At 38.5% G+C, this 115,676-nt stretch overlaps 3 protein-coding genes and 1 long non-coding RNA gene across 5 annotated transcripts in view; 1 reads left to right on the forward strand and 3 right to left on the reverse strand.

Annotated features, from left to right (window-relative positions):
* Nucleotides 1-379: 379 nt before the first annotated feature.
* LOC124309475 (uncharacterized) lies at nt 380-35,307 on the reverse strand. The gene is made up of 3 exons (XM_046773140.1): nt 35,086-35,307; nt 33,518-34,004; nt 380-549 (listed from the first exon to the last, which is right to left on the reverse strand). Exons 1-3 carry the CDS (start codon nt 35,305-35,307, stop codon nt 380-382), a joined length of 879 nt encoding a protein of 292 aa, XP_046629096.1.
* An 8,897-nt stretch (nt 35,308-44,204) lies between these two features.
* Nucleotides 44,205-51,107, reverse strand: LOC124308896 (uncharacterized). Of its 2 annotated transcripts, none has more exons than XM_046772055.1 (4): nt 50,782-51,107; nt 49,503-49,754; nt 46,487-46,763; nt 44,205-45,453 (listed from the first exon to the last, which is right to left on the reverse strand). In XM_046772055.1, exons 2-4 carry the CDS (start codon nt 49,636-49,638, stop codon nt 44,400-44,402), a joined length of 1,467 nt encoding a protein of 488 aa, XP_046628011.1. In that variant the 5' UTR covers nt 49,639-49,754; nt 50,782-51,107; the 3' UTR covers nt 44,205-44,399. The 2 variants fall into 2 exon arrangements, with proteins under 2 accessions (XP_046628011.1, XP_046628012.1); XM_046772056.1 differs by lacking the exon at nt 50,782-51,107 and adding an exon at nt 49,853-49,965.
* Nucleotides 51,108-52,640: 1,533 nt separating this feature from the next.
* On the forward strand, nt 52,641-74,796 carry LOC124308635 (uncharacterized). The gene is made up of 4 exons (XR_006909052.1): nt 52,641-52,651; nt 53,689-53,692; nt 64,666-64,670; nt 74,672-74,796. It is a non-coding gene; the product is annotated as an uncharacterized LOC124308635 (long non-coding RNA).
* Nucleotides 74,797-110,908: 36,112 nt separating this feature from the next.
* The window catches only part of LOC124309366 (glutamate receptor ionotropic, kainate 2-like), a 15,304-nt gene continuing 10,536 nt past the window's right edge, over nt 110,909-115,676 (reverse strand). The window contains exons 13-17 of the mRNA XM_046772969.1: nt 115,498-115,676; nt 115,241-115,356; nt 112,424-112,576; nt 112,085-112,313; nt 110,909-111,532 (exon numbers count right to left, since the gene is read on the reverse strand). The exon at nt 115,498-115,676 is cut by the window's right edge and continues 47 nt beyond it. Of these exons, the coding sequence (XP_046628925.1) occupies nt 112,110-112,313; nt 112,424-112,576; nt 115,241-115,356; nt 115,498-115,676 (652 nt within the window). The 3' untranslated portion in view covers nt 110,909-111,532; nt 112,085-112,109. The remainder of the gene's footprint in view (nt 111,533-112,084; nt 112,314-112,423; nt 112,577-115,240; nt 115,357-115,497) is intronic.

Below are 115,676 nucleotides of genomic sequence, written 5' to 3' on the forward strand. Positions count from 1 at the left end.
ATGTGTTTTATTTTTTTTTTTTAACTTTTTATAACCCAAGTGCAGATTAATTACATATTTATTTAATCATTAGTCTTCTTCGTCGATTATACGATAAAAAGTTTCTTACTCAATGATTCCAGAATTGATTTTGGACACGGTACAAAAATTGAGTCTCGGTTTAAATTTTTTTTTTCATTTTTTCGTCCATGAAATGCAACCTTTTCGCATTTTAATGGCGTTCATTTTGTCATTCAAATCATCAGTCATTGATCATCAATCGACCTGCTGCTTGATAAATATTTCTCGTTCCCTACTTTTCAATTGCTATAGTTTGAAAATCATTCGACCCTAATTTGACGGAGCAGAAAATGTCGTTTCAATTTTTTGCTCTCTATAATTACCCGAGCAAATAACGTTCAATTTTCGAGCTTTTGTTGTCGGGTAAGTTTCTTCGGTAATTAACTCGATCACTTTCTCCCGCCTCTGACGTTTTTTCAATCTTCTTTACGCTTTTCATCGGGTGAAAAAAATGATGAGCCAAGTTTCGTTCGAGGCGTCTAGACGATGCTGAAATTGAGAATATCTATTTACCGGGTCGTCGGACGCCGCGAAGGCGAGTATCGGGTATCTGCAACTGGTTGCCGATATACTCGGTCGATAATAAGCGATCCTTTCGTTCATCAATCCTCCCGACGTAATCCGACGAGAGTTCGACTTATCGATCCAGAGTCCGAACCCACGTTCGGATCTATTAATCATGCACGAAAGCCGACCGACGGCTGCTTGGCCTCAACTTTGTATCGATTTTTCTGAGCTTCATCTGCGGGCGCAATTTTCTGCTCGTTTGAAAAATTTAAACAAAACACGGAAAACGATTATCGGAGAAAAGCTGTCGTCAACAATTTTTTTTTCTTCTCGTTTCTATTCGATAGTTCGAAATCTGTAAAAATGCTTAGTTGAAAACAAAAATTCGTCGACGAATCAATTTTTTGTTTTAAATAATCGATTGCACGATTTGAAATTTTTTTAAAGTAAAATATGAATAGACATTTTTTTTCTTTCAAAAGAATTTAAACAGGCTTTTATTCTGTCTTTCAATTCTGTCAGAAAAATTGTTGAATTTAAAAATTTCAAATCGTGTATTCAATAATTGAAAGAAATTGATTTTCTTAGAAGAATTTTTACATTTAAATAAAACGTTTTGATAGCTTTGAAACTATTGAAGAGCACTGCAGAGATTAGATTTCGCATGAGAATAAATGAAAGAAAAGTTTCATCGTTTGATTTTGAAAGTTTCAATTTTTGACTTCGAACATTGTTGAAAACGGTTAAATTAGTGGAAAATTTATGTCCGACGTTTTATATCTTACTTTTCTTTCTGACGCAACGTAAGTAATTCATCGGGTAATCATTTCGAGTGAGTGGATTCTAGAAAAATTGGGTCAAGTGATTATCTCATGGAATATAAAAGATACCGTGAAAAAACTGTGTAACATACATGTTTCGAAATTCAAATTCATCTGAAAAAGTACACCCAACAACAATTAGACGGGTTAACAGTGAGCAGTTTTAAAAAAAAACTATCAAGATGAATATAATGTTCGCAGAATGTTGTTATTCTCGACAAATTAATGAATATAAAAATTGTTCACGAGCGATAATTACGAGTGAAAAATAAACGAATACCGGGTTTCGAGTACGAAGTGCAGATATGATAAACGAAACGATAAGTAATTCGAGGGAGCGCAGCGTAGATTGGAATAATGATTCTCTTGGGGGTGGCAAAAAGGGTTTCCGGGGGTAGAATAGTTGGATATTCTTCGGTTAAGCGAACTATTTTACGAGGCAGTTTTATCCCCCGGTTTTCGCCCCGCAACGCCGCGTATAAATTTAACGATCTGGGATATTAGTACTTTCAGCAGCATGCGGCACGGCGTAAACTCGGGTTGACCCCTTCGCTTCCGCTTCCACTTCCGCTTCCGTTTTCATCCCCACCCCCGAATCCTCACATCGAATACAGCGACCGCGGTCATTTCGGAACGTCGAAATGTAGAGGCGGCCGCCTCTTTGCGCCGATTTCATCCCTCGATCATTTTTCCGATCCTTCCTGATATTTCGACACGGTGGAGAAAAAATTAGAGAAGATATCTTCGTGATTCATTGGGGCGGGGTTGAAGTTCCGAATTTGAAAAGTTACGAAAGCGCCTAATTCCGAATTATTTCGTGACGAAAGTTGAAGTACACTGAGCAAAAATTTTATTTCTTACAGTAACTAGAAAAATTCAGTAAAACAGGTATCGTTGAAAATAACTCTTTGAATATTTTGTTGGAATAGGGATCCTGCATGCATCTGAAATCTCTGTATTCTTCTATATTTCTATACATTTCTATATATTTCTCTATATTTTTCGATCGTGGTAAAAAATGAAAATAGTTAAGGACTGCGTGGTAACTGGAAATAAAAATTTCTCTCAGTGTAGAGAAATCAAACTTTGAGGAAACGATAAGGTTTAGATTGGTCGCGGAAACACGACGACTCAAAATTCCGATATGCAGAATTTCGAAAATTCACGTTACGATAGAACAAAGTTCCGAAAAGTAAAGTTTCGATAGAGTAAAATTCCGAATGTTGAAATATACTCATACAGCCTAGTTTGCTGAACGAGTGGGTGTAAAAAATGCGAAAAACCAAAAATCCGAATATCCAGGATGCCGAACGTAAAAATATCGAAAGTCCAAAACAAAGAAAGATGAAAGTGGTGAAATTTCAGAAACTAAAAATCTTCGATCATTCTGAATTTCGATGTTTTGGATTTTTAAATTTTCTTATTTTCGCACTTTTGGAACTTTTCAAAGTCGGAATTTCAACCTCACCCTAATTCATTATTGCACCTTTTTTCTCAGCTAATAGAATCGCAACATCAAGTAAGAAAAATTGAAACTAAGAATACAAAATTCGCATCTCTCGAACAGGTTTCATGATAAAGTTTTTGAATCATCTGTCCTGTGATAAAAAAAAATATCACCCGCACCTGCGGCGCGTGTTATACGTGATTGTAAATTTTTCATATGGTCCTAATCCGACTTTCTTGACGTTTTTTTATCACTGATTTCAACCTCGTGTATGAATGGAAATCGATAAACTGACCGGCAATATCTGGACGTAAAACTGGTGCCCGTAAAAAAAAACGAAGCGGTATTATAATCATCGTATTTCATTAGATAAGCGGATGAAATTTTTTTCGCCTCATGTCTTCTTTCGAAAGTAAATTTCATTCTGTGGGTGAAAAAAAAAAAAAAATAAAATTGAAAAAAAAAAAAAAATTCCGCGTTTCGATACCGTACAATTTTTATTCCTCCACTCGCAGTTTTTACATGCCGATGCAGTTTATCATGCATTACACAGCTTGGTTTCAACGAGGTGCACGCTATATCGAATTTTTCACCGTCTACTCTTCCGTACGTTTCTGAAACTGCAGAGGAATTCCGATAGATTCGTTCCCGTCTCCCTTTTGTCTCGTTACCTGTGATTTATCTATCCAGAACCCATGAATTCTTATTGCTACGCACGGTTTATTTCGAAACTTTCCCCTCTCTGCCGTGTTATTGCTCCGCGTCGTAAGCTGTCACAATTTTTTCGTGACAATACAAAGCGTACGTACAATGGAGAAACGGGGAGAAAAAAAAAAAAATAAATAAATAAAAATAAATAAAAATATGACGTTGAAAAGAAGTATTCACCTGAGGTATTTACATCCATAAATTGTATAAAATACCTGGTAGAAGTGAAAATCTAAATTGATTCATTAATTTTCAATGAGAAATTATATAACAAGGGATCAGGAATTCGATCAAAAATATCGCAGTGATGAACGATTTTACAGAATTTGTGTTCAAGCATCGATATTTTTCACGAATGACGAGTGAAACGGTTTTTCCTTTTTTTTTTCTTGTAGTCGATTTTCTTCTTTTCAGTAAAATAAAACGCAAAGGAAAAATCGTATTCTGAGAATATTCCAAACTCGATCATGTTCCTATCGAATATATTGCTTCCTTGAACGATGAACGTCAAAATTTATCAATTGGGTTTAGTGGAAATAAAATCACGTTATTCATAATTTGGATACTCGACGATTTTCCGATTCGAATATATCACCAGGTTTCGAATGACCCGCGCATATTTTTCACAGCCGTGCCGCGATGAATCCTTCTTTGAATTTATGGCTAGGTAGAACGTCGAAAGTTGGCCGTTGAATTGTTATCCTTATAAATCCGCAGTTACCCGTTGTCGAATGTTATCGATCTCGTGCCTTCGGTCGGCAAGAAGCTTCGCCACACCGATGGATGGGGGAAAGTCATGGCTGAACGCAGCTACTCGATCAGTAAATACTTTCTGTAGGTCGGTACATGCGGGCTCCTTGTCGAAATCCTCTCGCAGATGAAAAATCGTAACCGTGGCTACTAAACATTGTAGAACTATAGTCGTTTCTCATCGCAAACAAAAAATAAATCAGATCTGATTACGGAATGAAAATTGGTTATTGTAATCTGAAATTTCCAGATTATTTCCAAGTCTAAGTATTTCAAGACTGTAAATAGGATTTTACCGGTAACCTTTCAAGAAATATGCCGCTCTGATGAGTGCCGATAGTTTTTTTTTTTTTTTTTTTTTTACGCAAGAATACTAATACGTTTCATATTACGTGGTGAATGTCTTATATTCTGTCTATTAATTTACAATAAACAAATATTGAAACAAAATTTAAAAGATCTTTTTCTTTTCTTAAGATCGGTGGTATTTTTCTATGAGAACGAGAACAGACTCAATTTTCGAGACTGATTTTCAAAATTCCTCGACTTTTTTCTCTGATTTTTCCCTGCTGCAAGAAATTCTCGGTTTTCCAGGTTTTCACTGTGCGTACGAATCCTGCGTAATCTATTCTACATTATTAGTATCACTGGCACTTCAATTTGACTTGTAACCGTTACGATGATTTGAAATGGTGAATTGAAAAAGTATGTAAGTGACATTTTGTCGAAGAAAAATTTTGAAATTCTTTCGAAAGAATCTGCAGAAAGTTTTTCTTTTATCTAAGGAAATGAGACTTACAGCCTTTGAATAAAAAAAAATGCAGTAAGCTAAACAAACAGATTTAATATCGCAATAATTAGCCAAACACGTGTTATTGAAATTTATAATCACGCTGAAAAGTTTGTTTGTACAACATTATATTTTTATTCCAGCAATATTTATACCGTGATTATAAGGATACTCATTTTACTAAGATTTTCCAGTGACTGTAACGATAGAAATTCATCTCATTGTCGGTGTATGATTGAGTCAAGAAGTTCTCGAGACGTCGGGACATGAGACCATAATCCAATTTACGAAATCTGAATTATTCTTTCGCCTCAGCTTGTCGTAGGTTGTAAATTTACCTTGCGGAAACTTTTAAAGAGAGATGGATGAGGATGAAACTTCGGCCCCGACGTACTTTTTCTTTTGTAGAGGATTCGTTTAAAGAAAAAATATGCAAATTCTCAAGATTCTGATTAAAATGATAATTTCTTCAATTGTCGTTCTTAAATCAGCATAAAATGAATAATAACGATTGATCTGAGTTTTAACCCCAGTCACTTACACCTGTGGGGAAATTTCCGCATTACTTACACGGGGTTACTTAAACCCGTGAACAAGTTAGTTGTGGGGTCAACTGGACCCCTGTGCCGCTGACTAGGGTTAAATATCCTTAAAAATTCCATCCAAATTTCCAGTCTGTAATCCGCACGGATGAGAAAAACAAATTCAAAATGGTGTGTAAAAAAAATAGTCTTGCAATAATTCCGCATCCCTTTTCACCATTTGTATCATCTCTATTTTTAGTATCTTCATTTCTATTCCCTGCTGCATTTTATACATTCTGGGTATAAATATATCTATATATATATATATATATATATTCACTCCGGGCATTCGGACGTCGAGCATAAGGAAACATACGCGTCGAGTCGCAGTGAGGGGGTCGATCTTTGTTGAAAAAGCAATTCACTCGTATACACATTAGAAGACCGTAACAACAGCGATAAATATGAATCATTTTAATGTAGCTCCATATATTTCCCCCTCCTCCGCGTTATTATCCATCCCCTTTTTTGTTTTCTCCACAATATTTCACCACGGAATCCACCGCACGTCTTTCAACAGTTATTAGCCTTTCACGTCGTCAAAAATATTATAGACGAACATAACAGTTTGACTAAGAATTTTGGGAATTTGGAATATTCGAGTCGGTACTGAAATTAAATCACCCGGAAGTAATAACCCCAACAAAAATAGCTCATGACAAACATATCGCACTCGAAAGTCAATTCAATCAAATTTAATTCAATTTAATTTGACGTAATTTGATGTTTTGTCAATTTTTGGTGATGGGCTTTCTTCATCTTGGGTTATCCTGGTTTGGGTTATTTTTGTATTCAGTTACTTTTGTCTTGGGTTATTTTAGTCATGGGTCATTTTCGTCTAAGGTTATTTTCGTTTAAGTTTTTTTTTTGCCTTGGTTTATTTTCGTGTTATTTTTGTTTGGTTGTTTTTGTCTTAGGTTATTTTTGTCGCGAGTGATTTTTGTTCAGGTAATTTAAGACTCGGAATACTGTCGTTTTCAGTTATTTTTATCATGAGTTATTTTTGTTTCGGTTACTTTCGTCTTGAGTTAATTTTGTTTCGGGGTATTTCTATCTTAGGCTATTCTGGATTGGGTTATTTTTGTGTTGGGTTATTCTCTTTTTTTTCCGATGTTTTCTTTTCTTTTTTTGATTTTGGGTTATTTTTAAAAGCATTATTTTCACACAGATTATTACCGTCGTTCGCCATTCGAGTTGAAGAAACTATACCATGTCTCGAAAAAGTATGATTGTTACATCGGTGACCGAAGTTTTTACAAAAATATCTCAAAGCCTCCAAACTTGGATTCGGGAAATTTTCCTCAGTTTCTTAGCGAAGTCAGTGGATAAACGAAAGTGAAACGAGCCTTTCGCCAGGCGGCTATAACGCAACTAATTAGATTCTACTCTCAAGTTCTCACCCTGCACATTTCACAAGCCCATTAGTAAATTAGATCACCGTGTAATAGAGACCATTCGCCGAATACCTGGAGCTTATTACGGTAATGGGGACCAAAGATAATCTGTTATTGTAATTAAGAAACGGTCAGCCTACGACGAGCTCACGATAATGACAAACCGTTTTAGCTTTCATCATTTTCCGGCTTGGCTTTCGAACTTTTCCATGGCACGCGAATAAGCCTCAATTTTCGAAACTGCTCCTGCTGCCGATAAGAAGTCGGCTCAAAGCTCGTTTCATTTTCGCCAAAGGCTGTCGCATAATTCGATCCAGGGAACATTATTTGATAACTTTGAGATGAGGATTACACCACATTACAGTCGACGGATTTTAACCTTCCGTCCTTCATTTCTCGGAAGTGACGTTGACGAACACCCGTCGAAAGAGGAATTATTGGAAAGTTACGACACAAGGCCAAATGTAAACTGGAAGCTGCGTTAAAGGGAAAATTCTACAGCCGTTCAGCGAAAATTACAAAAGGTTGTTCCGTCCCTGTTCTAATATGTTTTTTTTTTTTTTTGTCGAAATTGTATGCCTCAGAATATCATAAACAAAATTTATCGTCGTTGAGTAAATAATGTTTTCACTCAGTGTTTGAATAATTGTTTTAAGCAGTTGGTTAAAAAACGCGCTCAAAAATCTGAGCAACTTCATCAAACATCGTTGGAATTATCAATTTTCAAAAAGCTCGTGTAGCTTCCGTTGGAAAATTATCGGAAGTGTAGGAGGATGATTGAATAACTTTCGCAAAACACTTTAAATAATGAAAAAATTATACTTCAACTCTAAATATCAGCAGATCAAAAGTTTTCACTTAAATATTAATCGAAACGTAATTCAAACGAAAAAACTGTTGAAATCGAACATTATAAAGTACAAAAGTGAGCGACATGACGTGTTTCAAAATCAAAGAAAATTATTTCACAATCATCAATGTAAGAAAAATTTGCCCAAACATAACGTCCCAACAGTTCAATTTAACATTTATAAATACGTCCCAAATTATTTTAACATCAACATTAAAATTGTCATATCAAATGTCAATTTGTACTTTGTAATTTTTTGTTTTCGCTTAGTAATATATTAAAAAGTGGTTGAATCAATCTGAAAAAATTTAATGGACCTTGTGGGGAATTTTTTTTTTTTTTTAACCGTCCATAAAACAACCGTTTTTCTTCTCCCAAATTCGAGCAATGGTAATATTTTGATTCAGCAAAAAATGAGAAAAGAAATCGTTTCGGATGCATCGAAAAGGAGATTTCGCTGCAGGGTTATGACGGAAAAAAAGGGAATAAAGATGGGCATCCACTATTTTCATCGGCCAAAGATTATTTCATCCCTGTCCCCTGCGCCGACACATATATTTTGAAAAGAGAAAGCCGCATCCGTGGTGGCTTGGGGAAAAGGTACTCGGGCGGGTTCATGGGACGCTTTATGGGGCACTCTTAGACGGCGGAGGCCTTTTTCTCGCCTGGGAATATCGAGTGCCCGTAGCGCACGTCTATCGTAAAAAGATATTTGCACCCTCTCAATTCTCGTCCGAATGTCGACAGCTCTCCCGGCCCTCTCTTATTAGTATACGATTCAAGATTCCTTTCCGCGAAGGGGAGAGAAAGAGAAAGAGAGAATGAGAGAGAGAAGAAAAAGGAAACAGGAAACAAGTTTCCACCCTTACCTCCAACTCTTCCCTCATTCACTCTCTTACTCTTTTTTCCATTCCATTTTTTTTTTTTTTTTTTCTTTACTCATTCATCTATTTTTTACCATCTTATTGTAATTTAAAAAATTTTTACTTGTGTCAAAAACCCTTTCTTTTTACTGATTAACTTTCCTATTTTACTCCTGACTTTATTTATCTTTATTTTTATTGATGTATTGTATTTTTCGGTACGCTTCTGTCTTTTGTTTTTGTTTTGTATATTCTTTGTTCCTTATTCTTTTTTTTTTTTTGCTATGTATTTTCCATATTGTGTATTTGTTGCATAATTCTTAGGGGATCGTAGTGTCCCAGGACTTTTAATAAACCCGTCTCTCTTTCTCTCTCTCTCTCTCTCTTAAACAAAGTCTGGGAATAAGTTATAATTTCCATTATCAATTATAATTATATTCGTGCTGTTTCTACAATTTTTTTTTTTATATCCAGGAGAGAAGAATAAGAAACCATATTTCAATATCGCATCGTTTTAATTATGATAAAATCCGATACTGTTGTTGTTCAAAAGTTCAACAGCTTTTTATGTACACAGAAACTGTCTTTTTTTTTTTCCTCTCCCTTCATTCGCACATTTATTTTCTGAACTCTTACGAGCGATTTTCGAATAGGTAATATCGAATTCGTTAAATGGAATGTCAAGCGATTGTTCGATGGATTTAAAAAAAAATAAATAAAACAACGACAATAACAATAATTTAAAATAAAATATCTCACAGAATTATTAAATTATCAAAATTAATTCGTGGGGATTGATTTTTTTTTTTTTTATAACTAATAATACTTTATTTTACGGTAAGAAAAGGTGTAACTCAAATTATAAGTAGTTACTGTATACATTACAGTTTCGTGTATAAAAATTGCAAGCCAATTCGAATATTCTAAACGAGCGTGAGACGGTTTAGCGAATTTCGCAGCATCGGGTGGATCCGTGAAAAATCTCGGTGGCATTTATTTTCGCCCCCCCCCCCCCCCTCCCCCTTTTTCCCTTTTCACCTCATCCGCGGCAAATTTCCCGCAGCGATTTATTCTTCTCGTAAATATGGATAGACCCGCGCTAATTGTTAATAGCAAAAGTATAAATTATTCCAATTTGCGTATTCCAATTCGAGCTCGTCCGAAACTGATTGTGTAATGGCAACGAGTCGCTTTTCATTCCATTGGATCTAGCTGTGGATGCGTAATTTACGATCAACTGTCAGGCTGCAGATGACGATAAACTTTTGCGGAATACCAACGCGGTTATTGAAATGCGAAAATTAATGGTGAGGAGAACGAAACGATTGGTCTTTATGTTTGTTTGTTAATTTTTTGCGCAACGATTGACTCGGCAAACTAATTTATTTCATACGTCTGTTTGAAAATTGTCTTTCAGAAATTTTGGTAACCAGGGTGAGAAAAATTGCGTACGAATTCACGAATTTCAAGCTGAAATAATTACAAGATTCGTTAACAACGAAATTTTACAGAAAGAGGATGAATCTGGTCTCTGGATGCTTTTTTCAAAGTTTAATTATTCAATAATCGACCCTTGACTTTTTATCCTTCTATACCTACCAACGATTCGAATAATTTGATTCAATATTTTGGTTAGTTCCTGAATTATTTGTTTCTCTCTTGACCCTCTAGCAATAATATAAAGTTCCAAAATTACTTATAAAGGTCCAGAATTTCATTTCAATTTTATATTGACCTACGTTTTTGTCTTTTCAGCAGAAAAATCGAATAATAAACCGTTAAGCAATTTTAAGGAAGAATTAGCGAAGATTTAAAACGTAGAAACTCGAGCATTCGGAGTGTCTATAATTGTTTTTTTTTTTATACTTGTTTCAGAATGTTTTTTTTATTTCTTTCAGTCTTACTATCGGAGACGAACAAGCAGAAGGGTTTTTCTCACGACTAAGCTTGTGGAATGAAGAATCGTCACGTCTTTTAGCTGGCTTCTCAAACACACGTTCTCGTTTAATCTAAATTTCATTCGTCGCGTCAGTCTGACTGCTGATAAACCACATGTTATGTAGAATAGATAAACCGGCTCAGAAGTATCAACTTGAGGCGAGAAACACAAGTTTTTATTTTTTTTTGATTTTGTTAGTTTTCTTTTTTTTTCCAAGACAAACCATTGAATTAAAATTTCTCATAATTTTGACACTATAATTATTGACATTTGGACAAATTTTGCATATTTTTTGGTGACGAAATAGTGAATATAACCTCATGTGTACAGCACGATAGGAATGTATGATAAAAAAAAAGTGTAAACATGATATTTCAAAAATCACTAGATCGATACTGCTCAAATTTTTACAACATTTTTATTATACTTCTATCTATAGCGTTGACTAGGATAACTACGATTGCTTTGGTAATTTTTGTTTTACGAGATAAACAAATGGAAAAAAATCAAAAGTATGTAAACGAAATGTGAAAATTATGAGTAATATTGTTTCAATGGTTGCAGGTCTTAAAAAAAATATCCAAAGAAATTTTTAGAAATCAGCAGTCACACTGGACGACTTTTGAAGCATAAATTTTTACTTGCAGTCAAATTCCTTGAAACTGGGGTTATAAAGATTCTCGAGATCGCTGATTTCAAAAATGAGGTCAGATCTGGGAAATTTTCAAAACTAACATGGCGGACTGAAAATGGCTCGAAAATTCACACTCAGGAATTTTTCGGATCACCAAATATGTACGATTGGATACGAAATTTTTAATTTCACAATTCGAACGTTGGAATCGTTTTCAGAGAACCCGAAAATCCCCGATTAATAACTTTCGAGCGAACAGAATCAATTTTTATATTTTCAGTCCGCCATATTGGAACCGCTGTTTAAAATTTTTCAAATTTTGGCATCGGTTCCGTTATCAGCGATTCCTAAAATAACCGAGTTGCCCTTTTCTAGTCCCCATAACCTCCCCAAAATTACAATTATTCCTAAAAGAACAGACATTTTCAACACTTCTTTTATTCGTAGCGTTAATTACTATATTAAAGACATGAACATTGACATTTTGGACGCCCAGTTATGCTAAACAGAATAAAAAAAAAGAGAACCAAAAAAAAAAAAAATCGCAGTGATACAGCAAAAATTGAATATAAATAAATATCGAATGACATATTCAAAAAATGTGTTTTATATACGAAACGTCGTGCGGCAAAAGGTTTACGAAAATTTTGAACAAAAAGAGTCAATTGGGCACAATTCTTACCTTTATTGACTCGTTATAGGCTCAGGTAATCCATGTCGAGGAAGGTTTTCTTGTCACACACACACACACACACAACACACACACATTAACGCACGTTTTTTTCTTTTGTTTTTTTTTTTCACCACAAGTATCTGTCGCTGAACGTGATACGAACACAAACACAAACAAGCACTAACCGATTCCGAACGGTACCTGAAAATTACGCGTCGATTAACGTCGAGTGTTACGATCTGACTGACCGATTTACCGGTCAGATTTGGTTCGTAGTCCATCCCCCTCCCGGTCCCCCTTTTCCCCCTCTCCGCCCCATTGAGTATACTCAAAATTCGCGCTTTCGCGTTACGATGAAAGGAGAAACGAAACCGTAGAACACAAAAGTGAAATTCTAAGTTCCAAATGAACGTCTTTATCCGTATTCGGTGGACTGATTTTCCTTTGTACAATTTATAAAAGTCTTTTGACTGTTTACGTTCGGGAAAATCGATCGTACGACGTAGGAAGAGAGTATTTTTTCGGAAGGAAATAAGTATTTTGACTTGATAATTTTGAGCGAAAAAATCACGCGTTAAATAGGCTGAAGAATTTTATCGGAACAATATAAATGGAAATAAATTATAAGAACGATAAAATCGGGAAGAGAATTCATTTTTTAATCAACGATCGTTGATTATTTCTCCAAGATTGTTAGACACGTGGGATATTCGACTTGGGTAAATAAATTGTATTAACAAAATAGACGGGACAATAATAAACTCGGCACAAATCGTAACACGTTAATTTATCTCGCGACTTTATCTCTGGACGTTCACGCTCTTACTGCTCGGTAATCCTCTTTTCATCCGATCGGTCTCTCAGGTCGACCTAATCGTACACACAAAGTGACGCGCATATTGCGAGGGAGAGTAAACATACAAACAGACAGAGGCAATCGACTTCGCAACATCTAAAGTGACCTTTAACACACGGCTGTCGTCAATTGTCAATAAATGGCGTTACAGGTTGAAGAAGAAGAAAACAAAAACAAAAATGTAGGGTTTGTCCGATTTCAATTAATTACGAACCATTTTGTTGGTGAATGAATTATCGATGAAGAATCACTTGGAGAGTTTGTTTTTCTTTATCATCTCTTCAGTTTTCACGAATTATACAACAACGAAGTTACACATGTTCTTTTCAAAAGAGTCGTGTTAACTAAAATCTCGGTGATTTACAGAAATGGAAAATGAAAAAAAGGAATAAATAGATTAAGAACGACGTAAAAAAAGTTGATCAAGTCTGCGATGAATTCGAAATGAATTGTTTTGCAGCACAGTTTTCTCGGGATTAACTTTTTCAGTCATAGTTGTAATAATTGTTACCAACTATTTTACATGCATTTTTTTTGTATACTGAGAGAACTTTGAAAACACATTTCTTTGCGGTTTTTTTTTGCTATTTCTGATAATATATTAATAAGTTTTCAATACTCGAGAGTAATTATTTCGATACAATGTACACTGAGAGAAATTTTTATTTCCGGTTACTGCTCAGTCCTTGACTATTTTCATTTTTTACCACAATTGAAAAATATAGTTCCAGGTAGAAAAGTTTAGTATCCGTTACTATTCTTTCTCATTACGATCACTGCTGCTATATTTTCTTGCAACTGTTGCGAAAATTTAACGCTCGTGCAAGAATAAATTGACGTTAAAGACTCATTTAACTAAAAAAGTAGAGTAAACCTTACAAACTGACTTTGCGTTGCAATAACCAAAAAAGGATCGACGATAGCGGAAAATGTTTACGCGTACCTCGTTTTTCGTAATTCCAACAATATTCAAACAGTTTTTTTAACGATACATGTTTTACTCAATTTTTCTAGTTACTGTAACAAATGAAATTTTTCTCAGTGTAAGTTATTATTGTTAAGAATAAATTGATTGAAAAAGATCGTGATTATTGACGAAATAATTCACTTTTGAGAAGGTTACCCTTTTCACACGTCTACATGTTTTACATAACTTCTAAGTTTTCGGGGTCGCTGATTCCGAACCTGAAAATGGATTTCAAAAATTCAAAATCGCGGATCCAATATGGCGAACAAAAATTTAAAATTCTATAAAATCCGGAGAAAAAACCCTGTCCAAGGGTATTCGGGGTCGTTGATTACGAATCTGAAATCAGATATTGGAAAATTCAGTACGACGAATCTAATCACCGACTCCAAAAACTCCTGCGCACAGTTTTTTGATCGTATTCAATAAAAATCGAAATCTTCGTCTACCGTATCAGAACCGCTATTTTGAATTTTGAAAATCTGAATTCAGCTTCGTAAACAGCGAGGCGAAAAACCACAGAATACCAGCTCGTGTTAAAAATCGACTCAGCACAATAATGTTTTACTAAAAGGACTAAGTCGACTGTTTATACAATGAATTATTTTTCTACATTCGGTTGAACGAAATCGAATCGACGAAATTATCTTCTCAAAATTTCGACACCGTCATTCTTTTATCCTATTAATATTCCTCGACGATGGACAATATAAGCCCGATGATCATCATACTTATCTTTGAGTAGGCACACAAGTGGAAGAGGGTGGGGGTGGGATATTTTGCGTGGGCGTATTACAGAGCAGGGTTGATGGATAGGGAGTTATAAAAGGGGAGGGGGGGGAGGGGGGGAAGAGGATCCCGTCATTAGCGGGTTTGGCGAGCTTTTGAGGGCGGGTGACGTCGTCGCTTCGTCCCGTCGAATATCAATCTCGAAGATCGCCGATGACGGATTTCATCGGGGGCGTAACGGCTAACCGGAAAATGTGCTCCATGCCGATGTGTATGAATATGAGGTGGTGCGTTTCGGCGTATAAAGAGCGAGCCGCGGTATATTGATGATTTCACACAAATCACGCGATTCCCCAGCGACGGAGGGAGGAAAAAAGCGCAAGACGAAGAAGAAGAAGAAGAAGAAGAAGAAAAGAAACGAAAAGAAAAGAAACGGGAAGACGAGGAGGAAGAGGAAAAGAAGTTTCCGATGGGGAGGTGGAGGTGGGAAGAAAAACGTTCGGAATAACGAATTCTTCTCTTTTTCCCCCCATGTCGCCCATAATATTTATCCAACGATTGTCGAGGGCTGTAGGCTTCTGAGGAGGGTGTCCGTAAGAAAAATTTCATCCCCGTATACGGCGGTGATTCGGAGACGCGTGAAAAACGCGGAACGACTTCGATATCACCGATAATTGCCACGCCTCGGTAAGTTTATTGTGCCGAGCTTCGCAAATCGATATACGTTTTGACGGATTATTCGAGCTTTTTCATTATCATGCAGTTATCGATGAATAGTTGAAGAATTTAGGGTAGAACTCGTTTTGAAACTATACCGACAGATTTGTTTGTTTGAAAAATTTGTGGCGATTCAAAGCTTTTACCCCCCCCCGAAAATCATATCACGTGATAAGGCGCTGAAGCTGATTTCAGCTCTCTTTCAAATTGTTTGATTTAATAAAATGTGGTGATGAAATTCTCCGCGACCTAATATCAATTTTATGGATGTAATATAAATATCAAAAAAGCATCGATATTAGCGGAGATCTTCTCAGGGAAAAGTTGTTGCAACTAAGAACATCCGTATATGACGAAAATCGATCAATTTATCTTCAAAGCCACCGAAAGTATTTCGTAACGTGCGTGTAGTAACTGAGCTAAAATCTTAAACTTAAGTAAACAAGTGAAAAAGAGAGACAATTTTAATAAGAGAAAAACGATTAGAATTAAATGTTTTTAAATTGTAATACTTTTTGACAACTAATTTTTATGTACCGAATAAGTGATTAATGACCGAATGTTTATACATTTGATTCTGAGACGCTCAATTTCGTTTATAACTCGTTGAATCTTTTAGTGAATGAAAATAATTCACGTTGTTAGATTTTATGTGAGTTCAGAAAATTGTTTTACGTGTATGCCTTTTTTTGTCAATTAATTATCAATATAAATTGGTGCTTTTTGTCGATATTTTATCTCAAGATAGTCGTTCGTTGAGTTTTTATCGAATAAGGCGATAAGATATGTTTAATAATAAAAAAAAAAAAAAGTCAAACACTGGGATGATGTACAGAAACTATTCCATATTGAAGTCTTATTTCAGATAGCACGAATGTAATGGGAACATCGAATTGATTGTAGAAGAAAGATGTTTCGGATCGTCCCTTGATCCTGAAGTTCTATCACGATCTCGGTCATTTTCAAGATTCGTTGATTTTCGAATCTACCGTTCAATTCTGGGAGGTCAATTTAGCGATGAAAACAGTCTGACTGGATTGAGAATATGGTCGAAAATTTGTCAAAGTCACCCCGCTCAATACGGGCGCTTATAATCCGAACTCTATCGTGAAAAGTCGATACGACGAGAATAACATGATCCGACACTCGCTTGTAATATCCTCGTTAAAATTTCTTCCCCACAGAGTTCGATTTAGGTAGTAAAAGGGTTTGATGAAAGATGACGCGACGGCTCAAGAGTCCAATTTTGTCCCATTACTCAGCTGAAGGATGAAAATTCGGAACGGTTTAAAAATTTAGGGCCGTTCAGGAATTTCGAATCACTCGTATTAATTCGAAAACTGTATTTGTAGAATGTCATGTTAATTCGAATTTTGGTCTGTTTGAAGTACAAACATGCGAATGACCAAAAAGTCAGTTAAAAACGTAGGAAGACTATAAATGCGAAGTATTGTATGGAAGAAAGATAAAAATTTAGAATGCAAAAATTATTTTTGAGAATGGGCGAGATTAAGAAGGGCAAAATATCGAATTGCAAAAATACCAAAGTGTCAGAAAGTCGACTGTTCAAATTTCAGACTCGCGCTTTTGTCCGAAAATTACGAATTCCAATTTATCAATAACGACTGACCAACGACTCGAAAGATCAAAATCCCGAAACCAATCGAGACAGGATGGACAAAATACCGAAAGCTTGCAAGACGTCGGAGACACGTTTATTTTTTCCATTGCGACCAGTCGCAGCTAATAGACGGCGTTACGCTTGCGAAGTGACGTGAAGACGCTGACGCGAATGTGGAAGACGATTCAACGTAATGATCTCTTGAATAAATCGAACGTACGGGGAAAAAAGATTTACCGTTTGAATGTTGTTAAAAATATGTTGCCTATTCCTTTGCGTTCTTTTTTTCTTCGATGACACGAACGATTGTCCGACGCAATGAGATAATCTTTACAAAACTAGCACCGAGTCGACGAATTTCACAAATTCCGAATTCTCAGGAGATTCGTTACTTCGTCCTTTCGGGATCCTGGTCCTTCCGCATTTTGCGGATCGAGATCTTGCTCCTTCTGAACTTTGATTTTCACAAAATAATTTTTTTCGTTTTTCGGCTGTTCAAAGTATCAGCCGTTCTCAATTTTTAACTTCGTAACTTTCGTTCTTCTGTACCTTCACATTCTGTGCTTTTTTCATTTGAAACGCCGACTGTTCCGAAGATACTTTTTCCGATAAGAACGAACTTTCGGGAAAACAGTTATTCTACCGGATGATTCATCGAAAATCCCGATTTCGGTACATTGAAAATTCGTTAATTTAAAATTCGTATCTCGAAAATTTCGGTTTTTCAACCAGTCGACTTTTTGGTCTTTCGGAATTTTGATCCTCAGCCGTGCCTTCGACACTCCAAACATCCGGAATCTCCTTCGCCGGCTGTTCGGCGTTAGCAATCCGAAATTCGCAAGCGGAATTGAAATATCGAGGGTCTTCCGGCCGGAAGTACGAGCTTAAATTATTTACACGGATCTTCGCTCACTCCGGCAATGCCAACCCCGTCATTCCGGTATTATCAAGCTGACCCCAACCAGTTGCCATAACCTCGGATGATCTCGCCTGAAGCTTCGCAACGAGCTCTCGCAAGTGGATTTAGGATCGGAGGATCGCCTCCGGGAAAAAATGTGACAACCGAAAAGAAGAGAGAGACTGCAAAGAGAAGCACGAAAACGGAATTTTCAAGAAATTTTTCCACTAGTTTCGAATCGAATTAAATAATCAAGTTTTCGAATAATTCGATTCAAGTTTCGATCATTCAAATTTTAATTTATTCCAAATTCCCGTTACAAAAAAAAAAAAAAAAGAAATGTGTAGGTACAAATATTTTTCTTCAGAATTTACTTCTACTGAAAAATTTCTCTCGCATTTACGAAATTTGGAAATCGTTGGAATTTGAAATTTATCAATTAATTTTTAGAAATCGAATCGATTTTTTGTCGAACAGAATCTCGACCAAATTAAATTAGGTACCTAATTTCAAAATAGTGACAACAAAAGATTCGAGAATTCTGAGATGTGGAAGAAAGGATTTCAATAATTCGACCATTTGATTTAATGAAATACTTCGAATTAGAAATTGACTGGGAAATTTTTCAAAATCGCGACCACTTTCCTGTCAGAAAGGATCTCGATAAATACCGATCCGATCGAATAATTTGACTGAATCGAACTATTTAATCCCCTGAAACAACTCGAACTGTTCGAATAACTAAAACGCAGTATCCGAATTGTACGAATACTGAAAAATTTGAACCGATCGAGCAACTGTTTGCGCATCGCTAATATTTTGTTTGACAGAGGGGGCGATTTTACTTCCTCACGATGCGGATAAGCCGTTCAGCTCGTTTCCGGTTTGATGCTAAGCCGAGTTATTAGATTCATCAGACAGAACCCGATAATAAAGCTCGCGTATATATAATCGCTGCCCGCCCATCGCGTGCAGATCAAAGAACATTGTCGAAAAGTTTGACTCGCCAATTCACGTCATCAACTCGTTATGGCGAATTGAATACTTTCGTCCTCTCTGCTTTCGTGGGTTTATTCAGTTCTGATTGATTTTCCCATAAAATATGCAGCATTTTAAATCGATAGCACGAACGGGGTCGGGGTTGAAGTTCCGAATTTTAAAAGCTCCGAAAGCGCCTGATTCCGAATTGTTCGGTGGCGAAACTTTAAGTAAAGAAATCAAACTTTGGAGAAACAACAAAGTTTCGAATGGTCGGAAAGCCGGTGGCTCAAAGTTCCGAAATGCAAGATTCCAAAAATTCAAGTTCCGATCGAATGAAATTCCAAAAAATAAAGTTTTGATAAAGTAAAAGATGAGAAAAAACGAAAATCAGAATGACCAGAATTCCGAACGTAAAAATGTCGAAAATCAATTACAAAGAAAGGATCAAACTGGTGAAATTTCACTAAGCCAGAAATTCGCAGAACCGAAAATCTCCGATCATTCGGAATTTTAGGTGTTTCAAAATACAAAACTTTGGTTTATAAATTAATCTTTTCCACTTTGTTATCGACGAGAAAAACGATCGATGGTAGAGAAAGAAAAAAAAAAAAAAAAGAAACTCGAGCCAAAGCTGGCCGAAAGTTTTTTCCAACTCGCTTTGAATACCCGATCACGTATGGACAAAAGGACGAGAGAAACTTCGAAGGACGAACAACGCAATAGAAAAATTGAAATTGATATTCGGACGATTCTTGGTTTCGCGAACGTGTTTCTTAGCGGAGCGAGACGTTACACTGTAAGTAACACCGTAAAAAATTGTCGACGACAATGTTGAATGCAAATATATATATATATCACAAGATATTCAAATAACCAAACTTACAGTCAAAGCACGACTACCGCGGCTGAGGGGAAAAAAAAAAAAGAAAAATTTCCCCGGACCGTTTGGCCTCGGTGATAAAAAATTGACAACAGATATGTGTCCCCGAAAGTTTGCGAAATTGCGATACGTGCTTCTGGCAAAAACGTCGCCCCACCGTAAAAGAAGTCTAATAATGTTTGCACTGTCCATGCGAATTCTGAAACGATAGCGGCTTTTTGCGTCAATGGATTAGATTCACGAGTATTTTCATAAGGCTTCTCACGTCGATTCGACCAATGATTTTTCCCTCGTCATTTTTTCACTCGTTTTACGATTTTTCATACGATTCTCCGATCTCGGAAAAATCACTCATGAATTTGTTCAGATATTTATCTACCAAGCCTTAGTTTTTTACGATTATTCAAACCTGTACCAAAAATCGCCATTTTTTTTAAATTTCTAAAAATTCTCAAAATTCTTATTTCTCTTTTCAATATCTTTGATACCTGTTCAAAGATGAAACGATTGTTTGTGCTGTATATTTTTTTTTTTTACCTTGTAGCACTTTAAACATATTGAGTAAAAAAAAAACACTACATCAACGTTTAGAAAATTATCCGTTAATAACGGAAAAATTATGTATTCCTTCGTAAAAATATTCACAAACGAGCTAGAAGAAATTAAGTATGGCAGTGAGAGGACTGAAAAAATTCAGGAGTGCTTTTTTGATATCGGAGAAAAATAGTGAAGCGAATCAAAAACGTCGAGGTAAAATCATTGATGGAGTTGACGTGGAAAGCCTTGAATTATCCATGCCTGAATGAAGTTTATAAACTAAGAATTGTGAAAAGTAACGGGGTGGGATTCTGTTCGAAATATATCGGGAAGTTTAAAAATCGGGCCAACTTTGAGCGTAATGAGAATGCGAATGTCTAATTGCGAAATTCGAATGCCGATAAAATCTGAATTCGTGACGTCATCGTCGCGGTTATCAAATCGTCGGTTCTGGTCTGTTGGATATTACGCAAGCCTCGTCCCCGGATTCGTGAAAATCGCACACCTTCGTCATTCAGACTGCGTCGATCATGGAACCCCTTAGGAATAAGTTAACGCTCCTACCACGGAAGGAATAATACCGATTTCGGGGGGCGATTGTCGCCAGAAATGAACTCTCGGCGACGATCCGCGATCGGATTGCAAAACCTCGTCGATGAGTCGGGTTCTACATTTCAAGTAGCACCTCGCCTGGCTTTAAATTCTGGCCGCCTTAACGATACGAACAACTGTTAGAGATAGTCTGGCAGTCAGAAGAGGCCTGAATTAAAAGTGTTCAAGATATGGCTGCATTTTTCTTTATGGTGATTTTCTACCCAGCGGAACTCAAGTCTGAAGTTATTTTTTCGTTTCGAGGAAACGACGAAAAAAAAAAAATTTCTCAAAAACTACTGTCGATAGTTTAAAAATGACTTTACCATCCTGTAGAGCCGAAAATTCTACATCGAATTATATCCTCGTATGTCGCAAACGGAGTCGGAGAAACAAATTAATAAAAAAGAAATTCTACTTATCGATGGAATCTGGGGAATTTTGGTGAAATAATTTCTCTCAGATTAACAAATTGATAAAAACGAAATTATACTTATCGATGGTATCTGGGGAATTTTGATGAAATAATTTTTTTCTTTCCTAATTTGTTGATCCGACTCAGTTTCTGATATACGTATATGTGAACAAAGATCGATCTAGAAATTTTCGCTCTACACGATGGCTAAGTCATTTTTTACCCATCGATACGCAGCTGTTGAGAAAAAAAAATGTACAAAAAAACGTTACATTTTTCTATTTTCTCGATATGCTGATTATGCAACTGAAAAATAACTTCGGATTTGAGTTCCTGGGGGTCGAAAACATCTGTATACAAACATGCAGCCGTAACCGAAAATTTTTTTATTCAGACCTGTTGCATTGGACTTTATAGTTTTCTCAAATCGATTCATCAATAATCGAAACAGGCAAACTGGACACAAAGAGAATCATTATATATGAAATAAAATATTTTGAATATTGAAAACAAGGTAAAAGAATTCTCTCCGGCCGGATAAAGTGAAAAAAGATCCTAATTTCGAATATCCTTAAAGCTTTCCCAGGAACCGACCGTCCATTTTAGGGGATGGGAAAAAAAAACGTGGCGTGGTTTATACGTCAGAATCTCAAATCTCGCGATTTCTTTCTCTCTCTCTCTCTCTCTCGAAATAGAAATGAGAGAAATAAAAAAACAAAAAAATCCGTGGTCGCACTGAAAAATCCTGAAAAACGAATATCCGCGTAACGCGAGCTTCGACACGAGCTTTCGGCACGTCCGAATTGAAAAGGACGATTTTTTACTAGCCGCGATGACAGATCTACCAACATGAAATTCCTTCAACGCTCCTTGAACGTGTCTGACAAGAAAATTTGGGATAGAATCAAAGGAGCCTCTCTCCTCACTTTTTCCTATTCGCGTTGCTGTTTGTCGAATTCAGCAGGTTCTCAGTAAAAAGATTCTTTTCGATATCAAGGAAGAGAAAAAATGAAGAAAAAAATAAACAACATCTCCGACTGTTCTAATCCCCGAGATTTTTCCACACCTCGGAAATGTTATACATATATATATATACGCATGTACAAATATATAAATGAAAATATGATACTTTTGACTCTGTGAATACCTCACGATTTATATGCATCATGTATACCATAAATTGCATCGCATTGCATGGCCGGCTGGACAGTTGGCTGCATTTGTATGTAAGATAGGATGTAATATCCATGCGACCGGATATTAAAAGGCTTTATAGTGCACTGGATGCCTAGCCTTACGAAAGTTATGAAACTTCAAAGTACGAGGCGAGGCGGCTCCTCCGCCTTTAGACTAGCCGTGAATACACCTGCAGACGAGGCATGAATAGAGATTGATGCAGGCCTTTCCCACCCCGGGAGTGAAAAATTTCTCAACAATACATATATATATAAGTAACCTCGTTTACTTCGTCCAACCAGGGAGGACGAAATTCGACTGAATCTAAAACCATTTTACGAATCGACACGGATTTTCCATTTCAACCGATGAAATATTATTAGACGAAGAGCAACTGTTTTCTAATTATACTACATTTTCCTAATTCAAGAAAGAAAAGAAAAAAAAAAAAAGAAAGAATGAAAAAAGAATTTAAAAAAATTTAACATTTTTTCACCCTTAGTAAAAATATTTCATGAAATCAAACCACAAGCACATCATTGATTTTTAATTTCAAATCATGTTTCAGATGTTATAGAATAATTTTTTTTTCAAACGAAATCGCTTCTTTTCACGCATTCTGTTTTATTTTTTATTTTTTTTTATTTATTTTTTTTTTGTTTTTTTTCATGCCAATTAACCCAAAAGTTTTGCCACTTTTCGTTCTTTCGTCCAAAAGTTGCACCTTGCGGTCTAAATTGGGCAATAATTTTTTTACGCATGTTACCTCTGATGAAACGTCGAGTTTTTTTTTTTTTGTTTTTTTTTTTCAATTTTCTAGCAATCGATGTCCGTTTTCTGTTGTTTTTCACCATTCCAGATTAATTTCTCATCCAAAACTTTTCAACCTTTCGCTGGGAACAGAATTTTCTTCAAAAGATCATTTAATAATTTTCAAAATTGTCACGTAAATTAGAATAACTCGTTATCCGATTTGAAAAATAATAATATAACAACAACAAAAACAACAACAACAATAATAATAATAATAATAATAATAATAATAATAATAATAATAATAATAATAATAATAATAATAATAATAATAATAATAATAATAATAATAATAATAATAATAATAATAATAATAATAATAATTTCTTAGATTTAGATCTCAGGGAACACTTTTGTGAAAAGAGAGAAGAAAAAAAAAACCAGAAGTGCCGAACGACCCGTGCAACGCAATCGTACTTCCGGCCTGTAATAATGGTAATAACAGGTAAAAAAAAAAATACTTTGAGGAAAAACAAACCGTAATCTCTGTGCAACGTCGTTAAATTTTATCGCATCGGCTAAGTCTTGCACGCAGGCAGGCTGACTGACAGTCACGCACCATACACTGTTCCGCGCACTGACAATGAGCCAGAAAAATGGCGTGCTCGATCATAATTTGCGCTCCTTGGGTCACGTCCTCGAACTTGACCCTGTCGGGGCACCTCCTATTATACTCGTTCGTTTTTTCTGTTCGGTAGATATCATCTCTCAACGCACTTAACCCGCTTGATGGGGTTTGTCAGGTTCTTCGAACACTGATTGGGGCGTTAAAATCCAGTGACAACCTTATCGAGGATCTTTAACCACTAATGAGCTACTAGAGAAAACCGTAATTGGAAGATCAAAAATTTCATAATTTTTCAGATCAAGTGAGATATCACGATTGAGCTGTAAATTTCCTACAAAATAGCGACCGGAACTTCGTCTATGACGCGCTGTATCAAAGTAATAAACAGTTTTCTTAAAATAAATTGCAGGCGCGTGCATTTTTTCAAATAAAAATTCACCAGAGTTGTCAGAAGAATTCGGTGTTTCGGGCAATTTTTTTTTTTTTCACCGTATGTTAATTTGCGCGAAGAAATTCCGACATGACCAAAATAAGAACCAGCCTATTTTATAATCAGCCGTGTTCTTAAGCTTCGCCCTCGTGTCAGTTCCCAATAAAAAAATGAGAGCATCGGTATCCACTGTACACTTGGGGACAATGAATCTGTGACGGCAAATTTTTTACACTAGACGGTTATGTTGGCAACACTGAGAAACCACGCTGTATATTTTACGATTGAATAGAAACATTTCAGCGTTGGTTTCACTCGAATCCATCAAGCGCATTGCGAAATCACCTGGCTGCTTCCCCATCTTTGGGGTTTGGTTTCCCCCCTTTAAACCGTTTTTCCGCAGCTGGAAAAAGAAAGAAAAAAAAAATACGTGTCTCTTGGTTTCCAATGTTCTACAACATATTATACACGAGTCTCGTCGAAATCACAGCGTGGGGGGGACACCAAAGTGACGTTCCTTGTCAAATTAATTGTCCCCAAATGTACATCGCGCGAAATTTTCCTCTGATAATAAAAAAAAAAAAAAATTCCTTTACCTGTATCGCATTCGCGTTTTTGAAACCGGTGTTCAGCGGCGACGAGAAGAGGTCCAGCGGCGATTTGCAGTCCGTGCGAAAGTACGTGAACGAGAAAAGCGACACCGACGACGACGAATCCCCAGCCACCCTCTGGGTAGTAATGTTTCTTAAGGGTGACCCTCTTTCGGGCGTTCAAAGTTGTCAGGGACTCCTCGGCCTCGTCTACGGGCTCATCCTGGAAGGCATCCTCGCCCCCGAGTCCGGCCTCGAGGATCAGTTGCTCGGAGAAGCGGCGCCTCATCATCTTCGGCGTTATCGATACGCAGCTGTCCCTTCTCACGCTGCTCAAACTCAGTCCCGAGTCCCTCCGACCCGAGGTCGCGACGTTTCTCGCATTTAAATTTTCCCGCCCCGTTGACTGCAGCGTCACGACGCTCTGGCAGGTCGACAGCGACGCTGCCGAGTCTCGCCGCTTGGTGGCGCTGCCCGAGAGTGAGTCCCCTGTTTCTTTCAGCGAGGCCCGCCTGCCGCAGTGCGCGCAGCATCCGCAACGACGAATCGAGTTCTTCATTGGCGAGAACTTCGGCTTTGAGTCCGTTTCTCCGTTCGACCGCGACGTTTTTTTCGCCAAAATCGCACCGTCCAGAGAGCATTTGCGACCGTTACTAATCAACGCGCTTTTCAATTCTGTAAGGATTTTATTTATTTTATTTTTTTTTTTTTTTTCATTTTTGGTCAAATTGGTACTGGGACTGAAATAATTCGGAGATAAGTAACTCATGGCAAAAATGACCTCTGACAAAAATAACATAATCGAACAACACCAGTCAAAAAAAAAAAAAAAAATCAAAATAAACAACTAATTTCATATACCAATCATTATTTTTATTAATTATAGTATTTTGATAATAGAGTCGAACTTATCCTAACCTTTGGAATGGTGTGTTATGGTTTCGGTTCTTCTTCTCAATTAATATTATTGATTTACGTTATTTTTTTTTTTTACAGGTTATTTTTCTCGTGAGTTACTTTTGTCTGAGTTACTTTTGCACGAGTTATTAAGGTCGGTTACCGGTAAAATTCATCCACTTCTCGAGAACAAAAACATTCTATCCAAATTTATCCGAAAATATTTTTGCAAGTCATGGTTTCGAAATTTCGTTAAAAAATTTTGAATACAGTTTTGAAATCGTTGCACCTAAATAACTAGAACTCTTTTTTTCTCACTATTATCTTTTTTCATCAACGAAATTGCTAAGCTTTTATTATATACTTCGAAATACTTCGATATTCAGTTCAAAAAACTAAAAAACTTATCTGTAGTAAAAAACTGCAGACGATTTCTTGCTCGAAATTGACTTGATGAAATTTTCTATTCGAGAAAATTATCTCAGGCACAAAAAATAAATTCTGACTTATCGTTCATCATTTGAAGGCTGTTTGATAAACCGAAAGCTACCGAAAGCTTGTTAACTCGACAATAATTTTCTGAAACTTGTAAAAATTTCTAATATACATAAATAAAACAGTTGAAATTATTTTCCGAATTCTAACAATATCTTGGAATTATCGTAACAAATTTTTTGTTTTCAAACGCGAGGATTCTATTTTCTGTAAAAAATTGCCAACCGCTGTCCGTCGACAAATTAGAAAAAAGTATAAAAAATTTCCCCTCCCTCTAAACTTCGAGTAAAAAGAAGAAAGAAAAAAAAAAAAAAAAAAAAAATAATCTCGCATCGCTTTGACAAATCGTTTTGCAGATAAATAGTAAAGAAGATATTCTCGAGAAATGTTATCACCATAAACTTTGGAATCCGTATCCGCGTCGCGAGGTTCGTCCTCGTCGTTTTCCCCGTCCGTAACAGCGGCGCTGTAGGAATTCCTGCGTATCCTGAAGGACACGGAAGCCTCCCGAAGACGGTCCCCCATGGCGAGGTTCCCCGTAGCGTTGAAAATAAAGGTTCGAAGAAAGGCGACGTCGGATCGGCGCGTGAAATCGGCTGACCAATCACCGGAAGCCGATTGGGTGTGAAATTGGCACCGGGGACGAACGGAAGTCGCGAACGCCGTCCGATAATTACAAGACTTTTGGCAAAAACTAGAGAATCTAGGACTCCGCGACTCGGTCTGACTCGAGTCTAAGGGAAACTGATCGCCTGTCCACCGACGGCGAAATCACTTTCCATCTTCTCCGGACACCTTGAAATTCCCGGCACGCTTCGTTAAGGACGTGTCTCCTCCTCCCTCTGCAGTCACGCCGTACGCGCAGCCATGCTTATCCACCTCCTCTTTCATCGATTATTACCGTCACGGCGATCAACGTTACACTGTTCGACCTCCGGTGGCGCAATTTTTCCCAAAAGCATGTGTTATTCGAGCTTTTAACACGTGTTGATGCCCCACGGGAGTAGACGTTGAGTGTAGCGTTTCAAAAAATGTACTAAAATATATCGGAAACTAAGGATTAGACTTGAGAATATTTCGGACACAAGCTGTTGTATGTGAAAGGGGACGTCGGACGAGCGTCACAGTTTTTGGGCCCGTTGAGTCCCAATTTTTGTTTTTTCAAATGGAACCTCTTATTTATTATTGTATTTTATTATTTCTCATTGAAAAGTGAGTATGTTTTCAATCGAAGTCAGTTTTTGATCTTCGTCTTCGAACAGGCCCAAAACGTAGAACTCGTTCTCATTTTCAAATACTTCGCAAAGATTGACAATGCACTGCCACTCTTTTCACGAGAAAGCTTCGAATTAGATTTTGGGCCTGCTCGAAGACGGAAACCAAACAATGGCTCTAAGTAAAACTTATTCACTTTTCAATGAAAAATCAGACAATGCAATAAATAAAACGAGGTTCTATTTGGAGAACAAAAGATGGGACTCAATGGGCCTAGCACAGTCCACGGGCCCAAAAACTGGGAGGCTCATCTGACGTCCCCTTTTATATACAACTACTTATGTTGAAAATATTTTTTAATTCAATGCTTAGTTTTCGATATATTTGAACACATTTCTTTTAAAATTCTAAAATTGTAGACCTAATGTTCTTGTAGAAAAAAAAAAAAAAAAAAAAAAAATCAATTGTTTCGCCACAAGGAAGTTGGCGAAACATCTGCAAAGTTGTTTTACCTTAAAATTCTCCGTTACAACAATTCCAAGAACATCTGGAAGCCGACTTTCAAGTGGATAGTACATTTAGTTTTCACAAAAAAAAAATTGAGAAACCAGACAGGAGTAAAAAAAAAAAAATAAAACCTCGGTAAATAAAGTAGATAACTATAAATTGGTTTTTATCTTCTCGTCGTTTTTGTGCTTACTCAACTTTCCATTCCTCGCGAAAGAATACTTTCTAGTTCTCTTGATTTTTTTATAAGTACCACGGTATAAAATCCGCGAACAAACAGTGTGTACAAACGAAAAAAGTTCCCAACCTTGCGAATTTTCACGACACTCCATACCCTTCTCGCTCTTCTTCTTCAGCTTCTCTGTGTTTTTTTTTTTTTTCCTTTCTTTCTTTTCTTTTTTCTCTCGACTCCGAATTCCCGCTGGTTCGTTCCTCGCCTCTCTTCCCTTCCTTGTCGTACGTGGGCGAATATCGAGTCACCCACGTGTCCGAAATTCCACTCGATAATGACGTCCGAGGCATCCGAGGAACCCGCGGCTCTCCATTGTCGTCGAATAAGGCCCACGGGGCCCACGGCGACTCCTAGACCTCGGCAAAACCGTCGTCCGGCCTTGACGGGGTGATTGATGGGATTCCGAGGTCGCATCTTAATCATCTGATCACGAATTTCCACCGGCTTTACCCGCGCCAGCGGTCCAGCCTTTGAGCTTTCATTGAGAAAAGTTACCCTACACCCTTTCCACACCCCGTCCGTAATTTATGACCGACATTCACCGAGAGTCGAGCTTCCGGCGCGTGACCAACGGCCTCAGATATATTCCCATTTCCACCTTCCTGCCTGCACGGATCTCTGCGACGGTATTTAGCAGAGCTTTTCATTTCCATGTTTCGTCTCGTGTATTTTATCAAAGCGGTTTAAGGCCGTGTAGCAGTTACGCATTTACCGACCGAGCAAACTCGCTCTTACTTTTCTTCCTACATCAAGCAAACAAATGAACGGAAAGGGTTCAAATTTCGAATTGTATCTCGAAAATTGTTTAAAAAAAAAAAAACACGTGGTTTTTCGACACGTGTTACTGTTTCCACATTTCCCCCAATTCGGAAACCAAAAAGTGCATAGTTGAAATATTTTATACAATTCTGGAGAGAATGAGGAGTAGGATGAGCCAACGTGAAACTGTTTTCACGCAATATTCGCGTGACTGAACGAAAACCAGGAATTATAATAATTTCGTAAATATGAGATTACGATTTTCGGGATGTAAGTAACCTTCCTGAGATCCGCTAAGAAACAACGATATTGCACCGTCGAAATTTGCACCATTTCCGTTCATTTCTTCATTGAATTAAGGTGGAAAAAGGGTGAGTTTACTCGGTCGGTAAAGGTGGGACTGCTACGCGACCTTAAGCCTGTCATACACTGCATTGAAAGTGGAATTTATCCTGAAGTGAAAACAAATTTATTCTTCTTCCATCGCGAGAGTTACGCAAGGATACTTCGGAAAGAAAAAAGAAAAACAACCCTTCAAACTGGGGAGTCGATTTTGTTTCTCATTAAAATTAATTTCTATCGTTTTTTTCCTTCCATCGCTTGGCGAGCTTTGGTGGGCTAGAAAATGAAAGCCACTTTTTGTGATTTTGATCGTCGACGGAGAATCTATGAAGATTGACGGTATTCGATGGAGCCTTCATTTTCATCTGATCGAATTATGCCACTTGATGAAATTTAACTTCAGTCTATAGAATTTAAGCGATTAAATATGACTGGAATATTCAGTAAATTCAATCGGTTAATCCCGCTGACCACTTGATAACAAATATTTTAATACCAAAATACGATTAAAGCGGAGAGAAAATCCTGACGGTTTAAATTTTTATTATCATGGTTTTAAACCAAAGGCTTCAGCTTTCCTGACTCACTGAACTTTATCGAATGTTTCATTTTAAAGCCAAAGTCTATCATGAAAATCCGTTGAAAATTGTTTAAAAAAATATTCGAAAGTGAAAATAGAATGAAAAAAAATCTTGTTTTTGATTCCTGACTAAAACCGGAGTATTTCTTTTTGGTGAAAAAAAAAAAAAAAAAAAATCTCTCTCCCGTCAACAATCCATTTTCAAATCGTCGAGTTGGATCAATAACGGCGGCGGCGAAAAAATCTATGCGTTCCCTGCAAGAGCTCCGATATCGCTTAAACCGCGTTATAAATTTTATAGCGGATTACATTGTGAATGTGTATAAAAAGCGAAGTGGCTGCGGTCCGCAAAACGTGGCTTATAGCAGGAAGTGGCGCAAAAACAGTTGAACGAGCTCAAGAGATCATAGAGAGGTCGACTTGAAGATGCGATTTTCAGCCTCCCGGACGGCCTGAGCTTTGATCTCGCGATAAAAAAGCTCGCGCCACTCCGCGAGGTTCGCAAAAAATAATTCTTAACGGGCGAAACGGCGGCAGAGCTGAGGAATAAAGAGTGAAATAAGAAAGTAAAAAAAAAAGAACGTGTGTTGCAGGCTGTTTCAATTCGCGTAACGAGTTCTCGAACGTACGTTAAAAGAACAAGTATAAGGAATAAAGAGTCGAAGAGTATGTGGAAGAAAAGACTTTCGCTTCTCCTCTCATTTCTCTTTCTCACCCCGTCGTCGCGTCGACGTAATTTCCGATTTAATTTATCTTTCGGAAACTGATCGCTGCTGCGACAAATGCCGTCAACGTCGATACGTTGGTTCTTTTTTTTTTTCTTTTTTTTACATCCGTATTAATGTTATCAATGCCATTTTATCATCTTTCAGGCTTTTGGCGGAAATGAAGAAACAAAAATTAATGAACATGGTCCAAGCAATTTACTTTTTCAATCTGACTTTTGAAATTGAAATATGCGATTTGAAACAAAGAATCGATAATCTGAAATCATGAACACTAAATTGAAATGTAAACATAGTTAAGCTAATCTTGGATTAGTCTGCTAGTTGTTGGTATATAATATTTATTTTATTCAATCACCTGATTAGCAGTTAATTTTCTCTTTTCCTTTTGTTAGTTATTCAAAGATTTTTCATTCTTAGCGCACCAATCCTACGCACAGGTTATTGCAACTACCTGAAGGTTTATTTATTTGTACTTTTGTGTATTTAATATATTTGTAATTTTTATTGCTGATAAATAATGATAAAAATAATAAATGAAATTAAAAAAAATAAATAAAATATGTCGACTGTATAAATCTTTAAATAAAAATATCTACGTCCAATGATTGATATTCACGTTTAAACGTTGCGAGGAACGATTATGCAGATTCTCGACTTAGGCGCGCTGACCGAGATGATGCCGAAAGACGTTCGCCCACCACGTGTTGTATCCCAAGAGCTTTTAATAGCCGCTTCCGCAGATCAAATCCATGCGCAATTATTTAAAAAAGAAAAAAACTAAATCGATGGTCGCCGGATTCACGGGTGAAATTTATTTTTTACAATTAAAAATCTGATTTCAATTCAGATTTAAAAATCAAAACGGTAACAGATTGAATGAAATTTTACTGTTAATAATCTGTCCACTGCAATTACTAAAAATTGATGTAAGAGAATTGAAAAGAAAAAAAAAAAAATTTCTGTTGATAATTTTCAAAACATTAGATTGAAATATGGGTTTAGGTATGTTACCAGTTTTTGATCCTCGGTTTTATAGTTTCATATTCTATTTGCGTTAATTTTTTTTTTTTTTTCTTACCGTCTGTTATGTCTGAAGCATCGATGATAAAATCATCGAAGCTCACTTATAACGTAGCTGTGAGAAAAAGTTTGTGATCCATTGGAAATCCACGTGAAGTGGGTAAAGAACTGGCTTGGTTATTTTTTTTTTTTTTTTAAATTATCCTTGGACTCTGTTCAACTCTGAATGAAAAAGAAGAACAAACGAAAAGCTTTCAGAGAAAGTGAGAGCTCGAACCGAGTCGAGGGAATCAAGTTGATCAAGGATTAGCGGTGGTTCGTTTTCGGTGCTTTCATAAATCAACAAAAAAAAAAAAAAAAAATCAACTGAGAGAGAGAGAGAGAGAGAGAGAGAGAGAGATAAAGGCAAAAACGAGACAAAAAACGCGATGTACAAACGCGCCTTTGCTTCTTGGCTTTTTATACTCGCGGCTCATACACTCCGAAGGGGTGCCCGAAAGGCACTGCGGACCCGAAAACAAATTGGACCACTAAGAACCCCCGGTGATCAAGCTTGAAATTTATACACAACCAAGTCAGATTTGTGACTGTCGAGAAGTTGCCTGCGTAACGTTCTCGTGGGAATCGTTTCCAGCTGGTAAATCGATACGCAGAACGAAGTTTAAACGGACATCCCATCGTATTAAGTAAACCGCTGGGAACAATGATAAAATGCATTTCTAGTCGGGGATCATTTTGAAATTAACCAAAACGAGCTTCTCTCGTTGCGATCGCATTCAAGGGTTGAAAAATATCGCCGGAATTTCACTTGCAACGAACTTTTATATTATGGGATTTGATAGGGTGTCATTTCAGCGGTTTTCAAGACTTATTTTATTAGATTACACACTGTGTTTTATGATCCAGAGCTTTCGAGGGATTTGCGAAATTGTTTTCAAGGAATTGAAGACACTTTTCTTACAATATTTCATGAAAATTTCAGTGTCATGTGTAGCCCATTTTTTTTTAGATTTTAATGATGGTTTGAGAAATTTAGTCCATTTTCAGAATTTGAATAGTTTTCAATGATTCTAGTTAAGTTCCGTTTTCCTTTAGTCAAGAAAAACCCCATCGATTAAGATCAAAATGATAAAAATCCGTTTCTTCAGTTTCGAGATTTCATCAATCTAATCTTTTTCTTTATGATTGAAAACTATCGAACCGATCGTATCCAAAATATAATCAGTTCTGAGTTAGGAAAAGCCCCATCGATTGAAACCAAAATCACCAAATCCGTGATTCTCGTCTCCCATAGGAGTGTATTCGAATACAAGTGGCGAAAGTCAATTCAACCTAATTTTTTAGGTTAAAGAAATTCTAATTTAAGATTCACCAAGGTTTAAATTCTTTTGTCCTAAAGAAACCCTTACATTTTCAACCCCTCGTGAAACAACGGATAAAAAATCGATCACTCTCAGACACACACCCGGCAGACATCCATTCGAAAATGGCCAGAAATGATTCTTTAGATTTCGAAACATCGGTATCTAGTGAAAATTCAGCTTCTCATCTCAAGGGTGTTCACAATAACTTCCCGAATTGATTTTTTTCTCAAAATCTAAGAGTTCCAACTTTTGTTAAAACACAAATTTCAACAACTAACGGCTGATAACACTGGTCAACAAAATCTTGCAACAAGGAAGGTGCTTACTAAGTTTTTAAACACTTGTAATCTACCCTCGTTGCAAAACCATATTTATATTGATTCTTGTCATGTTTCTTGAAAATTCAAAAAATTGCTCCAGCTTCTACAAAAGCAAACTTTGATCAGAAAAATAATTTTTGACCTTTACTTGTAACGTAGGAGAAACCAGAATTTCACACGCAGAAGCCTGACCCAAAAATCGTGTTTACCGGTGTAATCAGTCGAAAGTTTTCACGTGATATACAATGAGTGAATTTTTTTTATCTTACCTGCGGAATGGAGCGCGGGGTGGTGGAACTTGACTTCGGCGGTGACGTGCCAGGCGCCAGGGGCTGCAAGCTGAAGTCCAACGCCGAGGAAATGGACCAGAGCTGAACAAGTGACGATCACGTACCCCCAGCCACCCTCCGGGTAATAGTGCCTCCTGAGGGTGGCTTCCTTGCGCTGATCCAGGACGTGACGCCCGAGGGATCCGTTCTCCCCTTCGACCGTAGCGTTGTTGCATCGCTGCAAGTTGCCCCCGAAGCTTTTTGACCGCTGGGCCAATCCGGACTTGGCGATCGCCGAACGCGACTCGAGCTGAGTCGATTGGGACCGGACGCGACGTTCCGTGAAGGTTCCGCTCTCCGGGCAGTTTCGCTTCGACGTTTCCGGTCCCTGCGGCTGAACCCTGAAGGGATCGATCTTCAGGAGCAGCGTCTCGGCCGTGCACTTCGGGCACGCGTGATTCGACACCTTTGAATCGCCCCCCGAACGCTGGAAAACATTTTTTGATAAAAAATTTGGTGTGCGAGAGACTTTGTTCGATGCTAAGTTGACCGGGTCTGGCCATGTTTTTTTTTTTTTAATTTATTGAACCTTTTTTAGGTCATTGCAGTACCGAATTCAGATTGTTTTTTTTTTTTTGTGTTTCATTTTTGGTTTCGCAGTTTTTTAAAAAAAATCAAATATGTTATATTCTTTCCCGTAAAGCAATCGTTTCTTCTGTTTCAGTATCGCCGAGAGTTTCGAACGACTTTAGTTTTTTCATTTATTAGCGGGTTGCACATTTTTGAAAATCATGAACAATGCTTCCCCCCGAGAAACAGTGATGTCCATTTTTCTGTTTTATATATTCTGTTTAAAGAAGCTCTGAAATTTTCACTTTACAGAAAACGATGTTTGAGAGATGGTTTTTAAAATTTTGAATCAATTTTTCAGCCTCTTTGACTATTTGACAATATAAACATTGTCAAAGTTACGAATAAAGCGGAAAATGTTTATTTCACTACCTTTTATCGCAGTTTTGAAAATTATTATTCATAACCAATTGCAATTTCCTCTCGATATTAACATATTTCTATTACAGAATCAAAGCGACTTCGCGGATGAGAAAGTTATTTTTATTTTTTTTTAATGTTTAAAATACTCGTCCACTGATTTTTTCGAATCCAAAGTTTTGCCAAAGTCTCGAAGAATCGGATCAGAAACAAATAATTGAGTCCATGTTGGAGACGATCCGAAAACAATCGGAACAATTAAGGAATAAAACTCTTTGCCAAGATTTCAAGAATTATATAAAAAAAAAAAAAAAAAAAAATTCAAGTACTCAAAAATGGTTGCATAAGAAACAGAAGGTGAAAAAAGTAACTGTAAATTTGTAAAACCTCAGATCATGATACGTAATATGATTGCTGTACATTGTCGCACTCGAAAATGCTGCGACCAAATAGAAAACAGCGATGATGAAACCTGGCAAAACTTGGCATTGAATGTCTCATCTAGGCAAGTAATAAACTTGAGATTAGATCCGAGTCCAATGTATATATATATATATATATGTATAACGAAGTCTAACCATGTTCTCCCGAGGGTCCTTCTCCTGGTTGATGAAAAGACGTCCACCGCCGTTCTCCAGTTTCGGAAGGTCGCCAGAATCCGAGGCAAGTTTAAGCTCAGGCTCGCTGCCGAACGACTTAGGGACCCCTCGATGACCAACCGGAAGTGAAATGGGCCAGGTGTCGTTCCGCTTGCGGAGTTGCCGGTGAATTTTTCGCGTCGTTTCGGGTACGTCCGTCATGGTACCATGGAACGGATCCCATTCCTCGGGAAGTTTCCCCCCGACTGCGGTTCGCCGCTCGTCAATTTCAACAATGCAAATCCTCCCCGCCTCGGGGTGAATCGTAGAACTCGCCGCCGGCAATTCGCGGGGGTTGTAATTGTTACCGGGGCAGAATTCTGGTATTATTGTGTAAGCCCTTGTTACGGGGTTGATGCGAACTTTCACGGCCACAGCACGCTCGGGCCACGAACTGCTGTGCCTCATCACGTGGCTCAGTTCTCCATGGCGCACCGTCATCCTCGAACTCTGCGGGTTTGAGAAAAAAAACGATTTTTTTATTTTTTTTATGCCCCGGACGTAATAACGCAAACTAAAAAATAACCCATGACAAAACTAGCGTAAACAAAAATTATCCGTAAAAAAATTATCAGTGACAAAAATAACAACGCACACAAGAAAGCAACCCATGAAAAAAATAACTCGCAAAGAAATAACCAATTGTAAGAATAGCCGTTAAAAAAATAAGCCACGCAAAAATATAACCGGTGACAACGGTAACCCGCGTCAAACGATACGCGACAAAAATAACCTGGATAGTGATAACTACTGACAAAAATAACCCATGAAAAAAAATAACTCATGACGATATGACCGACACAAAAATAACCGATGACAAAAATAAGTCTGCCATAACAATCCGTGACAAAAATAACCAGTGACAAAAATAAGCCTGCCAAAACAATCCGTGATAATAATAACCCATGACAAAAATAACAAATGACAAAAATAATCCATACAAATACAACCCATGACAATAAGAATGCACACAAAAATAACCAATGATAAAAATAATTCATGACAAAAATGACCAATGATAAGATTAATCCGTGATAAAAATAACCCACGGCAAAAATAATGCACCCAAAAATAACCCATGACAAAAATAATTCATACAGCATATTCTATACTCAGATTTTTAAAAAGATCGCGGTAACTCACGAATGTAATAATTCAATAAATACTCGATGCAGGGCTACGTCCTGATAATATTACGAAAAAAAGAAAGTATAGATCGTTGGCAAACTAACCTTCTTAATTCATTTCCGTCTCATTATCGCGTTTGTCGTCGTCATCGGCGACGATTGCCGAACTGCGATCGCCACCAAAATCCCGAAATCTATCGACATCCGTGCACTTTTCGCGAACTTAATTAACTGCACTTTGCACTTAACGCGGGGTGTATTTTATGGGTTAGCGTTTTTTAGCCGCCGCGATTCGGCGCCTCTGACTGAAGTCTCTTTGATTACGCAAAACATCTTTTTCTGCGACATTCAATCAATTTTACTCGCACAATTATCAGAGAAACTTGCTTTCACCGTTCGTTTTACGGTTGTCGGGGTTGAAAATTGCCCGAGACAAAATGAAATTGTTATGGGAACTTTAACCTGCGATCAGAAAACGGACAGTTTTGACAACCGAAATTCGGTCACTATGAGCAAATTTCACAGTTAATACAGAAACTACCAAACGTTGTGTCAAATTAAATGAAAAATTTACGCGAATTACGTACAAAATTACTAATAATTACATTGCATGAAACAAAATTTCAACAATAAAGGAAGGAATGTGCTGTGCTTGTTAATGCTATTATAAGGCTCGTTAAAAATAATCTATAATTGTTCTGAAGAATTTTTCAAAAGTTGGAAACAAAAAACAAAAGAATCTCAACGTATTTTTCACAGCGATTTTTTTTTCCACCATGTTCCGGTAGCGTTTCATTTATGTATTTATTTTTTTTCATTATTTATTTAGTGCCAGTTAATCGGGAAAATGTGATGAAAAATTGACCTTGTTTGAAAAAAAAAAGCAAAAAACTTTGTCCGAGTTTGCATAAACCATCTGAAAAATTAATGCAATCATCGAACTTTTCGCGTGGCGTGAAATACGATTTTATTTCAAGATTATAATGATTGCAAAGAAAACTTTCCGGCATAAATTGAAAGGTATGGTTTGAATCGAATGTAGTGTTTGAACCCTTTATTTTTTTTTTTTTTTTTTCTCTTTCGACGAGCTTTGATCTGACGAGAAGAATTTATTATATTTCTCGGGGAAAAAAAAAACGCCTCTCGCAAAAACATTTTGTAACAACGTACGAGGTGGAGGGCTTTTGTAGAAGGAAATCGACCAAAGTTTATTCCCTGTAATATTTGGGGTTTAAACTGAAATTCGTTCATTCGAAATCACGCGAGACAGAATTCTTATCCGCGTCTCGTTATTCGCACTATTAAAAACACAACGACCGCTTCGATAACGGACATCTCGGCACTAAAACCAGCACCTGAAACCCAATGAATGCGGAGAAACGACTCGTTTCGCAACGAAGTTACAATTAACGGGTTAAAAATTCCCCCGTATCTCGGTTGCGAACGCGCACTGAGAGAAATTTCATTCGTTCTAGTTACTGGAAAATTCAAGTATATGCGAATAACCGGGCTGAGCGATTGATCGAATAATCAGTTTTTCCGATTAACTAGAATAACGATCTAACGATTAATCGAAATAATGATTAATTAAAATCGTCGATTAATAGATTAATCGTATTGAAGATAAATAAAAAAATCTGATCAATCGATTCATAAATAGTATGAATATCGTTAGAATGTTAGAAAACAGAAAAATGTAAGTTCAAGCTTATACTCTTTGGTCTGATTACAGTTGTCAATTATTAATTTTTTGATTATTGTCAGATTAAATCTGTTCGTTCAATTTATATCACATTTCATTTATTTTTATTCTAGATAAATAATTATCGCAATAGCGACGATAGTAACGAACAATAACAATATATACTAGATTATCTAGTTACGCTTAAAAAACTAATTATCATTCTGTACCCAAAATGAAACTTTTCTCGTTGTGCGATTTTGCGAAAAAAAAAAATTGATCGGTGTATTTATTATAAAATTCTTAGATTAGCCTTCTTTATCTGAAATAAAAAGAAAAAAAAAAAAACGCGACAAAATTATGAGGAAAATTGAAATTTATATTAATGTGGCTCGAATTGTGTGTTCAGCCTGTAAGAAATGAAGTCTCGGAGTACGAATTGAAGGACTTGAAACAGCGAGGATCAACAGGTAATTAGAAGTCCGATTATCGGGAATCAGTTCGAGGCACAAAGAGCCATCGAGATGTTCGTCGATCGTTATTTCGACACCGAGGCGTTCGAGTATCTCGGATATTCATGTCAATTACTCTTTCTTTTTGCCTGCTCGTTATTTCCCCCTTTCATTCCGAAAGAATTGCGAGCACTGGGATAATAATTTCACCGCCGCTCGGTGTTTTATCTTCATATTTTTTTTTCTCACCCTCCTCTCTTCCCGCTTTCCGAGCACTTACTAGCCTCGAGTATTCCCCACCGTGTGCTAATGGCAAATCGGCAATTACACGAAGGAGGTAAAGTTGCAGGCATTTGAAATCTTAATTAGTTGAGAAGAAGAAACAAAAAAAAAAAAAAAAAAAAAAACAATTCAGAATAACAATAATCACAGCGAATGCCAAGTTTTTAGCGTTGTAATAAAAGCGAGAAATAACCGGCTCTAATAATTCTCTAGCACCTTTTTTTTTACTTTTACTTTAGCTTAGTTTTAACGGGTGCCACTTTAATAGAAACTTGTCACGTTAGCTCGCAGGTACTTTTGAGAACGGAACAGAAAACAAAAAAAAACGCAAAAAGAAAAAAATCAGGCAAATGAAAAAAAGAAGTATTACTTCAGCCCGCTTCGACACTCATTCACGTTGCAAAGAAAGTGGCAAATAACAGAATGAGGGAGAGGAAGGAGAAGCTGAAAGAAGAAAAAACAGACTGCTCTGGCTTTAGCGAAAATTCTTCGTAAAAATGAAGTAAACCATGGAGGCACGTATTTTGGGATGTATCGAGCGTACGGACTGCATGAAAAAAAAAACAACATAAAACAAGGTTTTGAAGCAGAGTCAATATATTTGAATTTAGTCGAAACGACATGTTAACGCAGAGAAGAAAATCGAGAGCCGCATTTTTCATTGAAAGAATTTTCCGAACACAATTTAACTTTAATTTACTTTCAAATTAGTAATTGAACACGATTGTTATTAAAACTATATTAAACACTGTGTATTTCCAATTCAAATGAATTATGCGTGCACCATATTTTCTCTGTAAATAAATTCTCTACGAATAATTAATCACCTCTTCGTACGAATTTTCGTTTCTATTTTTTTTATCGGATCAGAAAAATGAGGTGCAAAAAATCCTTCAATATTATAACCGATGAAATTATGCATTATTTCGAATCACATCAACGTCGCTGAAGATTCGTTTCGACAAATTCGTGAAGAATAATTCAGTTCACAAGTTGAACGAGCTTTCGAGAATGAAAATCGGATATACAGTACGATTATATCCACGACGAAAATAGATTGCTTCGACAATCTTCAATGCAACCGATATCAGTTTCACTTATCATTCCTGTTTCTTTTGTTTGATTTACTTTTCCACCGGACGGTACGCCTGATCCATCCTTAATATGGGATTGTCTTGCCCTTTTCTTTCACCCCTCGACGAGAAGAAAAAAAAAAAAATAAATAAATAAAAATAAAACAAGCCCCCGTCACGTTTTCTCCCCCATCTAAAATTAACAATAAATCTCCAAAGACCGTTATTATAAGCATAAATCAAATTGATTGCTGTTTTTGCGGATGGAGGGTAGAGATGCAAAATAAACATTTATTCTCGTTCGTTAGAACTGACCAAGCAGGAGTTTCGCTTCCTATGTAATACTCAGGGTGATTGATCTTTTCATGAAAAACGAAAACGAGTCAGCCACCCCTAAGGAATTGTCGAAAAATGTTTTTTAATCACGATATTAAACGCAACGAATTCCGCACTCATTCATCCCACGTTACGAATATTGTTTATTTTTTTTTTTTTTTTTTTTTTTTTATCAATACAATTAATCACTCCACGTGTGAGAATTCGTTATCATTAAACTAAATCGACGATCACACATCGTCGAATAATTTTCATTCGCACAGTTCGCGTTTGAGGAATTAAAACGAAAAACTGCAAAAAACAAGTTAAATCACAAACCGGCAAACTCGCAGAAATTTCACAAATTTATCGGAATAAATTTCCAAACACTCACACAACTATTGCATAATTATTTACAGGAGGTCCGAAAGCGCGATCAACTTTCACCTTCGAACAGTCGACAACGAAGCGCAATCATTTTAAAGAGATTAAATTCTAACCACAAGGGAATCAAAAATCAGCCAAAGGCGACCCAAAGATTAGATAAATTCAAGGCACTGTTCGCGGGCTTGAAAGCTTCGTTCCGTCGTTTCACTCCTTATTAAAAAAAAGTCCCGCAGGCTCCGTCGCGGTCCCGGCGGTTCGGCCAGGATAACTGGAGTCCCACGTGCCGGTGACACGGTTCGCATACCTTCGCCCCCAACCCGAGGATCATCGCCCCGAGGCGCATGCCTGACTCCCTGCCCCCGAACTCGGTTTGCGGTTTATCCCGGCCTCCTGCATCCGGAAGTCGCCCTCCCCCCCCCCCCCCCCCACCCCCCTTAACGTCTGCATTTAAGGGGCGGACGAGGGATCCCTTCCACCCCATTCCTCTCCCTATTCCGCCCCTTCTCTCAGCCGTCACTGACCTACCACTACGTTTCGCGATGCGGTTCAACTCGCCTACGGTAGGTACCCACCTATACCTGTAAGGGTGCCGCAAAATCGCGCGCTCGCCTGTGATTATACGAGGAAATAAATTGACTTCAGTCTCATTCCGATTCTCGGGTGCGGGTAAAAAATCAGAAGAACCAAAAATCGGAATGGTCAGAATTCCGAACGTTAATGTATCGAAAACTCACAATTGCGATAGAATAAAGTGGTGAATCTTCATTAAGCCAGAAATAATGGAAATAGAATATAAAAGTATCGAAATTTGAAGTTATAGCATTTAGAATACACAACTGGCGAAAATTCCGAAAGGCCGTTGGCAGAATAAGGAAAATGCGATTGCTCGCAAACACAAATAAATAACCTTTGGATGGATCGTGAAGTAGAATTTTCGTCTATTCGAATTCGTAGATGCGAAGGATCAAGAATCGGAACGGTTAGAACTCCGAGTAGTGATCTCGTAGAAGGCTCGGAATATAGAATTGCGGTATATCAGAATCGTCGGAACGAAGAGTCGCAATATATGAGAAGAGTCAGGCACATCGTCGGCCACACTCTAAAGGCCCAACCCAACAGCTTTAACGACTCAAAGTTGTCCGTTTGCGTCGCGTTCTTTCTTCTTTGTTAAGTATCGAGTAAAGAATTTGTTTGATTCTGTATACAAAACATTTTCCAAGTAAAAATAGATCAGTGGATAGACTCGGAATGTGAAATTCTGGTGGTGAGTCATCCATACGGTTACTTTCGGAATACCGAACTTTCTGAAACGTACGATTCTGAACAAAGACCCGTCTATATTCTGGATTTTTACTTTTATTTTTATAATATTTGGACATTTGAGAATATGAAAATTTCTACAAATTCGTTCTCTGGAACATCGACTCTATATGTTATTAAATTCTTCATCTCTGAATTCTTGGATTAACGTTTTCCGAAGCAAGTGTGTTCAGATAATAGAGCCCTCAAGTAGTAAATACATTTTAGGTAAGCTGCAGCTGTTTATCGGGCACCATTCGGGACTTAAAATTTCTGACAGTATCTGTTCTCTCATATTTTTTATTCGATATTATTAAATTCGGAATTCTGGCCATTCTGATTTTTGGTTTTTCTGATTTCGTACCCCCAGCCCTCGCTCGGAACTCGACCGCGTGTAATGAGGGATTTACAGAGGGAAATATACTCGCGGATTGAGATAGTTATACAGCGTGTAGCGTTTTGATTGATTTGGTCAAATATATCGAAAAGCAAAAGTGGGAGGGAAATAAATTCTTCTTCTATTTTTTTAAACCATTTTCGTTCTCATTCGTTGATTACTGAAAAGAACTGAATTAAGAAGACCTTCCTGACTGATTTTTTCACTTCTAGCTGTAACAGTCACGTGAACCAAGCCTCTAATTTTCTAGTTATTTGGTCTGAAAATAGAAAATAATCGTTTCGTAAGCATCAGTTGCGAGTTGTCTTTAGGTTAACCTAATCGATTTATCTGTCGAAGGGAAAAACGAGAGAATGTATTTGAAGCTGTTATTTATACGGGATCTGTTAAGCCTAAGATAATATAACATAGGTACGATGTTTCTGTTTCAGATTAGCGGTATTTTTACATCGCTCGTCTTATCGTAAGCTACTGGATAAAAATTTGCATTAGGAATTACATTTTTCCCGATTCACGGAAATGAAAATCGCCGATCATATTGCGAAACGATATATTATACTTATCGTGATAATAACCGCCTGACAAAGTTCAGTCATTGTTGGAAATAAATTCCTCACTCTTTGTATTCAAATGCGAAATATTTGATACGATATATGTATATTAAAGAAAATTGTCATGGGAGTAAAATGGTGTAAAGTGAACTGGATTTAGGGTCGTGTAAGAAAATTAATACGCGCCTTTTTTATTTCAACCTAATGAATGAGTCGTAACTCGCGTAAAAAAATTACGTGACCTGGAAGAATCTGGAGCGCTTTAACGCTAATTGAAAATTCGATAAGGAACGAAGAAGAAACAAGCAATAAGAAATGCCCGAAAGTCACGTACGATGACGAGTGGTGAAATTTTTGGTTAAACTTAATCTCGATCCTTCACTGGCATTACGTAAGAAAGTGTTTACGCGGAGTGATAATCCGTCAATTAGTGATCCTGATTGATTTCATCGATCCAATCGCCGCGTTTCTGACTGCAAAAAACTTCGAAAACATCAGGTGGCTACGCGATAATTTCCCCGACTTCTGTTGACCTTCAAATCGACACCTTCATCCATAATTCGCCGCAGAGCGCGTTGCGATTTTACGATCTCGTGAATCTTGGCTCGTAAATAGACCCACACAGCACTAAAATTCTCAAATGCTTCGCTGCCACTGCCGGATTGACGATTCTTTTTCGTCTCTTACCCTTCACCTTTTTCCCTGAAATGTTGACCCTGAAAATTCAAAGTGAACGTGGAAAGAAACAGGATGCTGAAATGACGGTGTAACGGTTAATTCCGATCGGTTTTTTTTGCATTGTTTTTCTTGCTGGGAATTCCATTCGGACTTTTATACTGTATTTTGCGGATTAGTCCTGCCAATTTTTTCAGTGTACACGATTTTTCGTACAATCGGTCAAAATTTTTCTCAATTGTGTGCTTTATTTTATTAAACGCATATTAAACGCAGTTTTCACAGTTTTTTCAAGCTTCGAATGAAACGGGATTCCTGCGAAAATTCTATCGCAGAAATTTTCATCGATCAAGTTATAAATCAGTAAGAACATTAAGAGACGGTCAAAATTTTTTTGAATTACCAAACTTTGAGGAGCAATTGCAGCGAATTTTTTTCCTTAGTTTTTTAAATAAGGAAAAAGAAGAATGCTGAGTTTTTTGCAGAAATATTCCCCGAAACTCCTAGCTGAAAGAATATTTCCGAGGAATTTTAACCGACATTTTTCTGAAAAGATATACTCGTACGAGTAACTTTCAGAGAAAAACTTTACCAAGGTATTTTCATAATGAAGTCTGTATCTAGATATAACGTTGTTGTTTCTGAAATTGTTCAAAGTAGTGGAATGAAAGTAGAAGACAGAGAAAAAACATACACACACACATACACGGGATTATAACTCTTTCTGGAGTGACGTTGTATTAAATATTTATATCATACGAACGAACAGGAGGAGATGGGGAAAAAGAGCATAAAAACCAGTAGCAAATAGAAGGGTTCATAAAATTTCAAAGCTTTTTAATTTTTGTGTCGCAGCGGAGAGAATTTTCTGAAAGATGTCAACGTTCGGCTCGAAAATCGCAAGTTTGAATTTCGTTAATGTATCTTACGATTTTATTGAAAAGAAAAAGAAAAAAAAAATGTCAATCAACGTATCGAACAATGATTTTGCCACAACGAGCGTGTCCCGAACGAATCAAAGCATATCAAGATAACCGAGTATGGTTTCGGTCCTGTTAACAAGTTCGCTCGCAAACCTCGTTGCGGAATAATCCGTGGTAACGTCGCGCATCAGTGAATCACAGTCCAAGTGTCTGTCGTCGCACAGCCTGTGATGATGCTTGAGAACATCGCGGGGTGAAAAATGATGGGCGCGCCTCGTGGCGGGTCGGAGAGTGTCGAGGGCGTAGTGATTGTGGACGGTAAGTGCGCGCCGCGTCGAAACGAAGCTTTTGACGGCGTCGCCCTCTGGTGAGACGGCGCCTGCGCGTCGCGTGTCTAGGTAGGGGGCGCCACTGCGCGGCGAGGCCGGCTGAAGCTCCGTGAAGAAGTAAGCGTTGCGGACGGCGTACGAAGCGAAGTCGCGGAAGGCGGCGCCGAGCCGCTTCTCTTCGTCCTCGATCAGCCGAGCCCAGCTATCGACGTGGGCGGGAACAATGGACTCGTCCAGGTCGAGAGGAACGACAAAATCGGCCTCCTGGAGACTGTCGTAGAAGCAGTGGTTGTAGGGGACCAGTTCCAACCGCCGTTTGAGCCACACGTCACCTTCCAGAAGTCTTCGTCGGTGCTCCACCTCGTTCGGCAGGCTTCCAGGCAGTGTAAGGTTCGCCCACCGGACGACGTTCGATCTTTCGAAGACACGCAGAGCCCGCAAAACGTTCTCGTGGACGTGAAAGACGTAGAAGTAGATCCTTTCCGCGCCCAGGATTCGGTTAAGCTCGACAAACGATACCAGCTTCGCCGAAACGTCCTCCTCGAAGTCCAGTCCCTTCACGCATACCGTGAATCGTCGACCCCGGTCCTTCTCCCGCTCTTCCCTCAAACGCACCCCAACGCTCTGACTAACTTCCCCGGCACACGCCGATCCCACCACCGTCACTCGAATCGGACGCGGAGACGAATTACGGGGCAGTGGACACGTGATCAGCACGCCCGTGTACGTCTCCGATACACCGCCCCACTGGTCCAGCCAGATATCAGAGACCAGGGCCTCCATTGACACCGTACGCAACTGGCCATCCTCATCTAGCCTGAAAGAAAAAGAAATTCGATAGGGACTTGTGATGGACAGACGTAAGGGTGGTTCGTTTGTTAACTTCTTTTCTAAGCTGTGACTCGAAAAATTGCTGTGAAATAAAATGAATCACCCGAATAGATGATTGTATTCTTCAGAGGGATGCTCACCTTTCCCATTTTGATTCACAAGTTAATTTGAATACCTTCTGTCGATAAGAAAAGGTTCGCAAATAACCAACTGTTATGGTACAACTGAAAGATACTTATAGTTTAATTGTTGAACTTGGCTCTGAAATTAATCGAAATACTTTTCACACGATACATCGGAACCGTTTACATGATTTTGGTTAAATTTGGTAAGCTGTAAGAGAGACTCCAGTGTCGACTTTTGAAGAGTATAATTTGGTGTCACTTCAACACTGTATACTGTCAGTCCAACACTGTTTGGTGTGAAATTTCGGAATTCACTACGAAAGATAGGTATCCTATATCAATGGTCCACACCGGCCAGTTTTGGTCAGTTTTGACACCAACATTGTTTACCATGTACACATTCTATTCTAATTTCGCAGGAACTGGAATGACCGATGTCCGAACCAGATACTTTGACAATGATTCGTGAATCAAAGGTGTGTTAAAGAAAAATACCTACTGTAATAACATTAGAATTTTCAATTTCAAAGATAACCAAGAGTTTCTTGAAGTACCTTTTTTTATGTTCTCCATTACGGACTATATCATGATAACTCGAATCATGCAGACTCATCAAGAATTCTTTCACCTACGGAAGGTGTAGAAACGTAAACAACTATACAGGCCATTTATCAAGTTCCAAGACTTGTACTAAAAATAATACCACGCACATTTCTCCTGCTCGTAATCGTTACTCATTCACCAACCTTCACGTACCAATACTAGTATGCCAAATGAACTCCAACAAAGCGTGACCACGCTTCAAGAATCGCCAGAGCGGTCGAACTACAGAAAATTTAACAAGTTCTTAAACTCATACACTGTACCCATAGCGAGGCGCACAAATCTACTCACCAAACCGTGCAGTAGATCAAGTTCTCCAGGGGCCTGCTCCTGACAGCAATGACCCTGAGGTTAGGGTAGGCAGTGACTCGCTGGTCGAGGTGAGCACTGAATAGGAAGAGCTGACCATCGAGAGTCTCGAGCCAATTGGGCGACGCCGATGGTGATGGAAGGCCCCGGAGCGAGAGGCTGGGGCCGGTGGGACAGTCGGTTGAGGGCCGGTAGTCGAGGGCCAGTCTGCGGGCCCAGGAATAGGCGACGACGCTTTGGGTGCCCGGAGGCTCTCCGCCTGGAATAAGGTCAGTGGTCAGTGAGGCTGGTGCGTGTACACACTCCAAGGTGAGCTGGGCGTCAAGACGAGGCCAGCTGTCCTGGGACCAGTAGGTCCAAATGCTGGTAGCCTCCCAGCGCAATCGATGATAGACTCGAGTCCTGGCGAGGAGGTGGAGTCCCTAATGATATGCCAATACGCTGTGTGATGGGGCTTTGAGAACGAGTTCTCTCTCAAGATTAATTGCAGACCTGCGGCCGACCGACGCGCCTAGCTTCACTCCAGTTTCACTTTTTACATATGCAGCTTCCGGCCGTCCGAGTCAATCATTTCATCCTCTCTGTTCCGCGAGCCAGCTCTTAATCGGGAACACTAATTGCCTCTACGGACTTATTCGCTACTAGCTGATAATCATCATTATCATTGAAGTTTCTCCCTCTCGACGTTGGCTATTGTCGAATCGACGGAAAGTGCGGGTTCAAAGTGCCACCAGATCGAGTGACGGTTCCCATAGATTTTCACTGGGTTCCGAATACTTCAACGACTGATGATTACCAACCCGACCAATCTCTCTCAACCCAAAATATCGAGAATATAAGGTAAGTGTACCGGTTATTAACCCTGCCCCAATTATTGAACTTTTCTGGTTGTATCTGCGGAATCCTCAGTTCTAAAATGACCGAAAAATAAATTTGTAGTGTCTAACCCTCTAGCAACTGGATTTAGTCATAGAGAAATTCACAATTTGTGCTGTAGATTCATAACGTTGAAAAATGGAAGGGTCAATAATTCGGTCTAAACGTGGTAATAACTGGTACACTTACCTCGGTGAACACTATTTCGCCTCGCTAATTTGAACACTTTCGTATCATGAAACGGGTAGTTTGTTTTCGAGCAAAAGATAGTGAGTGTCGAACCGCCAGTCAACCGATTGCGGGCACCCAGATTTCTCGAGTAAAACGAGCCGAACAATGGAACTCACAGAGTGAATGACGCGGGATTTTAACCCAGTACAGATCTCGCATTTTCATTGGATGGTCGATTATGCTTGCCTCGACTTCAGGAAATTTTCCCAGGGAAATATTGAGAAGCAAAGGACTGAAACACCGAGATCAAGGAGAGGGTTTAAACGAGTTCGAATTTTATTCCGTACATCTGCTTCAGCAAATGATATGGATACAATGAAATGAGAGGTCCGCTTGAAAGTGTTCCAGTACTTTGACCGTTCATTATCGATTCCCAACGGTTTTCATGGTGCCGTAATAATGAAGTTGAGACTTGGTAGTCCGATAGCAAACTTATGTATCAAGAATGCTAATAAGCACTAGGTCATCCACGATCGGATGATAATTTATTGCGAACACAACGCTCCGCTACTCTTCGACTAGCGATTGCGGTTAGATGAGTGTTCAGGCTTACGCGGGGTGAATTTTTAATGCATAATGCACGCCTTCGGCCGCAACTCGATTGTCTCAGACAACGAGGATCTAGTTTCTACTTTCCCAGACGAAATTACGACCCCGGACTGTATCGCGTATTATACATACTGACGTTCAGGAGTGTCGAGGAGTAATTTCTCAAAACGAGTAACGGCTCTCTCGAACGATATCAATCTCTTCTCGTCTGACGCGAATATTATACTCGACGTTCATTCAACAACTACTCGACATTAAAATTTTTTGACGCGCGCGCCAATTTGTCTTGAGAGACCGCGGTTTTGCACCGCAGTTCTTTCACTCCGCCTTTGAGTTAATGTGTGTAATACAGTCTTTTCACGACACGCATAACTCTCTTTCTATCTCTTTCTCTCTCTCCACACCCTGCAAAACCCGAGGTGGAAATTCTTTCCGACAACCATCTGCACAACTCGTGGGTACTGGTGACGACGAAGAGACGCAATTAACGTCAAAATGACCAAGCTGAATGATACGTTCACGTACACGGCGCGAGATTGATCTCGCGGCAGTTTATAACAAGACCGGAACACCTGGAATGTCGAGTATTGCTCTCGACCAAAGTAGCTGGTTTCATCATCTGGGAAAAGGAAATACGAATCCAGAGGGAAATAACGGAAAACGGAACCATAGAGACTACCCAAGGAGACCGAACTCCATGTAAACAAATAGCTGTCCGGAATAAGATGCACCGAAGACAGTGGATTGAGTATCAAGTGGCAGTGATAATTTTCTACGAATCATATTGCAAGGTTATAGATTAGTCGATCTTGGACATCCCTGCAACCAATGACACTTCGTTGCAAAGGGAACACTAGCGATGGTAATGGTACTAAAAATGAACCCAATGTGTACGATTGCTGTGACAAGTTTTGTCAATACACCCATTTGAGTTCGGTATCCTTGCGTAGTCTTCGTGAACGGAACCTTGAATCGCAGACAAAAGACTCCAAACAACGAATTCCGGGCCACTAAATCGATTCGCTTCCTCCATCTTGCTCAAACCCAAATTGCTATAACTCGTGCAATTATAATGCAATGATCTACTGTTCGAAAGGACAGTAATTCAATGCTAAGCTGAACACTGCAGTACCAAAAGACACGAAGAATAGAAAAATCGTTCAAGTCCCGATGTCCTACTTCCGGATAATTGATTCGAGGGAATTTAACCTCGGGGTTGGACAAGGCGGCGCTGTTATTTCAGCGTGGCTCGATAATGTGCGTTGGAGTGTTGATCGAGCCCGTGTATTAGGTGAGTGTCGACTCTCGGCCCAATTAAAACAATATGGATAAATCTGCTTACCGAGGGTGGATGGCGGGTCGGGTAAGGGTTCTTGGAGCTGGGGCGGCAGGTCGACGAAGGCGAGGGCGTAGATAGCGGTGACTAGAACCGCGGCGAGGCCGAATCTGCATAATCTCCTTGTACCGGGGACCGGCATTATATTGTCTCTCGGACAATCTCTTCGTTTGCTATTCACGGACAAACAGCTCGCTCGTCCCTCTTGGTCCCGCCCAAAGGGAGACTCGCTGGGTCATCCGTTCGCCGTCAAAGTTCCTGCGAATGAAATGCAACAAGGAAATTGTTAGCGATTGGTCAAAGTCCGAAGCTGCGAAGGGAATTTCCGGTTCGAATTACGGTCCGGATTCACTAACGGGAATGAGAGCTCATCTGGCTAACCGGTGACGTGATTGTGTCTTTTAACGTTAATGTATAAACGACGCACGAGCTCTCGGGCTGATGTTGAAGACGTAATCTCGCGACATCCCACACGGATCACGCCAACTGTACCAAATGCCCACGCGGTTTTCAACCTCTCTCGTTCTGTTTCTCTTTCTCTCTTACCGTGGGCATCGCCTCACCCACGCTAATCCAAAGTTTACGCAATCCTCGATCCTCTCGGTCCATAAATGGACCATGGATCTCAGCCCACGACAGTTCGATGTAACGTATTTCAAGCTCGTTATGCGACGATACCAAAACGCGATACCCCATTTTTCGACATTTCCCGCCGCTGTAAGTGAATCGCAATCGAAGACTCCAATGGAACAGAGAATTTTGGCTCGAGAAGTCTTTTCACTGGTTTATGCAGAATTCAAAAGTATCTCATGGTCACGTTCAAATAATCATGTATTATTCAATATACAGGATGAGGAAGCAGGAAAAGTTCGGAAGAAACGTAAAATTCCCCGCTCTTTTCAATTCTGACACAAAAAATGGGGGATAACATGTTGAAGGTCAAAGTTTATCTCAAAACGATCTTGAAGATGAGGTTCAAAGTCAAATCAATGGTTACCATTGAATCCCTTGTCAAAAATGACTTGGGATTTAACATTGATAATTTTTTATTCAATTTTTTTCTTCCACCGAACCCTGCGATGTTTCCTAGAAGTTTCCATACTTTTTTCTCACCCTGTGTAAGGTTTCGTTATTTTAAAACAAAACAGATCGAAACCCTGACGGATTCAGATAAAAACTGTACTTCTAGTGGTAGATTAAAAATTCAACGATTCTAATCATCTGCATAAAAGCAGCTTTAAATGCAGCTTTCATCAAAGTCCCAATCCAGGCTTCCAAGACTAACCTACGATGCGGGCAGGCGTTCGAGTGAAACGTTTCGTACGTAACATCTGGTGACACAAGGTTGCGTTTCGATAGTCCGGACATTTCGCGACCGGATATGCAGTACGGATTTTCCTCTAAATTTTCGTTGAACACTTGCGGAATCCGCGCCGCTGCATCGGCACATGACGCCGACGTTACGTCGACGATAAACGGAAGTTCTCGACGAAGATAAACTGCCTTTCCTCGGAGTTTGACACCCGGTTGTTTACATGGCTCGTCACTTCGCACGTGGACCTTCGGCACAGTGACGAGGTAGCCGCAGTCCGGCTTGCGCGAGAGTCGAAGGCAGACTGCCGTCAAGGCCGAGGTTTCGCGTTCCCTACCCTCTGCCTCCGGAGGATCTACCTCTACTCACCTTTTACCTCTCTCTACGTGTGGCTGGCTCTTTCACAGAGAGAACCTTTCATTGCCGACTCTACGTTCGGCTAGATAGGAAGGAACAGTGCAGTCGGCGTGCATCACCTGCTCGCAAAAACATCCACGTTTCTCTTTCTCCGGTTTTATTTTCTTCTCTTATTCGTTACTTTTTATCAAGGTTTTTCTCCGTCAGAGACCAACTCACGCTTCAAGCTGCAATTTCACGCCGAGGTTCGTTCATCCGTCGAACGCGGTTTTTCTCCATCCGCGTACGATGATCATCGATTTCGCAATTTGTTACGCACTATTGTGTTTCGTCACGTTCTTAAACTGATTTTGAATCGATTTTTCAAACCGTTTGGATCTCTGTAGTGTTGGACTCACTTGGTTTCAAGTTTGTAAAATAAATAAATAGCATCTGTTGGAAATTTTTTTTTAATTTTTTTTCCACAATTCTCAAGCAGAGCCAACAGATTACAAAACATTCTGTAATGATGAAAAAATTTTCTGTTAAAATTGACAAGATGTGACAGTTTTCAAAATTTTATTTTACCATTTTGATATCTGAAGTATACGTCAATCGAAAATTGGAAAATGATATTCGGGTCGAAAATGAATCGATTCGCGGCAAGAGGTTGTACCGTTTAATTAAGCCTCTGATTTCTGGTGTGCAATTATCTGGGTCAAATCGTCACCGAGTGTAATGTTCGTTACTAAGATCATCAAGCGTATCATGCGGAAGTACGAAAGAGCCAGAAGGCATTTTAAGTACATGCACGGATATTTATCGCAAATAGTGCCGAATAAACGAGGATCATTAGCTTGACTGACTAAGTTGAGTTGCACTGCATAACTGCTCGGTGAGCCTGGACGAAAAGCTGCGCAGTATAAAACTTATACCTAACTCGACAGTTTATAGTTGAAACTGATTAGCTCGAGGCACGAACAGTTATCCATTAAAATTTCTACTGGAAGCGAGTTAAGTGCATGTGATTGAAGTTCTTAGCAGACGGTCGGAAAATGCGCTTCGAGAGAAAAGTTGCAGGCAAATCGGATCGACGCGTAAAACGGTGGGAGTATCGGCCCTTTGACTTCTCGAATAAGAATCTAAGAGGTTTTAGTCGCAAGCCAGAGCTTTTCCTGTTTCGCAATCTAATATACGATGTGGTATCTGCGACAGCTGGCATGCACTAGATCGGTGGCGATTTATTGGAACTGCAGCGGCGGTGAAATTGCGAAAACGATCAGTCGAAGCCACGAAATATCACAGCCCGAGTTTCCTGCTGTTCTAGTTCTTTCCTCTTTCAGCTTTCATTCCCGAGACACAAGGTTCGCGGAAAAAGACCACTGTCGAAGTTATTATTAGCCGGGATGAAGGACCGACTCTGGAACCTCTTCGTATTCCAGGTATCGCACTTTTCATCGAACCGATGACCCTCTAAAGTGCAACCAGGATCAGAGTGGAGTTCAAAGTGTTGCAGAAGGATCTAAGAGGCAGTGAAAAACAGAGTTCAAAGATACTCCAAATCCCTTTTCCACCATTCAACCTAACCAATTCTCTCGGTTCGACGACGCGCTTCAACCAAAGCGGTCGACATTCCACCTTCGCCGTTTGACCTTCGTCTATATTTAAGTCCCTGGGCGCATTCCATGCCCTTCACGTACCTAACTTCATGCGCATCGATATGTACGCGAGTCACAATTCTACAACAGTATCGTAGGTACTGGATGTAGCCGGTTTGCAGTCCATACCTTCGGTACCGTTGTCGGACTACGGAACTTGAGTGTGTGTGCGCGCGTGTGTGCGTGTGTGTGTGGACACAGTTCTCGTTTATTGAGACCGCGGTAAACACGCGGGATGTTGAAGGGACGCGTCACAATTTCCCGGAGAAAGTTACCACGATGTGTACTCATGTGAAAGCTGCAGCTTTGTTCACTTCTTCGATGCGGATACTCGACTGTCCGGAAAAATGAGTGAAATATTCCATCGTTAAATCGGCAGAGCTTGAATATTGTATTGGCATCAAAGTATACTCTATTCGTCCCTGGATTATATGGACTTCAGCGAAATTTAGGGGCCATCCATAAATTACATTTTACAAATTTTATGGTTCCTGACCCTCCTCTCGTCCCTGTCACGAGTAACCGCATTAATGTAACCCCCCCCTCTTTCGCCGTCTTCCTGTTACGATGGAACTCATTTGAGAAGTTTTGATTTAGAACTTGATTAAAATAGCACTCCTAATATAATCATTACTGTTCAAGATTATCAAATAAAGTAACAATTTGTACGTTTTCAGAAAATAAATAGGTAATCGAAATCAATAAAATGAAATATACAATCTTGCATTGTTTTTGGTTGAAAAAAAGTTAACCATTCTCTGTCCATGGTCTTTCAAACCATTCCTTCATATTATATTTATTACTGAAATAGCACCCAATTCGTTGTATTTTTGAATGGGGATGGAAACATTGGAAGTGTCAGGATATTATTCGTCGAACCATAGAGCGTGGTTAAATAAAGTGACCCGTACCAGAAAAATGTAAATACATACAAACAATTTTAAGCTTGAAAATAACATACTTGTTCACCGATCGTTTCACCCGTGGCCATATTCAGTTGTATTATTATCTTAGACCAGATGTGACATCACGAAGCTTATGACCTCCATCCCCGTCACTCCTTGTCACGGCTTGTCATACTTTGCGGACCCCCTTCCGCCACTTTTGCGTGTGACGTAATTAATGGATGACCCCTTTCAGAATGTGAGGTTTTACCATTTTGGGTACAGAATCGGGTAGTTTGGTTCTGACGAGAGACGGAATCGGGAGTGGTCGTTTCTTCCTAAATGGTTAAGTCATTGTCGACCAGGATGGGGAGAGCTCACTTTTCAAAGAACCATTTCATCCATGGCAAGAGGAGCGATCGACGGAAACCTCGGAAACTTTTATCCATCGCGTGCGGTGGACTGGTTCGACTGACTCGGGCGAAACTTTCCCATCAGCCGAAGCGACGATTCCGAGAAAGATGAGCAGCGTCCATCCTCGGTGAAGGATCGGAACATCGTCCGGAAAAAGTGGAACAAAGGATAAAGAAGCGTTTCGCCTCTTCGTCCCGCGATCGTTATCTGGATCATCTTGGCTATGCTTCCGTGCCTCGATCTAGCTCGGGATTGAAGAACGATTTGACGAAAGAGATTCCGCACTGCTCATAGCCGAATGAATTACGTCCTTGGCTCTTCGCACGTCCGGGATCATTAGACGCGATCTCGTAACGACGATGCTCGCTGATTGAGCTCTGGAACTTGAATGATGATCGAGTAACACGAAAGAACACGTCATCGATGATTGACGACACGTAAACAAAGGGTTAACCATTCTTTAGTTGACATTTGACACGATACGCAAGCTTCGGTAAGTCTTCGGGGAGTACGGAAAGATCTTCAGGTATGACCAAGTTCCGTAGATAGACGAGTGAGTAAGAGAAAAAGTAAAGAGAAAATCTTCGCATGGTCGCCATTTTTGTTCCAATTTGTGTATAGTGTCTAGGTTCTATGCTACAGTCTGTTCCAATTTGTGAAACAGGACGGTTTTTTTAACTTTCTTTTATTTCTTCTTACGTACCCTTTGAAAACTTAGTTTTTAGCTTGAAACGAAGCTTCGTGAAACCGGAACTCGACAGTAAAATTCTAAAAGGTGACTCATCCGGTTTCAATTTTTCAAACACTCTAACCAAAATATCTGGAAAACTATACCAGCGGGCAACCTGTTTTTGATTGAATTTTGTAGATACCCAAATTTCCATGAAAAAGGTCGAGACTACTGTATACACCTAAATGTTGATCTTGTATTCGATACGAACGTTTAAAGTTGACTGCATTGAATAAATGAATGAAGGTGCTTATTACCTAGTAAATTTTTACTTTAACCATGTTCTAAGCTGATACGAATGACGTCTCGACCTTCTTTGTATAAAATTTTATCATCTACAAAAATTAAACCAAAACCAGCTCTCCAAATTGTATATATTTCGAGATATTTCAGTTGGACTGTTTAAAAAAGTCGAACCGGTTGAGTCACCTTATAGAATTTTGCTACCGAATTCCTGTTTCACAAGGCTTCGTTTCAGGCTCAAACCTAAGTCTTCAAAGGGCACGAAAGGAAAAAAACCGGCTTATCATGTATTTTATACTACAGTCTGACAATGGATTCTCTTTTTTTGTTCTTAGAGGAAATTCCTCACGCAAAGCTCACCTTTCTTTGGCTATTCGTCTATCTACGGAGGTTGGGGTATGACTTAATCGAAGGATGTCGAACAGCAGAGAACCGTCAATCCTTGCTCCGGTTTGTAACGACGATGTGGCAACACATGTAGGTACCCACCTCCTGGATCTCGAGGCCTCGGCCACTTTCCATTTCAGCTTTTCCACATAGAGACCCGTCGGCCGATGGGTGGTTGAGTCAAGTGAGTCGAGAGGGTCGACGGCAAGAGAACCTCTTGCATGCTCGCTCTCCGCGGGTCATTCTTATCGGATCTCGTGCATCTTCAGGTTGAACGACTTTGATTTGCATAGACAGTGTTCGCGGCGCGCGGCGCCATGACGAGAAGGAGATACCTACCCACCTTCTCCAGGGTCGTTTAGATAAAAACCAACTCGTGAGAGAGCCAGGCCTCTGGAGTCCTTGTATACTTATACCTACATGTGTTTATTCTTCTCTTTTCTCCATCTCCCTAAAGTCACCGCTGATACCTGCTCTTGCACTTCTGAATTCAACGTTGGATGTTTTCAACTTAACGCTTATCTTTGGTTCCGGCAAACCTTGCGGTGCATACATTTCACCGTTAAATACCTTTTTCCGTCTCCACGTAGTTTCGTCAAAACGTGGACAACCCTGACGCTGAAACTCGCCGCGGAGAAACTTTTTGTCTTTTCATGATTCTACGGAACCCTCTGAGTTTCTAAATCTCTGATTTATTACTACAGTCATATATTTATGCTGGTGAGGGTTGAAAATTCTTCCGTCCCGTATTCAAATTCTCTCAACGTTTGATGAAAATTGTTCTCTTAAATGGACCGCGAGCAATCCTTGTAATTTGTAATCTTGTAATTTCCATCAGACCAAAGTAAACTGCTGTCTGCTTCGAGATTCCTTCCTGAAATTCCGCGTTATGAAAGTACCTGATAAGACCGCCAGATCGGTATACGAGGAAACAAACAACGTGCGTTCGTTGGGCTCTAAAGTGCGCAGGGTTTGAAAATATCTGTAAGGATTCTCGTAAAGAGTCGCGTATACGTATAATACATATGGGATAGTTATACGGTCCGCGTCGCATCGCCATCTCCATCTCCATTGGGTTCGCATAGCTTTGCTCGCCTCGACGCGAGGTTCAGGCGAATGACTCGCGGTCAGGGTACAAGCCTGGATAATGGCTGCAGCTTGCAGGACGAGGACGAGGACGAGGACTTGGCCATAAGCAAACGTCCGAAACGAGTTCACGGAATGTCACGTGAGAGGACGGTAACCACCCATAAAACCTGACAGGCCTCGGCAAAAGCTCTATAGTGGTACAACCTCTGCGTGTGCACACGTGCTAAAGCTCGCAACCAGTTTTACCTAGGGGGTGAATAAGTGCGACTATCCGGTCAGCACGTCGCATAATTATTATTATGATCATCCTACGTGTCCTGGTATTCATATTTTCGTCATCCTGCAGCATGGAGTTACCTATTTCCAAGAGGTTTCATTTAAACTGAGTATTTATGCATCATCTGGGGCCTTATTTCGAAGTTTTATTGCTTGTGTCACAGTGAAACGGTGATACGAATGACAGAGTATCAATGATCTTGTGTTGGGTCATATTTTTACCTACACTTTCCACGCGCCGTAACCTCAATCATCGAAACACGAAAATAATGAATAATGAAACGTGTTACGAACTGATTTTGAATCATTTGAATCTATTGGATAGTGAAAAATGGTCAGTAGAATGGGATGAAAGGTAAATTCTAATAGCAACCATGAAATGTTTTGTTGCATAGATTGAGTCAGAAATTTCTTTCACGTTCATGACGAACGACTTTTTTGGATGCTTCAAAAAGTATCAAGTATGAACTTTTTTACTTTGATGTAGCTGAAGATTAATGGTCAGGTTAGGTTATCCGAGTCGAAAAGGTATCGCAAGTATCTAAGGATGTTACCTAATCCAAAAACATTGAGCTTTACTACTTTTATCACTGTTTTGTTATCCCATTTTTTTAAAGCTCTGTAAATACGTCGTTTTACAACTGCTGAATTCTCGGGTCAACATTTTTGAATTCGAACTCGAATATATTTGAGGAACGCATATTTTATATCCATGATATGGGAAAATTGGAAATTGTACAAGATCCGGGTTATTCTTTATCTCCAATTCCTTCGATTTCCGTGTTTTAAATCTTCGCCGCTTCTCAGAAAGAGAGAACACGAAACGTACGTGTCGCATTGAATATAAGTGGGAGTGCATCTTGGTCCATAAATACTATCATGGGGAGGAAGAATGAGACTCTGGATGTGAGTGGAGGTAATGGAATGTCCGGTGAATTGAAAAATCGTCGATATTGATCACGACGAGGGTGCATAAGTGGCGTAGAATTGAATTTCCACCACGCATGGATCGCGGCGCGTATTATAAACCGAGGCATAGATCATCCGGCCTACGTCATGATGGAGATGAATCTTTAACCGGTACCGATTCAGCCTTCATAATTGCCTTGCTTAATCGCCGATCTATCCTTTCGCGCTACGGAAAGTTGAAACAAAAATACTGGTCAATTATAAACTAAATACGTATGCGTGTGCTCTCGCGTCTTTGAAGCGCTGTACAAGTTTCAATTGAAATATGGGAGTTCAAAAACAGAAACGCAAAACGCTTGTCGTCATCCGGTATTCAATATACTCATAAATCCTTCTGCAACGCTGCGGGAGAAAAATCAATTCAAGTTTTGATCAAATGAAAAATTGAAACCATTCTGGTGAGTGGTTTGAAAAATAATTTTGAAAAAAAAGCACGATCGAATATGCAATCGTGTAGTATATGAGAGTGTGAAAAATGTTTAAGAATCAAGAGGCGAAAACCTGCCAACGTTCGTCCTGAATATTCGAACGTTAAACGTTGTTTTAATACGCGGGTTTGTAAATCGATTCGATTATACATCGGTGATGACTTTCCGATCTACGAAACAGCCTATAGTCACGGTTCGCAGAGCGGAACAGCTTCAGCTTCTTTACATTTCTGAGTCAATGGCAGCCGCGGACCACCTGGAACAAAGCGCAACATATTCGCGTTCGATTTCCTTTCGATCGTTCCCGGAAGATCGGTAAAATCGGTAAGACGGGTTTGCCGATTTTTCGAAAACTTAACTGTACCGTCAATCGAGTTTTCATGTCCGTGTAGCGAGTTTTTTCCCTCGAAAAATCGGCATCGTGAAATCACGCCGATCGACAGGATTTTAGATTGCCGATTCACGTGGCTGTCGATACTAGTAGTATCGTACTACAATATTATACCCAGATGTATATATTACTCCGGGTAAGATCGAACCAAGACTAATCCGATAACTCAGTCCTCCTTCCACCTGACGGGTAATACCGGTTTTAACAACCGTGATAATGAATACGATGATGATGCACGAACTCGAATCAGATTCTCCGGATGCCAGCAGTTGTGCATCGGCATAATACAGCTGCCGCGGAACACCAGTTGTTGGAGAGAATTGTATCCCACCGGATCCCGAGCAATTTCTTGCAGCGAAGGTGATCGGGAATCCACCGATCCGATCGAGATCGGTAAAAATCGGCGTTAATGGTTGGGGGAAAAAATTCCCTTTCGGATACCAAATCGTCAGCGACACTTTACTGAGTCGGCTCCTTTCTGCACCCGTTGAAAACTTGAAGAATTTACTCGATCTTTGCACGATCGGTATAAAATAGGCGGGCAACGATCGCGAACGGAGCTAAATATCGTGCGCTGGTATAATATATTATATTAGCAATACAGTTATGGGTGGATATACAACCTGCTCGGGTACACGGCCAGTCGTCATCTTTAATTACTGTATCAATCAGCTGAGACAACTTCCCTCGATCCCAGAGCCGGAGCGAGTCCAGTACATAAATACAACCGAGGTATAACGTACGGTCTGCAGGAACTACCTCAACATTCACTGCGGAGATGCCAGCTCGCAATTAGGCTTCCATGTTCAGAGTCATTATGGTTCGACGTTAGACTGGAGAGCAAACTTTGTTGTTCAACGGAGAAGTGAATATCGAAGACAGAGAGAGTGAGAAAAACAGGGAAATCAAAAGACCTTCCAAATACGTTTGTTATTTTTGACGATTAAAATTTTGGGTGCATAAATATTTTATTCCCATCGAAAACATTCTCATTCTTCCACAAAGGACTCGGAGATCGGTTGAACCGATTTTTCTCGAAATCTGATCGATTTCAAGACTAATGGAGACGAACTGATGGACTCAATTTCACCTGAATCGGTCCATCCTTTTTTAAATTGTTTGTGCACAAAAAAATTGAAAATTTTACTCCCGCAAATGATTTACGGAAGGCTAGGACGACTTTTTTCGGTATTTAAGCTGGTTTGAGTTGAGAAGAACGCATCGATATGGATGAAAATTACAAAATTTCGTTGAATCGTTTCGGAGATATCTTCAAAAAAGTAGTCAGTGACACATGTGACGAATACATCCTACGTGATTTTAAAACTTCAGAACGCTGAGATCAAGTGAAAATTCATCCTTTCATTCTTGGAATGATTGTAATAATTTCCGCTCCTTTCTGAATACAGAATAACGGGAAGAATGGATCGAAAAAAAAAAAATAGAAGGTATTATCATCATTCCAAACTCCAATTGGAATTTGATTTGATGACTAAATCAGTCACTAATAACTTGCACGGAATCTTTGAAAAATTGAAAACTAAAATAATCAATTCATTTTTCCAAATACGATTCGCGTTGCTTCTGTTTGCACTTTTTCTGACTAAGTTTAAGTTAATTAACTATAAAAAATGAAGAATGTGTATACACGTTGTTCATTTTATCAACTGAGAAGATTTTCAATTGAAATTCGTGAGTGTCGAATGTTTCTTGATCAAAATAAACTCTTTTGACTCGGAAAATTTCGACTCTTTGTCTCGGATTCAGTTGCCACGCGTTTGAATAAAAACGCAGTAATATCTATGTTTTATCGAAATCAAAAACAAGAAAGAAACGATCGCAATTTTGTTTTTCCCGTGTGGCTTCAGATCGTTGTTAACGATCGAGCAGTCAGTGTTGGGTTGAGAACTGGTTCGTGTGTGTAACAAAAGAACGAGCAAATAAGTACCTGTCCTTCTCTGAGAGCAGAAACGAAGAAAATCCTCAAATTTTAAATTTTATCCCCAGCAGCAGAACGTCGAGGTTTTTCGAGGTCTCCCGAAGTAATTTATGACCTGAAAGTATTTCATTGCGGTGCGTTAAAGTTATGCGCATACATTCCGCATCTACTGCATGATTGATCCCTTAAGAACTCTTCGCTCAGTCTCCATATCTGTATAAACTCGCGGAGTAAACGGCTATTGGTCAATCTAATTTATAGTAGCTTGAATTTCAGTTGAAAAAACTTCGTCATCACGTGTGAATAATCAATGATGTCGTATTCTCGATCGCCGTAATGAGCCTTTCGTTACAGTGAACGTAAAGTACGCTCGAATATGCAGCATTCGCGGATATAAAGTTGAACTTTACGCCCTAGGGAGAAATAGTAAAATTTGTCAAAATCCGCGATTTAACGTGAAACAGATAATTTCAAATTCAAATAAATACAACGTTATCCCGACGCGCATCGCACGATAAAATGTCAGAAGCAAGAGCTTCTAATTATTTATTTTCGCGATTATTAATAATCATTATGGAAGATCAAAGTGTAGACAACGATGACTTTATCCCTCCGAAAAGTTCATTTCGATTCTTCCAGACAAGACTGGAGAAAAAAAATGTACAACACTAAACCCAGCACTTTAAAAACTGGATTGGATCCACCGAAGGATCGAGAATATTTCTGCCAATGAGACGGTCCGAGTTATCCATTTCATTATAAAAAAAAAAAACAACTCGGTTACTTTGTTTCTTAAGATGAATCGCAACAATCCTGTAATTCATTTCCGCATTCTTCTGATCTTAGGAGACTATAAAGTGACATTAAAAAAATGTAACAAAAATCTGAGATAAATTCTTAACTTCGTGAGAGAAAAATACCGAAGAAGAATAAACCGACTGGCGATGTCTGTTACTGCGAATCTGACAATATCGATTAGGCTTTTCGAACAGACAGAGCAGCTTTAATTACCAACTTTGACTCATTGCGAATCGTCTTATGAGTTCCGTTTTAAAGAGAATATATCCGAGAAGCTCCGGCTCTGCCTGCACGTGGAGTTATTTTAATTCAGCTTCGGTCGTCTGAATATTTTTATTGTTTTACCCTATTTTTGGAGTCCATTTCCGCCGCCGCGTCTCAGGGCTCGCAGGCTTTCCTAATAGGGCTGTATCGATAGGTTCAGCAAGAACTGACTCTCCTTGATTAAGCTATTTTGATGCTGCATGGGAGGTAATGCTCGCCGCCACCCTGCCAGCCGACTCCTAACGAGCTAAGGTCTGCATACGGCGTTACGACTGCTGCAATTGCGTCCAACTTCAGAGCCCGTTTTCCACCCCCTCGAATCCCTCGGTTATTTTTTTTCCGTCCGACCAAGAATCTTTTTCCTTATTTTTTTTTTTTTTTTTTTCCCCCTATTTCGGTATCAGGGGATGAAGAAAAAACCCAATCTTCTAAATTCCATCTCTATTAATAAATAATCACGTGGGCCAAGCAAATTTTTGCCAAAGTTTCAAAAAAGTGGTCAAAAATTAGTTACAAGGGTAAAAAAACTTTGAAGAAAATCTGTAGATACTGGAAATTTGAATTCCGTTGAGGTGTTTTTTTGACCCTCCGTTGCCGTTTTAGGATTGACCATATCAAGCTTCGCCCGGTTTATCGAAGCATCCCAGTTATCGAGGCGAATTGTGCAGGGTTGAATTTTCAACCCTATTTTTAGAAAAAAATTTTGAACAAGCGATAATTTTTCTTATTTATTTATTTTTTTTTTCTATCTTTTAATCATTCTCAAGTTTCTCACCTGAATAATAATGGAATTTCCTTCCGGTAGGATGGTTTCGAACGAGTTGTTACTTAGTTGGTATACTCTGGCTTTGATTGCTTTGAATAATAATTTGGAATATCGGGAACTTCTGGCTTGATTCAAAAGCCCCGGAAATATTTTCCTCATCAATATGGATATTTATAACGGCGTTGCCTGCTCGTATCATCCTCGCGAATATCGTTAGGGGTTGAAACGAGGGAAAGTGAAACCCCGCCGTGGGTAATAAAGCAGCGAATATCGCAAGGCCAGAAAACAAAAGAGAGAGGGGGGTGGGGGAGAAGAAAATGAGTAAGAAATTTGAAACCTGATCGCCTTACTGACAATAATTTGCGATATTTTTTATCATGCGTGGAAGGTAAAAAAAAATTATAATCACACTGAGAGAAATTTTTAATTCCGGTTACCGCTCAGTTCTTAATTATTATCATTTTTTACCACAATCGAAAAATACAGTTCTGGGTAGATAATGAAAATTAGTTTTCTAGCTGTTACCGGAAAGTCTAGGATCCGTTACTATTATTTCTCATTACGATCACTGTTGCTAGATTTTCTTGCAACCGTTGCGAAAATTTAACGCTCGTGCAACGATAAATTGACGTTAAGGCCTTGTTTAACTAAAAAAGTAGAGTAAACCTCACAAACTGATTTTGCGTTGCAATAACCAAAAAAGGATCGACGATAGCGCAAAATGGTTAGGCGTACCTCGTTTTTCGTAATTCCAACAATATTCGAACAGTTTTTTTTTTTTAACGATACGTTTTTCACTCAATTCTTCCAGTTACTGCAACAAACGAAATTTATCTTACTGCAAGTGGAAATAAATAACGATTTGAAATGGCAAAAATTAGTAAATATATTTCGATTTTGATTTCTGATTCTTAGGATTTTTCTACATCGTTATTGTTTGGACCGTGCAGCGGTAAAATTGCTCGACTGCGGTAGGACGAAAAGTTGGATGGAATTTTGACGTAAAATAGGGAGAGGATTTTTACGCCTGTAAAAGGCGTATGAATAAAATGGCTACACGTAGTGTAAATGTGAAAGGATACATTAAAATTTAACGAGTCTTGTAGATACATCGCGTCGAGTTTTGCGCCGCATGTTTAGGACCGTGCGAGCTGGAATTTCTCATGCGGTCATTTGTAACACAGAATTGTCGTTTACTCCGTCTCTCTGTGCAGAGACTCGTGCATCTATCAGAGCTAAAAACTGTTCCTGTCTTATTTCTCACGCTGGATGACAAATCCTTGGTACGCCGAGACGATTGCAAACAGCCGTGTTTACCGTAATTGCTTATACATCGCCGTCTGACTTTCGAGGTCGAGGAGGAATCACCTTTTTATTACACCCTCGGCGGTGGTTTTTATTCGATTCGATTTTTATTTGATTACACCGGTAAACACGAATTTTGAGTCTGGGTTCTAAACGTCGAATTTTCATTTCTTCCACGTAATTGATAGAAGAAAAAACGAACTAGTCTTATTAGATAAGGTTTGTTTTGGTAGAAGCCAGAACGATATTCCGGATTACACATTTTCTCAAACACTGATTATATAAATAACAATTAAACAAACTACAGTTTCGTATTTAAATTTTTGAATAAAAGTGATTTAAATGCAAAATCGTAGTTTGTTTAATTGATATTTACGATAAATATTTGAGAAGGTAAGTAATTTTTCTTCTGGTTTCTACATGAATAAACTTTGTGTAACAAAACTATTTTTCCCTTCATTAGTTACGTGTGAAAATTCAAAATTTCACATCTAGATCCGAAAATCAAAATTCTTGTTGACCGGTGTTATTTATCAACGTAAAAAAGATAAAAGCAAACTTTATACATAACAAACATAGATTTCGGTAATTATTCGATGTATACAATCAAAATTCATTTATTTAAATACAAACTCAAAATATTTTTTCTTATCGTTGATCTGAATTATAGTTAAAGTATCGGGGAATTAGAATTAGAAACAAGATCCATTGGTCGCAGGCTATTTGTACGAGGTATTTAATTTATAACTATAAGCATGAGCGTTACAAAAAAAAAAAAAAAAAAAAAAAAAAACGAACAATTCAGTATATAACGGAATTAAGCAAAAATATATTAATAATCGTGAATTTAGTTTAAATCTACGGATCTGAAGACGGTACAAAAATAACAACTTTTAAATACATTTGAACTTCTACTATCTTTCCACTCCTAATCATCACCTGCAAACTCTATTATCATATAATACGAACGCAATATCAAGTGCTCGTTAAAACGATGTTGATTTGCTTGATTGCTATAATCTTATACATGTATATAAAAATATAATTACCGTCATATTTAATGTATTAAAATTGTGATAACGGTTTTACCGACGACGTATCGATTTATGTACGATAGACTTTGGTCTTCCACCTGCAGCGTTGATATCCTATTCTCGAAATAATGAAAAAGGAAAAGAAAGAAAAAAACGAAAAGTACATACGGGAAAGAAAAAGGACGTAAAAAAAAATACGGGTAATTATTACCAGAGCCGTTATAGATAATTGATGAAGTCTCTTTCTCTCTCTCTTTCTCTCTCTCTCTCTTTCTCTATCTCGACGTATTTTTTTTTTTGATCTTCCTCTTCTTTTTTTCCACGATTTTCATTGCCTTTTTTCTTGCTCTCTACCTAAACTTCGATTCTTCTTTTTGCCACGCTCAGGTTTACCGTAAGATTTGCCATTGCCATTCAACTAGCGCAGCTTAGCATCCGTTCAATTAGCATAATTAAACGCGCCGTGGTCGTATCTCGTTTAACACTTACGTCAGACCGATAAACGTAACCGCCGTAATTGTAAACTTGACGATTTTATTTTCTGCAGCTGCATTATGTCAATTTCTTGGACTACTCAACGCACTTGTGATCATCAATTAAATCTTTCGTAGCTAAAAATTTTTCATTAAACTCGCTTACGAATAGTCTATATCAATTTTATTTTCAACTCATCTATTTTTTTAGACAAATGGTACTTTTGGATAAATGGTAATTTTTTACCTCTTTTATGAGAAGAAAAACCAAAAATGAAAATAAAATGAAATAAAAAAAGGAAAAAAAAAAAAAAAACTCCACGAGATATTGAAAGGAAATTGAAAAATCGGAAGACAGTTAATTTCTATGCTTTAATAGATGATTCATCAAAGTTAAACCTTATGATTATCTGTTCGATATTCATAACGATTACGGGACAGAAAAGAAAAAACAAATTGTATCTGATTTTAATTCAAATCAAATAAAAGTTATTGCCATTCGAGAGGTAAATGGCCTGAGATTTTGCCTGATAATGTTTAGAGCGCTGGTAAAAGCTCGATTCGATTCTCACGGTTGGTTGAATTACGGAACGGTAGTGAAAATAAGAAAACAAATGAACAAGGTAAAAACCGTGCTGTTGTTGTATCGAAAATAGAAGAGGGAAAGAGATAAAAAGTAAAAATGAAAAAAAGGAATAAAAAAAATAGAAAACTCAAGCGACAGAGAAAATTACTCCTAATGTACACATCGCGCAGACAAAAGAGCCAGCTATGCGGCTTGTGCACGAATATTTCGTTGCGCAATCCGCCGGTAATGGTCTTACTTTTTTACCAAAAAACTGTTGGCTCAAACGCGTGTGACGCCGTAGATCACCTGTCGTTAACTGACAAAAGCGGCTATTCTAATGTTTCGTTTTTTGTTATTTTTTTTTTTTTCTTGTTTCTCCCTCCTTGCTTGAGAACTGGCGAAGGAAAAAAAAATAAAACGAGGAAGAAGAAGGAAAAAGAAACAGAAACTACGCCGAGTCTACGGCTGAGCGAGATTCTAGGATTTCGTCAGGGACCAGTTATTCCGAATATCCGGGCCCATTTGAATTTCACTAACCAGCAACGCTTTTGCGATGCCGCACTGGGAAGAACTTCATTTGTTACAGTAACTAGAAAAATTGAGTAAAGCAGGTGTCGTTAAAAAAAAGTGTTCGAATATTGTTGGAATTACGAAAAACGAGGTACGCGTAAACATTTTGCGCTATCGTCGATCCTTTTTTGGTTATTGCAACGCAAAATCGGTTTACTCTACTTTTTTAGTTAAGCAAGGCTTTAACGTCAATTTATTCTTGCACGAGCGTTAAATTTTCGCAACGGTTGCAAGAAAATCTCGCAACAGTGATCGTAATGAGAAAGAATAGTAACGGATACTAGACTTTCCGACAACAGCCAGAAAACTAATTTTCATTTTCTACCTCGAACTATATTTTTCGATTGTGGTAAAAAATGAAAATATTCAAGGACCGATTGGTAACCGGAACTAAAAATTTCTCTCAGTGCGAACAAAGAGATGCCACGTTTCAGGGAGAAAAAAAGACATTCAAGAAATGAAATCAAGGTTTGAAAAATAGAATTTTAATTCAAAGATTTTAAGAATTGCCAAAAATAAACAATTTTTGATTAAATCGATTACTTTTCAAAACTCGATTAATCGACCGGCACGATTATTTTTCTGTACAATCGGTTTTTCGTTTTTACCTCCGTGAACGAAGCGATACAATATCAAAATATGTGACTAAAGCATCAATTATTATCATTGTTTCACATACTGAGATACCTGTTTGATATAACAAGTGAAAGATAAATGAATATTTTCAATGAAACTATAAATCATCAAAAAACTTTTCCGTTATTAAGACTGCATACTAAAATTTGCGAAATTTTGATTTAATATGCAATGTTTGAAAAACATCCGAAATAATCGATTAATCCATTAATGTTTAACGATTCGATCGAGTCGGGTTCGATTATATTTTTGGATTTGATTAATCCGTGCATCGATTATTTCTAGCTCAATGGACATCGCAGTGAAAATCATTAGTTAATTCTTCTTTTCCATTCCGCATAGTCTCAATTTTGTTCTGATATTTATTGGTTGAAAATGAGGATGTAAAATTTTCTTCTTGGAAGTGAAAAACCAAAAAATGAATTGAAAAAAATTTGGCAAAATGCAAAATACGTATATTTTTCGATTATGAGAAGAAAAAAAAAAAAAAATATGTTTTTGTCGTTCGTTGCTAAACTAGGCAAAATATTATTACCGAATTTACATCTCCAACATTTTGTGTTCTTTTTTCTTGAATATTCTTCAATTTGCATCCCTCAACATTTACCGTCTCATTTCCCGAATAATCGTGGAATCAGTTCTACAAAATATTTCTACAATGATTGGCGTTTTTCCCCGTCACGATTTTTCACTCGAGTCAGCATCACGAAACATAAACAGTGTATTATGCGGGTGGTAAGCTATTTTTTTTTTTCACCCCATTTTGCGAGAAAAGTGATCGGTTCACGTTATCGGGGAAAGCCTTTGCGTAGAGAACCCCTCGACACCGGAAGTGCATTAGTAGTGTCATAATTTAATGGCAGGCAGTCAGAGAGTCCGGCGACGTCATTGCGATAATTAATAGCTTTTTATATACCGTGTATCGTCACGTGCGGTAAGCATTATATTTAATCGTCGTGAAACGGTATTTAGTTGCAATACTGCTTGTATTCGCGTTGATTCGTTTCTTAAGGAAAAAAAAAAAATCAGAGGTTGGATACGTAAAAACGGTGGCGATGAAACAGCGGACGATCAGAATTATTATCATCATTATTATTTTTCTGTAAGGAATAAAAAAATTTATAGCACGGCGTTAAATTTTATGTCGGTGTTTATGATTTCGTCGTCAAAGATTCGGAAGTTGAAGTTGAAGTTAAAGTTGAAGTTTGTCGACAATAAACTAAGGACAAATACAAATTACAGTTTGATAAAAAGCCATTAGATGTTTATTATTTTGTCTACAAAGAATAATAATGGACACATGTCAGTATTCAGAAAAATATGTATGTTACAATAAAAATGATAAAACGTGGTACAATTAAAGTGTTTCAGGATGTATAAAATTGATAAAAGAGTAAAGAAAATTACCAATAAATAGAGAATGAGAGAGAGAGAGAGAGAGGGAGAGAGAGAGAGAGAATTGGAAGAGAAAGATTGGCGGAGTTGAGATTTGAATTCGGTGTAATTAAGGTACCTACGATTATCATGAGAAGCGATAGGTGTGCCTATTAGAATCTCGATTGAACCATCATTCGGCTAGCATCGAGCTGCACGTTGTTGATTGGAAGGCATGAAACTCCCGATCGTACAAATAGACCAGCGTAGATGAGAAGTGAAGTGAGTAATTATCGCCCCATGGACGACGCTAATGGCGATCATGAGTTTTATATCGATGCCGATTACCTTCCGGAGTTAAAATCAACGAAGACGAAGCGCGGAATAATTGTCTCGATTGAAAACACGCTTCGTTGCCTCTTCATTTGGCCTTTCGGATTCAGGATGGAGAATAAAAAAAAAAAATACCTCGAGCTTCGATCGCTGGAGTAACTAAAACGAACGAAGGTGTGAAAATGAAAACCGAACGCACATCTGGCGGTAATAAGACCGAATGAATATCAAGCTTGTAGAAAACTGGAGCTGTAATTCCTGACGAGACATTTTCGCAAGACATTCAGTGTCGGATATTTATAGCAATAATTTGAACGCTTAAAGGCACTTGACAAATGTATTTATATACAATTTAAGGTGGTCCATAATATCGGTAAAAAAAAAAATTTATTTTCTCCCATCTGGTAAATTGACTCGGAATACTGAAAAATGATTTTTAAAAGTGAAATCCTCTCTTAATATTAATATTAACCCGTATCCCAAAGGTCCTTTAAAGGAATTGTATGTAAATAATATATTTATTAAATCAGATGGAAAAAGCTCTTCGTCGCGTGAACGAGAAATTTAAGTCGGAAGAGCCGAGACTAAGAAAATTGGTGTCAGAAGAGGGATTTCGAGTTCCACTTTGCTGCTTCGATTAATTTCTGGATGAAATCGTAACGATTTCCGATTCGAATTCCTGAATCACACGAAGCGTAAGAGAGATGAGTATCTGATGAATAAGTAACGACTTGAGATTCTACCGTGGAAGCTGCCAGCCAAGGTTCTTCGCGTTTCTCCGACACCGTGAGATCCTGTCCTAGTTGATATCCTTCGGAACTGTGCAACTGCAACGGTGCAGGATCGGCTACCATGCACGCGTTAATCAATACCTTGTGGCGATTTATACCCATTACCCTTGATAAATCAATATAACGAACGAGCCTCGCGTCGAAGATGCGAGTGCATCGCAGCCTCGTCAGATCCGACCAAATTTGTGCATCGATGCTGCCCAAGGAGGAACAGGATTGTCTCGGTGTCGTGTTGAACACGGTGGAGAATAAAACAGACTGAGAATTCATCGTGCTCGGTCATACATGCATCGGCCGTTTCGACATGCTCGAACGTTTTTAAACATTTTCATTTGCATTTAAAAGGGACATTTCGTCATTAGTTGAAAACTCGTGAATTTCGGGGCCACGGGTTTGAAATAAGTGAAAGAGAAATTGTGGAATTAGTCGCACTTTTATGAAAATATAGGGAGGATTTCAAGTCAATTCGAAAGAAAAAACGAGTTTTTTTCCCTGACCACTTTTGCTGCTTTCGCTCTTTTACTCACTTGATGTTCGTATTGAAGGCATCATATCTGAATTTTTTCAGACTTTCCTGATCAAGTATCTTTTTACCACAGCTAGTCGAGAAATCAGCTTTTGACGATTTCTCATTTTTTCAAGTTAACGTAGCTTGAAATTCAGATGACATATGGAGAAAGTTTCGCACGCTTGTATGAATTTTGTGAAAATAATTTTGTGCGATCTTGCGTGCCCCGTTAAAGTACAGTTTTGACGAAAAGCTTCGAAAATCTTCTGTTGTAAAATAGTGCCCTAATCGAACTGGCTGAAATTTTTACACAGCATGTCTTTATCAATACGAAAGATTGTCTATAAGTTTCTTAGTGGGAGGAAAAGTAGTTGAAAAGTTACAAGTCACAGTTGACGTGGAACTGTGAAATTTCTCGTCCATACGTACTGTAATGTGGCGGTATGAATCGTAAAAGTTACACACATTGTTGAATTCTTACCTCGGATGAATATGCTCAAAAAATATTGTCCAGCGGTACGGAATTCACGTATCATGTCAGGAACCGTGATAAATAACAGACCGAAATATACTCCTCGAGAAAAAGTTGACGACCGAAGTTATAAACAACACGCGTAACAATTGAGGATCGCGCTCGAGTGCGCGGCAGCGCCACGCGCAGGATAAACAAACATCTTGCCGCGGCGCGAAGTTTGAATCGAATTCTCGCCACTGTGTGAATATTTGCCGATATATCTTCTGAACCACTCCACCGCCCACTGTGAAGTTTTCAGAGAACCTTTCGCGTTGAAAAAGACACGCTGTGTATAAATTGTAGCCCATTCGATCACGGCACTTTTCAGTTACGAATAATTTGCGCGCATTTTGTATAAAAACTATGCTGAAACGGGGTATGAAAAATCCGAAAAAATTCTCTTCAGAAGTTCACAACTGAACCTAAAATTTTTGTGACAGAACTTTTTTCATATTTCGTCCAGGTTTTAACCTAGGTAGACGCGAAGATCAAAACGTTGTTGAAATCAATTTATTGGATGAGTTGTGAAAAAATCGCGTGTCGAAAAAATTTGAAAAAATTCAAAGTTCATCCTTTCAATATGTACTTTGATTGTGTGAAAAGGTAATCAGATCAAAATCGGTTAGGGAAACCGACCGTTCGATTTGACGTGGAATATCCCACATATGTATAGTCTACAGTCAGTCTAAAGATAAGTGCAATTCAAAAGAGTCTGGATTTGATACAAGACATAGGATTAAGATGAGTGATTGTTAGAGTATGGATATTATTTGAGATCAGAAGTCAATTAGAGTTATAAATAACATTGACGAGGGATTAAAGTGTTCAATAAATTATTTCTCTCACCGAAAACGCATTCGAATTCGAAAAAAGACGATATTTGTAATAAAATTTTCATTCGAATGATTTCTTGTCTTTATAGCGAGAAATTTGAAGTACGATACAAAGCGTTTTTCACGTCGATTGTAAAAACTTATCCTCAAAACCTTAAAGGGCTTAAACTCAATAATTTTTTTTATACATGTCATTTCTTCGTAGTGTGTTGGATAGTTGAGAAACCTTTTTTGAATGCAACTAACACAGGCATCGGTATCTCGTATTTCTCCGTGAATTGAAATAAAAAACCTGAAAATGGTGAATTTTCATTGAAAACAACCGTTCGTTAGGTTAAAAAAGAACTTGAAGGCTCTGGTATTGCAACATTTTTAATAGCTTGATCGATTTTTCGATTGTCAGCTGTTTGCTGACGAAATGGTTACAAAATTATAACAAGATTGCCGGCGGAGTTTCGATGGGTCGACGAAACTTGAAGGCACGGCAGCGTAACTCGTTCGATTCGAGTTTGCCGGACCAGTTTGAGGTCAGATCGGATACGGTACCCCGGTTTGAACCGAGAGACCTTCTCGCCGGGCAGAAGTAGTCGTTCACGCTGGATTATCTGGGTCTTAGATCACCGAGAATTCCACAGGAACTAGAACCTCCGGTTCGACTTGATGCCGCGGACACGAAAAAAGCGGCGAAACAAGATAAAAAGGCACAGCAGCTCCCGAGGAATCCGGAACGTTGGTTCTCATAACCAAGAATCACGTTTCTGAATATATACTCGTATTCACGAATATTTCGAAAATGGAATTTAATGCACTTTATACACTAGCAGCTGTTTTTTTTTTTTTTTTTTTTTTTTTTTTTATGAGAGTGGTCAAGATTAAAAAGGGGAACAGATCGAATTTCGGAAATACCGTAGAGCCAAAAAGTCGATTCTTCAAATGTTAAACTCGCGCTTTCGTCGAAAATCTACGAATCCGAATTTATCGATAACGACTGACCAAAGACTCGAAAGATCAAAATCCCGAAATCCACCGAGACAGGATGGACAAAATACCGAAAGCTTGCAAGACGTCGGAGACACGTTTATTTTTTCCATTGTGACCAGTCGCAGCTAATAGACGGCGTTACGCTTGCGAAGTGACGCGAAGACGCTGACGCGAATGTGGAAGACGATTCAACGTAATAATCTCTTGAATAAATCGAACGTACGGGGAAGAAAGATTTACCGTTTGAATGTTGTTAAAAATATGTTGCCTATTCCTTTGCGTTCTTTTTTTCTTCGATGACACGAACGATTGTCCGACGGAATGAGATAATCTTTACAAAACTAGCATCGAGTCGATGAATTTCACAAATTCCGAATTCTCAGGAGATTCGTTACTTCGTCCTTTTGGGATCCTGGTCCTTCCGCATTTTGCGGATCGAGATCTTGCTCCTTCTGAACTTTGATTTTCGTAAAATAATTTTTTTCGTTTTTTGGCTGTTCGAAGTAACAGCCGTTCTCAATTTTTAATTTCGTAACTTACATTTTTCTATACAATCACATTCTGTGCTTTGTTCATTCGGACCATGCCGACTGTTCTAAAGATACTTTTTCGGATAAGAGAACTTTCGGTTGAACGAACTTTTGAGAAAACAGTTATTCTACCGGATGATTTATCGAAAATCCCAATTTCGGTACACTGATCATTTGTTATTTTAAAATTCGTATTTCGAAACTTTGAACTTTTCGACAAGTCGTTTTTCAGGTCGTTCGGTATTTTGACCCCACCCTCATAATATTACAATACCTACTATTTACATTTCCAAAGATTAAAATTTTCGCTCTGCATTTGCCCAGCTTCCGGGAGTTTCTATTTCTTATCTAATCAGCTTATCACACCCTCCTTTTTGCCAATCTTTCCTCCCCCCCTCCCAGAAATTTTTTCACCTCAGCTTTACCCAACGAGTGTAATTACATCCACGGTCTAGCGGCTCTTTCGGCATGGATTAATGATCGCAGGATAGAGCCGTGGGTATAAAGTACCACAGGCGGTCTCCGGTAATCGTTTTCTCTTGCACTTGGCACTGACGGAGTTATACTATTGAAGAGAAAACGGAGAAAACAAACAGAACGAAGAAGGGTAAGAAAAAATTGAATTAAATAAATAATACATACGAAATGGGATGAGAATAAAAAAAAAAACTCGAAATGATATCGCTGGGATGATGGGGGGAGGGGGGGGGGGGCCAGAGCTACCGCCTCCACGGATTTATATTTCACCTTTTTGCACCTGCAGACTTAGTGCCAGAAGTAATGGTTAATTGCATGCCACGCGGGCGCATAAGTCGACTAATTGCGCGCGGAACGAGCCGGACTTAAGAATTTATATCGCTGCAATGGATGCAATGGAGGAGAAAGAATATAAACACGAAACTGCAAAAAAAAAAAAGAAACATGGACTCGAAATCTGTGCGGTTAAAGCCAAGCGTATTAGATTTCTGTGAAACAAACATCTCTCGCAATATAAGATACACGGAGTAAAAAAAAAAAAATAAAAATAAGAAATAATTCGAGAATCAAAAATTTCGAACGATTGAATCCGTTTGAAAATTAAAATTTCATTGAATAATTGCCGAGCATGATTTTGAGTGCAAAAAAAAAAAAAAAAAAAGAAAAAAAATAATTCGTCCACGTCAACTAAAATCGCAGTATTCTCATTTTTATTGCACACTTTCAATTGTGAACGAGATCGAAAAGTTAGGGGGAAAAAAAAACGAAATAAAAAACGATCGTGACTTGTTTTTCCAAATCAAAATTTGAGAGGTTTCAAAACCGAATCAACGTATCAAAAGGAACGCGATTTGGATCGCAGGTGGTACCTAAATCGGTAATAAAAATTCGCCCCTCGACTAGTGGAATCGGGTCGCTTACCGATCTTGCAGTTCTGATAAGCGGCTGAGAAGTAATTGAGATTAATGCGACGAGGAGAGGAATTCTTCTGCTAACTTCGCATCGTCTCGTTTCTGTAAGCGAGTGTTCAAGGCTGGTTTATAAGACGGCATATATAACGTAAACGAAATAATTACGGAGATACGAATCTGAAGAGGTAAACTGGCCCGATTTATGCGTCTCGTACTCTTCGAACGCGTCGCTTTTCTATCTCAGTCAACGAACGAGAAACGAATGCGAGGAATAATGAGGCCGGTTGAAACGGGAAGAAATAAAAATTAAAGACAGAGAAAACAAAGAAAAAAAAGAAAATCGGGAACTAGAGGATAAGATATTGTCTTAATTAGCTGGTTATCACTTTCAGTCATGGTGGTAAGTATTCTTACGTTAATCTTGCAACATATTTCTGTGTAATTTTTTGCTAGTTCCGATAGTATATTAATGGGTTTTCAATACTCGAGAGTAATTATTGCGATGTAACGTAAATTATTATTGTCAGAAACAAATTTATTTAAATAAATCGTGGAAATTGAAGGAATGATTCATTTCCTAGAAAGTTACGCCTCTATACGTATACACGTTTTACATAAATTATGAGTTTTTGGGGTCACTGATTACGAATCTGAAATCTGATCTGGAGAATAGAAGATGGCGGATCCAATATGGCGGACGAAAATTTGAAATCCGATCGAATGCAGGAAAAAATTTCTGTCCACGGGTTTTTGGGGTCCCTGATTACGAATATGAAATCAGATTTTGAAAATTCAACATGGCGAATCCAATCCGCAACCCCAAAAACTCCGGCACAGTGTTTTTCGACCGTATTCGATCAAATTTGAAATTTCCGTCCACCATATTGGATCCACCATCTTGAATTTTTTGAATCTGATTTCAGATTTGTCATCGATGATCTCAAAATCCATGGAATACTATCTTGTTATGAAAGTTGACTCAGTACAATAATGTGCGACTCAACGGGTTAAATTCAGCGCGAAATAAAATAATCAAGGATCGTAATCAAAAAGTGGATGAATAATTTCATGTGATTTGAAAAACGGGCGAATTAGGATTTGAGAATTGAGAATGGAGTGGAATTTTAGTAAAGGTATTTATTCAAGGAATTGAAAATATTGGGGAATTTGATTTTTCTGGGTGGAGGTGAAAATGTAGAATGATTAGAAAACAGATCAACGAGCAGAAAGTAGAATTTTCAACGGGGTAAAAATCCACGTCAAAAGATTTTAAAATGCAGAAAGATCAAACTACAGAAAACTTAAAGGATCTCATTCACACATTCTTACATATTTCAACTATCAAACTTTCGACATTGTATGAAAAAGATTTAAACGGTTTTGAAAATTCTACATTCCGATTCTTCAATTTTCACCACCGTTCGATTTTTCGATTCAGCACTTAGCGGCGTGAATTTTGTCGCAAAAATGATGAAAAACAGACTTTTGTCAAAGTTAAAATCTCAGTCTCGCTAACCTGCAATCAAGGGCCTCTTATAAACCTCTTTTTGTCAGCTTGGGAGTTAATTTTAAAGACCTGCTTAACGCGAATGAGGGCAGTTTTCGCGCTGTAACGACGCAGTTAGGCGTACCGTAAGTGCGATGAATAACAAGAGGCAAGGTAGGAGAGAGAAAAAAAACAAAAAAAAAAAAAAAAACGAATAAAAATAAAAAAATAAAATAAAATAAATAAAAAGCGAGTTTGAAACAGCAGGATTATCTCGAGAACGTCTAATTAGCGGTCCCTTTCGCACAGCGACAAACCCTCCGGCAAATCCTTTGGCTACAAAATGACTCGATTAATATGTACGGCACGTTCCTGAAGATAATCTATGCCCTAGCCACGGTTAGGGGAACGACAGGAGAGGGAAGTTAACTTGCGCTTGAGTCTCAGGGGGTGGGGGGGGGAAACGCAGTCGATCTTGTCGTCGGGATGGGGGTAAAAAGGAGAATTTGATAAATATACTCCGTTTGACGATAAAAACGGTGATAAAAAAATTCAGGAGAAAGAATCGAGTGTGGAAGGGTGAAGAAAATGTCAGGCCTGAGTGAAATTCAGAAAATGATTGTACGGACAATCATTTTTTATATTAAAGCTTCGATCACTAAATTTTTTTTTTTTTATGGTTTTCGAAATTGATAAATTTACGATACAGGAAAATTTTACTCGCAATTTAAATTTGTTTGATTTCCTGGAAACTAATTTGAAAAATCTTGAATTTTAATTCTAGAAAAGAAAAAAAGAAAATATTCTGTCATCGTAGCAATTCCATTATGATTTTACCGTTTTTTCTTTTTTTTTTCTTTATTCTAATATGTTTAATAACGCTGTTCTTCTCGTTCGCGATTCGACTCAAAATCAGAAAAGAACGTTTTATCCGATGAAATTTTGAAAAGAATTTTTGATACTTGATAGGTGGTCTCTTTAATTTGTATGGAGAAAAATTTGTCAGGAATCAGTGCGACGAGTTTTTGCGTCGAAAGATAAGTGGAAACAATTGATATTGAGCTCAATTTTCAATGTTGAACCATCAAATTTATGGGGTGGGGTTGAAGTTTCGAATTTGACAGCTTTCGAAGGCGTCTGATTCCGATTTATTTCGCGGCGAAACTTGAACTAAAGAAATGAAACTTTGGAGAAACAACAAAGTTTCGAATGGTCGGAAAGCCGACGGGTCAAAGTTCCGTTATGCAAGATTTCGAAAGTTCAAGTTACGATAGAGCAAAGTTCCGAAAAGTAAAGTTACGATGAAGTAAAATTTCGAAAAATTGAAATATACTAATTCATCGTAGTTTATTCGTGGATTACATGTAAGAAATGAGAAAAACCGAATATCAGAATGACCAGGATCTCCGAACGTAAAATTATCGAAAATACAAATTACAGAAAGATCAAAGTGGTGAAATTTCAGCGAGCCAGAAATTGACGGAACTGTAAATCTTCCATCAGTCTGAATTTCGATGTTTCAGATTTTAAAATTTTCTCACTTTCACAGCTTCCGAACTTCTCGGAGTTACACCCTTTCAGAACTTTGTACTTTCGTAACTTTGAGCGTCGGATTTCGAACGATTCGAAACTTCGATGTTTGATTTCGTTACTTCAAGCTTAGCCATCAAAAAATTCGGAATTAGGCGCTTTCGGAACTTTTTCAAAATCGGAATTTCAACCCTGTCCCAAATTCGTCTTCTATTATATCGAGGGAGGTATTTTTTGTCAGATTCCATTTCGCCGAGGTCAGCATGCAGAGTTCTTGTCTAACGTGTGTAATTCTATTTTTCTTCTACCACACAAGGGATTTTCTCCTACCCTTTCCCAACGACGAGTGATCGCGAGCAGGACCCAGGATGCATAAAAAGGGAACTGGGAATAGGATCCCGAAGGATCAATAAAGTCCTGCCCACCCATAACCGACCGATCAATCTCTGTCTACATCGGTTCGTGTTTCGCGATCTTTTCGCCCTGTCCTCAGCTGTTCGACACGATCAAGCAGCAACGACGCGAGAATCCCATTTTCCGGATATGGGTATATAAGCGAGGTACAACCGAATGAGAAAACAGCTGGCGAAAAAAGTTCGAATTCTCGAAATTCCATCTGTAATTAAAACGAAGCGGTTCGACAGAAGTCCCGATCTTCTTCCACGGCTCGAGATCTTCTGGGAACCCGATCGAGTATCTGGATCTGGAGAGGAAATTTCCTATCGTCTTTTTCTTCTCCGTGCAGTTTTTTTTTTTTTTTTTTATTCGCTCACAAACGCGACACTTCTCTTCACAGGCTCCGCCATGTAGGATCATGATCGATATAATCTGGCTAACCACCCTCAAGGTCCGCGATTTTTCACATCTGTTTGCGTGAATCAATTATAAAATTTGAGAAAAACAACCTCTTGAATCTTTCCCAAGAAACGATATTTTTGGAAAACTTCCGACAAGTCCGAAATCCCTTGAAATTAATGGAAGAGTTGGAAATGTTGAGAACTTATACAGTAGGTAAGATCTTTCCAATATCAAGGTCAGAATATTTATCAGTTGCAAAATGTAAATGTTGGAGTAATAAGTCGGGCGTAAACGAGTTACACGTTTGGTCGTTAAATTTTGAATTAATGTTTCGTCGAGTAAAATAGACCGCAGGGTTGTTTTCTTATCGTAATGGTGTATCCCTATCCTACGTCAAAAGTTGACCAAACTCAAGCCCCAAGCGCTGTGGTCATCGCTGGGTTAAGTCCGAAACTTGGAAACGCTCCGTCATTTTCGACGATTAGCGAAATGTTGAAGGAATTAATGTTTGTACATACTTCTATAAATATACGTTTTAAATTCTAAATGAATCCTCTGTTTTGTTACTTTAATTTGTACCACCTGTTGAACAAGAAAAATTCCCACAGTATCATCGCATTTCATAATACGTGGAAGTATAGAATGAATGAAATTGACAAACATAAAGCTTTGTTGCATTGCATAATTATCTCGTATAGATTTTCGAAATTAACGATAATTAAACCGGTTTTTTTTTACCTTCTAATAATCTACATATAAACGCTTATTGGTGAAACAAATTGATTTTCAACAGAAAGTTGATGAGCTAGATATTCAAAGAAATACCACCATACAAACTGAATATTTACACCTGCCCGATAGGATAAAAAGTTTTCATTTTTCAGTAGCGTTGCAGCTCAAGATAGAAATGTAAGATTACCTCTGAAAAGATAACTCACCCCGAGGAAGTAATCACTTTTGAAGTCGGGTGTACATCTAAGAAAAAGTCTTGTGTTGTCACTGAAAGTCACTTGAAGTTACTCGAAGTCACGTAAAGCCATTGGAAGTCACTTTAAGTCACGTAAAGTTATTTCAAGTTACAAGAAGTTGTTTCAAGTTACATGAAGTTATTTAAAGTTATATGAAGTTATTTCAAGTTACATGAAGTTATTTAAATTTATATGAAGTTATTTCAAGTTACATGAGGTTGTTTCAAGTTACATGAAGTTGTTTCAAGTTACAAGAGGTTATTTCAAAATACATCAAGTTATTTCACGAAAATTTACTGAAAGTCTCTGGAAGTTATTTCAAGTTACATGAAGTTACTTGAAGACACAAAAACTCACTGAAACTCACTAAAAGTTATCCGAAGTCCCATGAAGTTACTGAAAGACGCGAAAATTCACTAAAAGTTATTTGAAGTTACATGAAGTTACTCAAAGACACGAAAACTCACTGACAGCCACTTGAAGTCATGGCGTCATTTAAAGTCACGTCAAGTCACCGTAAGTTGCGATGCCACCTGCTATTTAAAGTCAGTAAAGTCACTCAAAATCGCATAAAGTTAATAATCTGACGTAACGAGATCACTTGAAGTCAATTTCCGTCCGAAAGTTGCACTCAACTTCATTGTTGTCCACCCCTCGACCATGCCCATCATCGGAATGCAGTCAGGAGTAAATTCCTAGGAAGATCGAATGTGACGAATGACGTTGACCGGAAGTCTACATCACCTTTTGACCGCATAGAAAGTGTATGGTCGATAATTATGGGACTGAGCCAGCTTCCGAACGGCTTTGGCCGTTCCTCAAACGCTCACCTCGGCGGCCGTCGCGTCGACGGTGGGCATTAAACACGGCACGGCATTATATTCATCGAGTATGTTTGCCCGCGGCCCATTAGGCTCTTGGATACGAGGACCAATGGCGAGTAGGAATGTGGTGCATGGACCGCCGGTAATTGTGGCTGCCGTCTTGTCATGACTCGGTGCAAGGTCCCGCCCTCCCGGACTCTACGCACAGGAAGAACGGGCCGGACCGCCGATATTGTAATTGAAACCAAGAGGAGCAAGAGGAATCTGCACGGGGAGAAGAATAACCAGAGCTAGGAACAAAAAGGAGGAAAGCACTGCTTTGCCGATATCCTACGGCACGCGATTTGCTGATGCTGCTGCTGCTGCTGCTGCCGCTGCTTGGTCAAGAGCTGATCACAAGATTCTTAACCCTTTTGCGCTGAACACCTTCTGTGTATAACACTGGTCTCACATCGGCGTCGATGAAGACCCTACATTGGGTAGAAAACGGAGATATCGTTTCAAGTAGCTTGCAATAAATTCTGGGATATTCGTCGACTGTTGTACTTAAAAGTCAATTAGTTCTCTTTAGCAAAATGAAATGTTGATGTGAAAAAAATTATTTGTAAAATAACAAAATACCGGGAAATGGATTGTTCTACTCAGAAAATGATCACTCACTGAATTTTTGATATTTCGAGCTGAAAATTTACTAAGTAATTCTCAAGACACGGATGTTTGATAAAAAAAATATGGATATACTGCGCGATGAAAAAAAGGTGTGCATTTGAGTGAGTAGAGTCGAATTTTTGGAAAAAGTATGAATGAATGATTTTTGCTGTACCTACTTCATTATTTATCTTGAATTGAAGCACATTATTTTGGATGTTTTATACATGGAATTTACGATGATGATACCGTGGGTTCATTTTGACCCCGGTGTGCAGCGTGTAAGTGTTGAAAGTGACCAAAGTCGGTCATTTTTCAACCGGAACTTATCGTTTATCAGCAAAATACGTAGGGTCGTAAAGAGTTCCGGTGTTTAACGGACAACGTCGAATGTATGATAAAATACCGTCGAACATCATCATTGACAAGTGCCTCACATAAAATTTATTTCCGACAGGAGTTGAGATATTAATAAAAATTAACATTTCGAGTCTTGATTTACTGATTTTTTTCTTTCAATCTTCAGCGTTATCACGCTGAAAAATGTCTAACATTTAGAAAAACTTATTGAAAACACCTGTAAGAAATTCTGACTTCCTTACAGGTTTCAGCTGCAGAAATTTCTTCTGGATAACTTAAATTACTTTTGGATGAGAGAAGTTAAAAAATTTGTAATCCGCAAATGGCAAGCTATATTATACTGGATATAACATGTACATATTTTCTGGCATAAGCGTGAATGGAAAGAGGTAATACCTTCACGATTAAACTCGTTTATAGTTGTCTCGGAGAAAACTATTAAGACATAGAAAAAATGCTGTTATAATAGAAATTACGGTGGAGAGGTGAAGAAATTTGAACAGTATGTTGAACAATCATATAAATCGGTGCTCTTTATTATGTCACTTGTTTTTATTCACGTTATAATTTCGTTAACGAAAGTGCTAAATTTTTGAATTATTGGTATATTTCAAACCGATTCACTTCGCGTTTACGGTCGTTTTGGGAAATAATACCGGGGGGGGGGGATAAAGTTCCGTATTTGAAAAGTTCCGAAGGCGTCAAATTTCGAGTTTTATTGTTGCGAAACTTGCAGTAAAGAAATCAAACTTTGACGAAACTTCAAAGCTTCGAATGGTCCGAAATCCGACGTTTAAAGTTTCGAAAGTGAGAAAATTTGAAAATCTGAAACATCGAAATTCCGAATGATCGAAAATTTTCAGTTCTGCGAATTTGTGGCCAGATATAATTTCACCACTTTGATCTTTTTTCATTTCGAATTTTCGATATCTTTACGTTCGGAATCCTGTTCGTTCTGAATTTCGGTTTTTCTTACTTTTTCCATCCACTCGTCGAGTAAACTACACTGCGTGAGTATATTTCAATTTTCCGAATTTTACTCCATCGAAACTTTATTTTTCGCAATTTTGCTCCACCGGAACTTTACTTTTCGTAACTTTTCCCTACCGTCACTTGAATTTTCGGAATCTTGCGTTTCGGAACATTAACCCGTCGACTTTCCGACCATTCGAAACCTCGTAGTTTCTTCAAAGTTTCATCTCTTCACTTCAAGTTTCGCCACCAAATAATTCGGAATTTGGCGCTTTCGGAACTTTTCATACCCCACCTGAAATAACGAGGCTTAGAAGGCGATTATAACGGTTGTTGGGTAGCCACGGGTGGCAAGGAAGAGGCACGAATACGAGATGTGATATCCTTGTGGTCCTGATCCTCATCCCGAGGCTTATGCAGGGCTGCCTGAGGCGCGTCGTGTTACCGGAGATGACCAATTAGCCGTTTATAGACGCCTGCCCTCTTCCAATTCGCGGCAAAAAGATCCCCCGAGTTCCTTCGTAATTGAATTAGTTCGAGCTCCAGCTGAGCGCCTCGCTCTCAAGCTTATATACAACACTTCAACTTAAAATACCTCCGACATGCCGCAACGGCCCAACCAGCTTTTTCACATCGTATTTTCACCAAGACACGTGTTCGGAATATTTCGACACAAGTTCTCTGCGATCTTGAATGACGGAGGCGTGAAATAACGATCGTTCGTTTTCTCTTTGCTGACTCAAAAAAAAAAAAAATCTTTACCTTCACTTTGTAGACAGGGATTAGATTATTTGAAACTTTGATCTCTTTAAAGCTTTTCTTATCATTATTTTTTACTTCAATTATTTTCATTCTTACTGATTCTGCCTACATTTGTATATATTTTTGTTTTTCTGTTTTTTTTTTTTTTTTTTATGATCTTCTCTTGTAGCTATTTATTATATTTTTTCCTGAGTACGTATTTTTTCAGCGCTTAATTCTGTACCATCAACCTACTGAATAACTTACTCGGCATTACTGACAAAATTTCATCTGATTCTATTAAAACTTATCGCATCTCAATAAATGTTCAATTCAAACAAGCAGATTAATTTTTCAGTGTACAACAATTTTCCTTCCTGATCTAAATGAGAATCAATCTTTCAAATGAGAGGAACAAAAGTATCTTGCTATTGACATCATGACAGGAATAAATAAATCTGATCGTTATAAAAATAACAGTCATTCGACAACTGAAATTAATATTCTCAAGTTTATTTCACGTATGAATTTTTCTTCGTGTTGTTTAAAATATTTTTGACTGGTGTTTGGAAGAATGATTTTGTTTTTTTTTTTGTAGGTATAATTTCTCCTTAAATTTTTTTTTTTTTTGATCACTTTGATATTTGGCGTAATATCGTGTATTAATGTTCGAAACGATATTAATTTCCGAAAAAGTGAGTAGAACGTCCTTCTTCAATTGTTTATAAAAGTGAGAGGGACAAAAAAATAAAATCTCGACACTCGGTGAGAAATAACGGCAATTCCGAATAATATTGCGTATTCCGTATCGCATAACTTGGGTGGTTACGTGCAATTTTCTGCAATATTCTCATTTTTGTGCGTCAAGTTTTACTCGTTGCACGAGGATAAACTCCATCGACAAAGACGCTCCTTCTTTGCAGTTCAGCAGCAAGAGCAGTAAGAGCGATTTGAAGAGGCGTGGAGAACGATGAACGGCAATGCAAGAATGTTTTACTGCTTTTCCGAAGGTGATTCGACCCGCTCGCCCTTCCTTTGCTTTTTAAAACGTACTTACTACGCCCCCGTAATATTTCTTTAACTCGTATCTGCGAGCTTTCATTTCCCAGATTCAAAGAAGAAGGTAAAAAATTGGGACCCGGATTAATATGCAAATACATATTTTTTATGTAAATAATTTTCATTCCTCACTTGATTTTCTACGTAAAGTACGATGTTTGGAGGTACAAAATGCAGTTTTTATTTTCCATATTTCACTTTTTTAAGTTCATATTATACGTACATATTTTGTAATTTTAAATTAACCGGGCGCCCTGCTAAAAAACTTAATTGCGGTTATCATTTCTATCAAAACAATTAGTTTCTGCATAAATTGTACTTTATAACCGATTCCAACGATCATCCCATCCGCGAAATTCTCTCCACTGTGCAACTCTTAAATCCATTCCTCTATTTTCTGTCCTTTTTGCACTCACCCCCCCCCCCCTCCTCCAAATCCTAGGAATATTATTTCCCTCGCTTATGTTTAATCTTCCCAGCGTTTATTGCACGCTCGTTCGAGTTTCTTTATGCTCCAGTTTAACGTCCGTATATTCAACTACCTACAAACTACCACGTCTGTATAACAACTTCTTGTCCTAGGAAGTAACGCGGAGAATCGTTATTTTATTACTAGGCGAATAAGAATGTCCGCGAATACAGGGATCGCCTCCACTTTTGCCTTGGCGTATATATACACGCGTAACCTACCCTGCATACGTATATTTCACAAGTTACATACATATATACACATATCCTATGTATACCCTGCAAAGTCGTAAATGTTCGACTTCTTTTTCACCCAACGTTCACTGCGGCTCGCTCCTTCTCTCCCAACTGAGATATCAATTCCCCAGGAAAACTCAGCAACGGACATTTTCTCATAGTCACCATGGGTTTTACTTTTCACCTAAAATTTTTCATCCCTAAATCCATTTTCGCCCAAACATCGCCCTTCGACATTGTGTTTCGTTTTATAATGGCCAAAAAGCACTTTCAAAAAGTATAACAGTTTATACAGGAACCTCAAATTTTTCACGAATACAAATCTTTCTGGCACTTTAGAACAAATTTCATCAGACTCTCGTAATTTCACCAATAATCATCTATGAAACAACAATATTTCCGTACTTTTTCGTTATGCTAATTTCAAACACATTCATGCATCCGTTGAAATGAGGCTAAGCATGGTGTCCACTGGTTGTGAAAACGTCCTTGTATTTTGCATCTCTTTCAAAAGTCCTAGAAACTGTCCTTTAATTTTTCTTGTGTCCTGGAGATATTCTATTTTTAATGTCCTTGAATTTGTTGTGGATTTTTTACTGAGCACCTTGCCAAGTTATAAGTTCGACAAAACAATTGTCTTTGCAAAACAATCTTTTACTTCGACTTGGTAGCAAGTCAATTCCATAATTCTGAGCCACATCATGTTGTGCAGTCTTGTATTTCCACAGTGTTTATGGTGTAACTAGTTAAGCGAACATGATCGTGTACTCCGGCAAGAGTTTGTGGGAAGGGAGTGAGATGAGTACGTACCGGCCAATCATCCATGAACCAGGCCAAGATTGATGGTATTGCGGTATGGATACTGGTTCTGGATGATGAACCAGCTGTCCGTTACGCATAAGTCATGTCGCCTCGGAGTTTGCCTGCGTCGGCAATCCTTTAACCTTGGGAAGAAAAGTCCAGGCAATCAACGATTCTGGTCTTTTATTCTCCTTTTTTGGAAAATCGAGTCTTCGCTTCGGGTCACTAAGTCTGTAGACGCGAGAACGGTTCTAACGCGTCTAAGAAAAAACGCTACATTGGACTGCTATGGAAGAATCCCGCAGTCAATTCTGATGTTCAACATCAGTTTCATGTCACGTAGTATTGAATTCAAACCAAGTTACAGTCTATAGAAATCCACAGAGTTCATTTTGTGCATGTCGATTGTTTTCATGACTCGAAACTTGGTAGCTTAGTGAACATAACTCCTGGTGAAGGATATTCGGACACAAAGTATTACAATAAGCATTCAAAGCGTTGTATCCTCGACTCTCGCAGCGAGCCTGAGGTTGGAAACCTTGACGTGGTTGAAAGTGGAGCAGCTTTGTCGCGGGTAAGGCGTGGTGAAATTGATGGAACAAGAATGCGGGTGGTGTCGACGCTGGCCGGAGCCGCTGCCGCATCCCGAATGGAGTGTATCCTCGATCCGGAGTCCTGCAGGAGGTACCGGAGAGAATTTTCCCGTTATACGAAGTCGTTCCGCGGTTGCATAGCCGGCTAGTCTTGAGTCGAGGCGGGAACAAGACACCACTTAAGGTATCTCTAGACCTAGACCTGCAACTACCGCGCGGGTTAAAGCGAAAGTACAGCCCTCGCGGGAGACCTCAACTCGTACCTCGAGACCTACGACCTCGACCCTTGTTATCAAGACGAACGCTAACCATGGGTTACACCATGTCCTTTTCCGACGGCTCGCCTCGACCATCCTGACAATCGAATCCTCGTTCATCTCGACTTCCCGGCCAACGACGCGTGGGAAAAGAAGACCAAGGTGTACGAGGTAGAGATCCTAGTGGTGAACACATATCTCTTTGCGGTGTGGGTCGAAGTCCTGAACTGTCAAAGTTCAGACTGACCGTTAGATCGAACGTCATTAGTTCGAATGGTCGAACTTCCGAATGGTCGAAACTCGGAACGTTAACAACTTTCCCACGTGTCGTGAAGCATCTATGGCACAGAACGAATGGTGGGTTCCGAATACTCACCAGTTTCTATGGAATGCTTATTTGTACGTGCGACTCTTCTGAATTTACTTACTATTCCGGAATTCGATCGATCGAACTCATGACATTCGATATAACGGCCAACCCGGAGTTAGAAAATTCGAAAACTGCACCCGCACTCATCTGTGCGAAATGTGGAACGCGAGGTGCCTGCTTTTGTAGATTCCGTAGCTGCGGTTCGAGCATTTGAACCGCATCGATGATGATTCTGCGGAAGGAGTCTAGAGACATTGTCCTCGGCTAACGACGGCATAACGATCCACGAAGTCTGCAGTAAGCACCTACCCGGGGGCCCATAAAAGGCGAGGCAAAAGACCACGGCACATTTTGTTGTCAAGGAAGTGCCGGAGTCCTCGCGCAGGAGGAGTGGAGGCGTAATGACGGGTTTGAGAGAATTCATCTCGTGCAGACCTGTAACGAACTAACGACACAAGAGGCATGTACAATGTACTGTACCGCCTACCGGAGAGATGTGATCGGGATTCGACTCGATCTGGCTTTCAAGAATTTTCGGTGAGACAAAAGCGGTTCAGACACAGAATCTGGATCAAAGCATTCGTACATACCTTGACCGATCAGCCCAGAACCGTTGAAAATTTGATCACATTCCTCATTCTTTTGTTCTTGCTTCGTAGACCCGCGGGCTTTAATGCTAGGTGTTGAGTTTCCGATCGTCGTCTTCTCTTCTGGGAATATTCAGCCAAGCGTTGGTGGTTCTCGGCTGCCCGACTCTGGATTTTTCGATCTGGCGTCTTGAAGAAACGCCCGGAACCTCCCATCCCTGCAGCCGGGTACAGAGAAGAGCTGCTTGACACCTTGATAACATAATGCACAGCTTATGCTGTTGACGTCGTTAACTCTGCCGCTCCTCCCTTACGTTAACCCTCGGGACGTGTCCAAGGATTCCGGTGAACGTGTTACAACGTCATCAGACTGAGTTGTTCCTTTTCCTACCTTACGTTCTTCTATTCTTAGAGAGAAGTGCAAGCTATTTTAATCACTCCGAAGATGAGAACTCAAGTTTCCACTCAATTCTCACGTCTGTAGTTCGATTTCTCACCAATTTCGGATGGGCTTTTGGGTCTGGACTATTTTTATAACTGAAGTTTTATGATACTGGCTGAATAGATGCGGGTTTTTTTAACTCAGAACTAACCGCGTTCTTGAAGAAATCAGTGTAGCTATTCGTGAAAACTGAAATCGGCTGGTTACCGATTTGGATGAAATTTGCTGTACTGGTTCAGCATCGTTTGACTTGAAACTGAACGTATTTCGAGCAAAAGTTGCTCAATTCTTGGTGAGAATGAGAATCTTGTGTCCAAAATTCTTGTTTCTGACTGAACCGTTCATGATCGACTCTTCCTGCTCGTTGGCGGTTTTGATTTTTCAATATCAGCTGGACGTAAGGGATGATATCTGTTGTGCCGACGTTCGGTAGGCTGGTACCAAAACTGGTTTCCGCCCGCCAACCTGAGTCCAATAAAATACACTATCGGGGAGTGGAGGTAGAGTCAACGATCGAGATATCACCGGCGATCCGGAGTGGAAGCCGGAGCATCCAGGGCAGATCATGGTCGATCTGGTAGCTGAGAAGATGATTGAACGCGGAAAGTTATAGGTACGTATGTTCAAGTATAGACGAGCGAGGTGCAAGACCTGAGGTACAAGGCACGAGGCGTGTACTTTGCATTTATAGTGGTCAGGCCCCCATTAGCCGTGACTGACAATCCGGTGTGCACACGCTTGTAACTACGGCCTCACCTCTAACGCGACGGGATTGCTAATTTTCGTATCATATCTCTCGTTACGCCGCTGAACGAAACCCGAGATCTTTCCACGTCGTGTTCATTATCGACTCGCAAGAAATTCACCGACAAGTTCCAGCTAGCCGCCGCGTCAAGTAGACGCGCCGTTTTTGATCCATTCGACTTATTTTGCTTTCGGATTTCAGAATCGTTTAAACACTTTTAAAAATTACCAGAAATCAAACCGCATGCGTATGTCTGGTGTATGATTTTTGCATGGTTTGTGTTTTCCGGGAAAAATATACGTTTTTAGGATTTTTTTTTTTTTCGTCCAGAGCTTGGAGCTCTGAAATATAAAAATGATCTGGACGGGGAATCAAGATGAAAATTTGGGTTGATTACGCATTGGATTTTCATATAGAAAGCCAAAAATACGTACAGAATAAATTTCAGGTTCAATTAAGGAAGGAAACTGTCGATTCTGGATATTTGACATTCTCTAAAACTGTTCTTCGAACAGCTTTTACTCCCGAATGAAAAATCCAGTCTCTATTGGATTCGCAAAGCTATGCAGAAAATCGTCTGCCGCGGCAAAATACTCTGATGGATTTCCTATCCCGTTCGAGATTTGCGGCAGAATGACCCGTCGACCTTTCAAGGTACCCAATCCAATACAGTAAATTATAGGTTGATCGAGGTTCGATCGATCGAGAATAAGATGGAAATACGGACTGCGGGTGAGGGAGAGACGACGTATTGTAATCAGAGGCGTATTCAATCCCGTGAGTTTCTTCTTTGGTTGCATAAAAGAGCCGGTTGCAGAATCGAAGCGCTTCCTACTTCGGTAATAACGTTACCCACAATAATCCAAGTCCCGTATTTCCGATTTGTAGCATTCAATTAAACACTGCACCAGCTATAGATACCAACGAGTAGTGAAGTGAATAAAATGCCCTGGAGATATCAGTCGATCAGGCTTTCGATTTCTCGAATGAAAAGAGAAACGCGAGAAATCACCCGAGTCCAGAAGTACTCACAGAAGAGAAAAAGAGAACGCTGGAAATACGTTTCTCTGAATTGCCGGCGCCGGCCGAGCCGCAGGCGTCGATTCAATTTGTACGCCCGGAGAGCAGAAAGCCGATAGTCAATGCGAGCCGATAGTTGTACAGGCCGGCACTCCGACGGCTGCTGGGAATCTGACACATTGGGAAAACCGGGCAGAAGCTCAGTGTCAAGACGGGGACCTTTGCTGATTGGGAAAGGATCACCCGGTGCGCGAAAATGGTTGGAATGCTTTATGGAGGGTGGAGACAAGGAGAAGTATTTCACATGGGTTTTCAATTGAAAAAGTGTGCGCCAAAAAGAAGCAAACAGTGGTTCAACAAGTCACCAAAATGGTGCTCGTAAGTAATAAGTGTCACAATCTGATTGACGCTTAGCAATCAGGGTTCTATCGTGTTCAATGTCATTGGTGTTTTGTGGAGGTTTTGCTGTAGTAATACCATTTTAATTTTCCTCTACTTTACGGACACTTTCTATACACGGAGATGGTCCTCCTTATCTCTAACCTCTATAGAATTCTTCCAGCATCGACGTTCTGAAAGTCCTTGAGTTGATTTTGTCTTCACGAGAGACTGAGAAGACGGACGTTAGTCCTGTTCACAGTCTAAGCAACTCGGGAGCGAGCGATTTGTTGTAGCTGTTTCGCAATCGGAATCGGGCTACTGACCCTTCGACCATGCTTCAAACCCGCGTCTTGGTAATGGGAACGCCTCTGTTCCGGGTCCTTTGTTATACCCGTCAAGGTCCGGGCGATTTGACCGGCGCCCGATTGACCCCGGGTCTCAGTAATCACCCGAACATAAGTGCGTGGTGATCGACCATCATGCGATATTCCCAGGTCACTATAATTACGAAAGTTACCGTTAGCTTCAATCGAGACACTTCCAGCTCCTTGGGTTGGTCTAAGACCGTGTGTCAATTAGGACTCGAAGCGACAAGGCTCAAGGTTTTGGAGGGACTTTGTTTACTCTTCTGACTTGGAACAAAAGTTTCGAAAGTCTTACAAACACTCCGGAGACCGGGAGCAACACTGAGCACCAGTGGCAGTCGGTACATGTCGGTGATTTAACAATGTTCAGCAGTGAAATCATGACCACATACAGCGTCTGGTCAGCTCGACGAGCAAGAAGCCGAAGCATCGTTGTTCGTTAAAATGACCAGTGGTTAGGTAGAGAAGGGTAAGAAGCAACGGCTAACTAAATGGAGGGGGAGCGAGGGTGGGTGAAATTATTGCGCATGCCTCGAGGAGTGCAGCGCAGTGCGCGAGCTGGTCTTCTAACGATACAATCGCACACCTTTCTCAGATATCGCGAATACTCTGCCATTCGTCGGTGACGTTCAGACAAGCCGCAATTGGAAACGAACGGAGTGAATGAGAAGGCGTTGATGCGCAAAAACGAACCTCGTACTCGCGGTTTCATCGTCGAGGATGGATGTTAGGGTTCGCCTTGTACCATCGATCCGCTGCACTCTCATCCTTCCTGCGGCATCTGATCTTTGTCTTCAGTATTGAGCTAATCTCGAAATTAATTGTCGATTATCCGGTATCAATGACCGCTGCGGAATCATTGACGTCAAACTTTGTGGGTAACAAAGATCCAGCGATAACAATCCTGAGCTGCTTGGTGATGAATAAATCAATTCCTCGTGCAGTTTGGAATTGCAGCATCAGGGTGGTATAAAGAAAAACTTCCTCCAGGTTTGATGACAAATTTTTCAGTATTTGTCACAAATCTTTCGAGTGGTACCTTGAACTAAAAAACAAAAAAAACTTAAAAAGTGAATCACCCTACAGCAGCATGCGGAGTAATTGCCACTTGTAATGAGCAGGAGAGTGGAGGATACCTACTTCCTCTGCAGTGGCGTTCTTCTTCCTCTCGACACCAAAAAAATTGCGAGTCTGTATCTCCAGCAGCAATCACGGATGCAGATAACTCTTCTGCAACTGGTAACTCCTGCATCGTTTCGAGCCGCTCTGTTCCTTGAAACTCGTAACTTGCAGGTTCGATGATCAAGTGGCACGCGACGCACAGCAGGACATGCACTGTGTCGTGTGACGTCCCCTTGCCGGAGATAATCGAGTCTCTTATATCGTTCCGCCATGATTCACAGTCGAATTAAGATTACCGTTTCTCCATCGCATGCTGGCCTGGCGTCAATCTCCCATGAATCACGATCGCGGTTGTTCCTTCAAGATTTTCAAAGGTTCGAGTTGGCGCTTCTTAGATGCTGGCGTGATAATTCAAGGAGTTGATATGTTCTTAAGAAGCTGAGCAAAGAACAGAGCCTCTCAACTCCTGGATACATTTGATCTCAAGAGTTTACAGTGGTCTTCGCGTTTAGTCGAACTGTTCTTACGAAACAAAAACACGAGGACATTCCAACCGTAATTATAAAGCTGAAACTCAAAAACTGATTCAATGGTATCAATGGTTCATCGATTCAAATCAACGACACCATGGATTTGGAATGCGATCATGAACAGAGTGCATTTGAGCCAGGGATGAATACGAGGTCCGGGATTGCGACCGACTTTGGTTCCGGACTTTTTTTTTCGCGGACCTACCTCAAACTGGTTTCATTGAATCGTGCCGGCGTATCCTGTTCCACGTTTCTCAGCACCCCCCCCCCCCCCCCCCCCCCCCATACAGGACCGATTCAGCGATGCGGAATTTTTACCAATGGGTAATGCGACATGCGCTTTGCGCACGAGTCTGAACAAGGACGGTGTACCTGGCACTGTGCGAGGTAGAAAAATCCCGGTTTGAGATTCGTTCGACCGGAATTCATTGGAATGGAAACGGATTCAGGTGTTGATCGGAGAGCCGTGATGTTAAACTCTGAGGAAATATTGCCCACCTGACTTTGGTGAGCGATTGACTGCGCAGCTGTCCACTTTTCAAATGGGATAAGTATGTTGTGTAAAGTGATGTCACCGAGTTTAAGGTATGCGCATGGAGTGTTCCTCCACTGAGAGAGAAGAAACAGTTACGATCATCAGGCTGGCACGTGAGTAAGAAAGGATACCTTGTCCGTCTCTTCAAGAGTCTCGCTACAAGAGGTGTAGGTACGCCAGCTGATGTGTGAGATATTGCTGGAAAGTGGGATAACGGAAGATAATATGCACCGTTTCTGGTCGTCGGGGCAGCCGAGCAGTCAGTGTTCGGGACACAGTGCCACTTGAGTTATAAATGAGGAAAAAGATCTCTGAGTGTCCGTTGTACAGTTACCACTCACTGTGAGGAGACCCATCCGAGTATGGATGGCTGAAGAAGCTGTGGATAAATTTTTGGAATTTATTTCTCGGTAACAATTAATTCAATTCCTTTGGGGTTTGTTTGGTTCGAATGTACGAGGATCGATTTTCATATACATATTTTCTTTTCTTTGACATTATTTAACAGAATTCACTGTTATCGACAGTTTATTAAACCATTTTGTTCAGTGATGTGTAACCACGACATCTCGAAAACGGTGCAACCGATTTCCTTCAAATTTTGAGACAGTATTACTGGATTGTTTATCCTTCCAGCCACCGCCTGGAATTAATCTTTTTCTGTTCTTCAGCAAAATGGCGACCGTTCGAAATTAAAATTAGATTTTTCGAACCAAAATTCACGACTTCTTTATCCAACAATCAAAAAAGTATGATATCAAAAAATAAAACGGATAAAATATTCAGTAACATATGAAATATTCGACGACCCCAAGCGATTATCTTGACTGAGGTCATAAATTCGTCGAATTAAATAACGGCGATTTCGGTGTTAGACGATGATGATTAATCTGTTCGTCAAGTACGGATGGGCGAGAATCGCGAGCCGGAGACTTCCGTGTCGAAAGGAATTAAAGTCGGGATCGGTACCACGTGGCAAACGGAGCTTCTTTCCTCGCCTCGTTAATGCCGAACAGGAAACGGCCGGATGATTAACGGTGTGAAATTTTTCACGTCATTTTAACATGCCCCGGTACAGATCATCCTAGAAAGGATAGAGAGGAGGTGGTGGGGGGGGGGGGGGGGAGGCAGCACCCCGTCATTCCCCTTAATGACACACAAATTCTGACACTAATTGCTGTTTATTACTACGCGTGCGATGATCGTTCCGTCCGTTGAAGTACCTCCAGGATAACGCGATAGTGTATTTTTCCAGCCTTTTTTTTTCTTTTTTTTGCTTCCTCCTCCTCTTCGCCCCAACTTCTTTTATCTTTCTTGCTTCGAATCCCACTCCACGTCACGCGAATGTATAATCTAAATTAATCAACAACCGCGCATTGTTCAGCGCCCTGACTAACCCGATCCACTACTATAGCCTCCGGCATTTCCTAACGCGAATATAATCTACCGGCTGATTTCACTAAATTGTTTATCTCCCATTGCTTTCCGATCGTCAGGTCGATCGGCGGAATCCTCTCCTGACAACCGATCAATTCTTATTCCATATCTCTAGGTTTTTTTGTCTCGTTACCTATTTTTATTCTTACACAATTTTTACTCTGTGTTTTTCTTTTTTTCAATTATTTTGCATATCAAGTTTTTCTCTAGGACAAGAGGTATTATACGTGTACCTGTGTTGCAGGGTGGTATCGATATTATCGACCGAAAGACCGTGATTCTAGTTTTACGGGATACGTGAAATTTATTGAAATATTTAAAGATATGGATACATTATTTTTTTTCCTGGGTAGACGATAATCAGAAGAACAGGGCAATCCGAAAGATAAAAGTTTCTTTTTTAGTCAAAGAAAGCTTACGGAAATATTAAAGTTCCTCGATAACGGAGTTCTCGGGAAATTGTTTTGTGTCCGTTTTTCCTTAGGAAGGATGATTTTCAGTTTCCAAAAAATTATGATGAAATGATTTCCAAATTATTTACGAGAAAAACAAAACTTTCTCACCAAAAAAACCACAGCTTAAGAGCTACGAAAAATAAAACCAAAAATACCTAATTCCCAAAGGGCAGGTCATAAAATTGTTTTAAAAAAAATGAGAAAATGTTTATTTGGTGCAGCAGAAGTGAGAAAAAATCGGCGAGAAATTTGACGAGGGTCAGGGTCAAACCTTGTTCATTTTAATTGAGTAAGACTACAACCTCATATAAAATAATGCAATATAAATTTGAATGAAATATTGTTCAATGATAAGTATGCCGAAGTCGTTCGTTTCTGTTTTTTTCTCATCACCCCCACAGGGTGAGGAATTAATCTCGGAATTGACGCCTGGCGCAAAAACGAAAAGCCACGTAGAACGTGTCGGACGGCATTACATCCATTATACATAATCGTAGAAATTGCACGGTCGTACGTGCAGGTCACGTGGTTTGATCCGATAACACGGTTTCGTACCACATACGTGACCGTCTGCGAATCGTGAAATCCAGCAGCACCTCCCCCGAAAATAGGTATCACACATATTACATATATTTCTGCATCTAGAATTAACTTAAAAAACGAGTATCATAGACGTTTGAAGAAAACATTTAAAAAATCGACAACTAATTTACACCAGGAACAAAAATAAAAAAAAAAACTACAACATAAATTAATGTACCCTAATAAAATCGTAAAATGTTTTACAAGTATTCAGCCTGTAATTTATTACGTAATTTATCTTGTCAAGTCAAAACAATATATAATATATTACACGATAAATTACAAAAGAACGCATCATCAGATATACCAGATCAAAAATCATATCGTTCACCATATAGTTGACTATACGATTTGTGATCTAGTATATCTTATGATTCGGGCTTTTGTGAATTATTAAGTAATTTCTGATACATTTCATGGAATTTACAAGATAAACACTGTAACAAAATTACTGAATTTTTAAAAAATATTCAATCATTGAACTTCCAAACATTTTCAGTTCTCATTATTATGCACAGTATACGTTAACTGTACACTCTGCATAACTGTAACATAACTAATAACATAATACGTTGTCTGTAACTTGAGTATAAGGTTGTTTTTTTTTTTTTTTTCATCTGCAATTTTTTACCGACGTGAATAGAGTGGAATTAGATATTTAACTGGTCCAGCTCTTTATTTCTATTGTATAATGATGATGACCGCGTTACTTGGACTGAGAGTGTTTTACTGTCACGTAATATCCGCTCTCGTTTCTACTGCCACAGGGTTTCAATTTCCGAAAAAAAAAGAAAAAAAAAATCCAACAAACAAATAAATGAATTACGAAAGAATCCAATCATAGAGGGTGTGATTCGATTTCCGCTTTTCTCTTTCAGTATCCTGATCAAAGCGTCAGTTAATTTTTCGTCATTCGCCGCAACGGAATAATCTGAATTCAGGAATTTCATCCGACAGCCGCGGTATCGATAATAATTTCAACCCCATGCGGGATGAGGGAAATAGAATTTTTCTTTCTTCGTTTCTGTTGAAACTGAGCGATTGGATCTATCGATAGATACAAAAAAAGGAAAATATCGAGCAACTGAAATTGGATACGAGTAATGCGATTACACGAAAATTCGTGTGGTTTAATATAGCGTGTATTATGATCGGTTACTGGATAAACCGATGAATAGTAACAACTGATTTATTGAAAAAAAGATCGACCGATAAATCGGAAAAAAAAAATTATGAACATTAATCGATGGATTGGATAATTGGAGGTATAACAGATCAATTGATTGCATTGAAAATTTTCCGTTTATCGATTGCAAAAGCGGAACTTTTATTTTTATGGAATGAGCATGATTCGCGTGCGATAAAATAAAAAAAATAAAAAATCAGTCTCGACTTCAACTTTCGATCTATAAAATGCACTCTTTCCTTTATACTAACATCGATTTTCAAATAATTTTAGTTTAAAAATCCAAATTTTAAACAACGTACCCTTTTATTCAGCAAGAAAACTAATATATTCGGTCTATTTTAGCATTGTGGTGAAGAAATAAAAATAAAATAAATAAATAAAAAAAAAAATACCGGTTCAAAGTAACGAAATGAAAGTTTTTTTCAAGAACAACGAGAAAAAAGTTCCTAGGCGCAAATGAAACGGAATGCTTCGTCAAATTGTATGAAATTTTCTATACGCGTTATTTACGTGTTATACGCACACCTCTATTTTATACATACATGTATGGCTTGTGGCGGAACGGAGGCAAAAAATAAAACCCCATCTCTTGGAGTGGTGTAATTTTTCACCGTGCGGCAATTCGCGACAGGATCGTGCATCGCTTTCAGCATTACTGAAATTCAGTGGCAACTTTAGAAACGTACAAACGGAACAATTATCTCTGTATCAAACTAGGTAAGAATTTCGCGCTGTTACAACTTTCCTTCTGACCTCAACGGGGAAAAATTAATGGCTCGCATGCTGGGAACGAAAAATAGAGATATAGAGAGAGAGGTGAGAGAAAAAGGGAGGAAAATAGAAAGGAAAGATCCCTGCAGATATATGAAGAGGCAAAAACGTGAATATTCGGGCCCTGCAGATGAACCCGACGGTATACGAGACAAAAACGGTCTTTTCGCAAATATTTTCCGCAAACGATCTTCGCGAAGAAAGCTGGGAGGCAAAAAATATATTCCCCCCCCCACCCGTTCCCTTTTCTCTTCGCGAAATATAACGTTTGTTCCAGGATTCGTTAAATACAGAATTTGTTTTTTATTTTTTTTTCTTTTTTTTTTTACCACGAAACACGCGCGTAGAAGAAGAAAATTTTTTTTTACACAGATTATTCACCTATGGTCGAAAAAAATCTAAATCAATTGAATATCGCAGGTAGGCTTGGTTCAATAATTTATTTACCGATCGATTGTCTTTGTAGAGAGAGAGAAAAAAAAAACAAAAATGGGTTTCAAGCTCAGCGGGGCGCATCGCTTCGTCAGAAATCGGTGATTGGATCTCCTGCAAGCGTTGCGATCATTCATCGATCATCGAACCAGAACGATCTATCGTCATTTGTTCAAACGATTTAATACACCCGTTTCAAAACCCTTCGAGATATCGAAAATCCCAATGTAGAAAAAAAAAAATAAAAAATCTTTAATCAAATTTAAACGTCACGTCTTATGATTTTTAATTAGAATATTATCAGAATTTATCTCACGATTGAAAAATTTATAATTTCTGAACTTGAAGATATTCAAAAATAGTTAATTCGTTCAATCGGAACGTATTGCGAATTTGCGAAAATCTTCGCTTAAGAATTGACATATTTTTCAAAAAGAATCACATCGATCTCCTGTCGATGAAAAGAAAAAAAAAAAAAAAAAAAACTTACAAGTTATTTTGTAATCTATTTTTGAATCACTGAAGCAAAAACAGTTAAGAAGAAAATAAATAACAGAGAAATTTTATTATCCCTAACGGAGAAAAATTTCATTTCTCACAGTAACTAGAAAAATTGAGTAAAGCTGGTGTCGTTGAAAGAAAAAATGTTGGAATATTTTTGGTATTACGAAAAACTAAGTACGCCTAACCATTTTGCGCTATTGTTTTAAATTCTTTCCTCTGCCGGCCGATTGACTCTCGGATATAAATAGCGCGGAATAACTGCTCTTGTCAATTTTATCACAGGGAATTCATCTCTCCTTCATAAATACCTGCGTATCTTGACTCTCTCTCTCTCTCTCTCTCTCTCTCCTTGCGTCGTAAAGTCAAACACGTCGCGGGGTTAAAAGTTTCTCTCCGAGTAACGTCGTTGAGTGGCGTTTATATCAGTTAGGCGTAGTAATATAGAGATGCGAGTGATCGAACGTATTGCATACAAAATAATGTGGGCGTAATCAACTTGGATACATGCCGAGGCTCGTGTATATTTTTTACACGCTATTTATTTACACGCTATTTATTTACACATCGTCCGCTCAGCGCGGTCATAAATTTTAGACAAAAAATCAAATTCAGACGGTGTGCAGCCTTTACGGGGATCAATTTTTTCTACACCTCACAGTGCAAATTTTATACACCTTGTTTCGGGAATTTTTTAATATATGTATATATAAACGATTTTCATAGTTATATATATTCTGTAATAAATTTTTACTTTTTTTTTTCACATCAATCATTTATCACAATTCTTCGAAAATTGTTCAAGATTCCATAGAATCCTTTTTCCAGATATTAAATCAATTTATAATATTTTCAATGTTCACTACAAAATTTTGCCGATTTCATTCGTCCAATCACTCGTGACTATTTCCATAACCAAAAAGCGACGTGAAAATTTTTTCTCGTCTCTTTTTTCGTACACCGTATAAAATATACATATATAAGAGAAACAGATACGAGAATTATTAAAGAGAAAATTAGCGAATCGTTTCGCGCTAATTGGATCGCGATATGTTTTCTCCTTTTCGGTCGAGTCCCGTTTCTTCGAATGCGGGACGCGACAGGATGGAAGAAAAAACAAAAAAAAAAAAAAATAAAGCATTGATCTTACGCTTGGTGGTAATTTCTACAAGGCTTGTTAAATTTAGTTACGATGTTAAAATTTAACGCCGAACATTCTTCTCCATCCAGAGATAAGATCCCAGCGATTAATCATTATATGATATAAACCCAAAGTACATTGTAATATTTCTCAGGCAAATTACAAGCTCTACTCGATATCCTGTACAGGCTTAATTATACATATACATATATATATATATATATATACACACACACACACATATATATTATGTATAATACACCCTTAAGTTCGCTCTACGTGAGTGACTAATGGTTCCTCAATAATTTATCATTTTTCGTATATTATCGTGATATTGTCATATTTTTATTCGCCAACTCCTTTTTCTTTTCCATTCTTCTCTTGTAATACCGTCAACGCGTAACATACATCAGGATTAAAAAAGGGTGTGAAAGAGAAAGAAACAAACAAAAATCGACGTTGGCCACATGAAAAAGCGATCCATTCGCATTTTTCATCGACTTGATAAATATATACTGGAATTTATTCTTTTAATGGAATATATTACAAAAGCAAACTTAACCCTTTGAATCACGGTGCCAAATATTCTTACCACCTGTTTTATATCCGTTGTTTGTATATTTAGAGAACTTTGAAAATGTATTTCTTCGCGATTTTTTGCTATTTCTTATAGTACAGTAACAGGTTTTCAATACTCGAGAGTAATTATTCTGAAATAATGTTGATTGTTATTGTGAGAAACAAATTGATTGACAAAAACTATGAAAATTGAAGGAACACCTCGCATAGAGATTTTCGACCGTATTCGATCAAATTTGAAATATTCGTCCACCGTACGCTGAGAGGAATTTTTATTTCCGGTTACCGCTCAGTCCTTGACTATTTTCATTTTTTACCACAACCGAAAAATATAGTTCCAGGTAGAAAATGAAAATTAGTTTTCTAGCTTTTGCCGGAAAGTCTAGTATCCGTTACTATTCTTTCTCATTACGATCACAGTTTTTTAAACGATACTGTTTTACTCAATTTTTCCAGTTACTATAACAAATTAAATTTTTCTCAGCTTACGGCCTCGTCTATTTCCCAGTCGAGAAACGAGGTTTCATTCTTCGCACAATTCGGAGACTAAAGGAGCCTTGTAATCACGTATTCCAGATCTGTGAATGGCTGCCGGATTGTAATAATAATTGCATGTTATTATCCGAGCCGCGGAATGGCCGCGCCACTTTAAATCCCCGCTCTGAAACGCCAAATCAAACAAGCGCATAATATCGTGCATAGAAATTTCCTCCTATATCTACGAAAATTAACGCTGTCTCAAATCCTGCCAAATATGGCCGTCCTAGAATTATTTTCGACCTGTAAAATTTTCTGCGAGTAGATGTTATTACAACTATCCTCGGTAAAATTATCCCCAAATTATCATGTTGATGGGTACTGAGGCACGTCGATTCAAACTTCGCAAGCCTCAATTTTCAGAGGCATTAACAATATTGTTCGCAGCAATTTTGAAACCTTCCGCAATTCTTGAAGCTGAGGTTCGTAAATCAACGCTTCGATAATTTTGACAGTGAAATGGCGGTGAATTATGTGATGAAATTTTTTTTTGTTTGTTGAGTATTCTACTTCAATTGCTCAAAATAATCCTGACATTCTTTTATAAGCTTGAATATAGAAATATAAAAGACACGACACTTGAAGCGAGAGTAAAAAAAAAAGAAATAAAAAAAAAAAGGAAATACACAAACGAAAAAACATAAAATGTGGTTATATCAGATCTGATATGATCAGAATCAAATGTTTGTATACATATAGTCGAATAATCAGGACAGAGTGTTAGCCATTTTTAAAAAATTTTTTTTATTTTTGGAATATGAATTCTGTTCAAAATTCAGCTTAATCGATTCAAATACTTATGTATACACATGGAACGCATGGGACGTAGTTGAAATTTCGAATTTGAAAAGTTCCGAAAGCTAATGAAACTTTGACGAAACAACAAATTTTTGAATAGTCGGAAGAAAGCCGAACGGCTCAAAGTTCCGATATAGAAGATTCCGAAAATTCAAGTTACGGTTGAGGAAATTTCCGAAAAGTAAAGTTGCGACAGAGAAAAATTTTGCAAAATAAAGTTTCGATGGAGTAAAATTCGGAAAATTGAAATATACTCACACAACGAAGTTCAATCGACGAGTTGGTGTAAAAAATGAGAAAAACCGAAAATCACAACGAGCAAGATTCCGAACGTAAAAATATCGAAAATCCAAAACAAAATAAGATCAAAGTGGTGAAATTTCACCGATCCAGAAATTCACGCAACTGAAAATCTTCCGATCGTTCGGAATTTCGATGTTTCAGATTTTCAAATTTTCTCATTATCGCACTTCTGAAACTTCGACTCGTCCAAGTTGCGCCCTTTCGGTATTTTGTCTTCTCGGATCTTTGCACTTTACAAATTTCGAGCGTCGATTTTAGGACCGTTCGAAACTTTGACGTTTCGCCATCAAAGAATCCTGAATTTCGGGCTTTCGAAAGTTTTCAAATTCGGAATTTCAATCCCTCCCCGAATGCACGATACGAATGAAATCGCTTCTGCATTCGTCTTGAATTTAAAGACAACGAATCTTTAATTCAGTTCGACATGATTCGCGTTTTATTTTTTATTTTTGTTTTTTTGTTTTTTTTTTCCTCTCCTTGTTTGTTTTTTCACACGTTACAGGTTTTGCATCACACTCGCATCTCCGGATCGGGTTTGAGGTATGAATTTAAATCACGAGCCGGCTGCAAGGATGAGCTGGATTATGCGTGCCTTTTAAGGTATCGAGTTGAATAAAGCGGGACGGTACTGTTATATACCCGATGCAACAAGTAGGTACCTGGATACGTATATACGTATGTATAAATACGGCAGGTAACGACCGAGCGAGAAGACATCTTGATATCGCGATTACACGCCTCGAAGGCACGCGGACAACATTTTGCAATCATCGGTAGCTCTCCCTTGGTTTGTGCGAATACCTATATATATATATATATATATATATATACTTTCGAATGCGAAGTGAAATGAACGAGAAAAAAAAAAAAAAAACAAAAGAAAGAAACGAACAATCGATGAAGAAACAAACGAAACGTCAAGATCCGTTTAACCGATTCACGACGTTGAATTGATGATTTATCATAAAAACACTTTGAGATGACTGGAATTTGTTCGGAAGATTACTTTTTTATAAACATGTCAGGGCTTTTTTTTTTTTTTTTTTGTTTCATTGTTTATTTTGTAACAGGTTTTACAACTCTACATCGGTATCGGTTATGATCGACAGATAACAATATTTAATTTACCGTTGAAACGAATAGATAAAAAATTATATTTTTTCAACGAATTTGTAGAAAATTGTTTTGAGAACCGACTGAAATTCTACGTTTGTTATTTACTAGATTTTCAACGATTTATTATTGATTTGAAAGATATTATCGATGATTAAGTACTTTTATTCGCTATTTCAACATTTTTTGTTTTTGTATTTTTAGAGAAAGCTTTTTGTAGCTTTTGAATACAATAGTTTGAGAAATACTGAATGGATTACTGTTTCGTAATAAAGTTGATAGAAGGTGACCAAGATTTTTGGTCAACCTACTTTTTTTATCCTAACGCTGTACACCGGGGTAAAAACCACCCCGCGGAATTTTGACCGTAAATTACATTATGCACGATATCTAAAACAATCTTATTTTATTAAGGATAAGTGACGAAGTATCGTAGAAAATCGTTAATTGTCTCTTTTTCCAAAAATTCGACTTAACTCACTCAAAGAAAATCCAATTTTTTCACCCAGTAGTATCTCCATGTTTTTTTGTTTCATTGAATATCTGTGAAAATTTAGCGAATTATTATATTTTGAGCAGAATGATCCATTTTTCGATATTTTGTTGCTTTATGTATTTTGTTTTGTTTTTTTTTTTTTTTTATCGACATTCAAGATTTAATTTTCTTCAAGATAGCTAATTTTCATTGAAATACAACAGCCAAAAAGTGTCCCAGAATTTTTCCAAGCTCATTCGAATCGATATCGAAATGCGTACATTTTCAATGAAATTTAATTTTCTTTCCAATCGAACATCAGAGAATGGTATAAAGAAACAAAAAAGAATAAGATCAACCTTCGGTTATCCTGATTAACAAAGAAGGTGAAAAACAGTGCCGAGATTTGAAAAGTATGTAAAAAAAAAAAAAATATATATATATATATATATATATATATATATATACATATATATTTTTTTATAGTAAAAGAAAGACTTCGTGCAAGACGAAGAAAATGAATGAAAAATTTAATGTGAAACATGTATATGTGGAACGAACAAATGAATGAGTGAAAGAAAAGGGAAACACTTGTGAAAATGGCGTCAGTGTAACTGGCAAGTAGTGGTTGTTCGGAAAGTGGTTTGGAAGAGAGAGAGAGAGAGAGAGAGAGAGATAGAGAGATATTTGCGACTTGCAATCAGATATGAAATGAACTATTGCTCGTGGCGCGAATTTATTACGCACGTACAAAGCGATGCAAAGCTCGGATCCATATATTACTCTATCCACTCTCAACTTTATCTCCTCGTAGCGAAACGAGGATAAAACGAGTACCTAACGCTGTAATGAAGCTTTATTTCTCGCCGCGCAAAGCGTACTATTACTTGTACGAAGGAAAAAGGTTGTTGGAAAAGTAGGGGGACAAAAAAAAAAAAAAAGAAAAACTGATTGTCGGACACTGATTTATTTTATAACGTATAATCGGGTCAAATTTTAGTGGAATTTCGTAACGAGAATATGTTTTTACAATAAAATAGCAACGTCGGAAATATTTTCTCAGCTTTTTTCTTTTTTTCGGTAAAATAAATTCAGTATTCTTACAGTGATATAAAATTTCACATATCGAATGAGGAAAAGTTATTAAAAATTGGTATTTATTTTCCATGAAACGTGGCGAGCTTTGCATTTGTAACATTTTGATTCTACAATTTCGAATTTATGATGCGATCGAGATTTCTTTTAAACAATACATCCAGACTTAGGCGAAGATCAGGGTTAAAAACAAAATTAACAAAGCTCAGGAAATGAAAATTGTATCAAAGGTTTTTGAGACAAAAGAGTTCTCTTCGTGAAAAGAACGTAGAGAAATAGTCATTTCGAACACGTGTGGTGAAATTTTTATTAAAAAAATCGTTATTGCGTTCGATTTATTTTTAATGATAAATTTAATCCTTGGTACCTTTTTCTCAGTCAATAAAAAATTCGTGATACATATAAGCTATTTTACAAGTATACACAGAAAAAAAAAGAAGTGAATTCTGAAAATTTTTACCCAATGAATCGAACCCTTTTTTACCTGGGATGAAGAGGTAGAAAAAAAAAAAGTGAAAGGAACCCAACAAAAAAAAAAAAATGTTCATCGCGCAGCATTGTAGAAAACAATTTTTACTCTCTTTCACTTTTATCCAGTTTGTGAAATTTTTTTTTTTTTTTGGTAAAACTGTGAAAATCCGTTCACCGAAATCTTACGTTATTCGGAAATTCTCTCCGCGTTGAAAAATTTCCTTCCGGCGGAATCTTCCGTATTATATGCACCAGCTAAATCATATCGAGCGGTGGCAAAACTTCCCGGAGGATAAATGCGAGCACTTTGAGTCGTGAGGAGGTAGCGTTAAGGAATACGGGTCAGTTTTTGCTTTGAAATTTCAACGTTTTGCTGAAAATTTCCGAGCTCGCTCGGGCGGCAAGCAAGATTAACGTTTCTCGTCAAGATATTATATCGCCGCCGCGCGTCATACGATTCAACGACTCGTATAATCCTCCACGTCGTATACGCGAGAGAGAGAGAGAGAGAGAGAGAGAGAGAGAGAGAGAGAGAGAGAGAGAGAGAGAGAGAGAGAGAGCTGAAAGCAAATGACGTTGCTCTGCACTCAAGACAGCTGATGCAGCCACACGTTACGTATATCCCTGAGCTTTTCCATTATCTTGAATCGGCTGCAGTAAACCGGCGAGAAGAATCCGTCAAAACAAAGTATCCGAATAACGAAGCGGTGAACGGAAAAAAAAAAAATTTCACCCGCACGATTCGTTCTACGATCAATGATTTTTAGTTTTTTTTTTCAATTTTCTCATTTATTTTTTTAATTTGACGTCCGATATTTTACGAATATTTTTTATACCGTTGTCATAACGATGTTCGTTTGTTTACCCTAAAAATAATTTCGGTATTGAAACAAAAAATTTCTGGCATTCTTTAAGATTCTGCGAAAAATTATTCGATATTTTTCAAATATCGGGATTCACTTTTATTCAGATTGACTTAGGCAGAAGAAAACATTGTTTTCCAGTGATATTAGACCTGCAATGAATTACGTCACTAACGTTTGATAATATGCAGACGAGTTTTTGATAAAAAGTATTATATTTTTTAAATAAATTTCAGAAGGTATTGATCTACCGTTCACAGTCATATTTCCGATAAAGACAAATTTCAGTTGCCAATTGTTTACTTTCTTCTCTCTTTGGTTAAAATTTTTTTTAATACATTATCGCTAAATTGATGATTAGACATTTTTTATCGCCTAAGCTTAACGAGATAATTGTAACTAAAGAGGAATAAAAAAAATGTGTGAAACATTGATGCTGATCGGATATTTAAATTATTGATCTCAATCCACTCGCGGATCGCAAACCTGCCTCTGTATTAGAGGAAAAAGAGAGAGAGAGAGAGAGAGAAAGAGAGAAAGAGGAAGAGAATGTACAGCTATAGCGGTAGGCGAGGAGTCCGTAAGATCAACGATTTACGAGCTTGAGTTTAATTAAATTTACTCGAATTAGCGGCACTTGCGACGGTAAAAATAATGTCCGGAATTTTGCACGCGATCGGCTTTCGTGAAAGATGAAAATTTCATTCATTTTCTCGCAAATTTAACTCCATTATAACACGCACGTTAGTTTGAAACAAAAATTTCGCGGAGAAAATTACGAACCGAAAAATGACAAGGAAAAAATTTACAAAGCACGAATTATGTAACTCGGTACTCGCATTGTACCGTCAAAATTTAAGTACGAAATTTTTTCTGCTCCCTTCTTCTGTTGCATTTCATTTCAAAGTCGATAAAACTGCACTCGCAAAATTTTCTCTCGTCGGAATGAAAATTCGTCGAACGCTAAGAATCCTTTTTTTTTTTTAAACGCAATTTTTTTTTTTTAATAAACGCAGATAATCATTGCCTTGAATAAATTGATCGGTTTAATTTATTCTCCTATGAATAATTCTTAGAAATAATTAATAGTGCTGAAACCCATTGCTCACCAAATTTTCATAGAGTTGGTCGATTCATTTCTTGATCAGATGATAAGAGGTGAAGTTTTAGTTTGATCTTCTTACACCCAGATGGTCATTTGGAAAACTTCTCGCTTCATTAATACACTGGACACAATTAACTTTTTAAATTTTTAATCCTACTTGTACATTTTTCACTTGCGCAGATATTAGCAAACACAAATATTGAATATTCCATTAATTAATAATCAACGAGAGAGGATTTAATTGGTTTCAAAATTATTTGGGGGATAAATTTTTTTTTTTAAATATACGATCAAATTAGTTCCACGTGCAATCAGAGAGTCCGAATAGTCACGGTAATGATTTTTCAGTTAAAAACGTCACGTTGCAAAATGATAAAGCAGTTGTAGGAAAAAAATAAATAAATAAATTTAAAAAAAAAAAAAAATGACGCTCAAAATATCATCAAACACTTCAATCATTGTTTATTTTCAATTAGTAAACCAGTTAATCAAACGCTACCTGCAATTATGTTACAAAAAAAAAAAAGAAAAAAAAACCACTATCAAAAGCGTGAGATATTTTATTAACACGAAGATCCGCAATAATTTCCGTAATCTTGTGAGAAATTCCGTTAGTCTGAAGATAATTCCAGAAGTACGGTGTATAAATTAACCACAAGTAAAACATGAGATGTAACAAGCGCGGATGAACCGTTGAAGAAGAGTGTTCACATTATGAATAATAATGAAAATTAGACGGGCAGAAGGGAATTGACTAATAATTTTTGTCCCGTAGAAACGAGAGACGGTTGGAACCGTTAGACGGACTCGCGAATCCGTTTTCGCTGCAGCAGGCAAGTTCTTCCTCTGGGGAAATAAGTTACACGGGTCGTCAGCAGGGTCGAAGGTCGACCTCGAAGAAGAACGGTAAGCGAATGGCTCTCAGTGATTTATTCCGACCTTGTTATAGAGAGGCAGCCAAACTTTCTTCGCCTGATGCTTCTACGGAAAAAGAAGGAAAAAAAGAAGAAAGAAAGAAAGAGAAAGAAAGAGAGATAGAAAGAGAAGGAAAGAAAATAGGAAGGGGAAATAACAGAATGAATGGAAAAACTAACCGAGTGGGAAGAAAGAAGGAAATAGACAATCCGTCTGTTCTTCCTAGACGAATTCTCAAACTCATTGCTGACTGACATTCTATAACCAAGAAGAGAAAAACAAAAATCAATTTCGAAATTAACTTGGATGAAAATTCGAGGGCTCTATTATCCGAACCCACTTACTTCGGAAAACGTTAATTCTAGAATTCAGAGATGCAGAATTTAATAATGTATTGAGTCGATGTTCCAGAGAATGAATTTGTGGAAAGTTTCATATTCTCGATTGTCCAAATATTATAAAAATAAAAGTCAACATCCAGAATGTAGAAGGGTCATTATTCAGAATCGTACGATTCGGAAATATCGATAATCCGAAAGTAACCGTATCGATGGCCTACCACCAGAATTTCACATTCCAAATCTATCCAACTGATCTATTTTTACTTGGAAAATGTTTTGTATACAGAATCAAAGAAATTCGTTACTCGATGCTTAACAAAGAAGAAAGAACGCGATCCAAACGGACAACTTTGAGTCGTTAAAGCTGTTGGGTTGGGCCTTTAGAGTGTGGCCGATGATGTGCCCGACTCTTCTCATATATTGCGACTCTTCGTTCCGACGATTCCGATATAACGCAATTCTATATTCCGAGCCTTCTACGAGATCACTACTCGGAGTTCTAACCGTTCCGATTCTTGATCCTTCGCATCTACGAATTCGAATAGACGAAAATTCTACTTTACGATCCATCCGAAGGTTATTTATTTGTGTTTGCGAGCAATCGCATTTGCCTCATTCTGCCAACGGCCTTTCGGAATTTTCACCAGTTGTGTATTCGAAATTCTGCAACTTCAAATTTCGATACTTTTATATTCCATTTCCATTATTTTTCACACTTTTTACAGTTTCTGATTTAAGTTCACGGTTACGTCGTTGACGACGATTTTGCACAAGAACGCAAAATTTGGGATTCCGTGTTTCTCGTTGGGTGTCCGAAGCCCGACTGACGGAGACCGTCAAATTTCGGAACATAATCGAGCGAGGTAATAAAGGCGATGTTTACATTTTCGTTGACTGTGAAAGTTTGACGAAAATAAGAGTATCTCCGCATGTTTCGGTGGATCGTGGTACTACATGTGCTACATTTCTGATCTTTTCCTTGCCGATAAGTGATGCTTAACACTTCGTAGAGGATGCAATTCTGCATTTATAATATTCGTTCTTCAGTTTGCGGTGGGCAAATTAATTATCGCATTGGAAAAATTTTGCAGTTTTGATCAAGGAAACAATTTTCCAATTTGTTTCTACCTAACAAAATTTAGTAATAATATCTCCAGCCTGATTCGAATCTGCAAAAGTATTATTTAAACGTTATCTATGATGTTTTTTTATTCAGTGACTAATTTGTCCACTATAACAATTTTTTGCTGGTCATGCTGGACAGTCTACGATTAAAAGTTTTCCAACCCATGACTTTACTTCGGATTCTGCGTTAACGTGTCTCGGTAAATTTGCAAAAAAAATATCGTGTGAGAATAGTGAAGAAATTATAATTTTTTTAATACAATACGTCATTCAAAACTTGAATCTCAAAAAAGTTTCCAATATTCCATAACCTAAGTAAAAATTAGGATCAAATTGAAGAAAAAAAAAAAAAATAAAATAAATTGTTTCAATGCGGGAATTTCGAGGGGTTTAAAGAATGGCAGAAAAATCTGTTCACTGAATTGTACGTTAAGCTGAGGGAGCAGTTTAATTACGACCTCTTTAAATTCGAATTCAAGGAATAAAGCACACGGATGAACGCGGATAGATAATCAAGAAACAGAGAGAGAATTCTGTTTGCCTAACCAAGCGAAAGCCGATCGGATTCACTTCATTACAAACTTACTTCGAGCTTCTTTCCTTCCGTTTCCTACAAAGATGAAATTATTTTTATTCCTTTTTCGCTCTAATTTGTTCTCTTTCCGAAGATGAAACTTCGCGATGAACCTCAAAATTTCACCAGAAATTTCATCACGCATCAATTAGAGAATGATTTAGTGTTTTGTTTTTACCGTAATTTCGTGAATCACGAACTTCTGTAAGTCTGCTTGTAACATGTGGCAAATTTATATAGATCACTGCTTCTCTGTGTGCAGAACTTCGATCAGTTAAATAAATTTCTTAAGAATATAAATTACAGTTTGATTTGCAAATACCAAATGCCGCTCACAACCATTGGCTCGATGATCCCATCGATCATCCGCCAATATCCGGACCACCATGATGATAAACTGGCTAAAGTCATCAGCGATCAATGACTCGGTTACATCTGCAGTCCATCTCGAGGCGCTGCATAAGACCAAGACGCTGTCAGTAATTCCAGTCGGCCTTGAAAGAGTGAAACCAAGCTCCTTTGTCGCCTGTTCGACGGCTAGAGGAACTGATACCGATCAGACGATACGCGTTACCGCGTATTAAGTGATTTCACGAAGCATGCCCCATGGAAGGATGAAGCAATTCCGCCATGAGATTGGCGTGAAATTTTCTAACGACCGGTTAAAAAGTCCCCGTATCGTCCGCCAGGTTGTACTTAGCGACCATCGATCCCGTAAACCGATCATTAAATTGTCACCGTAGTGGACTGCATTCCAGATTCAAAATTCTGTCGGTATTTAATATGCGAGGATATCGACTCGGTGGATTAAACTTTCTAAACGTAATTACACTGGTTTCCTAAATTAAGGTGTTCGCGGGTTTAGGTCCGTTAAATATTATACCATCAAACGACTTCAAGAGCTGGGCAAACAAAAAACCTTTAACGAAATAAGAATCGACTACTTTAGAGCGTCTCTTCATCGAGTCTCTTTGTCTACCGAAAGAAAGACTGTCGAATGCTCAGACATTTCAACGTCCAGTCCATGATCACATTACGTGTCAACTTTGTAAAAGTAATTATACCGATCTTCTGAATCAAGGTGTTTTCAGTTTTAGGTCCGTTGAATAGCATCAAACGACTTCAAAAGGGCAAACAAAAAGCCTTTAACGAAATAAGAGTCGACTACTTCAGAGCGTCTCTTCATCGAGTGTCGTTGTCTATCCAAAGAAAGAGTGTCAAATACTCGGGCACTTAAAAGTTCACACTACCCACGATCATATTCCATGGTGTAACACTTGCTGATTAATTATTGACAGTTTCGATCTCAGCTAACTGACAATGCGTTTCAGATCCGTCACCGTTCCTCGACCATCGACCATAGACGTTTATAATCTCGATCCAACCACTCTGCTAAAACGTGGTTCTGTCCCAACGGTATCATTCATTCCACCATATGTTCTGTAAGGTTTTTTTTTTTTTTTGTTCTTTTTTTTTCCTTCGGACAGAATTGAATAGCTCAACGGAGGATCGGGGTTCTGAATGAGTCGGATCTCGCGGTATTCAAGAGCGAGTGAAGAAGCTGCGCCCGTTTCGCTGAGCCATGGATAAGATTGATTCTCTTGGGGATATATATCCGGCCTCGAGACAATCCAGGCAGTGAATATAAGGCGAGGCTGTCTTAAAGAACGAGCGCAAGTTGTACACGGGTACTTAATACTACCAGTTTACGATCATGCTACGCGTGTATCCGCGGTGCTGGAAGAAAGGTGAGACAGAAGTAGAGGAGACAGGGAGAGAATGATCCTGACTTATAAACCACGTGCGGTTTTGGTCGCGTTTTAGCATCGAACGTATTTACGAGTGAGTGATTTCGGTTTTAGTGCATTATTAACGTCCGTGGTCAGACGCTGTTTTACGATCCACCGACGTTATTTATTATATTCCTTATTAAACCTCCGCTTACTCCTCGCGGCCTGGCTGGCTTTAAGCTTGCTTAAAAAAATTCGTTTTACGACCTCTTCATATGCCGGAATAGGTGGATAGGTCAGGAAATTTTAAACGCCAATCCCTGGTCTTCACATTTTATTACCCCTCGGACATAATGTGCTTGCGATTGTGCGTATCGCATATTTGCTCGTTGATAAACTTCGTGAAGTTTGCAAAGTATTCGAAAAGCGTGTCAAGAAATCAAAGATCAATTCAATCGGACACTTGTTGTTGCACTTTGATATTTTTACGTCACCTGCTATACGGTGCTGAACAAATCGAGCATCCGTCCGCTCGACGCAACTTTGCGTACAACCGTGAAATTACCCGCTGGCTGGAAAACGTTTATTTCACGCATGTCCCAACGGCATAATATTGTACTAAGCCTATGCATAGTTATGAGCGAATAAATTGTCAGTAAACTATAATTAAGTACGTATCTTGAAGAATTAAAATCGACCTGCTTGATATTGGACCGCAAATGCGTGCCTTAGAACTATTCATTTTACACTCTATTCAGCGTTCGTAATTCGTCGAATGGCGAAACAGCTGTATTAAGTAGAACACTTTCAAGATGAAATATTGATGGTGTACCAGGCTGACGATATTGCATTCCTGAATCTAGAGATCACGTCTCACACGATATTCAGTGGTGCAATCGTACAGCAGTTATCGTGGCAATTCCAAAATTGATCCGCATCGTACCTTGAAGAAAAATGACAAGTAGAATAGAAACAGTGCGATTGTACGATAATTCGTGGATCGATAAGTGAATTCACCGCAGTCTCTCATCCTCTGGATTCAACGAGGACTGACAGGAAATGTATACCAAGTCCATCTCTCCGATTTCATTTCTTTTGTAATACGTTACAGTAGACTAAAAACTAAGCGACACGTATTCTTCTTTTTTTTTATGTCTGCCATTAAACACCTTAGGAAGTCAAACCACCCTCCAAAGTAAGACGCTTTAAGGGGTGATTTGGCAGTTTCACCCGCAAGAACGTAATATTTTTCAAACAATCGAAGTGGAAAAGTTGTCTCATAACGATAAATGAAAAATGTGATTATCTCAATAGAAGAAAAAAACATGCCTCACACTGGAGGGTGGTCTCATCCCCTTAAAGTGTTTGATGGCGGATAAAGAAACATAGGTGACGCTTAGTTTTCAGTCTACTGTAACATACTACAAAAGAAATGAAATCGGAAAGATTGACCTGAGATACCTTCCTCGTTAGTGACGTTGAACGAATACCAAACCTCGCATCCACCTCTTCCGTTATCATCAAAGGTGGAGTCGATCGTCTTCCGATGCAACGGTGATAATCGTCGACCCCAAGCCGCAGGGTGGAGTGCTTGCTCCATTGGTGTCATCTTCGTTGCTCCGATTGGAACGTGAACTTGGCTTCCTTCGTCTGACCGGCTTACTCGAGGCGCCAAACTTCACCGCGAACTTCAGCTCCTCCTTCATCTCATCCACGAATGAAACCTGCGGAGAAGGGAATGACGAAGGTGATTTAAGGTCAGGTATCGAATTGGCCAAAACCGGAAGACGAACCGGAGCGTGATTGAAACGGAAAAATTTTGAAACACCCTCACGTTCTCTTTTATGGATGTGCAGCCAACCGCCCAAAGCAGTTCGCAGGCCGTGTAGACGCCGGACAAAGCAATGCCGGTTATCAGGACGAGGAAAACGCCTCCAACGTTGTCCACACCCAAGGGCTTCGCGTCTGAGGTTCCGCCCTTCTTTTCCTGCGGAAATTGAACATATTCTAGCAGTGAAACAGCAGCGCTTGATTCGGCGGCTTTCCTCCTTTGTTATCAAAGTAGGTAGGCACCCACTCTCACATTTTCATCGACATCGCTACACTTGTACGTATAGTACAGTAAAGATCATAATCGCAAAAAACGACCGTCGTTATTCGGCTCATGAATTTCTTATCTGGACCGAAAGTTCCTTGGATTTATACTCGAGAACCTCGCGGAGCGGAAAAAGTCCCGCGTCAGTTTGATCTTGAAATACTTTTGGCATCGGACTGGCAAGTTCATCCGGTTTCGGAGCAAGGTTTAATCCGTCGTGGTTTTCCAGAGAGGATGACCACGTCTCGAAACCCTGTATTTCGACGCCATCATTTAACAAAATAAAACATCATTCACGGTGCGTGTAATTTGTATAACTGTCGCAATTTAACTTTGTAGAAACTTTGTCAACTAGGATAAATTAGAGCGGTTCAAATGACTTCATTACCCGTTTAACGTCGAGATACACGTTAGGGTTGAACTTAGAAATTAGCAGCCTTCTAGGTACTTCGTTATACCCTCGTTTCGACCCCCGTTTAAAGGCAAGGTCAGGATGCGATCGATGATATCCATTCTCTTCGGAATATTACAATACGCAGGAAGACAACGAGATAAGAAAGCTATTTCAAATCGATCCGTATCAATCCTTTCAAATTTCTTCTCCAAAATCATGAGTAAAATACAGAACGATCTCTCTAATAATTTTTTTCTCCTCAAAATAATAGTAAGGGTTGAAAAAAATGGGCTGCAGATAAGTTTACAGCAAAAAATTTCGACATGCCAGCTTTAAGACTCAACTCAAAATTAATCGTATATATTTAATGACTATTGATAGTTAATAATAACCTCAAATATTATATCACTTGAACAAAGTTTTGTGTTCAGCTGAAGAATAATTTCAACTATTGTGTTACACAAATAAAGAAAGATTTGGCTGTTTAACTGAAGTTTTTAGTAAATTTTTTAGTTTGGATAGCTTAGTAACTTAATTACGTTGCTAATTATTAAAGTTTTGAGTCGCTTGACAGATAATTGAACCTAATTAATCAGTGAATTACTTAGTTCATGTTACTTTATAGTCCATACGTTTAGTCTACCTCAGTTTAATAGCAAGTTCCTAATTCGACAAATAGTTAACTGAATAGAAACATCGCTATTTGACTAAAATTTCACTCGATTCACTGAGCTACCAAATATCACGATGGTCTAATCAAATGACTAAGGAAAAATTTGCACGAGTTTCAACAGAAGCGTTCAATGTACCCGAAGACTGGAAAACAAAACAACTATTCTACCAAAGTGCCCAATTAAAATACCGTAATTCTGTCTAATCATCACTTTCACCGAATACGAAGCTAAAGTCGAGGCCAGCAGGTGCTGGAAGACCGAAGCCGATGCCGAAGCTGTGCTTAAGGTAAACATTTAGTGTTGGTACGAGTATTTAGCTATAACGTTTACAAGAGCCGAGAGGACGGAATTAACTAAACGACAGGTTACATGCGGCAGGTCCCTTTGAAGTCTTGGGTGTAGGCATAATGTAATACGCTTCAGTTCTTGTTCGACAAAAGGACAAAAAGAGCAGGGCCTCGCTTTGCCGTGTAAAATACCGCTCTGTCACGCACGAGATCGGGCTTTCATTAATAAGCGAATAGCGTATTCTCACCGCGTACCAGAAGCTCGTATCATCGAACACTTTTCTTTGTTATACCCGTTTTTCGCAAACAAATGTATCGTCGAGTCACTAAGGTTCATGAACCACTTCACAACTTTGCCTAAACGTCACCACGAGAGCGAAACGATAATGATTAATAATTAATCGGTCATTTGGATACATTCAGTGGTAAAAACATTATGGTACGGACTGTTGGCGATATTTCGTACTCAAAAACTGAAGAAATGGTTTCAAGGATTCCGATCGTCAGATTTCGATTCTGAACTTTTTCCTTTCAGAAAAAAGTTACTGGAACATGGAATATTCTGTACAATTTTCTAGATTTAATTTTACGTCTTCCTCCAAACGTACATTAAGAGAAATTTTTAGTTCCGGTTACCGCTCAGTCCTTATCTATTTTCATTTTTTACCACAATCGAAAAATATACTTCTAGGTAGATAATGAAAATTAGTTTTCTAGCTGTTACCGAAAAGTATAGCATCCGTTACTATTCTTTCTCATTACGATCACTGTTGCTAGATTTTCTTGCAACTGTTGCGAAAATTTAACGCTCGTGCAGCGATAAATTGACGTTAAAGTCTTGTTTAACTAAAAAAGTAGAGTAAACCTCAGAAACTGATTTTGCGTTCCAATTACCAGAAAAGGATCGACGATAGCGTAAAATGGTTAGGCGTACCTCGTTTTTCGTAATTCCAACAATATTCAAACAGTTTTTTTAACGATACCTGTTTCACTGAATTTTTCTAGATACTATAACGAATGAAATTTCTCTCAGTGTAATTATCTGTAACCACAACTCGGTTTCCAACTCTTCCAATTGCGTAAAAAATGACCAGTTACCAAACCAGAAGCTGCGCTTGATTTTCCCCATTTATTCGTATAGGGGGGCCGTTTCAAGCGCGCTGTTTTTGAGGGCTCAAACATATTATGGTATTAAATTCACCTCGCACGCGCCGCCCCCTCTTTTCTGCTTCCACCATTTATTCTCCAATTCCTTAAGGACCCCCGTTTCCTGGAGTTTCAATATGCCGGTACTGAGAGCGTTCCGGTAAGGCGAATCTGAAATCATGTATGGGTCCAATAAATTTAAGACTTGTAGACAGACAGCCAGACGAAATTGAATGATTTCTCAAGCATTTGAGATATTCGGGGATTCGTTTCAATTCAGTATTTCAATAATGTACCGGAAGTTGAGCTTACGCTTCTTCATGGCGATACCGTAGCCTTTTGCGTCGAGTAGGCCTCCAACTTGGGTAATGTTGCACTTCCTTTCCGCTTCGTACTTAATCGTCGACGACTCCATGAAGAAGGCGTAATTCTCCTGCATGACCTTCCGCACTCCTTCATTATTCGATGATGGTAGTAATTCCTTCTTGTTC

Source organism: Neodiprion virginianus, chromosome 7 (assembly GCF_021901495.1).
Source record: "Neodiprion virginianus isolate iyNeoVirg1 chromosome 7, iyNeoVirg1.1, whole genome shotgun sequence".
In the NCBI taxonomy this organism is placed as follows: domain Eukaryota; kingdom Metazoa; phylum Arthropoda; class Insecta; order Hymenoptera; family Diprionidae; genus Neodiprion; species Neodiprion virginianus.

Bases quoted from the DNA above. Each gene is read 5' to 3' on its own strand.
- LOC124309475 (XM_046773140.1), bottom strand. From the start codon at position 35,307: ATGACGGACGTACCCGAAACGACGCGAAAAATTCACCGGCAACTCCGC. The intron at 34,005-35,085 runs GTTAGACTTCGT...AATGTTTTCCAG, and splicing joins AGGACCCTCGGGAGAACATG to CGTTCGGGGGGCGATTCAAA. The intron at 550-33,517 runs GTAAGATAAAAA...TCTCAATTTCAG, and splicing joins CCCCGCGCTCCATTCCGCAG to CATCGTCTAGACGCCTCGAA.
- LOC124308896 (XM_046772055.1), bottom strand. From the start codon at position 49,638: ATGCCGGTCCCCGGTACAAGGAGATTATGCAGATTCGGCCTCGCCGCG. The intron at 46,764-49,502 runs GTAAGCAGATTT...ACCTTATTCCAG, and splicing joins CGACCCGCCATCCACCCTCG to GCGGAGAGCCTCCGGGCACC. The intron at 45,454-46,486 runs GTGAGTAGATTT...TTTTTCTTTCAG, and splicing joins TTGATCTACTGCACGGTTTG to GCTAGATGAGGATGGCCAGT.